This window comes from Mauremys reevesii, linkage group 3 (genome assembly GCF_016161935.1).
Source record: "Mauremys reevesii isolate NIE-2019 linkage group 3, ASM1616193v1, whole genome shotgun sequence".
Taxonomy (NCBI): Eukaryota; Metazoa; Chordata; order Testudines; family Geoemydidae; genus Mauremys; species Mauremys reevesii.
The window spans coordinates 168,630,936-168,775,114 of NC_052625.1; the positions used below are offsets into that span (position 1 = coordinate 168,630,936).

Sequence of the window (144,179 nt, forward strand, 5' to 3'; positions counted from 1 at the left end):
GCAGCCATGTACCTCAGGATGCCAGCAGAGGTGTTCCTCATGGTGCAGGCAGGAGGTACCTAGGAGGTGTATGTAGAGAGGGGTGTAGGGAGGGGTGTAGAGGGGGCAGTGTCTGAGGGGGTGCTACTGCTGCAGGGCCTGGCCATGTACTCAGCCCCTAGTTGACACAGTGTGGGCAGCTCTGCTCCTTGTGGCTGTGTGCGCAACTGGCCCGGCCATTTGTTATCCAGTCCATGCGGGGAAACCGACCTGGATGCACAAAGCAGCTCACCCCTAAACGTTCTTCCGCACCCATGCAGTGGGACTGGGGCTGGCCCCGCGACCTCTTAGGGGGTGTGGAGGAACATTTAGGGGGAGAGTGAGCAGCGACGCAAGGTGCTCTTTGCATCCAGGTAATTTTCCCCACACGGGCTTTGCTGTGAGGGGTCAGGAGCTGCCTCATTTTTTTAAGGTGAACTGGTGGGCCACACAGGTAGCCTTTGCGGCCACATTTGGCCCACGGGCTGCCTATTGAGTATCACTACTCTAAAGCTTTAGAACACAACACAAAGATAGATGCAGTATGAGACATAGTGAAGCAGGAGGTGAAGAAACACAGGGAACTCACAACAGACTCCTTTTGCACAACAGGAATCACCTGCTACTCCAGACTCATACAGCAAATGCCACTGCCTGGCTGAGAAGCATCAAAGTCAGATGAAGCTGTTCCTATTGCAATCTACAATCATCATAACAGGGAGAGAGACTGTTCTCATTTTCATTACTAACTGTAGCTGAGGCACTCAGAGAGGGATTCCTTCCCTCATTGCAAACAAGCAATTCAGCAAAGCGAGTGGAAGGTTAGTATCTGGTAAAGGACATTTTAACAAATAGCTACATGTGCTAGGGAAGTTACTATAATTTATTCAAAGGAGACATGCTGTCACTTTAATAAACATAGGCCAAATTTGGATCTGGTGCAAGTGGGTGTGACCCTCAAAGAAGTCACGGGCCAAATTCAGCAGTGACACAAGTTGGTCAGAAAATGGTATATTAGTTACATTCAGTCTGCACATCTACTGAATGCCAAATCAGTGCAAGCTACTGGGATACCACTTTACCAATTACACATTTGGATTAATTCAGACCCAACATGTATCTTGCATGACCTGTTTATTTCACTATAGTCAGTTTTTATCTCCTATTTCTCAAACAAAATGTCACTACACTGTGTTACTAGCACCACATTAGAACAACTGAAAGGATTTTTAAAATCAGGTTTAATTTCTACTGTTTTTACTGTTGATTTATTGTTTGCAGCCATCTTGGAAAATGAGGATATATAGGCAGTTTCCTTGTTTATAGTGAGGCTCAGTTCCCAATTCTCATATGCCCTAGCAAAATACTACAATGCCAGATTACAAACACTACAGTGGATTGTTTAAATATTTTCCCTTGGATTTCAAACAAAGAAAAGTTAATGGAAACATTTCCACTGATCCTAGAAAATCATGGTTATACAAGACCTATATTTTAAGCGTAATCTATCTGACAGAATCACTTCAAATTAGAAATCAATAATGAACTCATGGTACCATCTCCTTGTTCTCTCCTGCACACAACACTTATAGTCAGAAAACCGAGAAAGCACCAAATAATATTTCTGGATCAATTTTAGTCTGTATTTAACAAGAGCTTTCCTCCTCCACTGAAAAGCCCCATCCCCCCTCATGTAATGAATCCAACATACCTTGAGGACTCTTTTGTACTGTCACATTTTGCTACTTTCCCCTGCCTCCCTTACATTAGAGACTGCTGCCTTATAGTTAGCAATTCTGTCCTCTATCCTCCGCTGCAGCTCACAGGAAACAGCAGGAGATGATGAACACTAACCCACTTTGGTTGAATGCTTTTTTCTCCCCAACACTATACATTATTATTATTTGGATTATGGTTTCAGGGATCAGGAATCCATTCTACTACACACTGTACGAAGGTTTATTAGAAAGACAGTTCCTACCAGAAAAGGCATCCACTCTAGGTTAAGGAAGCAGAGGGAAAATGAACATGGGGAAGGGAATGTACCATCTATTTTTTGTCATTGTTGGTACTAAGCACTTAATCAGCACAAATCAATAGAAAACAACTTCTACGCCAGGCTACCTGTACCATATTTAATCATACCGGTGTTTTTGCTGTATCAAATCACTGCTATACCTTTATCCCAGATCACCAGTAGTTTACCAGTTGCCTAATGTTATAGAATCATGCAATGAAAGATGCTACCACAAATTTGTCCTGGAAGAGAAAGAGAAGAGAACAAAGACTAAGGAAAACATTGATGGGAGCAGCAAAGAAGAGAAATGAAGGGGTACATCATGGCAGCCTTATCTCTGATTTTTTAAAATAAATACTTACAATTCTTTTAATTGAACAATGTCATATGGGAATAGAAGGTATTATTTTAATATCTGAGGGAAGCTATTTGTGCTTCAGGTAAGATGTGATCATTCCTCTTTTGTTATGTCCTTTAGTGCTCACAGATTGACTAACAGAAACATTGCTTGATGCAAGTAATGTCGTTCAATTAGAAACATGCGCCTACAGGCCCAAAAGATCATTTTGGGTGCTTTCCTATAATGAGAAGTTCTGCACTGACATGCTGGAAGTTTTTCTAAGAAAGTTTCCACTTCATTTTGTCTCTCTTTGGAAGGCCTCGGTTAACGAGCTTCCAAGGCCCAACTTTTTAACAGAAATACAGAAGGTTGACCAAATGCAAAAATCATTCCTGTGACCCTCTTCAAGTAGGCTGACAAGAAGAAAATCAGGTTATACTACTGCATATTATTTTAATAATTGTTTTCCTTACAGAGGTTAAATAACTGCAACAACTTGGTGGTATCATGAAGAAAATGGCAACATTTGAATCTAGTCCATAATTGCAAATAGTAGGAGAAAGCATTGCAGTGAATACTGAACTGTACAGATGATGAGCAGAAGAGCTGAACCAGTAAGACTGAAGACAACACAATTAAACTGTAGGCCCTCTGTCAAACTGTGTGTTAACATAGCATGAGGGATGCTGTGCAGACATAGCAAAGAGCTGTCACTAGAAGCTAAAAGAACTTTAGGCTTCAGTGCTTGCTTCACACAAGAATATATGTAAAAGGTTGCTGTCAGCTCCTACTTCAAGTTAAATAAGGAATAAGAATCAAGCTTGTCTCCCACTGTTCTGCTTCGAGCACTGAATACCTGTAAGCACGAGTGCATCTTATAAGTATAGTCAGAAGCCATGGGAATTTAAAGAGATCTCTGAAGTACTGCTTTCATATAAATATGGAAACAATGGCTGACTGTCTGCCAATGTTTTTGCTTAAACTACATTCCACTTAGAGTAAGTTGGTCCTTTTTTTTTGCTTAAATGCATAATAACATTCCAAATAAATGGTTTGTTTAAAAAGCAGATCATATAATATTTACAAACAATGTATTTAATTCTCCCCACCCCCTGCTTCCACAGTCAAATACATTATTTGAAATTAATTTATTCTAGCAGTTATTGTATCAATTATTTATATTTTTTCATAATTTAACCAGTGCTAGTTTTTTCATATTAATATAGACTTATCTAGTGTATCTGCTCATATGCTATAGTGTACAGACACAGGATACAGTATAGAGATATATTGTTTAAGGGCTTGATCTGCAAAGAGGTAACTTGATGCACTGTGAGTAGTCTCAAAGTTAAGCATGTGTGGAAATCTTTGCTGGATTGGGGCATAAATTTGTATTTACAATGCACAAATGTAGCTCAACCCCTCTTTGGGTAAATATAATCTTTGCAATAATACTTAATGTACAATGTATTTGAACATTGCCTGTCCTAGCACAGTAGGGTCTCAACCTCGTTGAAGTGCTACTAAATTATAATAGATTAATACGTAATATTATTATTATCAATAATAATAAATAATATTTTCTACTTTATGAACACTACAATAAACATTCTCTAAGTTACCAAGTTGATGCAAGTTGAACTATCTACAGGTTATCTTTCCTCTCCAAGAGTCCCCTCAATCCAGTGAGAGGGGAGCTGCCTTGTACTTCCTATATCATTGGTACCCACACGTGAAGAGCTGGAAAGCCTCCATATCTTCAAGCACTCCTATTTCTGTTTACATAAATCAGATGAGTCCTGCAGAGGTCCTGTCCCTTTTCCCTTTGGGTGAGAGGCTGCTTTTTTCATTCATGGCTTATCTCTCTCAAATTATAACAAAATAAAAGGGAGGAAATGGATTTTGGAGTGGGGGAGATATTTGGGGGAAGTGGGGAGTGGTTTTTGGAGGGAGAGTTTTCTCACTTTCCCCATTTTAAATCCCTGTCTCTTTTCCCCACTTTCTCATCTTTTTCTCTCCCCAAATCAAACACTTCTGACCCTGAAAACACTGCAAAATACTACTGTGCTCTTAGGAGGTTTTCTCGCTACTAAATACTAGTCTTGAAATTTCCCCCTTCATCTCCACTTTCAGATTCTGCTGTTCTTCTTTCCCTTAACGCTGGGCCTCAGATTTACCTCCAGCAGCTCCTGTACCTCACTCCCCTGACCCGCCCCCCCCACTCTGGTGCTAAGTGAGCATAAGGAAAGTTAGGGTAATCTGGAGTTTCTACAGTCACACTGAACTGGGAGGTATCGGTGAGTCTCTGTTCCCTAGGCAGGGGGGAGGGATAGTTCAGTGGTTTGAGCATTGGCTTGCTAAACCCAAGGTTGTGTAGTTCAATCTTTGAGGGAGCCACTTAGGGATCTTTGCAAAAAGAAAAAAAATCAGTATTTGGTCCTGCTAGTGAAGGGAGGGGGCTGGACTCAATGACCCTTCAGGGTCCCTTCCAGTTCTAGGAGATAAGTATATCTCCATTATTTTATTTTTATTTAGGAACCTAATTGTAGCTAGAAGTTGGAAAGGAGGGAAGGTGCTGCAAACCTGACTTGGGAACATATTTCATGTTTCAGGAGCTATCCCAGGCCTAGGGAGTTCTACCTATCCATGTGCTGAGGGGAAGAGGAAGGAGCAGCTCTTCTTGGTACCCCTTTCCCAGGAAGAAGGCAATCAGAGTAACGTCCCTGTAGACTAACAAGATTTAGATATAGCCTAGTTTAAGTGTAGACTGAGTGCAGTTACTGAAGCTATCTCAGTATGATCCTCCCAACCAATATCTTATCTGTAAGACAAGACAGCAGGATTCTATGGTCAACAATATCAGATGCTGCAGAAGTTTAACCATATGAGTGGTCTTTGTCCATAGCCAATAGAAGATCACCCATCAGTGTTATCAACAACATATCTGTTCCATATCCTGGCCTGATGGATTGGATCCAGGCCATAAGCATCTATTCACTTTTCACCCAACTATAACTCAAATATGGCTAAAGGGATTTTGCTCAAACTTTCCAATTCATTTTGCCCTCAAGCAGGAACCAAGTGTAGAAAATAAATCTCTCCTGAAAAATGTCAGATAGATTAGAGTTTGAAAATACACTATTGTATTGGAAACTGCTTTACAATATTAACTAAAGCATGTGCTGCCAAGCAAGCTCTATAACAAATAAATAAATAAGATAATAGTAATAAAGAGTCCTGTGGCACCTTATAGACTAATGGTGCCACAGGACTCTTTGTTGCTTTTTACAGATCCAGACTAACATGGCTACCCCTCTGATAATAGTAATAAAAGATGCATATTTGTTACTGTATTGTAGAATCCAGTAGTGTATCTACATAGTTTATGGGAATAATGTCCTCTTTGGGAGATAACTCTGATGAGGAGGCATTGAACTGGTACAGTATTGTGAAAATTAGTAAGTGGAGGTGGTCTAGTCAATTAACATTGTTGATAACTTTCTGGAAAACTGGACCTTAAAGGTCATGTGGGGAGGTGGTAAATTTCTCTCATTAGCTGGAAAGAAGCACAACTTATTCTTTGGTGAGTTCTGATGTGTTTAGTTGTGTGGGTTTTTTTTAAGTTTTAATAAAATCACAGATAACCTACAAAAGATGGGATGTCACTCAGTGGAGGAGGAGAGATGGTCTGACCTGCCACAGTTAAGGACCTGTTTTTAGGAACCACAGCAGGTTTTTAGGAACCTTACTTTGGACAGCAAATTGTGAAAATAACATGAACAACAAACACAGATATTTGAGGTTTAAAAACAAGTACTATCTGATAATGTAGTTATTCATTAATGTTCCTGTGAATTCTAAAAACACTTCATGCAATGACTCTTTCCTCTTTAAGTTTTTCCTGAGATGACATGGACTAATCACAGATAACATGACACGATATATATTATTTTTGTAATATAACTTCGGACACCACTTGTGAGAACATACACATAGCAAAAAACCCTCACTGGTTTTGCAGTACTATAATGTTTGTCAAGGTTAATATTTACTGTTACTTGTTGCATTCTGCTCTATTAAAGCCCTCTGAACATCATTGGAAATCAGATATTCTGATATGTAAATAATGCTTTCTTTCTGTTCATTTAAACTCTGCTCATTTGAATTGTTATTCAGATCACAGCTTGTTTGTTGCCAGTGAAATGAAGGATTTTTTTTTCCAGTTTGGGCAGCTGTCCTGTGAGAATCTGAGGTCTGTCAATAGGATAGAGAAAATTACATTAGGATTATAATTTGGACAGTTTTATTTTCCTCCAGAAATCTTTCTAAAGCAAAGAAAAAATCTTTGTATCCCTTAGTAAAGAAAGGTGCATAGCATCTGCTTTTTGGCACAATGATATTAACTCTTTTGTTGTTGAGCAAAATTCCAAGGAAGGTATTTTCCAAGATGGAAATACCACCAGTGGAAATATTCAAGTATAGACACCCGCCTGTAACATAGAGTTTTGGGACTTTAAAGTCATTCCAATTGCAATGCAGGGAAATGACCTGTAGAATTATACATTAATTCCAGAATCAGTCATTTATCTAATCAAGTCAACTCCACACTCAACATCATCATATCTGCTCACTCAGAATTTTAAAAAATAGTGGTTTAGTAGGAGTAAAAAATAAATATACTATCAGAAGAACTACAAAACTCTTAGTCCATATGAAACCCTATATGTAAATAAAAAGGAGAAAGACATCAAAAACATAGGGATGGGCAAACATAGGGGCCAATTTGATTTGGAAAAATATTCAAAAACTTACCTGAACTCTCCAGACCTCAGTGGTCTGCAAAATCACCTAGAAGTTGTAATGTTTCATAAGAACTTGGGACTCTGATATAGTATGTCAAGAGGGAGGACACAGCATTTTTTTATTAACTGCATGAGCACTCACTTCAGTCTGTATCTGCTCAAGCTTCATGAAATAGGCAAATACCAAGTGTGGTCAGAGATGCTTAACAAACATATGCAACAAAAGCATGCAGTGTCTCTCAGATTCCACTCATACATTTAGGATCCTTCCCCCTTCCCACCAAATCCATTCACACAAGCCTCATTACAAAGTTCAGAGTAGACACACCAAACCTCCTCTATCTCAAACATCTAAGGATTTGTTTCTGCTTATAGGTAACAAAAGACACAGTCCCAGCAATATTAGAAGGCAAGAGGTATGCACAATCAGATAATAAGTAAGATAATTGGGATTCTGGCCCAGATCATCAAAGGCATTTAGGCATCTAACTCCCAATGGGAGCTAGGTGCCTAAACACCTTTGACAATCTGGACCTTAGTCCATTAAATGTAAATCAATAGATCAAATTCTGTTCTCTCTAACACTGGAGAAAATGTGGAGTAATTCCATTGAAGTCAATAGAGATGGAAGTAATAGGTAGGCAGAATTTCCCTGGCCGACCCTACTAGAACTCATGCTTCCACATCTGCACTAGAGAACATGAAGGGTTTTTTTCTTCTATCTTTCTATTTTTTCATGTTGTGGCAGTGCTACCAGTTGCTGCATAGTGTCACCTCAGGAAGACATTTTAAACGAGTGTTGCTACCCATACAGGCCATATTATTTCTGATGGATCAAATTCCCAGATCACTTTTATCTGAGGTGTGTCAGCTGTAATTTAGTAAAAAATTCAATTCCAGTTTACAGTGGCAGCCACTGAAAGGTATGACAAGTAGGGGACATTCTCACTGCAGACTGAAGAATAGTACAGACCAAACTCTGAACTGATTTATACCCCATATAATCCCATTGACATCAGCCAGGCTGCATGAGGTGTAAATCAATCCAAAATTGGGTCTTAAAAGTTCTATAGAAACTGTGTAACATGTTTCCGAATCTTGCAATGCCTGCTGGGATCCCATAAGCTCTCACTGACTTAGGTGATTTTACATATTTGTTAGCTGAAGGCCCCCTCCCCCCTCCTTTTAATCTACTTTAGGCAGGAATTTTTAAAAAGTTCAATTTGAAGAGACTACAAAGTGTCATCCTCTTAAATGCACCTTGCATAGTTCAAGAATGAGTTTCCCTCCCGGGGACCTGCACAGTGCTCATTAAAAAGCAATGCATATTCATTGCATTGTGCTTGCATAATAAGAATTGGGCAAAACAGAGGCTGCATCTGGAAAGGCAGCCCGCAGGCTAGAAAACTCTCTGAGGCATCTGAAAGAGAGAGAGTGTTACTTTTTGGCTTCATTTTGGCCATTATTGATACACAAGGAAATTTTCATTCAGTTTTAAGGTTCAATGTGAAACAGGAGACAAAGGCTTGTGCAAAGTTGTGTTTATGATAAATCAGATGAAACAGAGTAAAATGATGGAGATTTTAGATGATTATTTTGGAAGTTTTTATGAAACAGCAGCTGTCAGTGCTAAGACTTTCAAAAAATGTACATCAGTAAATATCACAGTCTGCTGTCACACTTGTCTCAACAGGCAACACTCATTGTCATCACTTGGTGAAACAAGTACCCGTTTCTTTATTTCTGATTCAAGCTGGTGTGACACTTCATTCCTATTTCCCCTACTGTATCATGCCGCTTTATGCGTTACCCTAGTCAGAAATGATATTGCCAGTTGTACCCATTGTAGGTAGTATCCTACATTTACATAGTGCCTCCCATCACAAATGAAGCTAAGGCATTTATAACACAGAAAGGTATCAGTTCACCTGCTTCTGGTCACCCTTCTGGACACCTGGAAGGTGACATAATGAATAGTAATATAGCGGAGTAACAATTTTGGAAAAGGACATCAGGGTTGATATGTACTTTTTTTTTTTAAGTGCCACGTGGTCTTTAATGCTCAGAAAAAAGTATCTTAGCCAAAACAACTCTATGCATTAAAATGTATAGAACTTGTCAGCTCTTCTACGATTTAGGGCTGTAGTTCCAGGGAACTATCCCTGGACGCTTGACAACCACTAAGCCATCCCCTATAGCTAATTATCAGTATTTTGGAATGTTGGCAAAGCACTCCTGGAATCATTAGCCCAGATAATCCCCTACCAGGATGTTAGAAGTTGCAGGAGAAAGCTTATCAGGATGTAATTTCAGTGATTATAACCCATGTCATCCTACTGGGGGCAAGATTTGCCAAACTCAAATTTTGCATGTTCACAGGGCAACCACAAAAATCCAAGACCATCTGAGTGGAGGCCCTGTGCCCCCACAACAGTTGTGGCCCCAGCTCTAGCTCTAGATAATTGTGTTGCACAATGTGTTGCACAGCCCAGAGGAGTAGTACTCACAATTTATCAACTTCTTGCTGGCTTATGCTAAACAAATCAGTCATGTCTTGTTCAATTCCTATTGGAGAGGTGTCAATATTATAGAAAATACTGTCAGAACTGACAGCCTCGGTGTCGGTTTTTGTAGAAAGATCAAGAATTGAATGGGTTGGAGACTCAAACACACTCACAGACATAGGCGTGGTCTCTAACAGCAGAGCAGAGACACAATGGTTGGGTAGGGACACTGCCTGGGTTGTATTTCCTGTGTTCAGTAGATAAACAGAGTCTAATTTCCAAGTTCTGTCAATCCAGCATCTTTCATAAGCACACAAGTCATTTAAAAGAAAAGACAGATGGTAAGGAAGACCTAGCACAGTTCACTCATAGCTATTTTGCTACTGGATTGTACATTTAGCTCTAGTAATTCACCCTAATATTTAACTTAAAAGCAGTTCATTCTAAAGAGTGGCTACAGATAAATGTTTTTTTTTTTTTTTTTTACCTCTGACAATTTCATAATGGCTGAAATAACAGTTCCTGATTTGCTTTAAACTTGAAATGATAACAGGGAAGGAAATTAATAAATAGATAAAATGACAAGTCTTCAATCAAGGTCACCGGTTGCTTAAACTGTATTATGCTTCTCATATTTTAAACACTGTCTGTACTTGTCACTAGATCTTATGACACACTTGAACATAAACTGATCTTGACAGGAGAAGAGAGCTCTAGCTACAATCAACAAGGACAATAGTGTTTGGAATAACAATCAACTTAACACTATCAATATTTCATTTATTAAAGTTGAAAAAAATGAGTCAAAACTGCATTTTCAGCTGTGGACAGAAAAATGTAAATGTACTTGGTACTTTTAGCTCTCTAATGTTTTCACTTTATTATCATCTACCATGAGAAATCTATTTATTTTACTTATCTTCATTTATATGAAATGCCCATATGCTCCATATGAATTTATACCTTTAAAAGATACCATGCAACACTAACACAACCTTGCCCAATTGAAATCAGTGGCGGAAGCGGCTATTGCCTTCGTTGGGGTCAGGATTATACTCAATATATGTTTAATATAAAGAACTCTATTTAATATTTATGGTCCTGTAGTTATGGCACTGAATTGTGAATTAGATCTGGTTTCCATTCCTAGCACTGCCATTACAGATGTCCTTGGGCAATTTACCTAACCTCTTTCTGCATTAGCTTTCTCATCAGTAAAATTGGAATAATAATACTGCCCTGCCTGATGAGGGTATGGTGAGGTGAATTTAATTAATGTATGCAAAATGCACATAATATAAAATGATGAGTGACACAGAAAAATCCTGTTTGGATTAATGGAGGTTCCATCTATTTCTCTGGAATTTTGTTGAGGGCTATTTCTCTGAAATGCTGTTGGCATTGGAATGGGGGATCTTAGGGAGATGATCAAAGTACTCTAAGAATGTCCCCAGAGAGTAGTTATCAGTGGTTCACAGTCAAGCTAGAAGGGCATATCAAGTGGTATCCCACAGGGATCAGTTCTGGGTCTGGTTCTGTTCAACATCTTCATCAATGATTTAGATAATGGCATAGAGAGTACACTTATGAAGTTTGCGGATGATACCAAGCTGGGAGGGCTTGCAAGTGGTTTGGAGGATAGGATTAAAATTCAAAATGATCTGGACAAACTGGAGAAATAGTCTGAAGTAAATAGGATGAAATTCAATAAGAACAAATGCAAAGTACTCCATTTAGGAAGGAGCAATGACTTTCACATGTACAAAATGAGAAATGACTGTCTAGGAAAGAGTACTGCAGAAAGGGATCTGGGGGTCATAGTGGATCAAAAGTTAAATACGATGCAGCAGTGCAAAAAAAGCAAACATCATTCTGGGATGTATTAACGGGAGTGTTGTAAGCAAGACATGGGAAGTAATTCTTCCACTCTACTCTGCACTGATTAGGCCTCGACTGGATTACTGTGTCCAGTTCTGGGTGCCACATTTCAGGAAAGATGTGGACAAATTGGAGAAAGTCCAGAGAAGAGCAATAAAAATGATTAAAGTTCTTGAAAACATGACCTATGAGGAAAGATTGAAAAATGGGGTTTGTTTAATCTGGAAAAGAGAAGACCGAGAGGGGACATGATAACAGTTTTCAAGTACAGATGCCCCCCAGGTTACGCAAACCCAACTTATGCAAATCCGCACTTACGGAAAAAGTTCCGTAAGCTTGAAATGGGGGGGTGTTGTTTTGTTTTTTGCATAATTATTGGGTATGCGTTTCCAACTTATGCAAAAGTTACGCAAGGCGTTCCGGAATGGAACACTTGTGTAAGTCGGGAGCATCTGTACATAAAAGTTTGTTACAAGAAGGAGGGAGAAAAATTGTTCTTCTTAACCTCTAAGGATAGGACAAGAAGCAGGGGGCTTAAACTGCCAAAAGGGTAGTTTAGATTGGACATTAGGAAAAACTTCCTAACTGTCAGGGTGGTTAAACACTGAAATAAATTGCCCAGGGAGGTTGTGGAATCTCCATCATTGGAGATTTTTAAGAGCAGTTTAGACAAACGCCTGTCGGGGATGGTCTAATACCTAGTCCTGCCATGAGTACAGGGGACTAGACTAGATGACCTCTCAAGGTCCCTTCCAGTCCTAAGATTCTGATTGTCTGTATTAGATATGTTGTATTCTTATGGAGGCTAGGATACCTGCTGGATGTTTTTTTTTTTTCATATTAATACATTGTGTTCCTAAGGGATCCTTCTGCCTGAGAGAAGCACTTTATACATTTAAAATATAATACTGCTGAAATAATGAAACTGGTCAACAGACAGTTACAAACTGTATATCAGAGAAGACACAAATGGGGCAAATAGCTACATAAATGATAAGTGTAGGAGAAGAGTTAAACACACATGGAGAATAAAGGTTCTGAGGGAAGAAAATCAAAATAAAAGAACTGTAATGATTAGTGTAGACAACACCTCCACCAATAACTGGTGCTGTATATTTATCTTAGTGCTAAATTCTTTTGTTTTTATATTATGTTGCTGTATCTGATGGGAGGGTAAGTTTGAGTCCTGCCTGCATGCACTGGAGTTATTAATTGAATTGTCCCAATAAATCTCTTCATTTCTTTAAGCAAGAATTACAATTCACCTCCAAACAAGTCAAATATAACAGATTCTTCCAGGCAAGTGGAAGTGGAATTTTGCAATTCTTCCTAGATTCAGTTCTCAAACATCTGGGCACTGAAACTGGATATGGTTGCAAATGCTGCACATTTGGTCAAATGAAAAATTACTGATGTAGAATGTCATGCAATGTTGCTATTATTTGTTGGATTTTCATTGCCATTTATTTTTTCTATCCTTCAGATATGTTTCACAAACCTGCAGGGAACATTTTCATTTACTTTCTGATGTGGGCAGTAGGTGAACTGTGGTCTTGGGGAGGCTAGCCCCCAGCTGCCCCGCCCCTTCTGCCCAGGGACCCGCCCCTACCACTCCCTTTCCCCTGCCAGAGTGCTGGGTGGGTAGGCAGCATGGCCTCCAGCCCTGGGTGGGCAGGCAGTGCGAGCAACAGCTCCAGTTGCTTGAAGTCCCTGGCTACAGGCCAGCCCCCAATAGTCCCAGACCAGGGCAAGGGTGCCAGGGCCCTCCGAAAAGTGCGGGGGGAAACCCTGCCTGAGGTGGAGGCAAAGGCAGGCAGCCTCCTACCCGTGTCCTAGGCCAAAGTGGGTGGGCCAGGTAAAAGGCCCATCCACGGAGGGAAGGGCTATGGCCCCTGACCCCCCCCACCCACCCCTGGTTCCAGCGCCACTGGTCCGGGCCCTTGCCAACAGTCACAGCAGAGTGAGGTGGGAAGCAGGAGGGGGCCTGGTGGTGGAGTGTGGGTGGGGCCATGCAGGCAGTTTGGGTAGGCTGAGCCTTCCCCTGCCTTTAATAACTACCACCAATGCTTTCTGAAGCAGGATTTCATAAACTCTTTGACAAAAGCTTAATGTATCTGTATTGAACTCTCCTCAATGCAGAACTAAAAAAAGGGAGTAAAATAAGGGGCAGATTCAGATGTCACACACAGAATTATGGGAGTGGATGAGAGGGACATATCCCCAAAGTAAGTGCTGGGGACTTTCTGTGATCTACCATTCCTGGGCACACACCTTGTTCAATACCAGTGTCTGGGTTGCTAGTGCAGCCCTTTCACTTCTGTAAGCTTCCTCTCAAGACACTTGCCTGTAAATTTTAGATGATACTAGCTGTTTTCCTTAACTCTGTTTTGCGGGGTCTGTAGGACTCTTCAAACCCCACTGACTGACTATGACTCCAGCCTCTGGGCTTGACAAACCATTAAATTTTGTTTAAACATAACAGACATAAAATCACTTACTGTAACCCCGTCTACATTTTGCTGCACTAGATAGAGCCTAAACATGTAAAATCCCAGCAGTGCTTCCTCTCATGCTCATAGCTTAGTTCCGTGATCTTTAAATCGCCGCCCTTTAAATGACCCCGGGCGGTGCAGGCCAGGCAGCATGGAAGGGCTGGCTGGGGGAGGCTGACCGCCAGCCTCGCCCCTTCCACCTGAGGCCCTGTCCCTTCTGGGGGCCCAGAGACAGGCCCCCGTACTGGTAAGTAATTTATCTTACTTTCACCCCTGCATCCAGGGGCACATACCAAAAATTTTCCCCTTCATACAATTTCTCTTGACAATTTACCCTACAACATCATCTCATATCATTCATTTTCAGGTTCTCCATGGGAGGCTTATGCTGACTTATGGATGTGGAAACTCTTGACACTCTGGATGAGGATCTTTATCCCACCCAGCCCCAACACTTTGATCAAAATTAGTTCACTGAATAGAGCACAACTGAAATCAGATGGGGGTCCAAATGCTCCATGTTGTTGTTTTTTTTGCAGTAAAATGAAAAGTACATTTGGGCCGGCCCTTCAATAGTTACCATAGTGATACAGTGTTTTGAAATTACAATGGACAGTAGTGTAGCCTGTCCCTCATTTATTATTTAAATGGTGTTTTATTTTCAGGCAATACCAATGAGTTTATTCTAGTACTCACTTTTCTGTTGGAAGATAGTACAGAACAGTTTATGTAACTCAAGAACACTTTGATGTGGTGTCCACCCCACATAAGGCCTGAAGGGGTTAAGTTGGCTAGATGGGCCAATTAACTGCACATGCTGCACAGAGGAGGAGCCAGGGGGTAAATAGGATTAATTAGAGGAAGAACATCTGGATAGAAGTACATGGGGCCTGTATAAAGCCCAGTAACTGAGAGAAGAAGGGGGCTGCAGAGAGAGAAACTGCAGTCACTCTCAGGGTGAGAGAAGATAAGGTAGGAAGTAGCCCAGGGATACAGAAGTAAGGTTTGGGACTGTGCAGACCCTGACTGCTTGTTGTAGGGGTTCTGGAATGGCACTCACTGTGTGAGGTCAGACCTGCGTTCCCCTACCAGCCACTGGACAGTGACTCCATTAAGGACCAGTGAGAGGAAGGACTGCCTGGAACAGTGGGTCCTGAAAGGCTTTTGACACCCTGGAAGGGGAGGACTACTGTGACCTGGCCAGAGGGCCAAGCCACGAGGCAACAGCACTTGAGTCCCAAGAAACCAAGACACAGAGAGAGATGGAGTACAACCACAGGAAGGGGGTGTTGGCCTGGCAGAGCTAATCCCCAGACATGCCCAGAAGGAGGCAATCCAGTGGTAAGTAGACCCAGACTTTCAAAAAAAATCAATCGCCACAACTTAAAAATAGAAATTGGGAGATACATGGCACTCTGAGATCCCAGAGAAGAATGAGTCTGTATTCAATGTGAGAGAAGGAAGATTGAAACCAAGATATTTTCTATTCCACCATCCAAAATGTTGAGACAAAAGAAACTTCCTCCAACTGAGTGAAATAATAATAATGCTTCACTGAAAAAAGTGAGAAAAACAATAGTATCATGTCACAGCTCTGACCCTAAAGGGTTAATGCAGTGGCCAATTAATCTTGGTCTCTTAGATGAAGTAATCAAAATATAAAAGGCTGCATGGGTGGCAGCAGCGGGGAAACAGCTAGGTGTGAACCAAAGCCTTTTCTATAGATCTGTGTATGGAGAATGGTTGTAGTTGCTGTCTTTGTTTTGCTACTACTGGTTTTGTTTTGTTTGGACTCCGTATACATTTTCATAAAGGCAGCCCTGGAGAGAAGGGACCACAACTGACTGAAGGCTGCCTGACTGTTTTATATTATGGGCTGGGAAATCAGTGCACAAGCCCACAAAACAGAAGTAAAATTGTTGAAAAAATAGCCTCACAATATGTAGCAACCTGCCATTAAATTAGAATGGAACAAACATAGTGCTACTATGAAACATATCCTAAATACTTTATTGTACTATATTTACAGTTGGCAGGATTGTTTACTTTATGGTAATAAAGTTGACTGAAGCTGAATTGTAATTTCCATGAAACTGTATCAGTGAAATATATTAGTACCATAGGAGATGGGCAGAAAACTCACTGTAATAAAAGAACAGCTCAAGTACACTAGCTATTCATGTGATGTTTTGTCCAGTCAATAACTACAGAAGCCAAAACAGGATTTTCATTGGCTAGGATGTCTATGAACCCTGCCCCAACATATTCATATTTGATTCTAGAGATGTGTAGATCTATATTGTAGGGTCCACGGGCAAGATGGCCATCTATAAGGAAACCACATCCAAGGAAGTGGAACCCTCCCAGTCATACATCATTCCATCGTAGTCCTGGGAGGACTGTTGCTATGCCCTGCTGGGTGTACTTTACTTCTTGTTTAATCAGAAGCAATGTTGTCCTCAGTAAGGATATGTAACTTACACATTGTACACAGGACAACTCACTAGTTAACCCTATTGTTAGTGCTCTTTTCAGCACTTGTTTGAAATCCTACCAGCTGCCTACATCCTTATCCTTATCCTGTTGCAAGATATATTCTATAATGTATGGACACGTAAAAACAGTCCAATCTGAGTTATTCATACTGAATTGAATTATTTCACAATCCAGAGAAAACAGTTTTATTAATAATAATGTCTTTGGTACAAGTATAAATGTTACTTAAAATACTTGAACTGACAAGGGAGTGTCGCAAAATATATGTTCAATTAGTTCATTAATCCAGTAAATTGTCTAGGTACAATTCATATTTCAGCAAACACTACATAGCCTTCTCATTACCCTCTAGTTCAGCACTGCAGACTTTACTGAGATACTCGGTGACATCTTTTAATAAGTGTGAGCACACAATTATGCATATCATTTACACCTGGAAGACCTAGGCATCCAACAGCATTTATCTCAGCTCTTAAAATAAACTCCTAAGCAAATGTAATAATGGTCATACATTCCCATTTTTACAACACTTGAACCAGAGAATGATCATTTATTGACATCTCCATCTCGGTTTCATCTAACCTTTCAGTGGCAAATTGAACTCTGTTAGTGCTGGCATTTTCCAAACAGCCAAATGCATGAATATTTAGAATTATATGTGGGAGTGCAAGTCTCAGCTCAGCAGAGCCTTAAATATGAAGGCAATATTGATGCCTCCATTATACATATGCACATACAAAGTGTACTTAAATATCCTATAAATGTGAGTCTGATCTTTCTCATGCTGTTATATGTCAGGGATAACTCCTCCAAAGTCAATGTGTTTCACTGAGAGACAATAGTGTCCCCCTCTTTAGTTGAAAATGTTGGGGGTAGTACTGGGGACGGGGGCAAATATGTCTTCCTTTCCTCCATAAGTAAACGTATGCACATAGTAAAGTACATCAATATGATTTTCCATACAAATGTGTCAATTACTGTTCTGTTTTATAAAAGACCTGTTCATATACCAGGTTCCTATTATATCTTTGGCCTGATTATAATCCAATAGTGGTTTTACAGTAGTAGAGTATTTCTTGCCATTTAAGACATAGCACACATCTAAAACTCAGAAATGGATTCTTATTCAGTTACTCTACTATAAACCAACTTCATGCCACCTGACTCAGACTACAGACCTTCAGGGATACACATGCAACAGTTTAGAACTGCTGCACTAGCGTAACTAACTCCATGGATTTTAGTACAGTTACTCCTGATTCACACCAGTATAAGATAAAAAACCATACTATATTATCTGCCTCTCTCCTTAAGATAAACATGCCTCTCTAGTTTTATGTTAATGTGTTTAATCTTTAACCTTAATAAAAAATGTCTTCATAGAAATTCTCTGAGTACAGGTCTGGTTGGATAATATTTGGTGAATTTGTTTCCTAAGTGATGGCACACCAGTCTTTCATCAACTAATTCATTTGCTAAGTACTTTCCTTTGGTGGAATTCTATCAATGCTATAACTGTTTCAAGACTATTTGGCAAATGTACTATTTGAAGAATACTGCTGAAATTCATTAAATAAAATATTCAATTAAGGCCATTTTTATACTCTTTGACTAGCTCTAGTTGTGTGTGTTTAAATAAGCAGGAGGATGGACTAACTTTCATCCCAGATAGGTTTGGATATCACAATTAAGTGCCAAATTCTGAACAGTGTTTTGGGTGTAAGTTGGTCAGAATTGATGCAAATGGTATTCAGTGAGTGAGCAACATGAGTGTGATTTACATGCCGATTGGTCAGACGTATGCATGTGTGTATAACAGAAGAAACAACTAATGTCTAAAAGCTACTATGGAGAAGATTCTTCTCTTTCTTATACCCTTCACATAGTTGCTTTTCCTGCTACACCCTCTTCTCTTTTCTACTCACTTTGTGTGTAAGTTCAGACGATATTCTAGGACAGAGGTCGGCAACCTTTCAGAAGTGGTGTGCCGAGTCTTCATTTATTCACTCTAATTTAAGGTTTCGTGTGCCAGTAATACATTTTAATGTTTTTAGAAGGTCTCTTTCTATAAGTCTATAATATATAACTAAACTATTGTTGTATGTAAAGTAAATACGATTTTTTAAATGTTTAAGAACAAGAAGCAATGGGCTTAAACTGCAGCAAGGGAGATTTAGGTTGGACATTAGGAAAAAGTTCCTAACTGTCAGGGTAGTTAAACACTGGAATAAATTGCCTAGGGAGGTTGTGAAATCTCCATCTTTGGAGATATTTAAGAGTAGGTTAGATAAATATCTATCAGGGATGGTCTAGACAGTATTTGGTCCTGCCATGAGGGCAGAGGACTGGCCTCGATGATCTCTTGAGATCCCTTCCAGTCCTAGAGTCTATGAGTCTATAAGAAGCTTCATTTAAAATTAAATTAAAATGCAGAGCCCCCCAGACTGGTGGCCAGGACCTGGGCAATGTGAGTGCCATTGAAAATCAGCTTGCGTGCTGCCTTCGTCACGCATGCTGTCAAGGTTCCTTCCCCACTCTGAACTTTAGGGTACAGATGTGGGAACCTGCATAGACACTTCTAAGCTTAATTACCAGCTTAGATCTGGTATCGCTGCCACCACTCCCAAGCACTAATTCCCTTCCCTGGATAGCCTTGAGAGACTCTTCACCAATTCCCTGGTGAACACAGATCCAAACCCCTTGGATCTTAAAACAAGGAGAAATTAACCATCCCCACTCCTTTCTCCCACCAACTCCTGGTGGATCCAGATCCAACCCCCTTAGATCTAAAAAACAAGGAAAAAATCAATCAGGTATTAAGAAAAAGGCTTTTAATTAAAGAAAAGAAAGGTAAAAGAAAACCCTCTATGAGAGATTAGCATACCAGCTACTCTCACAGACAACAGATTCCAAACACAGAGGATGTTCCCCTGGGCAAAAATCTAATACACACAAGAATACCCAAATTTGATAATTCCCTTAATGGTACCAAGGCAAGTTACAAAGAAATTAAACATAAACCTATTTATTCCTTTGTAAAACTTACTACTCTGATAAGAGGCTGGTTCCTTGATCTTTTTCACTCCGACTGAAACTGAGACTCTAAACAAAGGAAAACTTCCCTCCTTCCTTTTGAAACATCTTGTTCCCCCATTGGTTCCTCTGGTCAGGTGTCAGCTAGGCTAGGCTAGGTGAACTTTTTAACCCTTTACAGGTAAAAGAGGCATTAACCCTTAACTATCTGTTTATGACACATGCCATAGGTTGCCTACCCCTGTTCTAGAACTATAGAAGTGAATTGGTGCTTTGTCAATGTGAATTGACTTTACCAGGTCCTCTCTTTGACTTGTTTTTCACACCCATTTAATGCATATGGTTTGTTTCTCATCTCACACCTGTTTTACACTGAGTGACAATGTTCACTTCAGTGAAGTTACACTGGTGTAACAGAGCAGATTGGATTTTGTGCTCAGTCTATGGCATCAGAACACAGAAGGAAACATCCCCACCATATAATATCTCTTTCCCACCTATTCTTCTCTGAACTGCATCTTCCATAGTCATTGTCACTAGAATGGGCCTTGTGTTTTCTGCAGTATTTGTTGTTTAACTTGGATTAATTCAATGAAAACTCAGGGAAATCATATTGAGTAAGCAATGAAAGTATTTCACTAATGGCCCAGTGTTGTCTTCCCTGTCCTGAATGTCTACTGCATATTCTTCCGGAAAGGAAGCAGGTAATAGGGAGGGGGAATGAGAGAGAAAGAGGGAGGTTGAGAAGAAATAAGGAGAAGGAATAGACAAAGAATAGATGTAACTCAAAAGAGGGATGGAGAGGAGAGTGCTAGCAGTAGCTAGTAGATAAAAGTTCCTTGTACAGTTGTACCACTGTGCTCAGTGGGAAGTAGAACCAATGGGGAAACATCAGGGGGGAAATGTACTCACTGAAGATGAGGTGAGGACAGAAAAGAGACACTGCAAGAGGATAAAAGTATTCACTTTGCTCCTGCCACAGCAGAGTTGTGAGACCCTGCAGCAGGTTTCAATATTTTGGTAATAATAAAAACATCTTAGAATATCACCAAAATAAATGAATAAATTAAGGCACTTCCATTTCACTGTATCAGATATTTCATGCTCTGAAATATTTGCCAATTATTGTGTTCACAGTGCTTTTCTTTTCTAAGGAAAGGCTAATATTTCCTGCCTATATTTTTTCCTGGGTTGGGGGTGAGTGGGTTTGGTGAGTAAACAATAACTCCTTTGCTCATTTGAACAGACCTTTTTTCTTTCTCCTTTATCTAGTAAAACTTCTCTGCCCTATCAAAACAAACAAAAAAAATGAAGCTTTTTCCATCAAATAGCTATAAATCAAATTGTCACAGTTTCAGAGTAACTGTACCTCTGATCCAGTCTATGGTCTGCTCAAGGTACGTGCCACCTATAGGCCTCAGGCCTCTAGCGATCACATTTCTCTGAGCAAGGACCCACCTCCCTCTTCCTCCACATCCCCCTCGTGAGGTTTAGGCTGCAGATCCCTGTAATTCACTCTAATTATCCCAGCAGGTCTGAGCTAGCTCAGCACCTGTAATTTTACTCTCTTTCTCCAGCGACAATGACAGTGGTTTACCATAGACCAGACAGCCTTACCCACAGCAAAGTACATTTATTTTAGGATAAAAGCATTACAAAGAAAACCTATAATAAAACAATAAAAGATATAAATGCTACCATAGGTCTCCCATCATCCATACCGGGGGGGACTGTTCGAAGACCTTCAAACCCTTTGATTTGCCCCTTTGGTAAAAGGTTCATGTCAGTTCTCCAAATGAGAAACCCTCGTCTATTTTTTTTTTGCCTAACATTTAGAGCTCAATAACCCTTCTCGACCAGACAATGTACAATCCCTGCCTCACCGAGATGCAGAAATAAATTTGTAAAGTTGATACAATAGTATCAGCGATATGCCTGTATTAGTCATATCTTCCACACAAATTGCCAGCTTATATTATCATTCATGAAATGTCACTTTCATTTTAACTTGCTGAGGCTTGGATGTCACTATTCTACCCAAGAGAAAATATTTTATTGTGAAAGGATGAAATTTGCTGGAGTGACTGCCCAGTGGAACTGCAACCCCTGCATACTCACAGAAGGCCATGGGATACATAAGTTTGTGCAAGTGAACCTAAAATCAACACATGTTACACTGTGATCATCTGGTCTGATGTCCTGTGTAGCACAGGCCAAAGAATTTCCCTGAATTTTTATAAGTTCCTGTTGAGCTAGAGCATATCTTTTCAGAAAAAAACCCCAACCCATCCAATCTTGATTTAAAAATTCCCAGCAATAAATTGTTCTAATGGTAAATTATCCTCACTCTTAAAAATGTTTGGCTTATTTCCAGTGTGAATGTGTCCTAATTCCATTCAAACCATTCAATCTGGTTATACTTTCAGTCTGAACAGTCCTCTGTTCTCAAATTCCTGTTCCCTATGTAGGCATGATAGACTGATCAACGCACCTCATAAACCTTGTATTTGTTAAGATAAATAAACTGAGCTCCTTGAGTCTATCAATATAAGCCATGTTTTCTAACCCTCTGATCATTCCTGTGGCTGTATTCTGAACCCTCTCAATTTATCAACATTTTCTTGAACTGTGTGCACCAGAACTAGACACAGTAAAAGTCCAGAACTAGACACAGTAAAAGTCCCACCAATGCCAAACACAGAGATTAAATAATCTCTCTACTCCTTCTTGAGAGTCTTCTGTTAATGCATCCATCATTAATGGTATCACATTAGCTCTTTTGACCACAGTATTGCTTTAGGAGTATCATGTTCACCTGATTATCCACTGTGACCCTCCACTCTCCTCCCCAACCTGGATCCTTTTCAGAGTCACTGCTTCCCAGGATAGCGTTCCCGATCCTATAAGTATAATCTGTTTTCTTTGTTCCTAGATGTATGGCTTTACATTTGGCCATATAGAAACACATATTTTTGGGTTGCAGCTGCTGTTCCAGCCCATAACAACTTTGGGGCGGAGTAGGGGACATGGTGCTGAATTACAACCCCATATATTGGCTCCAGATTGAGAGAATGGATTTAGCCTCACACATCCCCATCCAATTCATTTCCACACTTCTCCTGCATAAACCTTGGCAATTCTGTGCAACTCTTACTCACATTGACTCAGTGGGACTAGTCCATGTTCCACAATGTGAGTAAGGGTGGCAATCTAAGCCACTGGTTTTTAGGCAGGTAAAGTGAATTTGACCCAGTGGCCTGATTCAGATAGGTGATGAGTTCCCACAACCCCAGTTAAATGAATGGGAGTTTGGGAGCTCAGCATCTCACAGGACTGGGCACTAATCTAGAAATTAAAATCAGAATAAAATTGAAGTTAAAACTAAATACAGTATACAGACGGCACAGGCAGCATCACATCTATGAATCAATGTGTCAGCTATGTCTGTTATATGACATTACAAATTCCTTGGAATCCTTATCTCCAGTTCTGCAGATGCTTAGTCTCTACACATGTGGAAATTCCAGTTCTAAATCTTATTGTACTTCTTTCTAATACACTGTTACATTATTCATGTAATCCATTCTTAATCTAGTGTTACCATCTATTATTAATACATTCTATTACAAATTTAGGAGTAAATATACGCCTAGTTCTGTCATTTATTTTGTTGTAAATCAATGGTCTCCTGCTTCCATTATTTATGAATGCTTTTTGCATTTTCTATCCAGGATCTGTTTAAAGAATTCTCAGTGTCAGTGCAACAGCCTAGTTAACTAAACTTTGAAAAGGAAATAAAACATATTAAGCAGCACTAACTATGGAGCATGTTAATGGGTATTAATACAAGAGATAAGTCAACAGACTGACTGACAGAAAGAGAAATTCAAGTATTATCCATATGCATGTTATATAAATTCTATAATCTACCACTCAAACAAAATAAATAGCAAATCTACTGATACTGTAATTGCAAATATTTCCACGGCTAATCTCTACCTTGAGTCATGCATCAGTTATTTATTCTTGGTCTGATCCTGCTCATGTTCATACTAAATGAATGTGGCATAAGTAAGATCAGAATCAGGCCCTCTATTTTTGTGCCTAAATATTTAGGCTCAGTCTGTACTCAAACACATGGGCAGGCTTTAACATTTGATATTTTTTATGTTTATTTCCCAATTAATTCAAAAGTAGCTGTTTTGGAAAAATTGTACTTAGCTTTCCTAACCTGAAATAGTTTCGCAATTGCTGGTTTATTGCTGCATTTATCATACTTTCCAACAGGGAAGTATACCATATTCTGTTGACCCAAATTTGGCTTTTTTAATTATTATTCCCACAAACTAATATTGGGATTAATTGATATTTCATTCAGAACACTATTACCACTTTATAGCCCAAGCAGTTGGCCAATTTGGGAACTTGCAGCTTGTTTTCATTAGGAGGAGAAACTGATGATAGAGTCAGGAATGTCTTTGATGCGGTCCCTGTTTGTTTACAGAGAATGTACATAAAATCATGTTTCCCTGAATGCAGCAGGAATCAAACAATAAGTGGCAGTTTTCTTACTCGCAGTTAGAAGCCTCTTTCCAGCCAGTACTCAAACAAGAAAGGTCTCTCTCTCTCTCTCTCTCTCTCAGCATTTCTCTCATGATCATGTGTGATGAGGTAATCTGCCCCTTAATGGTAGGGCTCAGCACCTTTAAAATTTTGGGAGGTCTGGTATACAAACACCAGGGAAATATTGGGAGAGAGGAAATGGTCCCAGGAATAAGTAATGTTTGGAAGGAATTGCATTATTGTCTTTTTAAGGGACCAGGGCCAGGAGCCTTGCAGATCGAGTGGGGCAAGGCTCCCCTCTAACCCAATCAATTGGGGATGAGCTGAAAAAGGGACTAGCATATATGTTGCCTCTTCCCTCATAGCAAGGAAATACCAGCAGGAGAAGGTCTGCCTGTTCTACTCTCCTAGCCAGAAAAGTAATTGAGGAAAAAAGACCCAGCTGAAGGCAAAGCTTGCTAAAGCTCTGCTGCAGCTGGCCTAAACAACAACCTCTAGCTCCATGGAGGTGAGCTAGGGGGAACTCCTGTCCAGGGTATCAAGTTAGCCACTTAAACCACAGCCCAAGCTGCATGGAGGAGAGCTGGGAGAACTCCTGTCTTAAGGAGGCAAACTGTAAGAACAGTTTGGAATATAGCTCTGTGTGTGCCAGAGAGGCTGAGTAACCACTCAGAGCAGGGGCTATCAGGAACAAATCAGTGAGAAGCTGCTCAGGAAACCAGACCCTCTGGAGGAGAGAACCACAGGTGAGAGCCAGAGGAATAGTCTTCAGAGGAGCACAGCAGGAAGCAGGCCAAGGAAACTGCTTACTTTCAATAAGGAAATCATCTGCAAAACTTGGATGGTGGTAAGGTGATAGGGAATAGCCAGCAAGGATTTGTAAAGAACAAATTGTGTCAAACCAATCTGATAGCTTTCTTTGCTTTCTTTAATAGGATAACGAGTCTTGTGGATAAGGGAGAAGCGGTGGATGTGGTATACCTAGACTTTAGTAAGGCATTTGATACGGTCTCACATGATATTCTTATTGATAAACTAGGCAAATACAATTTAGATGGGGCTACTATAAGGTGGGTGCATAACTGGCCGGATAACCGTACTCAGAGAGTAGTTATTAATGGTTCCCAATCCTGCTGGAAAGGTATAACAAGTGGGGTTCCGCAGGGGTCTGTTTTGGGACTGGCTCTGTTCAATATCTTCATCAACGACTTAGATTGGGGATTGGTCCTGTTTTGAGCAGGGGGTTGGACTAAATGACCTTCTGAGGTCCCTTCCAACCCTAATCTTCTATGATTCTATGAGATGTTAGCATAGAAAGTACGCGTATTAAGTTTGCAGATGATACCAAACTGGGAGGGATTGCAACTGCTTTGGAGGACAGGGTCATAATTCAAAATGATCTGGACAAATTGGAGGAATGGTCTGAGGTAAACCAGATGAAGTTTAATAAAGACAAATGCAAAGTGCTCCACTTAGGAAGGAACAATCAGTTTCACACATACAGAATGGGAAGAGACTGTCTAGGAAGGAGTACGGCAGAAAGGGATCTAGGGGTTATAGTGGACCACAAGCTAAATATGAGTCAACAGTGTGATGCTGTTGCAAAAAAAGCAAACATGATTCTGGGATGCATTAACAGGTGTGTTGTGAGCAAGACACAAGAAGTCATTCTTCTGCTCTACTCTGCGCTGGTTAGGCCTCAACTGGAGTATTGTGTCCAGTTCTGGGCACCGCATTTCAAGAAAGATGTGGAGAAATTTGAGAGGGTCCAGAGAAGAGCAACAAGAATGATTAAAGGTCTTGAGAACATAACCTACGAAGGAAGGCTTAAAGAATTGGATTTGCTTAGTTTGGAAAAGAGAAGACTGAGAAGGGACATGATAGCAGTTTTCAGGTATCAAAAAGGGTGACATCAGGAGGAAGGAGAAAACTTGTTCACCTTAGCCTCTAAGGATAGAACAAGAAGCAACGGGTTTAAACTGCAGCAAGGGAGGTTTAGGTTGGACGTTAGGAAAAAGTTCCTAACTGTCAGGGTAGTTAAACCCTGGAATAAATTGCCTAGGGAGGTTGTGGAATCTCCATCTCTGGAGTTATTTAAGAGTAGGTTAGATAAATGTCTATCAGGGATGGTCTAGACAGTATTTGGTTCTGCCATGAGGGCAGGGGACTGGACTCGATGACCTCTCGAGGTCCCTTCCAGTCCTAGAGTCTATGAATCTATGAATAAATCTTGGAACACTGAGGAAGAAAGCTAATGTGCTAATATTTTAAAAAAGGCAAATAGGATGATGTGAAAAATAATAAATTTGTCAATCTGACATCGATCCCCAGCAGGATTTTGCAGCAGCTAATATGGGATTCAATTACTAAAGAATTAATGAAGGGTAATGTAACTAATGCCAATCAACAGGGGTTTATGGAAAATAGGTTCCTATTGAGCTGACTTGGTATCTGTATTTGATGAGATTACAAGTTTGGCTGATAAAGGTAATAGTACTGATGTAATGCTTTAAGGCATTTGATTTGGTACAACACAACAATTCGACTAAAAAACTAAACTATATGCAATTAGTTATTAGAACTATATAAAATTAACATGGCACACATTAAATGGATTGAAACCTGGCTAACTGATAGGTCTCAAAATGTAATTGTAAACAGAGAATCATCATCAAAAAGATGTTTCTAGTGGGGTCTGTTCTTGGCCCTGTGCTATTTAACATATTTATCAATGACCTCAAAGAAAACACAACATCATCACTGATAAAGTTTGTGCATGACACACAAATTGTGGGAGTGGTAAATAATAAAGAGGATAGATAATTAATATAGATTTCAGGGATCACTTGGTAAACTGGGTATAAGTATACAATGTGTTTTAATAGAGCTAAATATAAATGTATATGTCTTGGAACAAAGACTATAGTCCATATTTACAGGAAGGGGGACTCTATCCTGGGAAGTAGTGACTCTGAAAAAGATTTGAGGGTTGTGATGGATAATCAGCTGAACATGGGCTCTCAGTGCAATGCTGCGACCAAAAGAGCTAATATGATCCTCAGATGCATAAACAGGGGAATCTCAAGTATGAGCAGAGAGGTTATTTTACTTCTACTTCTATATTTGGCACTGGTGCAATTGCTGATAGAATACTGTGTCCAGTTCTGGTGTCCACAATTCAACAAGGCTGTTAATAAATTTTGAGAGGTTTCAGAGAAGAGCCATGAGAACAATTAAAGAATTAGAAAACCTGTTTTATAGTGATAGTCTCAAGGAGCTCAATTTATTTAGCTTAACAAAGAGAAGGTTAAAGGATGACCTGATTACAGTCTATAAGTACCTACACAGAGAACAAATATTTAATAACTTTTAGATTTAATTAATTCATGATCCTTTGGCTGGAAGTTGAAGCTAGACAAATTCAGATGGGAAATAAGCCATACATTTTTAATAGTGAGAGTAAATAACCATTGGAACAATCTATCAAGGGTTGTGGAAGATTCTCCATCACATTTTTAAATCAAGATTGGATGGTTTTCTTTCTAAAAGATACGATCTAGGAATTATTTTGAGTGAATTTTATGGCCTGTTTTATTCAAGATGTCAGACTAGATGATCACAATGGTCCCTTCTGTCCTTTTAATCTATGAAACAGTAATGAGTTGGGAGAAATTGGTGCCAACCATTTTATACATGGCTCTTAACCTGGACCCCAGAAAGTGAATGGGTCTGAGTTCCCCTACCAAACTCAACAAGGCGGTTATTAAGACCTTGAGCAACAGCGAAACACAATTCAGAAATGTTGTAATGCTACTCAAATATATCTATGGTGTTCAACAGTATGTGAATCAATAAGAGTGAGGATTGAAATGAAATATCATATGGAAATATCTACTTTGATGGTAGTACAAACATTCTAAATGCCATGGAAATGTCAGTATCATAGTGTGACCGTAACAGCATCACAGTGCAAGAGGGCAAGGATTCACTGTTGTGTGGTGGTGAGCTTCAGATGGCCTAACCAGTTGAGCATACCTCAACTCATTAATGTCATAACCTGTATCTAAAAGGTGTCATGTATAGAAGCTAGGGTGACCAGATGTCCTGATTTTATAGGGACAGTCCCAATTTTGGGGTCTTTTTCTTATATAGGCTCCTATTCCCCCCCCGCTCCACCCCTGTCCTGATTTTTCACACTTGCTATCTGGTCACCCTAATAGAAGCTAATATCATACTGATCATTAATATTATTGTGTTGTATGTATGGAGGACAAATTAAAAATTACAAACATATTGGCAATTATTTTCTTAAAGCGTGTCTACCAGACAGAAGTGTTGCCTGCTAGAGCTGATGGAAGAGAAAATCCAAGGCTTGGACATGCAGGTGGAAACTACAGTTGAGTTTCAAAGGAGGTTTGAGTAGGTGATGGAGGAAAGGCAAGAGAGGACTGAAGGGAAAAGTCAAGACTTGCAGATGCAAGCTGGACTGAAGAATTCAGAGAGGAGACTGCTGGATGAGGAAAATGGTCAGTGAAAGCATGTGATTATGAGAACCAGAGAGAGGAAAATATCAGCTAGTGAAGGAGAAATAGCGCTCAGGAGCAGGTTTGCTGAGTTGGAAATGAAGAAAGGGCCCAGCAGGCTGTAATTGAATAAGGGAGGGCAAGGAAGAAGAGAAGAGTGGCTAGTCCTGTAAGAAAAAGGGAAGAACCAATGGAAATACCCCAAGTGCAGAGCCCCAGCAGGATATAGATGACTTGCAGAAGATTGCAAGGGCGAATAAAAGACAAGAGGACCTGCAGCCAAAAAGAACAAGAGGAAGGCTGGAGAATCACACCATGACCAGGAAAAGGCAGGTCTACATGCTTGGGGACTCCCTACTAAAAAGAACAGACAGGCCTGATCTGAAGAACAGGAGGGTATGCTGTCTCCTGGGAACTAAGATATGGGATGTGGACCTGAGGCTGAAGAAGGTCCTAGTGGGAGGCATTAAGAATCCACTGATTGTCCTTTGTGTGGGAACAAATGACACCTCTAGATTCTCACTGGAACATATCAAGGCAGACTATGCCAGGCTAGGGAAGACATTGAAGGAAATGGAGGCTCAGATGATCTTCAGTAGGATTCTGAAAGCAAGGAGAATGAAGGTGAGATAAGATTATTATGATCAACAGACGGCTCAAGCAGTGGTGCTCTAAGGAGGGCTTTGGGATGTTTGACCACTGGGAAGCATTCATGGACAGAGGACAGTTCCATGGGATGGACTCCACCTGAGTAGGGAGGGAAATAGACTTCTGGGATGGAGGTTGGCACAACTCATTAAATGAGTTTTAAACTAGGAACTCAGGGGAGATGGTTGGGAGATGCTCATTTAATCTCCAGCCTAATTTTCACATTGAAAGGAAGGAAAATCAAGTAAGGAAGGATACAGGAATGGAGAAAGGAACAACAGTGCATAGGAGAATGGACATTAAGAGGAAGGATAGTGCTGATACAGTCAGATAGGCGACAGTAGCAGTAGAATGACTATACCCAATCGGGTGAGGAATGTGGGCAAAGCCAAGACGCAACAATTAAGATGTTTGTACACCAATGCGAGGAGCCTGGGTAACAAAATGGAGGAACTAGAACTACTGGTGCAGGAAGTGAAACCAGATATTATAGGAATAACAGAAAGATGGTGGTATAGTAGTCATGACTGGAGTACAGGTACTGAATGGTATATGCTGTTCAGGAAAGACAGAAATAAAGACAAGGGGGATGGAGAAGCATTGTATATCAATGATGAGGTAGATTATAAAGAAATTAGAAGTGATGGAATGTATAAGACAAAATCTGGGCCAAAATCGCTTTGGGGAAGAAAGCTACTAGAAGTTCCCCTAATATAGTGTTTGGGGGTGTGCTACAGACCACCATGATCCAATTTGAATACAGGTAGAAACCTCTTTAATTTTCTAATGAAATAAATGCTACTGGGAATTGTGTGATTATGGGAGACTTTAACTTCCCAGATATAAATTGGAAGACAAGTGCTACTAATAATTGTAAGGCCTAGATTTTCCTGGACATGATACATGACAGATTTCTTCACCAAATAATTGCTGAACCAACAAGAAGTGATGCCATTTTAGATATGATATTGCTGAGTAGTGGGGACCTCATAGAACAACTGGTTTTAGAGGACAACCTTGGTTCGAGTGATCATGAGCTAGTTCAGTTCAAACTAATGGAAGGATAAATAAAATAAATCTGCAACAAAACAGATCTGATTTCAAAAGAGATAACTATAAAATTTAAGGGAATTAGTTAGGAGGGTGGACTGGACTGAAGAACTCAAGGATCTGAATGTGGAGGAGGCTTGAAATTACTTTAAGTCAAACTTGCAGAAGCTATCTGAAGCCTGCATTCCAAACAAGGGTTAAAATTTGTAGGGAAGAGTTGCAGACCAATCTGCAGATTGTCGCAACCTGATACGCGTTATGGCTCTGTATGGCCAATTGTCGGTCCACGGCCATCTTGTCCTGTTAAAAGGACAAGGCAGCCTCCATCTTGGACCAGGTTCTTGTTGCATAGGAAAGGGCAGAGACCTAATTCTGCCCAGCAACACTAAAGTGCTGTGTGTACTTTCCTGTTTTTTTTTTCTGTTGGGCCGTCTAAAGGTCAGGCTAGTGCAGTGTGCAAAGACCTGATTCTGCCCAGCAACTCCGTAGTATGCATTTTCCCGCTCTTTTTGGGCCCGGTCGTCTGGAGGTCAGGCTAGTTCTGCCCAGCAACTCCAGAGTACTGTATACAGAGACCTAATTCTGCCCAGATACCTAGGGTGACCAGACGTCCCGATTTTATCGGGACTGTCCCGATATTTGCTTGTTTGTCCCGCGTCCCGACCAACGTTAGGTCGGGATACTCGCGCCCTCCCCTGCCCTGACTCCGCCCCCTCCTTCCCCCATTGGATCCTTCCCCAAATCCTCGCCCCCATCCCCGCCCCCTCACTGCCCCATTGTCTCCCTCCCCAAATCCCCGCCTCTTTCCAAGCATGCCATGCCCAGGAGACTCAGGGGAGTGCGGGGCCGGGGTGAGTGTGAGTCTGGCCTGGCCCCGAGCAGACGGGACTCGGGCGCGGTACCTGGAGGGAGAGTAGAGGGGCGGCCCGTGGGGCTAGGTGGCGGCTGTTCTCCCCACCTGGGCAGGGGACTCGGGAGCAGCTGCTGCTGCAGCTCCCACTGCTGCGGGGGGAGGAAGTGGCCAAGCACGTGGCGCTCGGCGGCTGCGGCTTTGGTGCCCGGGCCCGAACCCCCCGAGCCCGGGCCTGCTGCGGGGCAGCGCGCACACTACGCTCAGCCCCTGGCCAGTCGCGTCTGGGCTGGCTGCCCAGCTGGTGCAATCCCGTGGCGGAGGCATCGGAAGCCCAGTCCCGTTCGTTCCCCTGCAGGACCCGAGTGGGATGCGAGGGGCTGGGGCCTGCTGCCCCCACTCCGAGGCCGCCCGCAGGATTGCACCAGCTGGGCAGCCAGCCCAGACGCGAGTGGCCAGGGGCTGGGTATGCGCAGCGTGCGCGCTGGGTCCCCGCAGCAGGCCCGGGCTCGGGGGGTTCATGGGCGCCAGAGCCGCAGCTGCCGAGCTTGGCCAGCGGCCGCTTCCTCCCCCCACGGCAGTGGGAGCTGCAGCAGCGGCTGCTCCCGAGTCCTGCTGCCCAGGTGGGAAGAACAGCCGCTGCCTGGCCCCGCAGGCCACCCCGTACTCTCCCTCCAGATACCGTGCCTGAGTCCTGCCTGCTCAGGGCCAGGCTGGACTCACACTCACCCCGGCCCCATGCTCCCCTGAGTCTCCCGGGCCTCCCTCCAGCGCTTGCGGAGGGAGGAGGAATCGGGGGTGGGGGATTTTTTTTTTTTTTGCTCTGCTGCCATTTTTTCCCCCTTTACCCTCGCCCCGCCCCCCCGCATCCCGATATTTGACCTGGGTGATCTGGTCACCCTACAGATACCCCAGTGTGCCGTGTGCAAATCCTGCCAACGTGGGGGGCAACAGCTCGAAGCCTGGAGGGAGGGGGAACCAGGGACCAATCAGACGTTGACAGGAGTGAGTGAGACCCTTTCTATAAAACTAGGTTTCCCCCCAAAATCTGGGTGGAGTGTCCGCGTGTCAGCTGAAGGGCCTGATCAACCTTTTGGCCAGGGTCTCCTCCCGGTATAGCTAGCTCGTGTCGTGTCGTTTTGGATTCGTTATCGCTTTGGATTTATCATTTTGGATCTATTTCCATCAGCTCGTCATGCTTCTGGTGTCTGCTCTGCTGATCAGCTGCGCCTGGAGTGCGGTATTTGCTTTCTAATTTCTGACAGCTTGCTTACCTAGCTTCCTCTTTTTCCCCCTCCCTAACTCGGTACCAAGTGTGTATACAGTGTATAAGGATTGAATTATTGAGCTCATAATTGCACAGTTGTTTAGTTTGTATAGTTGTTCTGGGTTTTTAGTAGATAGTTAATTGTAGACTGTTTTAAGTTGTGTGAGTTACTGCTCTGTCTTTGTCTGGAGTGCTTGGTGCTAGGTGCTGTCTCCACCTGAGGATTAGCTGACCAAGGGGTTTCTGTCCCCGTGGTCTGTGTGAGTGGAACCTGCACAATCGCACTCTGGGTAAATCCCTTAGTGTGAAAGCAAGGGCGGTTGAGGCAGTGGCCTGTGGGTCTCTTTTCTGTGTTGCACCGGGCACCGCTCTGACGAACCCGATTTCCTCCTTGTGTAATTGGTGTGTCTGCCTACTCAGTGTGGTGCAGTGAGCAGTATAGAGTTGTACTGTTAATGATTTTTGGGTTGTTTATATTGCCTAACAACATCCCAGCTAAAAATTGCCTCTCTCCCTTGGCCCAAGTTGTAACTTTCCCCCAAATAAACGCAGCCACTTGGCTTTGCACCTTATTCTGGTCCTGCCTGATTTTCCTCTCCCAATATAAAGCTGATCGAACCGCAATCTATTTTGGACACAGATCAGCAAGCATCTCAACAGGTGATTAAGAGAAAGCAGAATGTCTACAAGGAATGGAAGGTGTCAGGGATCAGCAAGGAAAGGTATCTCTTGAAGGTCAGAAAGTGTAAGGATATAGTCAGAACTGCCAAAAGCCAAGCAGAGCTGAACATAGCAAAGGGAATTAAAACCAATAGTAAAAAGGTTCTGTGGAAGCAAGGAAAGAATTAATAAGGATTTGAAGGGGATTTTAATGCATGTTAGTCAGTTAGCAAGAGTCAGGCCATACTGTGACCCTAATGACGTGAGATTTGTAGAAGCAAGATAATGTAAGACAGAGTGAACTATGTGAAAGCTATTACGACCTTGCAATGTGCAGTCTTGTTTTTTTTCTTAGTAGTGAGATAAATAAGATAGCAAAGAGGCTTATGTATAAACAAATGCAAATGTTTTCTTTTTACTGTCTCCAGGATTGCTAGCTATTGTCTGTAACAAAGGTATAAAGGCTTGATGTAATTGTTTACCAGTTGAGAGACCTGTCCAGGACTGGGGCAACCCTGTGTCCTATGGCACGCTCTCCCTCCATTGTAATTACTGGAGAAATAATAAAGTATTTGATTTTGCTGCACCCAAACAAAAAGCGAGAACTGAGTTTTTCTTCGACAGTTCTATAGTGATTTTGGCCCAGACTTTGTCTTATACATTCCATCACTTCTAATTTCTTTATAATCTACCTCATCATTGATATACAATGCTTCTCCATCTCCCTTGTCCATGTAAATAAGAAGAAAACAAGGAATGAAGAAGTAGGACTGCTAAACACTGAGGATGGTGAAGATTAAAGATTACCTACCCATGGCCCAATACCTAAATAAATACTTTACCTTAGTTTTTAATTAGGCTAATGAAAAGCTTAGGGAAAATGGCAGGGGGGCTAATGTCAATGAGGATATGAAGGTAGAGATTACCACATCCAAGCTGGAAGTCAAACTCAAACATCTAAATGGGACTAAATCAGGGTGCGAGGGCAGCGGGGCAGATAATCTCCATCCAAGAATATCAAAGAAACTGGCAAGTGGATTTGCAAGTCCAATAGCAAGGATTTTTAATGAATCACTAAACTTTGGGGTCATATCCTATGACTGGAGAATTGCTAATATAGTTCCTATTTTTAAGAAACGGGGGGAAAGTGATCCAGGAAACAACAGGCCTGTTAGTTTGACCTCAATTGTATGCAAAGTCTTGAAACAAGTTTTGAACGAGATAGTAGTTAAAGACAAAGAGGTGAACAGTTACTGGGATAAAATACAAGATGGTTTTACAAAAGGTAGATCATGCCAGACCAACCTGATCTCTTCCTTTGAGAAGATAGCTGGGGTTTTTTTTAGACAAAGGAAATGCAGTAGCTCTAATCTACCTAAATTTCAGTAAGGCATTTGATACAGTTCCAACAGGGAAATTATTAGTTAAATTGGAGAAAATTGCTATTAATATGATAATAGGAAGGTGGATGAGGAACCACTTAAAGGAGAGACTGCAGCAGGTCATATTGGAAGGTGAACTGTCAGGCTGGAAGGAGGTTTCTAGTGGTCTTGCTCAGAGAATAGTCTTGGGACCTATCTTATTTAACATTTTTTACTGACATTGGCCAAAAAGTGAGAGTGTGCTAATAAAATCTGTGGATAACAGAAAGTTGGGAGGTATAGCCAATACGGAGGAGGACCAGAATATCATACAAGACGATCTGGATGACCTTGTAAACTGGACTAATAGAAATGGGATGAAATTTAATAGCTCAAAGTGCACGGTCATGCACTTTGAGCTAAGTAGAATTTTTGCTATAAGCTGTGGATGTATCAGCTTATAGCAAAAGAGGAGGAGAAAGAGCTGGCTGTATCGGTTGATCACAGGATGACTACGAGCTGTCAATGTGATATGGCCCTGAAGAAGGCTAATGTAGTCCTCTGATGCATCAGGCAAGGTATTTCCATTAGAGGGAGAGGGCTCTGAGTTACTACAGAGAATTCTTTCCCATGTATCTACCTGGAGGGTCTGGCCACATGCTTAGGGCCTAACTGATCACCATGTATGGGATCAGAAAGGATTTTTCCCCCAGATCAGATTGTCAGAGATCCTGAGTGAGTTCGCCTTCCTCTGAAGCATAGGTCCTGCATCACTTGCAGGTTTAAATTAGTGTAAATGGTGCATTCTCTGTAACTTGAAGTCTTTAAACCATGATTTGAGTACTTCAGTAACTCAGCCAGAGGTTAGGGGTCTATTACAGGAGTAGTGGGTGAGGTTCTGTGGCCTGCAATATGCAGGAGGTCAGACTAGATGATCTCAATAGTCTCTTCTGACTTTAAAGCCTATGAGTCTATGAGACAGAGTTAAAGTTACTCCGCCTTAAATAAAGGAATGTTATTCAATTTCTGCCACCTTGAAGGTATTTCCAAGGTACATTAAGAAACACTGGTGATGCAATTTACATAAAAGGTAAACAGGACCATTAAGGCAAAAAGAGGAGGCGATAACCACTGAGTATCAGGACAGGGAGAGGAGACTACAAGAGAGAGATCGATTTGCATTTTAGCAAACACCAGCTAAGAAAAAAAAACAGCATGAAAATCCCTTCAACAGGAGCCTCCATGTCACCTTCCACACAGCTTGAATGAATTTTATTTTGGGGGGTAACCTTCCGAAGAATCCATTTCAAAGGTTCAGTGGACTGTAACGGAGAGGAGCAAAGAATTCCAAGTTATCTTTCACTGAAGAAGACCAAGAAACTGAGTGCTTTAGACTTTGTATGAGATCCTGAGGAACGGGGTGGCCAGCCACTTTGCTAGAAGGTATATTGGTAAGGAAATTACTTTGAATATAGGCGGTTGCTTGTTTTATTGAGTCATAGCCTCTAGAAAGTGTTTTTCACTTTTATTTGTTGTAACCATTTCTAACTCTATCCTTTATACCTGGTCACTTAACATCCATTCTCCTTTTGTCAGTAAACTTAACTTTTAATCTAAATCAACCCAGTTATGTATTTGATTTAAATTGAATGTTAACTTCAGTTAATGTGGCAAGCAGCAGTGTATTGTGTCTCTAAAGGAATGAATAAACCTGAATATCTCCCTGAATGGTCCAGGAGAAAGCTGGATATTGTAGAGGACATGATTTGGGGGAAATTCAGGACTGGGAGATGTTAGATTCATCTTGTTAGTTGTAACCAGAGTGTAGCTGGTCTGTAACAAGCAGGTTGTTGGGACATAATGGCTGAGTCAGAGTTGCATAACACAGAGACACTCAGTGCTGGCTTGTATGCTGGCTGAGAGCATCAAGACAAAGGAGCTATGGCCACAGAGCATTTTGTGGTACTCAGGGTTACAAGGCAGGCAGTGACACAATACTTCTCTGGTCTGGACCCCAGAATGTGACATATAGTATTTCAGGTATGGAATAGTACTGAAATGATCAGTCCTTCACTATCATTTTATAGAGAGAGATGCAGAGGAGGGCTGTGTTCTGTCTGTGTCATACATGAGAAGGGTTAATATGCATAAAATAGCTCCTTTCCAGAGCAGCTACTATCATAGATAAGAGCAACCATATTGAACCCTGAAGGTATAATAAGCCATCTGGAGTTTGTTATGATAATGGATGTAACTTGATATCCTGCTTTAGGGACTGGTGAAGTGGAGTTTGTGTGGAGTCAGTCAAAACTGAGTAATACTCAGCAGGTATACAAAGCTTTTTCATTGGTAGAACTCAAAGCACTTTTCAATGAAGTCATGATCTTCCTTCCCATCTTATGTACAGGGTATTGAAATAGAGAGAGAAAAAAGGTGATTTGCTCAAGATCACCTAGCATCAGGGCTAGAACCCAGCTCTCCTGAGTCCTAATCAGTGTATTAGCTGCTGCATCACACTGAATTATTGCTGTCTAGTTTCTTCATGTCCTTTCAGTTGAATTAATCTCTTAATTAAAGTAATCTGTGGTTTTCTAATTCACCACCAGACTGTCATTAACTGTTATTCTTCCAAACATAACTGTTTTCATGGCTGAGACAGAGGAGAAAATGAAAATTAGTGAGCTAGAAAAAAGCCCCTTTCCAACTGCCACACAGCCAGAAGGTGACATTTCTATATCACTGTCTTTTCCATAACAGATTTCATAGATTTTAAGCCAAAAGGGAACATTATGATCATCTAGGCTGACCTCCTGCATAAAACAGGTGATAGAATTTCAACAAGTGATTTCTGTATCTAGTCCATAACTTCTATCTGAGCTATAGTATATCTTTTAGAAAGACATGCAGTCTTGACTTAAAGACTTCAAGTGATGGAAAATCCATTATATCACTAGGTATATTGCTCCAATGGTTAATTATCCTCACTGTTAAAAAAATTAGCGCTTTATTTCTCGTCTGAATTTGTCTAACTTTATCTTCCAGCCATTAGATCTTGTGATGCTTTTGTCTGATGAATTAAATATCCCTCTAGTATCAAAAATCTTCCTGTGGAGGTAAATAGAGACCATGATCAAGTCACTTCTTAAACTTCTCTTTGCAAAGTTAAATAGATTTAGCTTCTTTAGGCTCTAAGTGGCAGGTTTTCCAGACTTAAAATAGTTATTGTACATCTTTTCTGCAGCCTTTCCAATTTGTCAACATATTTTTTAAAGTGTGGACACCAAAACTGGGTGTAGCATTTCAGTAATGGTGTCATTAATGCCATGTACAGTGGAAATAGCACCTCCCTATTTCCATTTGAGATTCCTTTGCCTATCAATCAAAGACTTGTATCAGAAGGGTAGCCGTAACGCTTCGACATGGCCACTAGACGCCACTAGGCTAGGATGCGCTAAAATCGACGAATTAGTATGAGGGCGGCACCACAGTGGATGCCTTTGTTGACAGTCTGGACCTCAGTGGCTCGACCTTGCTAGCTCTGAGCTTCGATCTGGACACGGCAAAATTTTGAACAGCTTTCCAGCCACTCACACAGAGCACTGAAGAGGAAGCAGCTTTGGAGCTGCTCTGAGCAAGGCAAGCTGCAGCAGCACCGAGCTTCCAGCAGACATGGTCAGAAGAAGAGAGGACAGGAAAGAAAGAGCCACCGGATCTAGGGTGAGAATGGACTCTGAGAAGAGGATCGGGAGGGGCTGCATTGGCCACGCTGGATAGCGCCGGAACGGTGAGAAGCTTTCCACTAAGAGAAGCCATCCAGAGGACATGCATAGAGAGAGTCGTGCTTCGCATGACGCCCAAAAGCATGAGACCTGACACCAACCACAACCGAAAAAGCAACGCGCAACGCAAAACCAGAATGCCAGAGCTGCCACCCACCGACAGAGGACGACTCTGACGATGAGCTAGAGGCGCTGCAAACGACCGGTGATTCGCGCGGGCTAGAGGAGACGGGGAAGATGAGGCGGGTGTGACAAGGCGCGCTGGGCGCGCCGTTCCCCCCGACTGGTTTGGGATCTATTCAGCCACGGCGGAGAAGATCCCCCAACGTCCCCCCCCCAAACCGGACCCTGAATCAGGACGAGAGGGAATCAGCGAAGGCCGAGGCAGGCCCTGTGTTTAATTTAACATAAAAGATAACGGGAAGAAGGAATCGAGGCCTCACCGAAGGAGGGCCCCAAAGGGCATATAAAGATTCAATCGGAACTGTGAGAATGGGCTTACGAAGCTCTCCTAAATTGAGATAATCCTGAACAGTCTGAAGGAACTCCAGGGGTCTTATTGGGCTCCCAGCAGAGCACACTTTAGCTGCCTTTTCAGAGATCTTTCACTCGCCTGCTTCCCAGCACACTGCCTGCATGGGCCCTGTGACACGCTGCTACACCAGGTTCGCATCCTAGCGCACCAAGGAACTCTCAGGGTGGCCTCTCCTGATCACTGTGATCTAAGCCTAATTGGTAATGTATGTTTACGTGCTCCATCTTATTGGTCCAAAGTATTTTTAAGACATACATGGACAGCAGCACAATCTCACGCCCTCTCGTGACGCGAAAGCAAAAGAAAGGATAAATTAATAAAATGGTGGAGGGGGTGGAGGAGAGGGGGTAAGGACGCCATTCTCATCCCACAGTTCCTGCTTTCTGCAAAAGCTACAGCGGTCTGGATGAGCTCCAAATGCTTCACACTGATGGAACACAGGTCAGGCTTCTAAGGTCAAACACAGCACACACCACCACACACCACCACCCAAAGTATAAACTCTCTGTGGCCTTGAGTGAGTACAACTGAATGCTGCAGATACTCGCGATGGTGCAGCAGTCTCAACACCAACATCCTTGCTCCCCCATGCTATGGATGGCTGATGGCAAAATGATGATGATGATTCTCTCATCATCAGCCTCTTGGCACATGGGCAGTGCAAAAGGAAGTGCGGCCATCCCTACAACTATCAGTAAGGTCCATGCAGCAGGCTGGTGTCCATTGTTTCAGATTTTGATGGCGGGAAATTGGCTCCATCTGGTAAAATATGGGGCTGAGCAAACACAGCCCCATCAGCCATTGTACCCCATTGTCACAAAAGCCCCTGGATTCTCCTTATACTGATGGGACATATGGACCATCCTAGCCCCCTTAATGTTGGGTAATGTCCTGCTCCTTCTATGTGGCACTTAATGTCATCTGGACACTCATTTCTCACTCTCACTTCCTTCTGGTCTTATTATATTACTCTTATACTTTTAGGGACAATGGTATAGTCATGGCCCAGCTGCCCTAGTAGGCTGAGTGAAATGGAAGGAACAGGTGTTGCAGCAGGAGCACCCATAGGTAGAGCAGGCAGCTCATAATCAGACACAGACAGTGTGGCAGAGCTGCAGGATCTTCTATGTGCGGTGATACAGTGGTTCTCTAGTAAGGTGGACTCTCTAGATTCTTATTTTAGATCTAGGCAGGACTGATAACTTAGGGGGTTCATGAGGGAGTCATTTTTCAGATTGCAAGATTGGCTTAGGACTCGGGGGCCTGGTGGCTGGCACCCCAAAAGGGGCAGTACAAGCCCCCATCTTATTACCATCTTATACCAGGTACCATATTATTTATGGTATGTGTAATGGGTACCATATGGTAATGGCACATGTCTAATATGGGCAAAATTAAAAAGCATGCTTGCAAGCTCTGTCAGCATTATCAGCAGCTGGCATACATACTGTATACACAAAAGGGCAGCAACACAAAGTGCACTGCCAATGCCACTATGCGTATGCAGGGCATCTTGGAAAACGAGCTGAAAGGCAAAACAACGTCCTTCCCTCAGGAGGCCGGAAAATGGAATGACTGGGAACATTTACCCCAGAAACAATCGATTTCTGCCACAGCACAGCAGAAGCAGTCTCACCCAGCAGACCCAGAGAAGACAGAGATTGCCTAGACAAAAATTTCTCAAATCTCATGCAATCCACTGTTCAATAGACTTTTCCTCCCTGTATCTCACAGCTTCTCATGTCTCTCCAGAGGCTCCCAGCTGCAAGGAAAGGAAAGTGGCTGGTGAAGACAAGCTGCAAAAAAAAGACATTGAGGAAGAGAAGAAGGTGTGAAAGAAGAAAGAACCACCAGAGGAGAAGGAAGCAGGGCCTCTGTGCCAGCCAGCGGGGAGCAGCGAAGATGCAGAGAGCGTGGAGGGAGAGCAAAAAGAAGACAGCAGGAGACAATGCTTGAGAGAGGACTGAGCAGGGGCAAGAAGGCGCGCTCAGGCGCGTGGATGACCCTGCAGGACGCAGGGCGGACTGCAGCCCTGCAGTGTATCTGCAACCCGCCCCCCCCACCCCCCCCCCATACCCCCCCCCTGCCCAAATAATCAGGAGGAGGGGCGCGACACGCACATACTGTCACTGCAAAGCAGCTCACAGGACAAGTGGCTCATACCCAAAGCTACCATAGTGCTCAAGTACCTCACAAGACTCACAGTCCCCAGTCCCCCAGTCCATCCCTACTTCACTTAATAAATAATTAAAATGATTTTATTAATAATATACTGTTTTGTAGTGTTTTTTCAAAGTTTTCGAAGACTGGGAAGGGGTGGGGGGTGGGAAGGGTGTTATTAATTGCATTCCCAGGGTACAGAGGCAGAGGCAGGATCATCAGCGGGTCACACAGGACACACCAGTAGGCCAGGCAATCTGATCTGGTTTCCAGGGAGGTGGTGTGTTCAGGATCTGTGTGGGGCAGGATGGAGTGGGCAGGGGAGATGTACAGTGAGATTTTATACTGTGGTCTTGGTCCTGGTCCGCTGAGTGCTGAATCTGCTGAGGAATCTGAATCCGTCCCACCCACAATCCGCCACACAGAATCCGCCAGAGGATGGCACAAAGAATCCAAGGGAGGGCTCCGTTGAAAAAAGCGCGAGGGGGACTGGCTGGGGAGGCTCTTGCCTGTAGATCCTTCTTTACAGGGCGGTCTTTACATCACCGCACACCACACACCCACTTCCACCCCCAGTTCCCCCTTTCACGAAAAGTCATGATGAAAAAGTCATAAATAAATAATAATAATATAATAATAAATTGTATTTTATTTTTGGAAGTGGGAAGGTGAAGTGGTATGGGGGGTATGTAAGTAGGTATGTAAAGGAAGGAGTAAAGGGTAAAGAACAGTAAGGAAGCTTCTCAGTAAAGAAACTGAAACTGAACAGTCACAGGGCGCTGCTCTCGCTGCGCTGGTATTTGAAGAGTTCCTTGTTCGCGCCAGGCGCTGTTTGTATAGGGCCGCGGCAGCAAGGCCATTAGGAGCCCCGTAGGGGGGATGACTACTGGCAGCTGCACATCCACAACAGTTATTCGTTGTCCGGGGAGAGTCCGGGAAGAAACTACCTTCCTTCAGGCCTGAGCAGCCCACAGCAAACACTGAAAATCCACACACATGAAACCTTGCCGCCCCACCCGGCGTTGATGTTTGTAAACGTCCCCTATGGTCCCCAGTGCTGCAGCCATTTTTAGCAGCCCAATCAGCTCTCAGCTCTGGAAGGAGGAAACGGGAAAAGAGGAGGGAGGAGAAAATGATGATGATCGCAAGGGCCATGGCTGCATGCTTGTGGTGGCGCGCGCGCGCTCACTGACAAGAAAGTGCAAACAGATTGATTGCCCAGGCGCGCACGGAGAGAGGGAGGGAGGAGGGAGGAGAGGGAGGTGATTGGTGGTTCAATGATGACACTTACCCAAAACCACCCTCGACCACTCTCCCCAGGAGGGAGGGGGGGGGCACCCAGCTAGCCCAATGGGCAGGGGGGGGACTGGGAACTGTGGGATAGCTTCACCACAGTGTACCTTCAAAAGTCCGCGCTGGCCCCCCGTGAATGTGGAATGAGAATTTGAATTAGTTGTATTTATATGATACACAAAAATTCTTCATAAGGTCGAATCCACAAATTCGAACTAAGTTGATTCGAAATAGTCTTGTAGTGTAGACAAGGCCTTAGTCTGGATCTGTAAAAGCAGCAAAGAGTCGTATGGCACCTTAGAGACTAACAGATGTTTGGGAGCATGAGCTTTCGTGGGTGAATACCCACTTCGTCGGATGCCACGAAAGCTCATGCTCCCAAACGTTTGTTAGTCTATAAGGTGCCACAAGAATCAAAGACTTGCATTTAGTCTTTTAGACATTACATTGCACTAGGAGCTCATATTCAGTTGTCTATCCACCATTACCCAAAGTCCTTTCCTGAGTCACTGCTCTCAAAATTCAGCCATTCAGTCTAGAAGCGTGAATTGAATTCTTGTATAGGAATCTTGTAATATGTATATGTCTGTAAAAACAAAGAGGAGTCCTTCTGGCACCTTAGAGACTAACACATGTATTTGGGCATAAGCTTGTGTGGGCTATAACCCACTTCATCAAATGGGTTATAGCCCATGAAAGCTTATGCCCATATACATGTGTTAGTCTCTAAGGTGCCAGAAGGATTCCTCGTTGTTTTTGCTGATATGGACTTACACAGCTACCCCTCTGAAACCTTTCTCTGTCTGTATTATTTCTATTTCTATTGTATAAGATACAGAAATACAGTTACTATAGAATGAGGAAGGCATATACTATCACCAGTGGCTCGTCATTCACTTAAGCAGGTGACTTTCTTAACAAGGAAATCCTTGGGTAGGAGAATAGTAAACATAGTATATTAAGGAGAAAATGGAATGACAACAGGCATATTCTTTTCTTGGCCAGATAAGAAATGCAGCAGTGGTGCTGTTTACAATAGATTGTATCTGATCACATACAGTAGATATAGATATAGATAGATATCTTTCAGAAAGCTGTCACTGCAGGCTTACGGGTGAGCATGAAGCTCTGGAACAAGGTCAGATAATTTTAGAAAGACAGTAAAATTTCAAATATACTGTAGAGAAAACAAAGATGTAGAGTTATGTGCAATTAAATTCAAATGCGGTGTCTTTGACAGATATGTACTGTCTCAGCTGCTGGCATGCTGAAAAAGGCAGGTTCATAGAACTTGGACTTCATTATCCACAGAAACATTTTATCCACCATCATATATCACAACTTGGTAGTACATGTCCTTTTTCATTTGTTCTTTTGCTCCAGAAAGCAGTTCCAGAAACTAATGCATAAATCCAAACTAGGAATTACAACAGTGAAAAGTAAAAATGTGTGAATAAGATGGAAAGTACAACTTTCAAAACCTGCCTCCAAAGTGTGTATAGAAATTACCCTTTTGGGTGACTTGGTGTCTGTTTGTCCACATGTGGGATTTGCATATACAGTTTAATTATCTGCTTTTGAGACTGGGCCACTGCATGTCTTCCTGCTGCATTACTTTGGCAGTGTAAGGAAACTAAATCTCCATATTGGTTCAGTTAGATCTATGATATCATAGACCTGCCTGTGGTCCCTGATGGGATAGAAAGGGTTAATGAGCTGTTCCTTTCTAATGTGAGAGTGCTATGTAACAACTGTCTACCTGGCCTGAGGATATTAGTTGATCTTTTCATTTGCAAAGTGCTGTATAATCATTAGGAAATTAATCCCCAGTCCTCCAATGAGCTCAGCATGGGTGGATCCCTGAAACCAGGTGAACGCCACTGAAATCAACATGGCTGTTGTACAGGCACAGGCTCCAGCTGCATGGCACCTACTGCAGGATTGGGGCCTAATTTATTGATATTTGTACAGCACCTTGAAGGTGAAAAGGGCAACATAACTGGTAAGTATTATATTACCAGAAAATGTATGAGAAATAAATAAGCAGTTCAACCCTAGCCTTATCCCTTTGAGGTAAGTAAAGAATTGTGCTATCCATGTCAGTGTATATGCTGAGAAAATCATTAGATCCAGTTAAAATTATTTTGTCAAAATGTTTAACAAAAATGGCTTTTCAATTAAAACAAACATTTTCACAGAAAATATTCATTTTGAATGCAATTTGCCTGTTTTTCAACAAAAACTCAAATTGAATATTTTTTCCCAATAAATTTGATTTTCCCCTTGTTGTTTGTTTGTTTTAAATAACATTGGCAAAACTAAAAATAGTTTTAGACGGGTGAAAATTGTCAGTTTGGGCTTTCACTTATTTTACCTAAAAAGTAACTGGCATTTTTTAACCAGCAATAATAGCTATTATTTTAAAATTGTACCATGGCTGTATGTTTACCCCCCTGTATGGTTAACCCAATGCTTTAAGTATCTGAACTGTTGTCTATGGGTTATTTTTTTGAGATTCTAAGCACTTTGCGGTAGGGATGTATTCTTTCCTAAGTTCTATACAACACTGAGCACATTCTGTTTCTTTCCAAATAACTAACAGAAATAATAGCTTTATCCTCTTCTCTGAAAGAGGGGGAAACATTTCTCTTCAGGTTCCAAGTAACAAAAATAGACTAGAATAATTTATATCTAGCCATCTAAAGAAGACTGGGGAATCACAAACAAATAAAACATGGACCAGATTTACTATACTTCATGATGAAAATGATTAAAGCTTTGCAATTCATCACAGAGATTTTAAGATATGAATCAGACACTTAGTCCTGTTTTTCCTCCTATTTTTATTTGATTTTCTATTGCTTTTGAGCAGAAGCATCATAAATACAAGCTCAGCCTTTGAACAAATTATATTCAATTCAATGCTCTCTAATAAAACTTCAGAATTAATAATAAACTCCCAACCTTAATAAGTCAGGGCTGTTTGTCAAACTTAGTTCTGATGTTGGCATTTCGTAGCAGCCCTAGTTATTAGCAGAAATCATTTGTATTTTAAAGATGAAAGCTTTCAGGCCTCAGCGGGAATTTTCCACTACCTCCTGGTAAATACAACCTTCATGTTTATGTTTTGTTTGTTTACTACATTTAAAGAAAACATTCTCTCAACACTATGAGAGCTGTGAAAGAGTGGTTGAACCCAGCTAGGTTGCTCCTGAGAAATACCTAGTGTTTGCAGCTCTGTTTGTAAACTCTGGGAGTTGTACTCAGCATCTCTCAGAATTCAGGCCTAAGTGAGCCTGCTATTTAAGAAATAAAACTCACCAGTTGTTAAGTCTAGGGAGAGCTTAACTCAAGCCAGTGGAGACTATGAAGGTGGAGAGAGAACTGGAGATGTCAAAATGCTATGCAGTGCTGGGGCTTGTCAGCTCTATGCAGGTAATTGATTTCCACCCCAGGTTCATAGTGACCAACTGGAGAATGTTAAAAGTGGAAATCTTCATCCTGTGAGTAATTCCAATATTTCAAAATTTGTTTTTCTCACAAATCAGGACAAATTTTGTTGAATAAAAAAACAAAATATTATTGATTAAGAAACTTCAAAATGTTTTGTTTCAATATTGAATAATGAAACAGTTCACTTTGGTTCAGCACACTGAAGTATTTCTGTTTGGACAACCAGACTCAAACCAAAATATTTCACTTTGATTTTTTCATATCAACAATAGGGGGGGAAAAAAAGAAGAAGAAAGGAAAAAAGTGTGGGGGAGGCAAAAATGAAAATTTCCTGCAGAAATTACTCAATTTGCAGAAGTTGCATTTTCCAAAGGAAAAAAATTTTAATAGAAAATTCCTGACCAGTTCAAATTCTTATCATCTGTAAAAATTATAAGCAGCCATTTAGTAACCTAAGAAACAAGGCTAAATCTGTGTCCTAGAAAACAGTTCTCAACATCATAATCACCATCATCACAAATGACATATGTGATCCTTTGATAGTTACAGTGCAGTTGCAATGACTGAATTGATAGAGACCACATTACTTTTTATTATTATTATTCCTTATTGAGGGTTCTTCCATAACAGATTTGAATGCTCAGTTCTTTGAAAATCAGGCCACTTATTCAGGTGCTTAAATATGCATTTAGGATTTTAATTATACGTTCCTATTTTTTAAAATCTTGGCTTATACTCTCCAGACCAATATCAACACTTTCAATTACACCCAGAAGCAAAAAGGAGGTCCAGGGCAGTTGTTGTAGAGCTGGCGTAATATATAACCATAAGCTAACTTCACTTTGCAGGCAGGAAGCTGCATTCTCACCACTGTATATTGTGAATTGTCTTCATTGTAGATCGTGTTGACTCAAATTGCATTACAGCAATAAGAGCCTACATATCTCTGGTGATGTCCATATCCTAAAGAAAAAGGTCAAAGCATCTAACGAAGCATCTGTGAAAAAAGGCAGTCCTAATTATATGGGACTCCAGAAGAAATAGAGTAGCCAGAGAATTCCAGAGTAGCCCCAATTGCGCTTTTTAGTGCAGAAGGTGCATCTTAATAACATGAATCATCCATGTCATACTCCCAAGACTCTTCCTCTACCATCACCTTTTTCTTATCTAGCTCAAGATTTAGCTAGCTCATTTTTTTTCTAATCACAAGTAGGGTTAGTTGGTGAGAAAATACAGATATCCCACCACCTGATCTGATAAAATAAAGACATTGCTGAGTCTCTGCCTGCGGCTCAAGTTGCCTTTCCGTTTTTTCACATGTATGTTGAGCAGGAAAGGTGACAGAAAACAGCCTTGCTGAACTCATGTGTGGGAGCAGTTGCCTCTCAGCTACCTTTATGGAATCACACTGCACCTATGCCCCCGAGATGAATCAACAAAAGATGGTAACCTATCACAGACTCCTGATCACTGTCCATTATTAGAAGTCTATTGACCAGCAAAATTACTTTAATCTCTGTGCCATCCTTAGGCCAGAAACCAAACTGAAAGTGACTATAAACAAAGGATAATAAGAAAAAGCAGTATATATTATTGTGGAGAGATGACTATGGGGTACTGCACAAATTAATGTTAGGTCTGGTTTATGTAACAGCTAAATTAAGCATATTAATGAAATTTACCTATGATACTAAATTGGAAGGACCTGCAACTACCATGAAGAGGAATTATTCGGCATAATGCACAGTGAGGGAAGGTATAACTAGAGCTAAGTAATGGGATGTAATTAAGAAAGATGATATAAGGAAAACCAGCTTGAAAATGAGGAATAAAGTCTTCAAAATCATCTAAGTCCCTTAGAATCCTAAGTTTTTAGGCTCCTAATTTCAAAAGTCACATTTTAAAATGGCTTCATTAAGGCTCTTGAAAACTTTACCAAACACCTATAAAACTGGGAGAATCGTCCAAGATACTGATAGAAGCCCCATTTTCTTTAGCCATTTAAAATTAAACTGGGGAAAAAAAACATAAAATAGGGATCATGTCTGCACTAGCATGGAGAAGGCCATAAAACCCCCTGAGGTGTTTCCCTCTTTGACTTCCATGATTCCATAAATCTACAAATTGTGGTGTGTGCTTCAAACATGCACATTCATTTTTAATAGCTTCAGGTATACCTGTGCTGTTTAGACTGAGCTTCCCTTTGTGTAGTTTGTAACTTTACAATCTGATCTGAGTGAGGGGAAGCAGCTGTACTGCCCCAGGAGCAAACCAGAGAATGAATTTTGAGCCACTTGATCTGTGGGAGTAGTAAGATACTTCACTCCTATTCTTGGACCAACTTACTTCCTCCATGTACTTGGCTAGCCACCCTGACCAAAGAGAGGGATATGGAACCAGGACTCCTATTGCTCCCCATCAGGGGCGGCTCTACGTTTTTGGCTGCCCCAAGCAGTCATGCGCGGGAGGCGCCCCCGAGCCGCGGGAGCAGCGGACCTCCCGCGGGCATGACTGCGAAGGGTTTAAATCTTTGGAGACTACTTTTCACTAGCTTCAGTTCTCACATATTAAGAAGTATATGAAAGCTATAAAGAACTATTGTTTCCAGGTCTAGTGTACATTAGATTTCATGTGGAACATGATAAATACTGAGTCCCTGCCCCACCCCTGTGTAAAAAGAACCAACTAAGATAGGGTCAATAATATAGACTAAGAGGCAGACATTGAATTCAAGAGTCCTGTCATCTATCACACTAGTTCTAATAGGATTTTCAAGTATATTTAGAGGTTATCAGTTTATAACATTCTGTCTACCAATTACTCTCACAGACATTTTCTAAATGGCACAAGAGTAGTAAAGCTATACAGAGGAACAGCAAGCACAAGTATTTGGTAAATGACAGTGGGGTTATGCCGTCATTACTCTCTACTGACAGTTTACATTTTACTAGATGATACTCTAAATGCCCAGAGGTGGATTAGGGGTTTGTGAGGCCATGGGCCATAGCAAATGGGGGCCCCTCCCCATCCCTTGCCCCTGCAGTCCCCCCTCCATGCTCCTGCTGGGGAAATGGGGTGGGGCTTGCTGAGGAGCAAGGTTGGGGCGCTGGGACTTGACCAGCCCCCTCTGCCTGGCACTCCTTCCGGGGAGTGGTGTTGGGGCATGGGGGCTTGCCCTGCTCCCTGGGAGGAGCACTGGTCGGGTCAAAGCACAGGGGGTGTCCATTTTTTAGGGGGCGGCCCAATTGGCTGGGGCACCTGGGCACAGGCTCCATTGGCCCAATGGCTAATCCACCACTGTAAATGCCTTTCTAAGTGGGTAGCTTTGTATTTGAAGGCCATTCCTCAGGATTTTTTTCTCCTAATAAATTATTTAGGGAGAAATACAGTGTAGAAGGAACTAAAGCATGTTAGATTGATAATTGTGCTGTAAAGGGTGTCAGTAAAGAGGGTCAAAATGGTTCAGGAGGATGCACTGTAAGGGTCAGATCACACCCTAGATACACAGTAGTATTTTCCATTTGTGCTTTATGCATAATTAACTATCTGTCAACAATTGGCTTCACTCATGTTCTTATTTTTATATAAGGCTAGAATTTTAGTCTATAGAACGATAGGGATACATTTGAGCCCTTGACAACTAGATTAGCTCAAGGTGGAGAAGAGTGTGCTCAACAACTCTGGAAAATGCTACTATGGCTGCATTTCTAGAGGATCCTGCTGGTCGGCAGCGCTTGCCACCCCTTTATAAAATGTAGCTGTCATCGGCATCACACACCCTACAGCAGCCCTGCTATTGCATGCCAGTGTGTCAGAAATGCTAGGACTTGCCTAGATGTGTCCCCTCTGGAATGATAGGAGCTGGCTGACATTCCAGCTGGAGGACTGACAGCAAAAATGACTAATTTATAGCCACTTCTGGCATGGCAGTGCTAGTGCATAGGCTCTCTGAGCTCTCTCCATCCCCAGTGTGCCTGTACAGGGGCATCCCTATGGTAACATAGGCCATAGAATCTAAAGGTATAACTAAATGAAAAGGATAGAGTTACTGTAGGAAGAAAGGCAAGACATCAGGAATATGGCCTAACTAAGCTACAGCTTTAATATGTAGCACATCTGGGAAGTATCAGTCAATAACTCATCCAGTGCAGGTCATCCTTCCTAGTGTAATCCCTTCCATTTGGTAGATGGACGTCAACAGTCACTCACCTCATAGTCCCAGCACTATTGCTGACACCCCATCTCCCTCTCTCATGGTGATGAACAGAAGGCTGTCTCCTGGCTGTACCACATATTAGGAGCCCGAGCCCAATTCCCCACCATCTTTAGGAGATGCCTTCTCTGAATCTGCTTCCACTTCTGGTTTATCAGGGAGCAAACCCTGAGCAAAACCAAAGTGGGAGGGATAGCTCAGTGGTTTGAGCATTGGCCTGCTAAACCCAGGGTTGTGAGATCAATCCTTGAGGAGACCACTTAGGGATCTGGGGCAAAAATTGGTCCTGCTAGTGAAGGTAGGGGGCTGGACTTGATGACCTTTCGAGGTCCCTTCCAGTTCTAGGAGATTGGTATATCTCCAATTATTACCTTTAAACCTCCCTATAGAATTTGCACTGTGCACCTGCCAGTAGGAAGTGCCAGCAATATGTCTGCCTGCATTCCTGAACCCATAACAAATTCCCAGATTGTGAACCGTTCCTTACCTAACAGCATCCAGAATCAAATCTACTTCCTAGTCAGGGTAGTCCCTGGCCAATTAATGTAAGAAGACCATCCATTGACACCAGAGTATGCCCCTGAATCCATGTCAGTTCAGAGCCTTCTTACCACTGGGGCCCAACAGTGAACTTCCAGGGGAACTTGCCATTATTAATTCACAATATTAAGCCCATATATCCAGTCACCAACTTCTATGACCTGTTCATATGATCCTGAAGAAAGGGATGAACAGGAAGAGTTTAGCACATATTAATCACTGAATTATTCCCCTCAGCAGATGCCTCATACCTTGTATGCATTCTGATATCAGCATTGATAGGCATAATCCATTGAACTTCTGTTCCAAGCTGAGCTTTGGATGTAGCCAGTCCAAGCTTGAACAAATGGGATCCCAATTCACCAATGTAATCTTATCAATACGTGCCCTTTGACATTGCCATGAACATTGCCCTTCCCTGAGAAGAAGAAATGGCTTGGCACCACCAGCCTCCACACTAGGCCAGTCTGTATTGCTTTGACTAGGCAAATCCCATCCTTCCTACACTTGCATAGTACCATAACTCACCTTGCTACCTGTTTATTGCTTTTTGGGTGTCCACCACTCTTACAGATCCTTAAACTCCAAAGCCCTATCTAAATCCTCCCTTGCTGACTCCTTATTAGCCCTTATAGGGTTCACCCTCCTATGAGCATAACTAAAACCTGCTGCCAGGGTTCTGGTAACCCCATATCCACATGCAAAATGTGTGGCTCAATAAACAACTGAAATTATACCATAACTGCCAGTCCATGATGTACCCATGACAACATGGATTATAGTGTCAAATTCAAAGAATGCTCACCCCTGCCCTCAAGAGATAAGCAAATTCCTCCACACCCCCACCTGTATGGTCAAGTTGCTTTGATGTAAGGCAAAATTGGTCAAGAACAGGGTTTCTCAAACAGGGGTCACCGCTTGTGTAGGGAAAGCCCCTAGCGGGCCGGGATGGTGTGTTTACCTGCCCCGTCCGCAGGTCCAGCCGATTGCAGCTCCCATTGGCTGAGGATCGCTGCTGGAAGAGGTGGCCAGTAAGTCCCTCAGCCTGCGCCGCTTCCAGCAGCTCCCATTGGCCCAGAGCAGCGATCCGCGGCCAGTGGGAGCCGCGATCAGCCAGACCTGCGGACGGGGCAGGTAAACACACCGGCTCACCGGGGCTTTCCCTACACAAGTGGCGACCCCTGTTTGAGAAACCCTGAGCAAGAACCAAGATTCCAGATGTCTAGCAGCCCCCAAATGAGCTCTATTCTAGCTCCCAGCATCAACTCCCAAATTCCACCCACCTTGTACTCTGAGTGACTTAAAAAACTAACAGTTACCAACATGAATCACTGCCTGTTTTTTTACTTCACAATTGCCTTTCTTACTCTTCCCAGATTCAATGAGCACAATATATCGGAATCAGCTTCCAGGTCAGACTTTGCCATCCAGTCCTCCCATAAAGGAGAACCTGTTGCACTGATTCAGGTATTGTCCAACAGTCAATAAAGCCTCCATCTCTTAACTTGCCCTTAATGACAAATGGGGTTTGGCATTGACTGAGGAGGCAGGTGACTACCACGTGCAAAATACCATCCTAGAATCAAAGGACTGGAAGGGACCTAGAGAGGTCATCTAGTCCAGTCCCCTGCACTCATGGCAGGACTAAGTATTATCTAGACCATTCATGACAGGTGTTTATCTAACCTGCTCTTAAAAATCTCCAATGATGTAGATTCCACAACCTGTCTAGCTAATTTATTCCAGTGCTTAACCACCCTGACAGTTAGGAAGTTTTTCCTAATGTCCAACCTAAACCTTGTTTGCTGCAATTTAAGCCCATTGCTTATTGTCCTATCCTCACGGGAAACAATTTTTCTCCCTCCTCCTTGTAACAAACTTTTATGTATTTGAAAATTGTTATTATTTCCCCTCTCAGTCTTCTCTTCTCCAAATGAAAGAAATCATTTTTTTTCAATCTTCCCCCATAGGTCATATATTCAGGAGCTTTAATCATTTTTGTTGCTATTCTCTGGACATTCTCCAATTTGTCCCACATCTTTCCTGAAATGTGGCACCCAGAACAGGACACAATACTCCATTTGAGGTGTAGTCAGCATGGAGTAGAGCAGAAGAATTACTTCTCATGTCTTCCTTACAATATTCCTGCTAATACAACCCAGAATGATGTTCGCTTTTTTTGGCAACAGTGTTACACTGTTGACTCATATTTAGCCTCTGATTCATTATGACTCCTAGATCCCTTTCCACAGTACTCCTTCCTAAGAAGTCATTTCCCATTTTGTTTGTGTGCATTTCGCATTGTGTCTGATTGTTCCTTCCTAAGTGGAGTACTTTGTATTTGTCTGTATTGAATCCTATTTACTTCTGACCATTTCTCCAGTTATCCAGATCATTTTGCGGGACAGTAACAAAAACCTTACTAAAGTCAAGATATGTCACTATGTTTCTCTGGTTGTCCTTATTTCCCTTTTTATAAGATTGGCACTATATGTCCATTTCTAGTCCTCTGGAATCTCTCCTGTCTTCCATGAGTTGTCATTAATTGTTCACAAAGAGATCATAAATGTGTATGTTTTGAGATTGTCCAAAGATATTTTAGTGATATATTTCAACCTATGGATTGCTCAAAAACTGATCATAGCAAGAATTTAATGAAGAATTTATCACCTCTGTGATTAGTCATTTAACTCACATGTAATTTCTTCTTTACCTAACCTTCAAAAAAGAGCTATATCTGGGGAAAAAATGGTCATGATTGTCTCAAGAAGTAGGTGGATGAGATTTTTAGTGAAGAAAGAAAGATAACAGGAGAGAAACAGGTGAAAAGAACTTAAGAATATTTTAAAAACGTTCTTGTTTGTTCAACAAATAAGAGCATTATATTCTGTCTACATCTGTTTTTAAAATATTGAAATTCCTTCCTGACAGAATAAGTGAGAGTGACAAAATATTGTGTCACAAAATACTAATATGACATGACTGTGCAGATCCTCCAAAGATTTTGCTAACAACAAAAAAAGGGAAGTGAGTGCCAATATTTAAAATGTTAAAAAAATATTAGAGACTTTTTAAAAATGATAAGAAAGCAATGAGAGGTACAATCTGCTCTGTGTTGTTTTAAAGTTCAACTTTAATTAAAAATAAAATGCTAAACCTCTTAGTACCAAACTTTAAAATGAACCACCCACAACGTAGCCTGGGAGGTGGGTGGAGAGACTTTGCCTGGGTCAGCAGGGGAAAGAAAACCCTTAGCCACTTTTAAGGAGTACACCCACCATTCACCTGTTTATAGATTGGAGGAGGAGAAATGGAAGGACTCTGAGCTGATTGGTGGGACACAAGCCCCTTACCTAGTAGGCTGACTTGTCTGGAGACTGAGTTAGATACAGAGGTGGGTGTCTCTAAAATTTAACAAATGGTGAGGCTTGTGGGAGGAGGGCTGGGGAATACAAGACAATTACTCTGTATGAAGTACAAGTGTGGCATCTTCAGTTTCACCCCTGTAACGATCTTGATGTTCATTAAATAACAAACCAGTGAATGAGAAAGGAATAAAACTTTAATAAAACAAACTGGAGAGCCTCTCTGGTGAACTGCTGCACACCCTCGCCTCCAGGACATCTCTAATTCTTATATTCATAATACTGTCTCTTGTGAGGGAGCATCTCTAAATTATAATCATCTACAAACATATCTCTACATCTTCTCTCTTAAATAAAAACAAATTACTTGTTATATATAACAGCTAACAACAATCTAATAACACATGCATTACATTATATATCCATGTAGTACATTTCCATAAACCCAATGTATCAACTACCTAGAGAGAAGAGATTACCAGCACATCACTCTCGAGTGAATCTTTACCACTCACTTTCCTTAAATACCCCTTCTCCAGGCAGGTTAGCAAGTTTCTATGATTCTTTCAGGATGTTTAATCTCCCGCTCTGATCATCTCAGTATCAGCCTTTCATTAGAGTTGGAGTTGTTCTCTTGTTCCTTGACATAAGAACATAAGAATGGCCATACTGGATACAGCCCAGTATCCTGTCTACCGACAGTGGCCAATGCCAGGTGCTTCAGAGGGAGTGAACCTAACAGGTAAAGATCAAGTGATCTCTCTCCTGCCATCCATCTCCACCCTCTGACAAACAGAGGCTAGGGACACCATTCCTTACCTATCCTGTCTAATAGCTATTCATGGACTTAACCTCCATGAATTTATCTAGTCCTCTTTTAAACCCTGTTATAGTCCTAGCCTTCACAACCTCCTCAGGCAAGGAGTTCCACAAGTTGACTGTGCGCTGTGTGAAGAAGACCTTCCTTTTATTTGTTTTAAACCTGCTGCCTATTAATTTCATTTGGTTGCCCCTAGTTCTTATATTATGGGAACAAGTAAATAACTTTTCCTTATTCACTTTCTCCACACCACTCATGATTTTATATACCTCTATCATATCCCCCCTTAGTCTCCTCTTATCCAAGATGAAAAGTCCTAATCTCTTTAATCTCTCCTCATCTGGGACCCATTCCTAACCCCTAATCATTTTAGTTGCCCTTCTCTGAAACTTTTCTAATGCCAGTACCTTTTTTGAGGTTAGGAGACCACATCTGCCTGCAGTATTCAAGATGTGGGTGTACCATAGATTTATATAAGGGCCATAAAATATTCTCTATCTTATTCTCTATCCCTTTTTTAATTATTCCTAACATCAACAATTTATCCTTTGTGTGTTGATGATAAAGGATCAAACAGATGGGAAATGCCAGAGTCCACATGTACTGTCAATGTGTTGGAACTTTCTGGGACTACACATAAATCCCTTTGATTATGTGGAAATGTGTCCCCCTGGTCTGTCTGGACTACATCAGACCATGGATGCAGGTGTTCTTTAATAGTACCTCTTTGGCCCCCATAGTAGAGGTGTCATTTCTTAGTCCCATTATCACCTGGGTTAAGAGATGGGAGATCACAGGACCTGTTGTCAAAATAATATTTCTGCTTCCACTTATGGTTTTCTTTCAGATTTCATACAGTTGCATTGTTATGAGATTTCAGCAAATGATCAGTAACTGATAAATTAGATCTGATCATTCTTCCCATTAGCAGCTGAGCTGGAGAAAAGCCATTCTCCAAAGGTGTACTTCGGTAAACCAGTAACACTTTATACAAATCACCCCACTGTCAAAAGTCTTTTTCATAAGGTTCTTTACTGTCCATTAGACCTTTCCACAAGTCCATTTGATTGAGGGTTATTAGAACTTGATGTTTTGTGATGAAAATCCCAATCTATGGCAAATTGCCTGAAATCTGCACTGGAAAATTGTGGCCCATTATCACTAAAGACTTAATCTGGAATTCCATGTCTGGAGAAGATTCCCTTCATGCTGGCCGTCACTGACTTACTACTAGTACTGGGCAATGTGCAAATTTCTGGATACAGAGAATAATAATAATCTGAGACTATTAAATAATCCTTTGATTGCCAGGTATATAAATTGGTACCTACCTTCTCATAAGGCCTTTGTGGAACTGGATGAGGTCTCAGCGGCTCTGCCTGTTGACGTGGCTTGTATTTCAAGCAGTTTCCTACCACTTTAGTAGTGTCATGACTGATCTTTTGCCAATACAGCACCTCTCATGTTCGTTGCTTGCATTTCGCAATTCTCAATGACCCTTGTGGATCTTCTGTAGCATTTATTTTTGGAGTCTGATTGGAATTACAACCTTACTCCCCTTGAAAATCACCCCATCTATCACAGTGAGTTCATGTCTGCAGTTCCAGTAGTTTCTTATACTTGGACAGCAACTGTTTACTTCTTCAGGCCACCCATTAATTATCATTTCTTTAAGGATTCCCAACTCTTCATCTTTCTCCATTTCCTCTCTTATTTGTTGAAGTTTCAGGTTAGCTATGGGAATTGACTTTACAATCAGATCTACATAGGCTTAAATCTGTCTCTAAAGTATTCTCTGATTTCGTGGCAGCACTGCTCTGGAAAGTACATCAGCAGTGAACATGAATTTACTGTGTGTGTAGGTGACAATCAAATCACACTGTTGCAGCTTTATCATCATTCTTTGAATCCTTACAGTACAGTCATTTAGCAGTTTGCTAAATAATGCTATCAGGGGCTTGTGGTGTGTTTCAGCTTCCACTGTCTGTCCATAAATATACTGATTGAATCTGTCTCAGGCAAACACTATTCCTAAAAGCTCCTTCTTGATCTGTGTGTATCTGATTTCTGCCTCAGTCAGTGATTTTGATGCATATGCAGTTGCCAACCCTTGAAACAGGCCATGATATTCCTGAAAGACTGTCTCATAGCCAGGTTCAGTATCATCTGGTAGTGAGAGCACCCTTTTTTACCAGACTGAGTTTTTCACATGCAGCCAAGCCTAAAATTTCTGTCACCTCCTTTGGCACAACAATGAATGGGGATCTATATATGATGTTTTTATGGTTGATGCTAGCAACATACCTCCCCTTCACTGGCATATTTGTTCCAGAATAACCAGTTTCTTTTATTTTTGTTGGGTCCAGTTTGGGATCAATTTTCAGTCTCTTATAATCTTGTTCAAAGAGAACAGTAACTTGAGCTTCTGTGTCCAGTTTCAGTAGAATAGTTGTTCCATTCACTGTCACAGTCAGTATCCAGTTCCTCTCATCAGGCTTGCTAGATCCCAGTACGCCTATGAAAAACTCCTCAACCAGATTGTCTTTAACTGAATGCACTTGACTTTTCTGCATTTGAAAAATGATTATTTCCCCCATATTTATGACAGAATTTCCCGAAGGCAACACACTGGGGCCATGCTTTGATCCACTCTCTCCACATGACCATCTGTACCCAGTCTTCACCCTAGCAGTGGTTTTCATAGCAAGTGGTTCTACTCTTTATTTAACTTATTCTGGTTATATTCTTTTGTACTTAGTAAATGGATAACCCCTTCTGGTGAATTCAGCTCTTTGGCTTGTGCTTTCACAGTTTCTGCTGCCCTGCCTAATTGGAGAGCTTTTTCCGAAGTTAAGTCTTCTTCAGGGAGAAGTCTCTCTCTTAACACAGAATCATTTATGGCATTAAAGACAATATCTCTTACCAGAGACTCTGTCAGCTCACTAAAGTCACAGGTTTTACTGAGTTTCCTTAATTCTGGAACATATTGATCTATGGTCTCATTATTTTGCCTGCATGTAAAAAATGTGTGCCTCTCAAAGGGGAAAGACTGGGTACAGATGGCCATTCCTTTTTGGCATGCAATGTTCCTCAAATTTAGTCAGTATTTTACCTAACTTCATGCTTCCACCTTCTTCAAGATTGAAGTTGTTATAAATATCCAATACTTCCTCCCAAAAAACATGCAAAAAGATTGATTATTTCACTTTATCATTTTTCTCCTCTGCAACTATGGCGCTAAATACAAATCAAATCTCTGTCTGAATGTTTTCCAGTTCTCTGGAATGTTGCCTGACAATTTCAAAATGGATGGAGATTGAAACACATCAATTTTTAGCTTTTTTCCCTTTTCTTAAGCTAATCAAACTACTGTTGTGCTCACCAAATACATACACAAGCCTCTGTGCCTAGTGCTCCACGAACTTCTTTGGTGCCTCCCTTTGTCTCTGCTTTCAGTTGCAAACACAGGAGTTATCTTCAAAATGACTGAAGTTTCCTTCTCATTCAGCACTTCCGTTACCATGTACAATGTTATTATAATTCATTAAATAACAAACCAGTGAATGAGAAAGAAATAAAACTTTAATAAAACAAACTGGAGAGCTGCTTGGGTGCGCTACTGCACACAGCAACACAGTGTTCCCAACCCCCGCCTCCATGGCACATCTCCAAATTCCTATGTTCATAATAATGTTCCTTATGAGGGATCATTTTTAAATTATACTCTTCTACAAACATATCTGTACAACACCCTAGGAGAAGCCCTCATGAAAAGAACAAGTTAATAATTACTTAGACAAGTTAGATGTCTGAAAATCCCCAGGGCTTGATGAAATCCATCCTAGAATACTCAAGGAGCTGACTGAGGAGATATGTGAGCCATTAGCAATTATCTTTGAAAAGTCATGGAAGATGGGAGAGATTCCAAATGACTGGAAAAGGGCAAATATAATGCCCATCTATAAAAAAGGAAATAAGGATAACCCGGGGAATTACAGACCACTCAGCTTAACTTCTGTACTTGGAAAGATAATTAAGCAAACAATTTGCAAACACGTAGAAGATAATAAGATAAGTAACAGTCAACATGGGTTTGTCAAGAACAAGTTGTATCAAATTAATCTAAAAGCTTTATTTGAGAGTGTAACAAGCCTTGTGGATGGGGGGAAGTGGTATGTGGCATATCTTGACTTTAGTAAGGTTTTTGTTACTGTCCCGCATGAGCTTCTCATAAAGAAATTAGAGAAACACAACCTAGATGGAGATACGATAAGGTGGGTGCAGAACTGGTTGGAAAACCATTCCCAGAGAGTAGTTATCAGTGTTTCACAGTCAAGCTGGAAGGGCATATCGAGTGGTGTCCACAGGGATCAGTTTTGGGTCCAGTTCTGTTAAATATCTTCATCAATGATTTTGATAATGGCATAGAGAGTAGACTTATAAAGTTTGTGGCTAACACCAAGCTGGGAGAGGTTGTAAGTGCTTTGGAGGACAGGATTAAAATTGAAAATGATCTGAACAAACTGGTGAAATTGTCTGAAGTAAATAGGATGAAATTCAATACGGACAAATGCAAAGTACTCCACTTAGAAAGGAACAATCAGTTGCACACATACAAAATGGGAAATGACTGCCTAGGAAGGAGTACTGCAGAAAGGGATCTGGGTGTAATAGTGAATCAGAAGCTAAATATGAGTCAACAGTGTAACACTGCTGCAAAAAAAGCAAACATCATTGGGGGACGTATTAGCAAGAGCGATGTAAGCAAGACATGAGAAGTAATTCTTCTGCTCTACTCCACCATGATTAGGCCTCATCTGGAATATTTTGTCCAGTTCTTGTCATCTTGAGAGGTAAGACAGGTAACTGGCTCCTCTCTTTTTTTAGAAGAGGACTGAGTAACTCCTTCACTAGTTCTCCTTAGCTTAAAATCCGCACTACAATGAGTAGACTATCTGAGGTGATTTGCTGAAGGGGAAGGAGGCATGAGCTGTAAAGAATGTGTTGCCCAGCCGCCTCCTGAAAACTAACACTGGAAGGGTAGCAGAGAGAGAGAGAGAGTGCAAAGATTCATTGCCTCTCTCCATCATCATGTAACCCTAAGGTACTGCCCTGGAATACCTGACCATCTTTACTTCTCATCTCTTGGATTTTAATTTTGACAGTTAAATTTACTCTGTGACTAAGTCCAGCTTCTCCTTTGTGACACTTAGTATAATCATCTAATGTATGATGATGCACAAATCAGATTAAAGATCAAAATAGCATCATTTGTATAATTTTGTACTGTTGGATCCACTAAGCACTCATATTAAGCCATGTTCATTTTGGGATTTTGCCAAGGAATTTGCGGTGTTTTGGGCAAAAGAAAAAACAGATGGTCCCAGCAAAACTATAAATTTTAAGCACTGAATAGATAGAGAGAATGAAATTCCCACCTGTGTGTAGAGAAGATCCAAATGATTGCAGGCTCAGTGCCTCACATACCATAACAGTGAGGAATGTGTTTTAAAGCAGGCACAAGCATGGATTGGCCACTTGAGCTGTGCTACTGAAATCGTGTGATTACGGTGGGTTCTCTCACTTTGGCTGTGTGTGTACTGTACAACAACAACAACAACAACAAAGAGGTTTTATTTCAGAGAACTAATGAGTAAATTAAAAGAATACGTGGTCATTTGGATGGCATATTAATGCAATTTAAATAGATGTGTTCTATAACAGCTCCAGTGAGTGTCAAATATGGAATTAAAATTATTCACAGATAATGGGGAAAAGGACTTCAGAGCAGGTATGCCATATCTGTAGAGTGCAGAAGTTTGGCTACAACTATCAGTGAAAGGGAGGTTTTAAAAATATTGCTTTTCTTAGCTAGACTTGATTAAGTGTGATATACTTGAAAAACACATACAACTTAAGATTCTGGGTTGGATCAGATCTTCATTATCATGATTCTGGTCTCATCCAGCATCCAGATCCTTATTTATTTTGGAGAATCCAGCTCCAATTACTGGTGCATGTTCTTGTAACTTATCTTGTTATTTCAGAATGGTATTTGTTTTTTGGGGGAAGTTGGAAAGAAAAATCAGTATAAGTTCAAGGTCAGAAATTGGATGATAGTATAAATAATTTGTGGAGACTCATTCTTGGTGGAGAATTCTCAACAGAGGAGTTCCACTTGTAAAACTCACTCTCTTTGCCCCTCCATCAGTTTGTAAGCTCTCAGAGTGCAGTGCAGGTCCCAAACAAAGCCATTGTGCTTCTTCTCAGACTTTTCTCTATCTGCCTTTCTCCTCTGAGTTGTGAAATGGAGGCTTTGCAGTTATGCACCCAAATATCACAGTGGGGGGCGGGGGGAACTCTCTGGCTGCTGACATTCTCCAGAAACAACCAAACCTCACATGGCAGCTTCATATTCACACTGGGTGAGGAGGCGGGGGTAATTGAACAGAATCCTGTGGCACCTTGCATGAGAAGAATCTTGTGGAAAATGAGCCTTCACCCAAGACTACAACCTGCATCCTCTCAGGGAGGAGAGAATTCAGAGTTGAGACACTAACTTTCATTGTCCCCCCGCCTTCGGTGTCTGTGTGGCTGAGGTGCCACTTTTCTATTAGCAATTGAACTAAGATCACTATCTTATTCCACATAGGCACCAAGAGAAGCTGTTAATGGTAACTGTTCACTGATAATAAGGACAAGAAACTAGAATGGAGAAACAGTACAGGGCGGTGGTGAAATCTTAAAATCCCCTTCTTCTTTTGCATCCTTCCCATCCAGTTCTGGCCCATTGGAGAATACAGAGAGAATAGTATCTTTGGAAGTTTGTCTACTGTATTCTAATTGTTTTCTTCACAAGACTTCAATATAATTAGGCATAATGGGATGAAAGTAAGGAAAGAAAATTTAGGCTCAGTATCAGAAAGCTACATCCTTGTGATGATTTTATTAGAATATGGAAAAATGTTCAGAGGGAAGTGGTAGAACCTAGACATTACGTTACTTAGAATAAAATTGCACAAAACACTAGAAAATATGATGTCAGGAACAATCCTCCCTTAGCAAGGGATGTATGAGATGACCCTGGCTTCAGCTGTAATAGCTATACATTTCCATTTGTCATTTTTTGTGTGTCTACCTATCTTTCTTGATACATCACTGTCACTTCCAACATTTCCTCTGCTTAATGCGCACAACCATGAAAATGTCAGGTTAATTTGTGATGAAGAAATCTATTTAAACAATTTTTAGTGTTCTGTAATATATGATAGATGTCCAAGTACATCATGAAATACATAATTTAGTCATTCCCATTTTCTCCTACCCCCCACGATCAGATTTTAATGTCTTACCTGCTTGCATATCCTTTAGACATGCTCACAAAAACATTTATTTGTTTCGCAGCAGGTGCCCAAATTCAGATAGCCTTTTATCTTTGCTTGATCAAGAGCGTTGTTCTGTATTTGCACTACCATCTCCAAAGCATATGAAAAAAAATGATGGTGATATAAATGGTGGTGTAAATGGTTTGGAAAATAGGTGTAAGTAACCCTAAATGGTAAGAAACTGTAAATTATACCGGTAAGCTATACTATTCAATAGACATGCAACACAGGAATCTTACTATGCCTGCCTCAAAAGGGAGATAAATAACTACAGACCTCCATGAATTGCTTAAAATAGTTTTCTACACATGATTTTTAGCTATGATATTTTACAGCATTTAGTGCCAGAAATAAGTCATGTGTCACATTAGACGACTGTAGGAACTCTCCTTTCCAGTAGTATAAAGTTCCCTAAATCTTAAATCTGTCACTGGTTTGAGACTGCATATTATCCATCTTGGGCTTCTGGCCAGTGGAAGAGGTAACATTTTCATGTATGTAGACTTTTTAAAAATTAATAAATAGAAAAGATTTATGATGGTAGCCAACAATTACAGAGCATGTTACACAAAAGAGAGTGGAAGGAGAAGCTTTGGCCATAATATTGAAGCAAACACATTATTTTAGCAAAAGTGATATAAAATCTTTAATGTCCATGTAGAGGTGACAGGAACTTGATGTTTAATGGGTAATCTGAAAGACACTGACCAATAAAATGCAAAATGATCAATTTGCCAACTTCAAAAGGATAAAGAGTTTAGTTAAACTTGCATTTTCTATTAAAAATATTTTTTAGTGGATACAAAAAGGAGTCTAGCACTTTAGAGACTAACAAATATATTTGGGCAAAAGCTTCCGTGGGCTAAAGCCTTACAAGTGGAGGGGGTCAGTGCTAACGAGCCAATTCAAAAGGAGTGTACATCACTTTTGTAGTGTTAAATAGGAAATGTAAACAAGGTGAACCTCATTAACACTACAAAATTGATTTCCACTCCTTCTTGTCAGCTGTTGAGAATTGCCTACTTCCAAGTTAAATTGAATTGGCTCATTAGCACTGATCCCCCACTTGGTAAGACAACTCCCATCTTTTCATATGCTGTGTATTTATACCTCCCTACTGCATGTTCCACTCCATGCATCTGATGAAATGGGTTTTAGCCCATGAAAGCTTATGCCCAAATAAATGTTTAGTCTCTAAAGTGCCAAAAGGACACCTCGTTGTTTTTGCTGATATAGACTAACACAGCTACCACTGAAACTTTTCAGTGGATGTTTTTATTCCTTTGTAATTATTTTGTTTCCCTTTGATGTCTTTTACCTTGCTAGTCAACAAATTATCTAGTGTGTGACAGACTAAGACAACTGTTTTCTGCTTTTTCTTTTCTGCCTCCAGTTCTTGTTTCCATATCATGGATACACATTTTTGCTATCCTGTTAATATTAATGCCATTTTAAAACTCTTCTTCGTGGACTTACATTGATCTGTGACTTTCTTTCATCTAGGTACATAGTAAAACTCCCCTTAAATCTATTGCTACATTTTGTACAGGATAGGCCCAATCCTGTAGCCCTTATTCAAGTAAGTAGCCTCATGAATTTAAGATAATTAGGTGTAATGAGAAGAAAGTCTCCATTGACTACTTGAGTGAGGGCTGCGGCTTGTTCTATATGTTCTACACTGTGTAAGAGTTAAGCTCAGCAAGAACCTTTACATTGCCACAGATCTTTTAGAACAATAGGCTTTCCTACACTTCCTGCTCTCTGTCTTTCACACACATTCATTCATGAATTAGAAGAAAGGTCTTGGTGCTGTTATGGCAAAGTTCAAGTTATTTATAGGGAGAGCTTTTAAATCAAAGTTTCTGAGAGTATCATCATCTGAGATAATTATGTTCACTGGTTTAAAAAGCAGGTTAGAAAACAAATTGCCTATACCTACCTATAAGCCTCTAAACAATTGCAGGTCTAAAGGTCTATCTGAAGTTCAATAAACCAATTCAAACTCATAATGCAGAGGGGTAGTTCCAGGTAGTACCTTAATCAATGATAAAACTGCCATAATCTGCAATGGCACCAGGATTTAGCCTTTATGATTTTCTCCTGTGACGGGATGGTCGTACACCAGTTCAGTCAATAGTAGTTTTGTCTTAATTGCAATGGGAGAAGGATTGGGCCCCTGATCTCCAGTTTGCAGCAATCTTTAGAATTCTACTTGTTGCCAACTCCTATCATGAATAGACTAGCTGATGTTTTTCCATCTCAAAGCAATTGTATTCCACACAATGCTTCGTTACAGAATGCTAGTTAGTATTTTTTGATAATTTCAATTATACCTCAGGCAGTGAATTGTTAGTTCAAAGCATAATAACTTGTTAGCATTGTCTATTTCCAATAGGTTAATGATGGTATTAATTGGATGTAAAGCTGACAATGCATTATGCATGTTGTTCTGCCAACTGGAGAAAATAGAATTTGCATACGTATATTTCTTTGTAATAACTAGAAAATGTGTAAACGTGCAAAATAAGATTGACAGCATCTCCTCTTTAAAATTAAACAAATAAGCCAACCACACAATTCTTTTATGGCTATCATACTGAACATAAGAACATAAGAACAGCCATACTGGATCAGACCAAAGGTCCATCAAGCCCAGTATCTTGTCCTCTGACAGTGGCCAATGACAGGTGCCCCAAAGGAAATGAACAGACAGGTTATCATCAAGTGATCCATGCCCTGTCACCCAATCCCAGCTTCTGGCAAACAGAGGCTAGGGACACCATCCCTGCCTATCCTAGATAAGAGCCATTGGTAGACCTATCTTCCATGAATCTATCTAGCTCCCTTTTGAATGCCATTATAGTACTGGCCTTCACAACGCCCTCTGGCAAGGAGTTCCAGAGGTTGACAGTGCGTTGCATGAAAAAATACTTTCTTGTGTTTGTTTTAAAGCTGCTATCTATTAATTTTATTTGGTGGCCCCTTGTTCTTGTGTTATGAGAAGGAGTAAATAACACTTTCTTATTTACTTTCTCTATACCACTCATGATTTTTATAGACCTGTATCATATCCCCCCTTAGTCGCCTCTTTTCCAAACTGAAAAGTCCCAGTCTTATTAATCTCTCCTCATACGGAAGCCGTTCTATACCCCTAATCATTTTTGTTGCCCTTTTCTGAACCTTTTCCAATTCCAATATATCTTTTTTGAGATGGGATGACCACATCTGCACAGAGATGTGGGCATACCATGGATTTATATAGAGGCAATATGAGATTTTCTGTCTTATTATCTATCCCTTTCTTCATGATTCCCAACATTCTATTTGTTTTTTTGACTGCCGCTGCACATTCAGTGGATGATTTCAGAGAACTATCCACAATGACTCCAAGATCTCTTTCTTGAGTGGTAACAGCTAATTTAGACCTCATCATTGTATATGTATATTAGGATTATATTTTCCAATGTGCATTACTTTGCATTTATCAACATTAAATTTCATCTGCCATTTTGTTGCCCAGTCACCCAGTTTTGTGAGATCCTTTTGTAGCTCTCTGCAGTCTGCCTGGGACTTAACTATCTTGAGTAGTTTTCTATCATCTGCAAATTTTGCCACCTCACTGTTTACTCCTTTTTCCAGATCGTTTATGAATATATTAAACAGGACTGGGCCCAGTACAGATCCCTGGGGGACACCACTATTTACCTCTCTCCGTTCTGAAAACTGACCGTTTATTCCTATCCTTTGTTTCCTATCTTTTAACCAGTTACCAATCCATGAGAGAACCTTACCTCTTATCCCATGACTGCTTATTTTGCTTAAGAGCCTTTGGTGATGGACTTTGTCAAAGGCTTTCTGAAAATCTAAATACAGTATATCCACTGGATATCCTTTGTCCGCATGCTTGTTGACCCCCCACAAAGAATTCTAGTAGATTGGTGAGCCATGATTTCTCTTTACAAAAACCATGTTGACTATTTCCAAACAAATTATATTCATCTGTGTGTCTGAGAATGTAGTTCTTTACTATAGTTTCAACCAATTTTGCCCAGTACTGAAGCGAGGCTGACTGGCCTGTAGTTGCCAGGGTCACCTCTGGAGCCCTTTTTAAAAATTGGTGTCACATTAGCTATCCTCCAGTCATTTGGTACAGAAGCTGATTTAAATGATAGGTTACAGATGACAGTTAGTAGTCCTGCAATTTCACATTTGAGTTCCTTCAGAACTCTTGGATGAATACCATCAGGTCCTGGAGACTTATTACTGTTTAGTTTATCAATTTGTTCCAAAACCTCCTCTAATGACACCTCAATTAGGGACAATTCCTCAGATCTGTCATCCAGAAAGAATGGCTCAGGTTTGGGAATCTCCCTCAGATGCTCAAAAGTGAAGACCGATGCAAAGAATTCATTTAGTTTCTCCTCAATGGCCTTATCATCTTTGAGTGCTCCTTTAGCATCTCGATCATCCAGTGGATCATCCACTGAATGACCTTTACTTTTCAGCACTGGATTATATGTGAAATATTTTTATCTGGTGGTTGTTTTCACTAGTTAGTCTTTTTAGAATTTTATTGCAGCTTTTCTGTGAAGATGCAAGTAGCCCAACTGTAGATTGTACATATTTCAGCATTATGGATTAAGAATCACCATCTAGTACAGCTTGTGCTGGAGGCATCGGCATAGTGATGAACCTGTAATATATTATTTTCTCTGTCACAAGATGTGCATGAGTGTGTGCACAACAGTGTTAGAGCATCAAAGTGTTGAAAAACAACTAAAAAGAAGGGAAGCAAGTAGGCTTGCTACAATGAGAAAAAAACCCAGGACTGTTACACCACACCAAAACTGGTGACAGTAAGGACAAGGCTACAAGAATAGCTAAATATAACAAAAACAGGACCATGGCTAGAATGATAACAATATGAGTGGAAAAATGTATGACCAAGGTGTGCTAAGAAAATGTAATCCAATCAGGAAAAGTGTTTTGTGTGATTTTGAAAATGCAGCAGGTATATAGCATGAAATATACCACATATAGGTCAAGGTATAAAAAGAGTGCTAATTACTGACCATAAGTAGAGCAAACAGAGATCTACACAGTTGCACCGGTATGGACCTGATATGACAAAAACAGTCTATCTGTGCCCCAGGACTGGGTAATGGATTGCTGTCCTATCCTGCTCTATCCATTTTCCTTATGCTTTATGCTTGATTAAGGTGATGAAATATTGTCTTGAAAATGGTCAGTAAAGCTTTAAAATTCATTAAGCTCAATAATGGGGGGTGGACCAGGCATTTTGCCTAATAGCAGGGAAGAGAATTTGAAAGTGGCCAAGTTCAATTATACACACCTCATCAGTAATTAAGGGGCAACAGGTTATTGTTTAAGTTTAGAGTACACTATAACTTATTTATATATGATATAGATTTATTATAACAAATTAAAACAAGAATATGTACCGAGTTTATATTACTATACCCATTAGCATGTCAACACTAAACTGTAAGTTGTAAATATAAAATATATCTAAGTGCTATATGTTAGGGCTCAGATGCAGCATTGTATAATATATGTACATTTCTGTTTTGCATGGGTTTTCTTCACAGCAGACTGGCTTTGTTTGTTGCCTGCCATTCAACTCTCAGCTTCTAAAGTAGTTGAATGGATATGGTCAAAAGTGGAAGAATCACTTCATACTTTTAAGTGTGGTCATTCAGTATGAAATTAACTGTCTCTCCAACTGACAGGGCCAACAACATAGGCACAGTTCCTGTAAGGATCCTGGTTACTCCTTCATGGGGTATAAAGTGGATTAAAGTGCCTGCTAGCATTTCCTGTTCTCCCACCCTAAATATGATTTATCTGCAGGCACCCTGAATCAGGTGTGCATGATTCAAATGGAAAGAGATAGACACATCTTGAAAGTATTAGATCTGGAAGACAATATTTCCAGGAATAATGCCTTAAGGACTGATTCTGTGTCCATTGAAATCAAAATAACAAAGCTTACAATGAATTTAATAGTGCAGGATCAAGTCCATTGTATCTACGATAGTAGACACTATGGAGATTAGCAATTTATAGATGAGGTTACAATCTGTAAACCAGAAGCTTCCTACCCTGCTTACTCTCTCCAGAAGAATCATTTTTGTAAAGAAATGCTAAACTGTATTATACTGTTCTAACAGTAGGTGGCGATGTGCCTGCAAAATGTCCTATTTAAAGTTAACCTTAGCCATACCTGGCAGAACATTAAAGGATCTCATGATGAACACATCTGGTGTGTATAAGCAAGCTCTGTGACAAGTACGTATCTGGTATAGATGTGATAATTTTCAGCTACAATACTGCTGGAAATGAATACTTCTCTTCAGAGATGGGGAAAATACAAAAATATGCAGCTCACCCTTTCAGCGCTTTGGTCACACCTGTATTCTAAGGTACCCTATATGGATGAACCATTTTAATATTTATCCATAAGTAATATTTATCTTAAACAACTGCAATATTGTAAAATGTACAGGTATGGATGCATTTGCATTTCCAGAGGTGCCGACTATCCCAGTTCCTGGGGGATGCTCAACCCCTGCTGTGCCCCAGACCCCATCCCACTCCATCCCTTGCCCCAAGCCCTCACCTCCACCCTGCCTCTTTCTGCCCCTGCCCCACCCCTGCATCTTCTTACCCCCGCCCCAACTGTTCCTACTCCCACTCTGCTCCCTCACACCGCCTCTTCTTGCCCCTGCTCCTCCCTCTCCTCCCCCAGCACTTCCTGCATGCCACTGAACAGCTGATCGTGGGTGGGGGGAAGGCATTGGGAGGAAAGGGGAGGAGCTGATGAGTGGGGCTCACTGGCGGGTGGGAGGGGCTGATCCAAATGGCTGTCAGTGGGTGTTGAGCACTCACTTATTTTCTTTTTTTCTAGCCCCAGAGCACCCATGGAGTCGGGGCCTAGGTTCATTTCCTAAAGATGATTGAAAGATTTTTACATCATACACTTGATTGTTGAGAGTCAGTTTGTCAGAGAGACAACCACCATAAATAACAAATATTAAACTGAAGGGAAGAAAGATAGTCAAGTACAAAGAGAGAGTTGTTTGTAGAAATGTTGTGATGTATTAGCATAAGGTACATGACTTATGTAATCTGTCCTTTTTAAAGGGGTTGCACAGGCATACTCAAGGCAAATTTTGGCCGTTATGAAGTTAACAGTGCAGTTGCATCAGTGATGAATTTGTCCATTGACTTTGTGTCTAAGCAGAAACATAGTTAGTAGAGTGGAAGGAAATTTTTAATGAAATCTTTTTTCAAAACTACAAATTTGTTGAAACAAGAAACATTTTTCAGGAACCTATCAGTGTTGATAAAACTTTTGTCGAGATGGTTTCTCAGGCCCAGAATGGAATTTCTGGTTAAAACCTGAAAGAGGGAATGAGAAAAAGACTCATGACAGGAGAACTGATGAGGAAGAAAAAAATTCTGAAACCTCAACATTTATCATGAAACAATACTTTTGTTTTCCAGCCAACCCTATCCTAAGTTGTATGATGATATTTCCTTAATGTGTAAAGAAACATTGCATAAATTATAAATTGTAAAAATTCCATAAATTACACCATGCTGCTGAAATTAACTCAGTCTGTACATCTACTCTAAATTGTCAGGTTTGTTTAATCTATTCTACCACTGTTCACACAGAGACATTTTTCTTGTATGGTTTGTCTCATGAACATGATGCCTCTTATATAAATACAGTACCAGGTTTAAAAAGTTTGACTTTTCTTCTAGAAACTTTAGGCCCTGTTACAGTCAAGGTTTCTTTCTCCTTTGAGAAATCATGTATGTCTTAAAATCAATACCAAATAGGAATTTACTTAAGTATATTGTTGAAAATCATCACAGATGAATTAAAGATTATCTGCTTTTGCACTCTGCCTGCACACCTAAATTTTCACCCAAGTTTCTGTTGCCCTTTCTTGTTTTCAATATGTCCCTGTCAAATAAAAGGTAATTGAAGTTCTTTTTGCAGGAAAGCTGCTTCATTTATTAAGGTGTTTAGCAGCTCTGATTATGCCTTTTGATTTGCTAAAGGAAAGCTTAGACTGCTAAGAGATGATTTGCTTGTTTACAAAGCATTCTTCAAGCTGTACTCATTGCTCATTGTCTCATAATGAACTGTATTTTCAGTACTGAAGTCTACGTATTGAATCACACATTAACAATTATATGAAATAAAAGTGTTATACGATGCTGTGATGATGATAAATATTTTGCTGTCAAGTGCAAACAAAAATCTGACTGATCTTAGTTTGCAGTATGCTTGTAAGGGACCAGAGCATAGGCAGTCTGGCCTAGCAGTCATAACTGGACTGGGGTCTGCACATCAGAGAAGATAGTTGCTGAGCAGGAGTCAGAGGAATCCCAAGACCAGGTTTAGTAAGCAAGCAACAGGGTCAGAGTCAAAAAGGGTTGCTGTCTAATTGCAAAAATCCAAATGCCCTTGCCCCGCACCGTGCCCCACCACTTCTCCAAGGCCCCACCTCCCTGCTCACTCCATCCCCCCTCTCTCTGTCACTCGCTGACTCCCACCCTCACTCATTTTCACTGGGCTGGGGCATGGAGAAAGAGGGTGGGCTCTGGGTTGGGGGTTGTGGCTGAGGGGTTCGGAGTGTAGGAGATGGCTCTGAGCTGAGCCTGGGGCAGGGGGTTGGGGTGCAGAAGGCTCTGGGAGAGAGTTTGAGTATGGGATGGGGCTAAGGTCTGGGGCAGGAGTTAGGGGTGAGGGGTGCAAGCTCGTGGTGGTGCTTACCTTGAGTGGCTCCCAGAACCCAGAAGCAACTGGCTTGTCTGTCTCCTAGGCTGAGGGGCAGCCAGGTGGCTCTGCACGCTGCCCCTGCCTGCAGGCACTGCCCCCGCAGCTCTCATTGGCCTCAGTTCCCAGAGTCAGCGTTGGGGCAGAGTGCGAGGGAGAGCATAGAGACCCCCTATTCGCCCCGTGCCTAGGAGATGGACGTGCCGGCAGCTTCTGGGAGCCACGTGGAGCCAGGGTAGGCAGGGAGCCTTCCTTAGCCCTGCTGTACCACTGACTGGACTTTTGGCCTATTAAAATTTCCCGGATTGCTTTTAATAGTCACCAGGAGACTGAGGCTGATTCTGGTAGACTCCTGGCCAATATGGGAGGGTTGGCAACCCTAGAGTTAAACAGGGGAGAGAGACCAGATGTAGTACCTGGCTGGAATCAGGAGGCAGAAAACAGGGTCAGGATCTGGCTGGAGTCAGAGGCCAGAGACTAGAGGTAGTACCAGGCTGAAATCAGAGTCTGATTTAGGTGGGAGTTGGAGACCAGAGATAATACCAAGCCAGAGAAAGAACACAAGAGTCCAGGTCAAAGTCAAGCTGGTATCAGAGACCGGAAATCAGGATACAAGACAAAGTTTGGTGTCACAGCAGACCAAAGTTTGTGTAGTTGTCCATACACCTTCCTGGTGCAACCACCTGGGTTAAATAGGGTGCTTAGCCAATCAGAAAGCCACAGAGTACTGTCACTGTGGCTCCCTTGGATGATACTTCCTATAGCACCCACATGCTCCCTGGAAGTAACTCGGCATGGCATTGTGAGAACATCAGGTGTCCCAGGCTCTTCAGGTCCAAACTCTAGTCCACAGGCTTTTAAAAAGCCATGTTATCTCTTCTTTTCTTTCCTTGCCTATTTCCAGTCAATGTCCTCCTCTTTTATCTAGTTTAACCAACCTACATATACTCATCCATATGCTATTCTCATTCATTTTTCCAAACTGGCATACTAACACTTTTGAACAGAGTTTAATATTATTGTGATTGACTTTAGGCCAAATTTTGCTCTCAGTTAGAATGACATCAATGGCATTGCCTGGGTATAAGTGAGAAAAGAAATTGTCCCTTCATGTCTGAGGTATTAATAAAACTTGATGAGTCTCATTGTATCTGTTCTGTTTCTGAATACAGTACATGTAGAGGACAATGTGTTTCTTGTATTATTTTTTCTCTATTCATAACTGTAGGTCAACATTGTGTAAAAAAAAAAAAGTCAGTGTATAAACTTGTAAATAAAGTTATACTTCCCTGAGATTGTATTCTCTCGTGTGCAGAGCATAGATCAAGGAAAATAAGTGCTAGGAGTTTTTTGTGTATGTTTGTTTTTGTGGCAGATCATCAGGTGGATGGAAAAAACAGCTGGTGAGTTATTGTTCTCTACTTTACTGCCTGCCAATATCCTGCAAACAGATTATAATGTACCGCGCCAAATTAGTAAGGATGTTAGAAATGAGTTTCTGGGGAATTACACAAACCCACATGTGCATTGAACTGTCTTTAATCTGTTTGTATATTTAATGCTAAGGAAGAAAGAAGCTTTTTTCCCTGCCTACAACATTTTAAGGATATCCATGTAATTGATATGAAGAGCTGTGGAGTGGGAAAAGGACTGGGAGTTGTTCTAAGCTGTAGTGGCATCAGAACATGAAACATTCTTAGACCAACCATAGTTCTGACACTAGCATAAGTAACATAGCTTGATATTGAGATCATTAATACAGAGGGTCCTGAAGGAGAAAGCTGGGCCTGAAGGATGGGAAAGGGCCTATTGCTTGGGTCTTGATGTGAAAAAGGATAAAAACAACTACACAAGAAATGGCAAACAGATGAAAACCTTGAGTGGACAGAGATGAGGCAATTGAATGCATCAGACTACGGACATAATGCAGCAGTGCTTCTTCAGATAAAGCTTCAACTGATATGACTTGGAGGTTGTTTTTTTTAAATGGGCAAGGTCTTCAGGAGTAGGCACAAAGAGCAATGGTTGAAAGGAATAAAAGAGTCTTTACAAGATAAAAGCAAAGAACAAGGATAATGTATGCAACCCTGAGAGGTCCAGAAAGAGCTGCTTAAATTAGAAATCTTTATGGGCTAGGGTCCCAGTTCAGAGAAGTACTTATTCATGTGCCCAAGTTTGCTAATGTGGGTAATCCCATCTCTATTCAGCAAAATATTTAAGTTCAGTATCTCCTTAACTTTTTATCAATGGAACTTAAGCAAGTGCTTTGAATATGGGTGGGGTTGTTTGTGCACTTCAATTTAGGCATGTGCTTAACTACCTTGCTGAACCAGAGCCTAGATCCTCAGCACAGTTCCAACAGTGTCAAATCTAAAATATTGAGAATATGAAAACTATTAAAATTATTACAATATTTTGTAAATATTTGAAACATTTTACTAAACAACTCCGGGTTCTCAGTTCTGAAAAGACAACTAATTTGTTAAAGTGAAATTTAAGGAAATTGCCCCCCAATGAAAAATAATATTTACTAAGTCGGGGGGATACCTATTTTTTTTCTAGAGCAATTTTAGTTATTTTACAAGGAAAAAAACCTACTTTTCAATTTTACAAACCAAAAACTGTTGTGGAAAATTTGGGAGAGCACCTTGATCAAGCTGAGATTGCTCTGTCAGTTGATCTCTCTCTCTTTTTCCTATATGGGTAAGGACACACTTGAAAGGAAAGGCAGAAGTAAGAAACAAAATAAGGTCTAAAGTTCTAAACAGTTAATGCTTAATAATTTACCTTTAAATTATTCAAAGTTCAGGGAGTAGAGAAGGAAGGAGTTCAGTTAGTATAACCAGAATTTTTCTTTTTTGGTTTTCTTTAAAATTAAAGACTAGGAAGGTAACCATTGCGAGGAGGAAAGTGCAGGCTTTAGAAATCATGGGGAGAAGAAAAAGGCTTACAAAATAAAAGCTGTATGCAAAGAAAGACCAACAAGTTAAAGGTGTCAAAGAAAAAACAGAGCCCAAATCTACAACTGATGGATCTGATGATGATGCTGGCAGGCTGCAGTGAAGAACTGAGCCCAGTTTGCCAGTACATTCCCAAAGTGTTTCTGCAAGGGGAAAAGTGTACTAATGGGAGGCAGTAATGGCAACAATTGTATCACATTAAGAGGGAAAAGGCATTAAGTATGATGATTCTTAGAGGATAAAACCCTCCTGGATTTACTGGAACCCACCAATATTTCGTTGCATTTGCCCTAGCAATAGAGGGATATAGGCCAAGTTAGAAGCAAAAACAACAGACACCTCATGTGAAGATGGGAAAAATAAATACTTCATTTTAGCTTGCAGAAAAACCAGACAACAGTGAGCAGGGGTCAGTCCTCAAAACCACAAATTCCATAGTTCTTTCCCCATAGAACCATAATCAGCCTCATCCCATCACCTAGTGGTCAGTCTATAGAAATGAAAACCCAGAAAGAGTTTGTCCTCAGGTATTCTCTCACCTCTGGGGCACCTAGATAGTCTTTCCCATTCCTTATGTAGTTAAAGATGCTGTAGAATGAGTTCTCCCTTCGCCAGGCAAGAGCCTCACCTTGCCCCCTGGCAGAAATATCCAGAAGGACTTATCCAGAGCAGTAGACCTATTGGCTTTACCTTGGATAACTCACTAGTACTAACAGATTTTTCGGCAACAAAAGACTGCGATTGTTCATCCTCACTTTGAAGCGTCTCAATATTTTGCTCTTTTATTTTGGCCACAGTTGGAGTACCAGAAGAACTTGCTTTTTGTTTCAAAGTTCCTTCTTTTAGCTACAAATCCATGGTGATTAGGTTAAGTAACAATATTTAGAAATACAGATTTTTGTCAAATTTTTTTTGTCACAAATATTTATATTGTTTCGAGCAAAGCTAGTTTAGTTGTACTTACCACACACACGGTAAAGACCCACAGGTTTGAACATGTTGAGAGAATATGTTATATTCAACATGGCGTAAAGAGAATGGTGTGTGCACACCACTGCAGTTCACGCAGCCCCGAGTGGAAGGGGTACGACGTCACTAATTGAAACATGTCCGAAAGGGGTAGACATCAACATGCTTGCCCGCCACATTCCTTTACGCCATGATATTCAATATGAGATCTAATAACCGGAAAAAGAGTTTTATGTTAAATTATAGTCATTCAAAAAGAATTGTAAACTACGCTTCAAATATGCCAAATTTAAAATTAAAAAAAAAATTAAAGACCCTTTTTTAATTATGATTCTTTCACGGAACATCTATTCACATCTTGCAGAACACCAGTGTTCTGCGGAACACAGTTTGGGAAACACTGGTCTAGATAATACTTAGTCCTGCCATGAGTGCAGGGCACTGGACTAGATAACCTCTCAAAGGTCCTTTCCAGTCTTATGATTCTATGATTCTATAATTCTATGCCCTTCCAGCTTGATTATGTACCACTGATACCTACTCTCTGGGCACCACTTATGCACCCACCTTTTAGAAGCCTACCTGGTCTGTATTTCCCTAGTTTATCAGAAGCTCATACAAGACAGTATCAAAAGCCTTACTTTTATATACCACATCTACCTCTTCTTTCCTATCATAGACAGGAAATGTGGAATGTGTTGTTATGAAAAATTGATTTTTACAGTGCCACTATCAGTCATTAGTCCTATATGTTTGTATAATTCTGGCATGTTAGTAAAACTGATTATGTTCAATGGGCCTTAAACCACCTTTGAAGCTTTCTGGTGGTTAGCATTGGTATGCTGCTGGGTTGGTAACTTGTAGTGTGAGTGACTTTAGGCTGCCTAAAGACTTACTAACAATTATTTGCACTATGGGTGGTATTTTTAGTTATGTTTCCTATAATTCATACAATTTTTTCCCCTTCATGTCTATTGTAAAAAAACCCATGAAATTAAGGTTATAAAGTGATTTCCATTTAAGAAATAAGTCTCCTAGTATAAATCACCTGCCTACATTTAATAACATATTTTTGATCCTTGTTTTGGATCTTTGTCACATATTCTGTGCCATATTGGGACCTTGGCAATTTAAGTGATCTACCTATATGATTTCTTCCCACCTGCTGCAGCTTCAATAAAAAATATGGACACATACCAGTAATTACATATGTCTTTATTTTTCAACCTGAGCAGCATTTGTTGTATAATCTAATTCACTTTTGTTTGCAGGTCAGCTAATGAAATTGTCTACCCCTACATACATCCTTTAATTGGTTGTCAGCTTGGCCATTAGCTTTCTTCTACTTGTAGTCAAATACCTGCTAGACAGCTGCATGTAACTGATAGATATGTTCAGGCTGAAAGTAAGATGGCAACGAAGAGCAGTCCAAACACCTATAGACCAGAGATTAAGACTAGAACATTTTCAATCAAATGACATTTCATCAGTGTCTAAATGCTTCACAGAGATGTGTCAGTTTCTACACATTTTCATCAAGAGTTTGAGGGAGGTTCTTTTTCACTCTTCGGTCCAGTGATGTGCGATGCAGATTCAAGTCTGTGTTCTATATGATTCAGAGTCACCCATGATGAAAAACCCTAGTCTGATTCTAGCGTAGCAGGAACTTGAAACCAGGTTTCCCACCTTTTAAGTTAGCACCCTCACCATTGAGCTAGAAAGTGATACACAGACACATATGTGCATGTTTTGGCTTTGTTCCTGTGTGTAATTTAACCAAATTTCAAAACCTCAAAAATGGCTTCAAAACAGAATCATTTGTCCTCCAGTCAACTCCACTGAAATCAGAGACAAAACTCGTATTTACATCAGTGGAGCCAGGATTTTACTCTGTAAATTTTACACTCAAAATCCAACTTTTTTTTTTAATTAGGGAAATGTTAGGTCAAACAACCAAAAACAAGCAAGCAGTTTGTTTATTAATGATTTTCAATATTAAGAAAATAAGAACATGTTGAAGTTGGTAAAAACGCATACAGTAAATATCTGCTAACAAGAGGTCAGTGCATGTTAAAAATAAATGAGATTATATAACTGAACCTATGACCCTTAAAAAAAACAGAAATAATTAATAACACACATTTGTTAGGTAAAAAGTTGAACAAATATTTACGATATAATATATATGTAATTTAGAAATTTCTTCCAAAAACTTGTCTATATTTTATGTATATTAGATTCTAGGGACCATCAATGAACTATATGTATTGTAGAAACATATTTTCTAATTCATCAAAATGATCTCCAATTGACCTCATTTAATTTTGTGTTTTCATCAGGAGGTGATGGGAAATGACATTATATTTTAAAACTCAATGGAAATGGAGATACAGATAGATTAGTGATATTATTGACATTTCAACTCTGCCATCAAAAAAGTCAGATATAAAATAGGGCTGTCGATCAATCACAGTTAACTCAAAAAAAAATCACGATTTAAAAAATTAATAGTGATTAATCAGAGTTTTAATTGCACTGTTAAACAATGGAATACCAATTGAAACGTATTAAATATGTTGGATATTTTTTGACATTTTCATATATATTGTATTCTGTGTTGTAACTGAAATCAAAGTGTATATTATTTTTATTACAAATATTTGCACCATAAAATGATAAACAAAATAAATTGTATTTTTCAATTCACTTCATACAAGTACTGTAGTGCAATCTCTTTGTCACAAAATTGCAATTTTCAAATATAGATTTTTTTGGTTACATAACTGCACTCAAAAACAATCACTAAGACAAACACGTTTGTTTATATTTACAGGAGATAATGCTGCCCTCTTCTTATTTACAATGTCACCAGGAAGTGAGAATAGACATTTGCATGGCACTTTTGTAGGTGGCATTGCAAGTGCCAGATATGCTAAACATTTGTATGCCCCTTCATGCTTTGGCCACCGTTCCAGAGGACATGCTGATAATGCTCATTAAAAATGTGACTGAACTCCTTTGGGGAGAATGGTATGTCCCCTGCTCTGTTTTAGCTGCATTCTGCCATATATTTCATGTTATAGCAGTCTCGGATGAGGACCCAGCACATGTTCATTTTAAGAACACTTTCACTGCAGATTTCACAAAATGCAAGGAAGGTACCAATGTGAGATTTCTAAAGATAGCTACAGCACTCGACCCAAGGTTTAAGAATCTGAAGTGCCATCCAAAACCTGCAAGGGATGAGGTATGGAGCGTGCTTTCAGAAGTCTGAAAAGAGCAACACTCCAGTGCGGAAACTACAGAACCTGAGACACCAAAAAAGAAAATCAACCCTCTGTTGGTGGCATCTGACTCAGATAATGAAAATGAACATGCTTCATCCACATTGCTTTGGATTGTTATCGAGCAGAACCATTCATCAGCATGGATGCATGTCACTGGAATGGTGGTTGAAGCATGAATGGGCATATGAATTTTTAGCACATCTGGCACATAAATATCTTGCGATGCCATGCACACAACAGTGCCATGCAAACACCTGAAAATCTTGATATGCAGTTTTCCACTTCTCACACAACCAATGCTTTTATTTTCTTCCACACTGCTCCTTATGCAAAGTTTCCCTCTTGAGTGGGTCCCAAAGGCCATCAACCACTTTACAGCCAAGACCCTCTTGAACACCCAGTTCTATCATGATATCTACAATAAATTAGCTGACTAACTGTAATGGTGCAAGGCTGAGGGCCATTGTTAAAAATCATCATGAAGACATGGCTATTCACCACCTTGACAACTTTACTTCCTGCAGCACACGCATGTTCCTTGGGTCATCAAAAGCATGATGCTGCAAACACACACTTCAGTGGGTCTAGTCACATGCCTAAAGTAACAGAGAGACAAGGTGGGTGGGCCAACTTCTGTTGGTGAAAGAAACAAGTTAAGTATGTGCAGTAGTGTTTGCAAGATCAGACTTGCCAAATCCTGCTCTTCTTACTCATTATGAGTAGCCACACTGCATTCAAGCACCTGAGCAGTCTATCTGAATTTTTAAAAGGTTTGATCTTGTTCAGAAAGCTATAGGTGGACTATTATGTACCAGACAATGTGTCTGACTACTTGCTACTCTAACTAGAATAAATAGTTATATATACTTGCTCTCCAAATTTACAGTGCATTAACATATGAATATTCACATACATTGACAAACAAAAAAATACCATATACATCATGTTGGGACCATTTTGTTTTTAAGTAAATATAATCTATTGGTAGATTGCTAGTTAAATTTTAACAGCAATTATTCTGGTGAATAAAATATGCAATAATTACATGTTGATATAAATTACTTGGTAATTGTACTTAAAGCTACCAAGTAATTTAAAAATGAATTACTAAGTAACTTTTAGTTAGATCTGATAACCATGCTGCCTAAAAGACTGTAAATTGTCATTTCCAAGACTGTTAGTTTGAAATTTGAAAATTTGAAGTAGATTTGCATCTGTGAACACCCAGTTGTCATTAGCTGACCCTCTTTTGGATGGGAAAATGTTTTCTGGCAGCAAAATATCTCTATCGCTGCATTTTTGTTCTAGACATTCTTTGTAAAACTCATTACTGTGCAAATGATACCCCAATTATTAGTCTGAATTATCAAAATTCTGTAATAACCTGAGATTTAATTGGTTTTATATGGTCCTAAACCAAGTGTTGAGGTCTTCCTGGAATATATACACATGCATCTTTGCACCTGCATTTATGCCTGCAGGGTATCAAGTCTGCAAATATATTGGATGTCTGCATATGAAATAACTCCTAATAACAATCACCAAAACTCATGAGCTCCCCTCCCTGTTTGATCCACCTTTTTAATCCTATTTTAAGGCATTTATTAAGAGAATTAAATCTGTGTTTTCTGTACTATATTATACAATTAGCATCTTTCTATCCCAGCTATGCACTCAATGCTGAATATCTTTTTTAAAAAATCCCTACTTTTCAGTACATTTCTACAATATAAATAGCAGATTTTTCCTCAAGGATATTCAGTATTTACCAATTAACTGGAAGAAAAGAAAATATGTTTGAAAATACATAGTTTATTAAGCACTGTCACCTATTCTGCAAAAGGCTGAGTTTCATTACAATTTTGCTTTCCATTCCTAGCTCTGTGCGAGATTAATGGAGATGAGGAGGAGAAATTATGGGGAAGCATTGCTCTCCCAGGCCAGGGCAAGTAGAGGGAGCCTGCTCTCTGCTTTTGGAAGAGGAGGGACCATGTCAACAGGTGAGGGAGTAGCCCCATGGGTAGTGGCATACCAATTTTATCAATTTTCAGCTCTATACACTGTGTATGAGGTGAGTAACTATTATCTCATATTTTTTTAGATTATATTCCTTTGGCTATACAGTGCAACATGTTCTTTAGCATCTTTACATGGCCTTTAGTATGATCTTATAATCAGAAATGAATCTTGTATTTTGTAAGGTATTCTCATGTAGCTAAAGGCATTTTTTGCTAAATAGTAAAACTGTACTAAATCAAGTTCCACCATATCATAAAGAGTAAGAAAGAGAGAGTAAGAAAAAATAAGAAGGCAGTATTATATATAACATTTTTGTATCTTTTAAGAGTGTTTAACTCACGGTCTTTTTCACTTTCTACAGTCTTCACTTTTTTTGGAAACATGATAAAATATTCATCAAATCATTTCTGCAATTATACCATAGAATTAATTGATATGCATTAAGTGTGTGGTCTAGCAAAAAATATCCATACAGATTCAGGCATTTTCTCTGATCACTCTTTCAGTTTCTATTGGGATTTTACTTAAGATGTCAAAAACTACCAAACCCAGAGTGCAGGATAAGAACCTGTCTTTTAACACTTTCTCTAGGATTAAACGCTCATTGACTTCAATGGAGTTTGAATCAGGCACATGTGCCAAGGCTTTCATTAAAGGACAATATAAATTGTAATAGTTAGGCACAACACAGTATATAATTTTATTTTCCATTTCTCTGGGGTTTGTTATTTCAAGCCACAACCATATGCCTATATTTGTAGTTATGTGCGGAGTTTTAATGGCCTAATGTTTATTAAAGTCAATGGGAATCATGCAGCTTACTTACCCTGTGAAAATCATTTAAAATGCAAGTGTTATTGTCCAGCTATATCGAAAGAAGGACAGGAGACACCTGATATGGATTTAATCAGGCTGCAACTTTATTATTAGATGGCTGGCTCTACCCAGCAGATAAAAGTGTACAGTACAGGTAACCCCCTGTTTATTCCAGGGAGCTTCCCCCAGCTCCCTCTCATTTTTCCATCCTGGTCCCTCCAGCAAATCCATTGCTGGGACCTTACCATACCTGGGAGGCTTCCACCAGCACCCCCTCTTTTTCCATCCAGGTCCCTCCAACAAATCCATTGCCAGGACCTTACCATCCACGCCCCCCTCATAGGAGGGGTAAGGTGGGCTATAAGAAAGGGGGGTTGGCTCCCTGCCATTCCAACCATAGGATCCCCAAACCCCACATCATTTTTTCCTTTAACCAATACCTCCTTTTTAAGTCCATTACCAGGCTATTTATCTGGTACCTGGATGCCTTCCCTATGAAGTACCTGCACTGGACATCTGCCTCACACTTACAAAATAATTTGTGACATATAGCCTACCACCTTTTGTGCTCATCATAATAGGATTTCCCTGACACTCGCTGTGGGAAAGGTGAAAAAAAAACCCACTCCACTCAAGCCAATATGATGGTGAGGGAAAAATTCCTTCCAAGCCCCCCTAAAAAGGAGCGACTAGCGCAATGCCCACAGCAGGTTCAAACCCTACCTGATAATCACACCTCAATGAGAGGGAGAGTGGATGCTGCCTTGCCTGCTGCCTGGAGAAAGGGGTTTCCAATGTCAGGGCTTGCACCATTATAGCCTTCAATCCTTACATTCCCAGGGGGTGAGTCAGCGCTGCAAAGCTGACTACCACCCACCTTTTGCAGCAGTTTCCGACCTTGTTCCCTCACACACACACAACTACTGCCTTCCTCTTGCAAGCCTGGACAATGTCCCCCTCTACCCCCACTTTACGTGAAGTGTGGTCAATGTTATAATTTATTTTTGTTGTATGAACTTACCTTGTGTTTAGTGTTTAAGAAATCTATTACTTGAGGAACATGTCAGGCTGACAATGTCAGAAATTGAGGTTCTCTTTATCCATAGACCTGAAAAGCATAAGATAAATATTCTTTCACTGCTCTATCAACATCCTTCATTCCTCTGTTAGAAAGACCACAATGTATGAGGCTAGTTCAGTCTTCAACTACAAATAAATTTAGTCATTGGGCTCTATTGACACTAGCCGTAAGGATTAGTGCCAAAGATGAGGCTGGGTTTTGTCATGTGACCTGTCCAACAGGGAACTGGACTCAGACCACAACTTATTTCACATAAACCACTGAATAGGCATTAGATGTAGTTTAGAACATTGTCACTACTGCCCTGTTCTGAAAATAAATTTATTTTATTATTTTCTAAATTTGTCATTGGTAAGCATCTGTGACACTGTACAATATTAGAAGAGTAATTAAAATAACACTGCCAGTGCAAATTGCAGAGAGTTGGCTCTGTACAAAGAAGCAAGCAGACAGCTGCATTTTATGGCAAATTCTGCATCAGTTTCTGGAAACATTAAGTAGGAGAAAACACAAATAATATAAAGATAATGACAGTATGGATTACTGAAATATGGTCACATGAAAAAAAAACACCTATTTTCTCATGGACTTCCTGGCTAAAAGAGTAACTCAGAGTACCCCCAAGTTCTAGACTTGTGTCACAAGTGATAGCCTGAAAGGTAGGGATGCATATGTGACTTGGAAGTTTTCTGAAGAACTGTCCCCAAGCTACGATCATTACCTGTGCCAGGCTGAACTAAAATCAGCTGTCTCTTATCCAAACAAAAATATTGCCTGACTCTCAGACAGCCAGGAGACAATGTACAACTGGTTAACAGTACAAGCTGTGTTGCTCCCTGGGCTCCCATGAATGCTGCCACACAGCTAAGGAGTCCCAGGAGCTCAGACCATTACATTTTTGAAACATTTCATTTTGGTTCTTTCAAAAATGAATTTTTTGAGAATGCTAGTTTGCATTTTTGCATATTTGACATTTCATTCTGATAGAGATTTTTTTTTAAATGAAGCAGTCCATCTCTATGCCAGCCCTTGCTCAATCCAGAGGCAAAATGCCACAGCTTGGCCCTAAGATAGGAGGAACAATCAAACCTAGAAGAGTCCTATCTAAAGATAACACATGAAGGCAAGCAACTGAATATTGGGGAAAGGTACAAGTACTTATATACAAACGCTAGAAGTCTAAATACTAAGATAGGTGAACTAGATTGCCTGACATTAAATGAGGATATTGATATAATGGGCATCATGGAAACACAGTGAAATGAGGAAAATTAATGGTACACAGTAATACCAGGATACAAAATATATAGCAATGACAGAATAGATTGCACTTGTGGAAGAGAGGCACTATATGTGAAAGAAAGTCAAAGGAAGTAAAAAATATTAAATGAATCAACCTGTACCATAGAATTTCTGTAGATAGAAATTCCATGCTTGAGAATAAGAAACCCCTTCTGGCTTTTTCCTCAGCTCTCTTTGAGCTTTTTTGAAATATCCCAGAGCTCCATTTGCATTTTGTGTGTTGTGTAGACTGTTTGTTTTTTTTTTTTAAAAAAAAAAATGTTTATATAGTATTTTTTTTTTTATAAAATCCCTTAAAAAAAAAAAAAAATGTTTCCCTTTTTGTGCACTTACCTGATCCTTCCCCTGATTCCGAGAGTCCTAAACGGCAGGGGGGGGGGGTAGGGGGGATCTCTGAGGGTGATGAAGAGATCCTGGCTGTCAGGGGCGGTGTCTCTTTCTTCCTTTGAGAAGCTCAAGGTCTGCCTTCTTGCGCGCTCGCTCGAGCGCAGCCAGCGCAGGCCCACCCACACCCAGATCAGATCCACATCGGTCACCTCCGGTCACTCATGCCATGGACCTCTATTTATTTCTGGGATTCCCTGGCCTGCTGCCTCCTCTGCATCGTTGCAGGTGCTGCTCGCCTTGTCCCGATGTTCGCCCGATTCACAAGATCAAAACCAGAGAAACAAGAAAAAAAATTCTGTGGTCATTTCGGGTGTTTCCTGTGGCTGGCCAGAGAATCCAAGCTCGAATGCTGTCAGGTCAGAAGGTGAAGTGGTGGATAGCTCCCGGCTAGCTTCGAGCTGCTAAGTTATCCAGCACCAAGCCTAATTCGAGCTAGCAAGTGCGAATTTAGCGCTACTCCACCTGGGGGGTGGACAACCATGTGAAACTAGAGCCCCCTAGTTTCGAATTAAATGGCTTCCTGTGGGGGGTTGTTTTTGGCGGTTAGTTAACGCTGATAAATTCGAATTAAAGTCCTAGTGTAGACCAGGCCGAAGAGAATAGCAGAAGGAATATACTACCAACCACCTGACCAGGATGGAAACACTGACTGTAAAAATGCATAGAGAGGTTGGAGTGGTTACAAAAGCAGAAAACACAGTAAAAATGTGGAATTTCAACTATCCTCATTTTGACTGGGTATATTTCACCTCAGGGGGGTATGCAGAGATAAAATTTCTAGACACCATAAGTGATTGCTTCTTGGAGCAGCTAGTCCTGGAACCCACCAGGGGAGACGCAATTCTTGACTTAGTCCTAGAGTGGAGCACAGGACCCAGTCCAAAAGTTGAATATGCTGAACTGCTCAATAACAGTGACCATACTGTAATTAAATTTAACATCTATGTAGGGAGTGTCATGAACAGATAGTTAAGGGTTAAGGTCTCTTTTACCTGTAAAGGGTTAACATGCAGTACCTGATGACCACCTGACCAGAGAACCAATCAGAGACAACATAATTTCAAATCTCTGTGGAGGGAAGCCTTTGTCTGTGTTCTTTGTTAGAGCTCTCTTTGGATCTAAGAGAGGTCAGTCATGTCTCCAAGTTCTCCTGGAGTAGTTTCTACTATTTAATAGTGAGTATTAATTAGAAAGGCGGATTAGTCTTTTGAGTTGCTTTCTATATTTGAAATTGTGTGTTGCTGAAGGAAATTCTTTATTTCTGTTTGCTGTTACTTTGCTTTTACTGAGAAAGAAAGGAGGGGGGATTCTCTCCAGAAATTGATAAGTTAGACCCTGTATTGTTCCATTTTGGTTACAGAAACAGTGACTTTTCTTTTTATTCTTTAATAAATTCTTTTCTATTAAGGGCTTGGTTAATTCCTTCTCTTGTGGAGATTCAAGGGAAGGGGAGGGGGAGGTGAGTCCCTCTTTGTGTTGAGTCAAGAATTTGACTCGGGGTAATCTCTCCAGAGCAGGCTGGAGAGAGGGAAGGGGGGGGAGGGGAACTGGCTGTTTCTCTCTCTCTCTGGGTTCCCCAGGGGAAGCTTGGGGGACAGGCAGTGTGTCAGACACTTTAACCTGACTGGTGGCAGCGAAAACCAGATCTAAACTAGGATTTTAGTTTAGAGGGAAACCAAGGCAGGTCCCCACATTGGAACCCAACAGCTCTAAGTGGGGGTGAGACCTATGACAGGGAGGAAAATGCCAAAGAAACCACCACAGTAACATCTAACTTAAAAAAGGGAATGACACAACAATGAAGGAGCTAGTTATATGATAATTAAAAGGAACAGACACAAATAGCCGGCAAATTCATGAAACTGTTTAAAAAAAACATCATAGATGCTCAAACTAAATGTATACATCCAAATAAAGATAATAGTAAAAAAAAGAGTAAGAAGACCAAAAAAATGTGGCTAGACAATGGAGTAAAAGAGGCAGTTGGCGGGGGGGGGGGGGGGAAACCTTTAAAAATTGGAAGTCAAATCCTACTGAGAAAAATAGAAGCAAAAACTGTGGGAAGACAAGACCAAAGCAGAATTTGAAGAGCAACTAGCTAAAGACATGGAAACCAAACAGCAATTTGTTTTTGAGATAATCAGAAGCAGAAACATTGCCAAACAGTCAGTGGGGTCACTGGACCATCAAGGTGCTAAATCAGCGCTCAGGGAAGACAAGGCCATTATGGAGAAGCTAAATTAATTATTTTCATCAGCCTTCACATTTTGGAGGAGATCCCCACACCTCAGCCTTTCTTTTTAGGTGACAAATCTGAGGAACTGTCCCAGACTTATTAGTCAGTGGAGGAGATTTTGGACCAAATTGATAAATTAAATAATAATAAGACATGAGGGTCAGATTGTATTCACCTAAGTATTCTGAAGGAACTCAAATATGACTTTGCAGAACTACTAACAGTGGTATGCAACCTACTGCTTAAATCAGCCTCTGAACCAGACAATTGGAGGATAGCTAATGCAATGCCAATTTTTAAAAAAGGCTCGAGAAGTGATCCTGGCACTTACCGGCCAGTAAGGTTAACTTCAGTACCAGTAAAATAATTGAAACTATAGTAAAGATGACAATTATCAGACATTTAGATAAACACAATATGTTTGGGAAGATTCCACACAGCTTTTGTAAAGAGAAATCATGCATCACTAATCTATTCAAACACTTTGAAAGTATCAATAAGTGTGTGTACAAGGGTGATCAAGTGGATATAGACTTGGACTTTCAGAAAGCCTTTGACAAGGTCGTTTACCAAAGGCTCTTAAGCAAAGTAAGCAGTCATGGTTTAAGAGGGAAGGTCCTTTCATGGATCAACAATTGGTTAAAATATAGGAAACATAGGGTAGGAATAAATTGTCAGTTTTATAACTCAGAGAGATCAATAGTGGGGTCCCCTCAAAATCTGTACTGGGACCTATATTATTCAATATATGCATAAATTATCTGAAAAAGTCAGTAAACATTGTGCTGGCAAAATTGCAAATGGTACAAAATTACTCAAGACATTTAAGTCCAAAACTGACTGAGAAGAGTTACAAAGAGATCTCACTAAACTCGGTGAATGGGCAACAAAATGGCAGATTAAATTCAATGTTCATGAATTCAAAGTAATGCACACAGGAAAACATAGTCCCAATTATATATAAAAAGATGGAGTCTAAATTAACTGTTACCACTGAAGAAAGAGATCTTGGAGTCATCATGGATAGTTCTTTGAAAACATTGCTTAATGTATAGCGGCAGTCAGAAAAGCTACCAGTATGTTAGGGACCATTAGGAAAAGGATAGATAATAAAATAGAAAATATCATAATGCCTCTATATAAATCCATGGCGTGTCCACACCTTGAATACTATATCCAGTTGTGATTGTCCCATCTCAAAAAGGAAAAGTTCAAAGAAGAATAACAAAAATAATTAGGAGGATGGAACAGCTTCCATACGAAGAGAAATCCAAAATACTGGGATTGTTCATTTTAGAAGAAAGATGACTATGTAGAGAATATGATAAAGGTCTACAAAATCATGAATGGTAAGGAGAAAGTGAATAAGGAAGTATTATTTACCTCTTCACATAATGTAAGAACTAAGGGTTACTGATAAAATTAATAGGCAGTAGATTTAAAAGAAACAAAAGAAATTACTTCTTCACACAGCACACAGTCAATTGGTGGAATTTGTTGCCAAGGGATGTTGTGAAGGCCAAAACTATAATTGGATTTAAAAAAAAAGATATTAGCCAAAATAATCAGGGACACAAACACATGCTTTAGGTGTCCCTAAACCTCTAACTACCAGCAACTGTGACTGGACGACCAGGGATGGATCACTTGAAAATTGCCCTATTCTGTTCATTCCCCCTGAACATCTGCCACTGACCACAGTGGGAAGACAGGGTACTGGGCTAGCTGGACCATTGGCTTAACCCAGTATGGTCGTTCTTATGTTCCTGAGAATATCAAACCAGCACAAGTTTGCTTTAAACTGTACTAACTGAGCTGCACATCTCATTAAAAAAGCATCATTGTGGTGCCTGTGAGTGTCCTCTATCCTTGCAATTACAGTTAAAGTTTTACCTTTGAGCAATTACTGTATATTCTCCATCCCTGGCCTAACTGTGGGCTCAGACAGTAATAGGGGCTACAGGTTGGAAAACGTGCATCAGACTTTGCAAATGTCTCACTGAAACACAAAACAAAATCTTCAAAAAACAACCTTAACATCAGTCTGGTTTGCAAAAGTGACTTAAGCTCAGATTTTCAAAGCTATTTAGGCACCTTCAAATTGCCAGTAGTTGCCTAGTTGGATTTTCAAAAGCACTTAGATCTTGAATCTAAATTTAATTGAACTCAATGGGAGTTAGGTGCCTAATCTGTTCAGGTGCTTTTGAAAATCCCACAAGGTGCTTAAGACATTTAGAAATCTGGCCCTAAGGCAGTCAATAAAAATGTAACTAACTTGCAAAATCTAACTAATTTAGGAGCCTAACACTAATCCTCAAATAGAGTTAGGCATCTGAGAACCACAGTCCCATTAAAAGTCAATGAGATTTAGGCTCTTAAGTGCATAAATAACTGCTGAAAATGAGTTTTAGGCTCCTAAAGCAGTTAGGCATTTCAACACTGAGCACAACAATGCCTAAATACTTCTAAAAATCTGGGCCTAAATCACATTTGAAAATGAGATTTATGATCTTAAGTCACTTAGATGTTTTTGAAAAATTTTATCCATATAAATCATGTACAATTCTAACAATACTTAGGTTAAGAGCTGGAGGCCTCCTCCCTTCCAAAAAGCTCAGTCAGATCATTTTCCTGTTCTGTGTTCCATTTCTGGACCCTGAACTCTCAATCTAGTTTGTAAAAAATGCAACTAATATCTGGAGTCACTCGTCTATTCTATTGCTTTTTGAACTGTCCTATGAATTATGCTGTGAAATAGATTTTTTGTTTTTAGTTTTATTAAACAAGTTTTAAAAGATTTTTTTTTCCAGGAGGAGACATCTGTGCTAAGCTTCATCCTATAAAGAACTTTTACAGATAGGTCATACACCACCGAAAATAAGAGCTTTTAACAGAAATGCTGACAGACCCCAAACTTTTAAAAGCTCTAGTGAGCACCACTCTAATCATGTTCTCCCAGAGGATGGAAAAAACCTTTCTTCAAAGTAAATTGTAGACTGGAAAATTGTTGCTTTGTCACATGAAGCTCTGGATTTACTGTAAAGAAATGTACAGTAAGGAGGAAATACCCAGTTGCTATAGAAACTAGCATTTTTTTAAAAAGGGGATGTGAAAAAGATTATTTCTTTCAATCTATAGCTTTATGCAGCATTTCCTAAACTTCTCTAATTATGCTGTGTGATATATTTTTTCCACCAATTAGCTGGCATATATCTCCATTGTAGTCAATAGAACTAAGTTGATTTACACTAGACAATGGTTTGCCCCCAAGTGTTCCTTATATTTTTCTTATCATTAAAAAAGTTACATAACATTAAGAACAATAAAAGCACAGACTTCAAATATGGAAAATTGAAGACTTTTACAGTCTTTGTTTAAGAAAGAGTCAATTAGTTTTAAAAAACTTTTCAAAAGCTGTCAAGATAATCTTGCCCTTTGTATGAAATGATGTACATTTGATAGACTAAGCTGACAGAAAACAGAAGACATTGCATTGTATTTTGTGCAAACTAGTTATATATTTATTGAATTTCAGGTGCCATCATTTGTATCTTGTCTAGAGAAAAAATAAGTATAAAATTGATCCTAGATAAATTAATCAATTTTTGTCCATCTCCATCTCAACCTAAAGTTGCCAAAAAACAGAGGACCCAAAATTCCATTTGTATTAGTTTTAAATAAGAAAAAAAATAATAGATTAGATAAACATGTTGTGCAGAAGAATGGTAACATGAAGGCAACAAGAAAGACAGATCAGTAAAAGGTCATGGATGGTATTTTTCTATTTCAACCTCTGCAATAGCAGTGACAGTTTTCCTGTGATCTACTGATTATTGCTACAGTGCAGCTGCAGTACCATGGGGTTGGTAGTTTTGTTTTGTACCTCAGTGAGAAAGCAAGCAACTTTTAAAAAATCCACTTTTTTTCACCCAGGTCTTCTCAGAAGCTTTTTAATAAGTAAAAAGCAGATAACCTAGGAGGCTTTTATTGTGCACTCTCTCCTGTCAGCAATATGGGATTTCAAACTTCTTTTGTGTGTGTATTGCTCTATATTCCATGTAACCTCCCTATTTCTATCCTATCCTTGAAAGGCTCCCACTGACTTTAATGGACTTTGGATCAGTCCTTATGTGAGCTTCTGTATTAGTCACCTAATATATTAGTGGGTTTTAAATGCACATATTTAATGTTGAATATGCATATTCACAAACAATTACAGTACATATATTTGACTGAATCATGCCATCTAGTTTCAAAGTTTCACTTAGATTATCAGGCTTGAATACAGTGGAACTGGATTGAACTGGAGTCCTAGTATTTATAATTCTTATTCCCTGCCCACCAATATTTAATCAATCACTAGCAATTAGTTGAATGACTAGACAAATATCTGCTCTATAAAGGATCTATAGATACCCTAGCTGTCTGCATACTGTAGCCAGAAACAGCCACGTTTATATGCTCACAATAACTCTTTTTGTTCCCCCCCTCACAGTGTACAAGATGATAATATACAATGATTGTTTTTAAAAGCTTTCCAGTTGCCTTTCTGTAGGTATTTGGAGCCAAAGCATTCCAGCACTCAGGAGCCATGTTGTCACAGACCACCTTCATTGTAGCCCTGCATTATATACACTCATAGGCGGCAGGTTTGTCCCAAAATGGGGGGCTCGGTTTGCCTCTGCCCTGTTGGGCCCAGGACTGTGGAAGAAAGTGCACGGCTAAGAAAGGACATGGTGGAAGAGGGGCATGCAGACCACCTGCAGGAGTCAGACAGCTTGGAGAGAACCTGCTGCTGCCCCCCAGAGTTGTCAGAGGCTCCTACCCGAGAGACTGGCTTGTGTGTTTGTATGGGGAAGTTCCAGAGCGCTGGCACTCCCTCAGACTGCACTTTCTTCACTCCACTCCTCAAGATGGACCTGACAGAGGGGTTTTCTTTTCTGGCCACAAGATCTCTCTTCTCTGAACTCCTCTCTGTTCAGTTGTTGGTACCTTGAGAAACTTGGGAGAGTGCTGACTGAGACTTAAAGCCGAGGTTCCGGGAGGCAGGAGCTCTGAATTTTGATTCTGGAAATCAATCCAGGGGGGCGGGGTGCATGCTGTGGTGGGGGGCTCCCATGGCAGCAACTGCACAGTCTCAAGCTCCAGCTGAGTAGCACTCAATCAGAGATGCCCCAGTTTGGGGTTGGAGAAGAGGGGGGAGAAAAGAGGGGGGTCTGGGAGGGGGAGCAGGGGGTTGGGAGGCAGAGGTTGGATGGGGCAGAGGTTCAAGGGCCGAGAGGCAGCGGGTTTTGCTCATGCAGGGGCAGAGTTTTAGGAGGTGGGAGGTAGGGGTGCGGTCCTGGGAAGTTGGGTGGGGTGGGGGGAGGGCAAGGGGGGGGCAGAGGGGGAAGGAGAGAGGAGAGGGTCCCAGGGGGACCAGGGGGGGGCAGGGGGGGCAGGGGCTGGAGAGGGGAGGTGGAGGGCAGGCTTTGCTGGATGGCGCAGGCTCAGGGCGGAGGCTGGAGGCAGCCGCGCAGTAAATCAGAATCGGCAAGGTACTCAGGCAATCCTGGGCTCCTTGGTGAGGAGCAGCGGAGAGGGGTAGCAGGGCTCTGGGCCCCCGGGGGGGCGGTGGGGGGCCAGAGGGCCCTCTGATTCTGCAGGGCGGGGCCTGTCTCAGGGCTCTGGGCTCGTCAGGCCAGCAGAGAAAGAGGCCAGGGCATCCTGCTGGTCAGGGGCTGAGGGCTCTGGGGCTCTGGAGCAGCAGGCAGCCCAGCCCAGATCCCAGTCAGGACTGGCTGAGGTCCTAAGGGGCTCCGGCGGCAGCAGGCAGCCCAGAGCCCTCTGACTCCCGACGCGGCTGGGATTTAAGGGCTCTGGGCTGCCAGCAGCGCAGAGCAGGAGAAACCGTATACACTCTCTGAAGGTGGCAGAAACTATGAATGCTATGAACAATGGGTGGCAATAACTTTCTCACTGCCTCAACTGCCTCAAGGTTGCTGAGTTGCCAAGGAAACAAGTTTCATAGAATGGCCACTTATTGGCTGTGCCATTTGTTCCTCTGGCTCAACATTTCCTATCCCCTAGTCCCTAGAACCCCACTCATGTGGAACGTGCAAAGAGGGGCTGGTTTGTTGAAGGGAATAAAGGCTGCAACAGAACCACCACTCTCCTATCCATGTAGCTTGAGTCATTTCCCCCATGACTTTGTTTTTTGTCCCCCCATCCCCCACACACACACCATATAGTGGAGAGGAGCACTTGAGACATCGAGTTTAAAATTATAATGAATAACCAGCCCTTTGTTATATTTTTCTTATCTCCATAAAGAAATTTATTTAATTTTCATGCTAAATATTGAATAAAATTCCCCCACATGGCTAAGGGTTAAAAAAAAGCATTTGACTTTTCCCCTAGTAAACGTCAGGAAGTCCCAAGGTCAGACAAAATAGGTAATAGATATATGTGGCTCTTCTACTGGAGAAATATAAATGAACTTCAGTGCCAATCTTTTAGCAATCCCTTGTTAATATTGGAGAACAATTTCCATTACTTACAGTCAGTACAGACTCCACATAGTCATTCTGGAACATTCAAGACAGCAAACACGACCAACCATTGAAGAGCACAAGAAGAACTAATTCAATGTGTATTTTGGCCACAGACAATTAAAATTTGTAATTTCTCAGGCTGCCAATCATCTCCTTCAGTCCTGTTTATTCACTGCTTTAAGGATTTAATTCTGATTCCATACTCTTGTATTCTTATTATCTGTTTTATTTTACTTACTTTTTTCCCTATCCACATTATCCCCCCATCACCGGACATAAATATATGATTATTATGCTATTAGAAAAAGGCACATGCACTGCTCATTAAAGAATAATGGGAGATACATAATAAATGAAACATTTTCTCATCCCTGTTGTGTGGTTTCTAGTATTCAGTATTGTAGATACTTCTGATTATTAGCTGTCTGTTGCAGTTCCTATAGTGAGCTGTGTGCAAAGCTTCTGATAGGGAGAAAAGTGTTTAAGTACTGTAACTACGCAAAAGAGTGAGAAAACACAGCATTGATACAACTAGCAAGTTGCAAATAAAAATAAAAAGCTCTCAAGAAATAAAGGATGTAGTAATTTTAGATATACCAGGAAAAAAACAGCTGTGCGAATTTAGCACATATATTAACTAAGACAAATGTATTTCTTTACAGTAGCACCTTAAAGGCTATTACATATATCTTCTATATGGAGTGTCTTATACATAAATTATTTCCATAATACACTAAATAGGATGAATTTAAAGATATCTTAAATTATAATATGGCATAAAACTGGAAATGTCAACAGGATAAAATGTTCCAAAAGTTAGATGTAGCAAGCTTGCCATCTATTGATCAACACTAGATATCTTTGTTTGCAAGAAGCTTTTGTATATGATAATATTTGGTATGAAATTCCCTTTGTCTGATGAATTCAAAACATTATGTATTTACATAGGGCTGTATCCAAAGCCCTTTTACCTTAATGGAAAGACTCCCATTGATTTCAGTGGGTGGTAGATCCGGCCCAGGCAGAATTTCTGAATTGGGATTTATTGTGTATGAAGGAGCATTTTATTAAGAGGTGCACAATTTTGAAATAGTATTTGGAGAACTCAAGTGGTTTTTATGCTTGTAAAGGAGTTTTCAGAAGTCAGTGGAGTTCTGTTGAAATGAAAAACATTACATTACGAATAGATTGGCCAAAACAATACATAAATAAATATAACCCTGCTTTGCCCAATTCTCTTTCTGTTTCACAAAGAGATCTTCATTTTGTCCCCTACCATCTGCCAGTTTTGCCTGCAGACAAAGCTTGTCAGTGCATAGTGGGCAAGTACAGGAAATCCACATGTCTAATGTATTTGGTGCTGTATACCCTGCTGTTCCACTCAAATACTTTTAGATGTGCAAGTTGAAAATTGCTGCTGTATCATGTTCACAGGAGAGAAGTGGCTCACTCTAGCCCTTTCAGCACTTTCCCTCCTCTCCACAGGATAGTACCACTTATAATCATTATTTATTAATTATTATCATTATTTAATTTACTATTTTATTCTTTATTGCCATTAATTTATTTCCTCCTTTGTAGGCTTACCAAGATAAGGATAACACCACATGAAAGTGGATGAACTATGACCTTGAGCTACACGGTAATGGATTTAAAAAAAAACAAAACTAGATCTTTATGATGATTCTGATATTGAGATCCTTATAATTTTTTCCACACTAACATGTATGCAGTACATCAGAAACATCATACCTTAGCCATTATGATGAATAGTGGGCACACATACTGTGTCCCTTACAGCACATAACACCTTCAGAATGAGTTGGTAAGACTATTGCATGTTGGAAATTGATTGATTAAAGTAAGATGGGGAGGACACAATGTGCTCTTTTCAAGTGCACAAGAAACCTGGACTACACTTCTCCATCAGTGCACCTCAAGTTTATGAAGGTCAGGACTCAGCTGCAAGATTTTTAACCCATTACAGTATGTCACGGAGTGTGGGGGAGTCCGTCCCTGCACCCCTCTTCCTGGGACCCACAGTGACTCTCAGCCAAGCCAGTAAAACAGAAGGTTTTACTCCCTCCTTCCCAGGTGGAACACTGCCAGCCCCCCTTTCCTGGGAATGCTGCCCCTCATCCAATTGGGTCTTTATCCAGTCAACCCTCTGTGGGTTGGGTCTGCTCGGTCTGTCCCTGAGCTTGGGGCACTGGGCCCGTATGTGGCCTCGTTGGCCACAGGAAAAGCAGCTCATGTCTCGTGGTTCCCCTCGAGTGGGTCGGATGGACCTGGCGCTGGATGTTCCACTTTGGTGGGGATTCTCCATAGGCCCCCGCTGGGAGGTCCCATGGTGACTTTCTCTCTGCGTTGAGGCAGGCCTGCTCCTTCGAGACTCCTCCCTGCCATCCCCTGTCCGACTGTCCATGTATTGGTCGGCCAGCTGGCCGGTGTGCTGCGGGTTCTCCGGCTTCTGGTCCATCAACCACAGCCGCAGGTCAGAGGGGCACTGCGCATACAGGTGCTCCAGTATGAATAAGTCAAGCAGGTCCTCTCTAGTTTGGGCCCCAGCTGTCCACTTGCGGGCGTATCCCTGCGCCCGGTTGACCAGTTGTAGGTATGTGACCTCCCGGGTCTTATGTTGACTCCAGAACCTCTTCCGGTACATCAGCCCAAACTCGCGGAGCAGGGCCTCTTTGAACAGGTTGTAGTCCCCTGCCTCCGCCCCTTTCATTCGGCTGTACACCTCCACGGCGGTGGAGTCCAGTAAGGGGGTGAGAAACGGGATCCTGTCTGCAGGGTCAACCCGGTGCATCTCGCAGGCATTCTCAAAGGCCGTCAGGAAGGTGTCTATGTCCTCCCCCTCCTTACGCCAGGCCAGGAAGCTCTTATCAAAGCTCTTTGTAGGCTTGGGTCCCCCCTCACTCACCGCAGCCGGGGCCTTACTGTTGTTCAGCTGGGCCAGGTCCAGCTCATGTTTACGTTGCTTCTCCTTCTCCCTCTCCTCGTGTTCACGTTGCTTCTCCTTCTCCCTCTCCTCGTATTCACGCTGCTTCTCCTTCTCCCTCTCCTCGTGTTTATGCTGGTTCTCCTTCTCCCTCTCCTCGTGTTTACGCTGGTTCTCCTTCTCCTCCAGCTCACGCTGGCTTTGTCTCTCTTCATGTTCCCTCTGTTCCTTATGCTCCTCCAGCTCTCTCAGTTTTATCTCTCTCTCCAAGTCCAGCCGCCTGCGCTCCACAGAGGCCGAGCGTCGCTGGGACGATCCCCAGCTGGGGGGTGAGCTTCGCCCGGCCGATCCCCTGCTGGCCGGGGGGGTCACGGTGCCCTCGGTAGCTGGGCTCCTCCTTCCCCTCCCCCTAGGCCTAGGGGTGGGAGGTCTCGGGGAGCCCTCAGCGGCCAGCTGACCACTCCCAGCGGGGACAGATACTGGTGCCTGCTCTGCCTCTGCCCGGCTGCTTCCCTCAGAGACAGGGATCGGTTCATTCACATGATCTGCGTCCTCCAGCTGGGCAATCAGCTGGGCCTTGGTGAGCTTCCCACTGTGCAGCCCTCTCCGCTGGCACAGCTCCACCAGGTCACACTTGCGCTGCATGGCATACATCTTCCTGCTGGCCGCTCACAGGCCGGGGTGCTCGCCGCTCCCCACAGGTTCCAGGGGGACCCCTAGTGTGCCAGTCCTTCAGGTCACCACCTCTCTGCCAGGGTCGAGCTGCAGCCTCCTCCGCCCCTGGGATCGCTCACTGTGATCCCCCGGGGGACCCTGTTACTGCAAAGTCCTTCTCCCTGGTCACGCTCTCCCAGGGGTTAATTGCCCCTTCGTTTTACTGCTCCCCAGTCACTTACTGCAGGAAGCGCCGTCCACGGGGTGCAGTCGATCCCACCGCTGCCACCAGTTGTCATGGAGTGTGGGGGAGTCCGGCCCTGCACCCCTCTTCCTGGGACCCACAGTGACTCTCAGCCAGCCAGTAAAACAGAAGGTTTATTGGACAACAGGAACACCGGATACAGCAGAGCTCGTGTTCAGAGCCAGGACCCCTCACTCTGGCCTCTCTGGGGGTTCAGGGTGTCTGGATTCCAGCACAGGTTCCCCTGCAAACCCACCACCCCGGTCCCAAAACCGAAGACTGACCCCACCCTCTCCACTCAGCTCCTTTTCTTTTGTCCAGCTCCTGGGCCGAGGTGTCACCTCCCCTCCCCCAGGCCTAGCTCATGTTACAGTCTGCATACCTGCGTCTCACCTAAAATCCTCCCTGCTCTCCCATCCTCCCTGCTCTCCCATCCCCCACATAGACAGTCCCTACTCCACCACACAGTATTACACCACTGTCCTATTGTTGGGATGAATGGGTTTTGTGGAATCTTTCTTTTCCCTTCAATGGGCTTAACTTCCTGTCTCTTCATTTTCTTCCAATTTGATTCTGAGCTCATTTACACCAATGTAAAACTGGAATAACTTCACAGACTTCACCAGTTTAAAGTCAACTCTATTTACATCAATGGAATTAATGTGTGCTGCTGGAGAACTTCCTATAAATGAGACAACAAGATTCCCTGGCAATCTTGCTAAGAGGGAGCTGAAGTTGGAGGATGGGAGGTCCTAGAGCCAGTATGGAGGCATATGGGAGGGAGGGATTTAGCCACAGAAATTAATGGATATTGTAGGCTGAATCCCCCAGGGGTCTTTGAACATCTCACCAAGAGTCTACGCATGGATGGCACTAAGAAATCTGGCAGGTGTGAGATCTGTGCAGTTTTATCTGTTTAGTGTCTGTTTAGTGATAAAGTAAAATTCAAATAATAATGAGCTGAGGAGAGAGAAACTCAGGAGACATATATACATACAATAAGAGAAAGAGAGAGCGAGAATAAGACTGGCTGAATTTTTTATGACAAATAGTAAATTTGCTGAAAAATGCATTTTTCGGGCATCAGAACTATTCATGAATTTGGGTTGAATTCGGCAAATAATTTTTGCTGAAAGAAACTTCCTTAGAACCATACATTTTGGAAATGTTGAAATAGTTCATTTCCAAAAAATCAAAATAAACCATTTAAATTTTTTTGTTTGGAAATGATATTTTTAAAATTAAAAGGTTGATTCAAATAGACATTTTCAAAATAAAATGTTGACTCAAGATGACATTTTCTAAACAGAAAGTGTCAAATGTCATTTTGAATCAACATTTCATTTCAAAAATGTCTTTTTTGAGCTGACATTTGAAAGGTTTAGTTTCAGTTTTTCATTTTGCGAAAAACAATTTTAAAAAATCAGTTTTGGTTCAAAACTAACTGATTTTTTTTCAGTTTTGGATTGGCCGACAAACTGAAGACTGAATTATTCCCTTATCTTTCTCTCTTTATGTACAATTTGACATTGCAGAGAAAGTTACTAAAAATGAAGCTTTATGATGATAGCAAAATACTAAGTGAAATAGCTAAGCTAGAACACTGAAGACAGAGAGAGTCTATATCTACAATGTATAAATATGAGGCTGGGTAAATGTGCCTTTCAGTTCTCTTTAAAATTTTATTAACATTACACTATAGTAAACTTTTAGATTCATATCATTTTAATTTGCCTAATGACTCTAGAGCGTTGCGTTACAAATATACATATTCAAACCTATCCAGTAAAAACTTTTGCACAGAGTAGCTTTTTAAGCTTGCCTTAGCCTTATCTCATCTTAAAGTTGTTTTCTTCATGACACTGAGCATATTTTACAAAGGGATTTTCAAAACCTTGGACAATCTGTTCCTATCTCTGAAAACAAAGAGCCAAATTCAGACCCGGTGTAAGTGGGTGCAGCTTTGTTGAAGTATTCTTATGCCATGTCTGATTTTGACCCACTGTGTCTTGAGTGCTGATACATTATTCTTCAAATCAAACATGTCAATGTACTTTGAATTTTTGAATTTATTTTGGGCAAGATGCTGTAAGTCAGGGAAAAGCAGCATTTGTCTGTGCTGGATTTTTTAATGGTACTACACTGTGAATCTTAATGGGAATGGCATTAAAACATTAAAATATGTATTAAAATAGACTCCATTATGCTTGATCATAACATTCCACTTTTTATGTGTTCCACTATAAATTCTGTTCCTAAAACTTTCACGACTTATCTATTAAGAACAGCTATAGCTCAGCTAGAGCAGGTAGTTTGAAAGAAGTCAGTATTTTTACTTTCTTAAACATGATTTTTAAACATCTGCATTTAGCGTCCTTCATGTTTTCATTCAGGGCTGGCGATAGGGAAAATGGCAACCTGGGTGAACTTGTATTTTGGACCCCCAGCCTCTGCTGCCTCCCCAGGCTCCCCACCCATCCCACCATCACCCCTGGCCCCTGCTGCCTCCCTGGCCCTTCCCATCCCCCAGTCCCTGCTGCTTCCCTGAGCTCCCAACACATCTTCCTATCACCTCTAGCCCCCACTGCCTCCCCTGGGCACCCCACCCATCCCTCCATTGCCCCTGGGTCCCACTGTCTCCCCCCCCCCCCCGCCATTGCCCTTAACTGCTTTTCACAGCTTCACACCCCAGGCCCACCCCTTTCCTTGCCTCTTGACCACGGTGCCCCCTTGACCATGGCACCCTCTGCAGTCGGCCACATTCCCCACCCATAAGGCCGGCCCTGTTTTCATTTCTTTCACATATAATTTGAAGGACTCATGGCTGCTGCTGATACCTTTGCAATGCTATCCTGTTGTTGAGTGGGGAGGGTTTATACAGGGTCCCTTCCATGCCCCTCCAGCCTTATTCATAATGTCCAGAATTTTATGTTAGCCCTTCTATGCTTTTGCAAATGTAGTGAGATCACATTTATTCAATACAGTGGGCCAAATTCACCACTGTGCTACACCAGTTTTACATCTCTGTATCTCCACTGATCAAAACTGAATGACAATGATATAAAAATAGAGTAACCGAGTAGTAAATCAGGACCAGTGTGTGGAGTCACTGTGAAATTACCCAAGGTACAATCTGGACTGTTGAACAGTTGTGTCTCCTCAATTCTCCAACCCGGGGTGCCTTATACACTGCTTTACTATGAGAGCAGCCACTCCTTCTCTGCTCACACAGGCAGCCTCCAGCATATAAATTACTCTCAGCTATACTGTTTGAATGCTAGGGCCAGCCATACTTGAATTACACTGCAGAGCAACAACGTCAAATACCCAGGCCAAGATTTTTTCCAGAAATATGTGTCTTGTACTGCCCAGGACTCTCCTGGACAATACAAGTTTACATAAATTCCATCATTTTGTAGAGAATGATATACACAAATCCTGTTATCTCAGATGGAGTTTCTCAAGCACTTTAATCCAAACACACTGGTTTAGATAAAATTATAAAACAAGTTTATTAACTACAGAAAGATAGATTTTCAATTATTACAAGTAATGGGGCAGAATTGGTTACAATGAAATACAAGGTAAAAAGCAAGTCATACCTAACTTAACAAGTTAAGCGAGTTTAAAGCAAAAGTCTTTCTCATCACATGCCTCAGCAGTCTTACTGGCTGAATTCCTTTCAGACAGGATCCCTCCCTCAGTCCAAAGTTTGTTCTTTATTCCTCACATATTGTGGCTGCCATGGGTAGAGAGAAAGGGAGGAATCAATAGGTACAACTGTTCCCCATTCTTATACGTTTCCTCTTCTTTGAGAGTCATCTCCAGCTGGGGTTCAGGAGACAGAAAGTCTGTGGGGATGGGAACCTCTAGCTGTTTCTTTGCCAAAATGTAAATGTCTCGCTTGCACCCTCTTTCCTGCCAAAGAATGGCCAATTAACCAGGTCCAATTGATTTTGTTGACACCTGACAGAGGGGTCAGTTTGCCTTTTGTCTCTGAGGAACTGGTTTGTGGCTGCTTCCCCAGATATGGCATATGTCTTAGTAACATCATATAGTTCCTATTGAAAAGCCAGAAGGCAGGCAGGTATGTTAACAACAAGAAGGTCAGAGAAAGTGTGTTCCCCTTACTGAATGGGGGAGGTTGAGTGACAGAGGATGTGGAAAAAACTAATGTACTCAATGCTTTTTTCGCCTCTGTCTTCACAAACAGGGTCAGCTCCCAAACTACTGCACTAGGCAGCACAGTATGGGGAGGAGGTGACCAGCCCTCTGTGGAGAAAGAAGTGGTTCAGGACTATTTAGAAAAGATGGATGAGCACAAGTCTGAGGGTGCTAAAGAAGTTGGTGGATGTGATTGCAGAGCCATTGGCCATTATCTTTGAAAACTCATGGTGATTGGGGGAGGTCCCAAATGACTGGAAAAAGACTAATGTAGTGTCCATCTTTAAAAAAGGGAAGGAGAAGAATCTGGGAAACTACAGGCCAGTCAGCCTCACCTGGAAAAAATCATGGAGCAGGTCCTCAAGGAATCAATTTTGAAGCACTTAGAGGAAAGGAAAGTGATCAGGAACAGTCAGCATGGATTCACCAAGGGCAAGTCATGCCTGACTAACCTAATTGCCTTCTATGAGGAGATAACTGGGTCTGTGGATGAGGATGTGTTATTCCTTGACTTTAGCAAAGCTTTTGATACCGTCTCCCACAGTAGTCTTGCCGGCAAGTTAAAGAAGTATGGGCTGGATAAATGGACTATAAGATGGATAGAAAGCTGGCTAGATCATCAGGCTCAACAGGTAGTGATCAATGGCTCCATGTCTAGTTGGCAGCCGGTATCAAACGGAGTGCCCCAAGGTTCGGTCCTGGGGCCGGTTTTGTTCAATATCTTCACTGATGATCTGGAGGATGGCGTGGATTGCACCCTCATCAAGTTTGCAGATGACACTAAACTTGGAGGAGTGGTAGATACACTGGAGTGTAGGGATAGGATACAGAGGGATCTAGACAAATTAGAAGACTGGGCCAAAAGAAACCTGCTGAGGTTCAACAAGAACAAGTGCAGAGTCCTGCACTTAGGAAGGAAGAATCCCATGCACTGCTACAGACTCAGGACCGAGTGGCTAGGCAGCAGTTCTGCAGAAAAGGACATAGGGGTTACAGTGGACAAGAAGCTGGATATGTTGCCAAGAAGGCTAATGGCATTTTGGGCTGTATAAGTAGGGGCATTGCCAGCAGATTGAGGGATGTGATCATTCCCCTTGTGACGGGGCAAGGCCAGATGGCTTTAGGAAAGTAGTGAGAAACAGGTATGTTAGCCCCAGGCTAAACAAATCCCTGTTACCACGGTAACCAAATGGCAGTTGCTCCAGGTTAATCAAGACACCTGGGGCCAATTAATATTCTTACAGGAAGCAGTGGAGACAGCTAGGTTGATTGGGACACCTGAAGCCAATCAGGGGCTGGCTGAAACTAGTTAAAAACCTCCCAATTAGTGTGGTGGGTGTGCATGTCAGGAACTGTAGGAGGAAGTTGTGCTGTTGGAGAGACTGAGTAATACACAGCATATCAGGTACAAGGAAGGAGGTCCTAGGATAAGGGTGAAGTGGAGCTTGAGGAAGTGGGGGTTGCTCAAGTAGCCCAGGGAATTGTACATGTCCTGTTTCTAAAAGGTCAACCACCATATCTGATACTTTTAGGGTCCCTGGGCTGGAGCCTGGAGTAGAGGGTGGGCCTAGGCTCCCCCTCTTTGCCCCCCCTCCCCCGATTAATCACTGAGACTGTGAGACAACAGAGATTGTGCAAGAAAGAATAGTTTCTCCCCACCTCCCTTGCTGGCTTATGATGAAAATGGTTTAGTAGGCTGTGACCCTTGCCTCTAGAGAGAGAAGGGCTACGTGGAGGGTCACAGTGAGCCTCTGAGGCTAGCAAAATCCACCAGGAAATGTGGGACCCATGGAGACAAGGACAGAGCTTTGTCACACTCTCTATTTGGCATTGGTGAGGCCTCATCTGGAGTACTGTGTCCAGTTTTGGGCCCCATGCTACAAGGAGGATGTGGAAATGGAGGCTGGAGCACATGACTTATGAGGAGAGGCTGAGGGGACTGAGGTTATTTAGTCTGCAGAAGAGAAGAATGGGGTGGGGGATTTGACAGCTGCTTTCAGCTACCTGAAAGGGGGTTCCAAAGAGGATGGATCTAGACTGTTCTCAGTGGTACCAGATGACAGAACAAGGAGTAATGGTCTCAAGTTGCAGTGGGGGAGGTTTAGGTTGGATATTAGGAAAAATCTTTTCACTAGGAGGGTGGTGAAGCCCTGGATTGGGTTACCTAGGGAGGTGGTAGAATCTCCTTCCTTTGAGGTTTTTAAGGTCAGGCTTGACAAAGCCCTGGCTGGGATGATTATTTGGGGATTAGGTCCTGCTTTGAGCAGGAGGTTTGACTAGATGAGCTCCTGAGGTCCCTTACAACGCTGATCTTCTATGATTCTAAGCCTGACGCATCTGAAAACATCATACAGTAGATTCATATAAACTTTACATACAATCTTAACACATTTTATCAGGACAATAATGATCAGGGAATCATGAGTTTACAAGGCATAGTTTGTACCAAATTTATCAGAGTCTTGAAACAATTACAACTCTCTCAACTGACGTATTTAGGATTTAAAAGTAGCATATGAAAATCTATCCTCTGAAGGTGTTTAGCATGTTTGAGAGTAAGAAACTTTAGATAAATCTGGACAAACTTTAAATAAACAGAAATTAGACATTTTTAGCCAAATCTTTTGAGCAGAGGTGGACCTAAGCCACAGAGTTTGGATTCAGGTCCCAATCTGAATTATACAAAAATTGAAGGGATTTGTATCCAGGGTTTTGATTCAGCATCTTGTATAGAGAGAGACCATTCCCAAAGTTCACTTCTGATTGTCTTCTAAATTCAGGGCTTGTTCAGCTCTCAAATGTTAATGTTTGTTTAAGTTTCATTGACTATGCCTCACTAGGAGTATAGCAGGTTCACTTGGGCCTCGCAAGGCTAGTGGGCAGGACATAGCTCAGTTGTCTCCCACAGTATTGGGATGGCCTTGCCAGGCAATCTGTGGGCCTGGTGGCCAAGTTACAGTCTGCCATCCACCAGTGTTCCCCAGGTTTACCTGGTCAGTCAGAAGAAGGAAGATAGTAGGTTAACCTGGGCCCTCCTTCTCCATGGGGTCCTGGCCCAGGGCCCAGGAAGAGGTGAGGGGAATCTCAGTCCCCACTAGCTGGTCCAATAGGCTAAACCAAAATACTGGATATGAATCCCCTCAATAGGCTAACCTTCCCATTCTCTCTTCAGTTTGGGGCATAGTCCCAACACTCAGCTTCTCATACCATCTTAATAATTCAGACAATCAGTTGGGGTTTCCCATCTCATTTTTCAGTCTCCAATTGCTCTCCTTTGTCAGGGAGAAGGAAGGAGGGAAGTTAGAAGAGGGGGCCAGGCCATTAGCATCCCAGTCATGTCTTAATCACAGTCTGAACTCTTCCCCTGTAGATCCCTCTGTTCCAGAAGCTACAGTCTGGCTGCCTTCCTGCAAACAGTCTCTCCGTCACTCTCCCCCTGCTTGCTTGTCAAAACCGCCTTTTAAGTAGGCTCTCCATTTGGATCATGCTCTGCAAGAGGCTGAGGGGCAAGACCTTTTTGGCCTAATACTGCTCTGCAACTCCCTTAGTCTTAGTGTGAGGTCTTTAAGCCTCAGGAAAGCAGAATCTTTCGATAAATATGAACAACTTTTACCCATTTTTCAGTGCACTGAGTTCAAACATGATTTTCTTCAAAACCAGGCAAGCATTTCCTCATGTCATCTATTTTCTTGACTCTTACTCCCAATCTTGTTTACATTTCTTAGTCCGAGGTAGTGATGCAGTGAAGGATCTGGTTTCAAGCCTGTATCTAACTTTCACAGCCATCCTATAAGATTCCAGTGCCATAGAAGAGAGAGGTATTAGTAACCTATAACATCAGTGCCATCCATTGGGATTTGGAATTGATTTTATAGTTCTTAACTGCAGGTGATTCATTCAGCCTGTGGTCTTTCACACATCACTTAAAACTGTACCCAGTGTCCTACTGTTTAAATGTGAGCAGTGGCAGAAAAACAAGTTAGGCAGCAGCTTTTCAGGCAGCAGTAACAGCCGGTATATTATGACCTATATTATGAAGCTAACCAGCTGTTCTGCACTCATGGAGGGTTCTTTATTATCAGATACTGTGTAAAATGAACAGTTAGTTTGCTTATAATTTCCAAAAAGAGGCTATGTGTATATGATGGAGAAATTGTATGTTCCTCTGATGGCGTTATCAACCCCACACCAATCCTGAACACTATACCTGCCATAAAGGTTAAACCCAGAGGGAGACATTAAAAAGGGCTGAATCTGTCTCAGGTAGGTCCTGACTAGGAGAGAGAGCAAATCTCTGGCTCTTACTCAGTGACAGAAGCCTAGCTGGAGTCAGAGTGCTAAGCTGGACTGCTGGCAGATACAGCCTCCCAGAAGGATGGTACATCTGCAACAGGGATTCCAAGGCAGTTGGGAAGGAAAGCAGCAGGACATGAGTCTGCACAGGATTTCCCATGCTGGTGGAGGGTCCTGTAGGGAGACTTTTACTGAGTCAGGGACTGCACAGTCAAGGGAGTGTGGGGAAAAATGCTCCTGCAGCAGAACCATCTGGGTGGTAGAAATTGGTAAGCTCTGCAATGAGCTTGTGGAAGAGGCTTAGAGAGAGCAGAACCAATATATTGTGAACCTGGGAAGAGGCTGAAGCAAAGGCCCACAACAGAGCAATGTAGCAAGTGGTTCAGGAAAGCAGAAAGGGGTCTGTGTAGCCAGAATTTGATTTAAGGGTCCCTGGACTGGAACTCAGTGGAGAGGAAGAGCCAGTTCCTCTACCAGTCCACCCAGTGAGTCTAGACCTTAGACTGTGGGTTCAACATGAAGTTGAAGGACTATTAGTTATTGGACTACTGGTAGGGTTACCACCTTTCTAACTGATGGTAACCGAACACCTGAGGCCCCTCTCCTGCCCTGCTTCTTCTCCCAAGGCCCCGCCCCTGCTCCGCCTCTTCCCTTGAGGCCCATCACTCATTCCTCTCCTCCTGTTACTCTCTTGATTGGCTCAAGGAGCCTACCTGCAGCTAGGAGGTGGCTCTTGCTGAGCAGGGGCTGGTGCGGGTTAATGACCCAGCACATCCCCATGCCCTGCAGTAACCAGGCTTCTGGTTCAGGTGCCATTTAGCATTGCCAGGTCCCCTTTTAACCCTACTTTCAGGTGGAAAACCAGGCTCCTGGCAGCCCTAAATGGCACCTGGACACAGAAGCCAAAAAAGAAGATTTTCCGGGTAAAACCTGCATGGGTGGCAACCCCAACTATTGGTTTACTCCCAAAAGGGTGGGATTCTCGGTGACCTGGCCAGAAGGCCATGTTGCAAGAAGAAGCAGAACACCTCAGGGCTGGAATGGCTGTCAGCAGGGGGCACTAAACAGAAAGAGTCTGCTATGTTACACCCCAGCCACCAGGGAGCATGCTGGCTAGGTGACTCACATGCTTACCACTCCCAAATTTACAACAGTGCCAAATCCTTTTCCCCCACTCAGGAGATCTCCGACAGGAGTCACATGGTTGTGCTGCCTGGGACAGAGAGAGGAAGAGTGTCTGCCAAGGCCCCATAATACCATACCCCTGCAAACTGTGGAGCTGTATTTGATGGATATTTATTGTTCCCAATACACTCAGCATTGGAAGGGGAAGGGGCGGGGGCAAGGTAGGTGGAACCATGCGTATCTGGTACCACTGGCCAGTCTCATCCTCCTTCCTCCAGCAGGGGACTGCAACACTTGCATGGGCTACAGCAGTTTGGAGAATACAAGAAGATTTCTTTCTCCTTGTTCTCTTGTGGAGCTCCCCAAACACATTTCAGTTACTTGATCTATGTGCAAGAGTAAACATTTGGCCATAAATACAAACCCTCAACATAGTTTCCAGTGCATAATCTACTTTGAATATTTTTTGCAGCTAGACTTGCTGCTGGGGAAAGAGCCACAAGATAAAATTAGTTGCACATGCCAGAAAAAAAAATGAATAGGAATACAATCCAAACAGAGGTGACAGCTGAAAACATTACAATAGTACCAACTTCTATACCACACTGTGACCAAGTTTCCAGTGTTAAATTCAGTACTAGCTTTAGCTGTAGTGCTTTTTTTTCTTGACAAGGAGGAAAATTTACTGGGGAAAAAGTTTTCTTAATGCTTCCTATATCTCCCAATTTTATTTAGAAATGCAGAGGAAAGGGAAAAAGAAAAGTAAATCTGACAGTTAAATATAGAAATGATCAGTGTGTTTTGGGTTTGTAGAAAGGTCATAGCTCAAGGAAGCAGTACTTCTCAAATACGAAAGAGCCTGCACTGAAACCCAAATTTAATTCCAACCCCAAACAAGAACTGCCTTAATTAAACATACAGGACTGATCCTCAGCTGATGTAAATCAATGTAACTCCATTAACTTCATTGGAGCTACATTGATTTATACAACTAACTAACTGACCCATTGTACTCATCAGACATACACAGATGTTTGTTTTTGTTGTTTTGTAAAACATATTGAGGTGAATACAAAGGACAGAGATAATGCAGAAAGGCTAAAAATTCATTGTGCTGCAAAGGGACTGCACAAGATATTTAATGGAGCTTAAGTGGTGCAAGAATCCTTTTGCTGGACTCTCTGCACTGATGTGAATGTACTCAAGGTTTGCAAGTTCTTTCTCCTAACACTTCACAAAAAATAAAAACCTTTACCAAAGCCTTGTGTAGAATATGTGGTATTGCAGTATTTACTTGTGCTGGCTATTGTTGCAAAGGAAATTCTAAGTGCTGTTGGCTCATTTTAAATAATACTACTTTGCATTTTCTATTATTTCCATGGTTTCAAAGTGCTTTACAAATATTAATGAAATTAGCATCATAACATCCTTTTGGGGAAAAGCTTTCTGATATTTTTTTTTATGAGGGTGGGGATTGTCTCATTTTACAAACAGGAAAACTAAGAAACAGATATGTCAATTGGTGTGTCTACAATCACATCTCAGTCACGAGGGTGAACAGATGAGATGAAGAAAATATCGGGACACATGGGTGTCAAGGGGTCGGCAGGCGGAGAAAAAAAAATGCCAATTGCTGCCAACGGAGCTAAAAAAAACAACAAAAAAACAGTGCTGCCGGCAGAGCGAAATATCAGGACGAATTGCATCCCGACCTAAGATCAGTCAGGATGTGGGCCAACCACCCAAATATCGGGATGGTCCCGATTTTATCGGGACATCTGGTCACCCTATCAATCACAGATCATTGTCCTCTAGAGAACAAAGAAAAAAAGTCTTGTTAATACCTACCTTTGTCTTATATGTGTAGTTTTTAAGATACCTCAATGTGGAATCCATTCATCTCAGTATCCTTTGCAACCAATCACTTATAAATGAAAATGCTGAAATTGTTTTCCTCACTTCTATGCATGCAGACGCATGCAGCAGACATTTTAATATAAGCATATATTTAGTTAGAATAATATATGGAATGGTCACACCTTTATATTTTTATGGTGGACTAAAAGTACAAAGCACAAATATAAGAGCAAAGAAAATCACTGAGTACTTCATTAGATAGACTTTTTATCGTCAAAGCAGATGCAAGCATCAATTAATCTTCATAACATCTTTGTGAGGTTGATATGTCAAGTATGATCCCCATGTTAAGCACTGTATATAGAAACCAAAGCAAAGAAATTCACGTGATGTGCATGTAATTATTTTTGTACATTGACTACACATTCACCACATATTCATTAGTGGTTAGAAGTTACTACTGTATTGTTTTCTGCCTTTGAAAATAGTATATTTGAGATGCTCCTTCTGTAGTTTCAGCTTCAATACTTGCGCTCATTTTCACCTCATATGGGGAACAGACTGTTAAGGATGGAGATGTGCGGTGAAATATTAAAGGGTGTTTTTAAGTGAGTGAATTTACCCCCCCCCACACACACACACCTCAATGTAGATTTTTTTTTACTTTAACCCTTTTGCTGCTAGTCCACCATAACAATTCAGCCAGCAGTGTTCACTGGAAATCAGAGTAAATTAGGTCATACTTGAGCAGCAGAGAAGGTGGAAATTCCTGAAACATCTGAAAGTACTAAAGGGATTAAAAATATCCCCCTACCTCCACTTAGCTTTGGATATTAAAAGTTTATGAAAGAATAATAGTTTCGGATGCAAAAAGCTTGACCACTGGGTGACGTGATTTGTTCTCTACTGATGAGAAGATAGTATTGAACAGTACAGTTATAAAAAGACATGATGATATTGCTGTACTTTGCAATACCTTGGGATGCTTTTAACTATTCTCTATTGCCACCTGATAAATCAAGAGAACTAGTAAAAAAGTTTTAAATCTACTGCATCTTGAGGAGCTATGTATTAAGAATGGACAAATTATCATGATAAGGGGCAAATCTGAGACTTTGGCACAACCTTCATCTTCCAGTAGTCTAGGAGGACATGGCACTGAATAATATGACCAGGGAAAGCATATGAGCATCTTTTTCCGCTTAAGTATGATTGTTTGATGCTATGATTGCTAGATTGTAGGTTAGCATGATTGCTAGAAAGGTACTAACTATTGCTCTGGTCACTATAGACACAGCCAAGCTATATACAAAATCAGTTTATAGTCATATGTTTTGAAAACAGGTTTTGTGGTACTGTTATGCCATTTCTACACTAATTTGTGGGTTGGGGAAACATGGATCTGATCCAGCCAACTCTTACTCACTGGAGAAACACTTTCTCAGGATAAGACACGATATGAGGCAAGGGAGAGAGAATGCTTGACTTCACAAGGTATTCACTATATTGCCACCCCCAAGCATTCAAAATCTTGCATCAGGATCCTTAGTGCTCATGTATCAGCAAGGAGTTGAGAGAGAACAAGAGTCTAATATTTACAAGGCCAATATAAAAAACACTGGACTTATCAAATTAAATTTTTATTTCTATAATAACATAGGTGTACAGTGTTTTACAGATAAATTAAGGAGGTAGGTCCCTGCCTCAAGGACCTAATAATCTAAATTAGAATTCTTAGATTTGAAGACCAAAGGGGACAATGAAGTTTAACCTCCTGCATAACAGAAGGCAAAGACCCTACGCCAATATTTAGGATAGGTGGGGCAAATTCAAATGCATATGAAGAAAGCTGGTCACATTTTTTTTCCTGTGAAAATTTTAAAAGAAAGTGAACAAGTTTCATTGTTATAGAAAGTTTTGTTTTGCTTTTTTCACAAAATGCCTGTTGTGGATTTGTTTTTTTTTCTTCTCGCACTTTTTTACCTTACCATGGTGGTCAAAAAGTTGCTATAAAACATGGCTTTCAGTTAAAATAAATAAAATAAACATTTCAATAAGTTTTGATTATCAATGTGATATTTTTGAACAAGAAAATGGATCAGTTTCAAACCCTGCAAACATTTGAAATGTTTTCCATTTTTTCCCAATCTTTTAAAAGAAAATGTCAACCACCTCCATTTTTAATGTTTAAATTGTATGTGGGCAAAGCATTCTTGATAGTCATTGCTTTTTATAACAAAACACACTGTTTAAACTCTTAGAATTCTTAGTTCAGTGCTCAGTTATGAAAGCTGATGAAGTGTTTATATCCAGCACCCACTGAGTAAGAGCTAGTAAAGACCAAAAAACATCGCTCCCAAGCAAACAACAAGGGCAAAACAATTGAAATCCAATATTCTCCTTTTACTTTTCATGGATCAGGAGTAGTTTGGGGCAAATTAAGTTAGGTACACATAGTTGTTAAGCTAATCTCCATGGGGGATGTGAAATTTCAATTCAGCAGAAAAAACATGGACAATGTTCTGTTTAAAGGGCAGTGATTAAGCCTTATTAATAAACTACAGTATTTTGTCAGGAGCAGGAATACTAGTTTGATGTTTTCTAAACTGGCCATTTTCATTCTGCAAAAAGAATGAAAAGTTCTTGCTACATTTTCACTCTTGTAGATTTTATTTCTTATGTTGGTTGGCTGCCATTTTCTGTTTTCATCACTGTATATTTGGATTTGTCATGATAGGCACTTCTAAAAACTACTTAAAGCCATCTTCATTTTGGAGCTTTGGAGAAAATTGTTCCTTGGACGATCCAACTTTCAGTTCTGTGTTTAGATGTTGAGTACATGACATATCTGGGTCACTAGAAGAATGATGACAGCTAAAAACGATGCAGCTCTAATCCTCACATCTTTCATCCACTGAAAAGAATCCTGTTACTTGCTTATTTTTATTCAAATATAAGAAGGGGAGGGGAAAAAGATGTGGGGGGGGGAGCATTGTTCATGATGTCTTATGTAATATCAGCATTATAGTCTCATAAGTCAGTATACAGTTTGTTGTTTTGAATTATGATATTTAAGATTTCCTATCTAAATAAAAAGTTTATCTTTACCTCAATCTGTTTCCCTTTATCAAAAGTATTCAGTAATGTATATAATAGAATGTAGTACTTAATTTAAGTAGACACACAACTTGTTGAGCTATATGAATATGTATGCTGGTTAGAAATATTAGGTTTGGGTTTTTCTAAGCACAATTGTTTTACAGAAGGTGCCATTTTGAATTTTCTGAACTGACATATCAATGATATGATGTTACTCAAGTAACTGAGTGAAGACTGATATGTCAGCTCAGGAAATTAAAAAAGGCTTCTGAACTTCATTGAAAAGTCTAGTTTAATCAATAGTTCTTTCAAGATATTGTGATGGACTGGCTGGCTCTGGGGGGAGGGGAACTAGGCTATAGGCAAGGGATCATTTCAGCTCTAGATCACTGGTTCAAATCTGCTGATAGACATGTAAAGTTATTACTTTTTTCTTTTTCTTTTTTTTTACAATTGCTAGGCAGTGTCAGTAGAAAGGCACAGAATTCAAAAACCCCTACTTACAGCTGGAAATGTCTTTAAAGTCAATGCAAGGGGTATGATAAGTTTTCTGTTAGCACATTGGGAAGTTAATTGGCACACAGTTCTATCCTTAAGGGGGCACGTTCAACTTTTGTAATGACGTGCAGGAAACCCCACAGAGAACCCTTGTAAACATCCAGGGTGAAGTCCACCCCTGAGCTGCAGTGTTGGTGAAAGTCCTGTACATCACTTAAGATGCACTTAAGGCTTATTTTGGAAGTGAACCCGGACAGAATAGTTGTCTAACAAGCACATAGGCATCAAGATAGACCCTTTATTATGAAGAGGGAATATGTACAGAAATGAGGTAACAACATTTCCTACCACTCTGTGTAGTTACAGCCTGTAACTGCCTTGTCCTGGGCTTCTTTATTTCTGCCCCTGCAGGAAATGTATCACAGACAAAGACTACATCTCGAGTGTACAGGAAGTGTGGCATATCTACACTTCTTGCAGGACTTACTCAAGCTATAGCAAATCTTCCCTTTTAAAATTTCCTAGCTTAACTAAAACACAATTCGCATCAGCATTGTAATTGTTAGCTCTCACGGTCAATAACAGGGTCAGTTGGTGAATTGTTTTCACTTTGTGTTTTGTCTGTTCTTCTTTCACTTTTGTGTTTTGTCTTCTCTTTGTTTTCTTGCTTGCTTGTTGTCTCTTTGAGTTTTTGCCTTCATTCTTTCACTTCTGATATGAGCAAGGTGACTCCTCTTTGATCACTGTAGCTCTTTTGATCCAATTTTTTTTCATTCTGCTTTCTCTGCTCTCTCCATTTGTCAAGGTCTTCTTTCTTTGTTTGTAATTTTTTCCTTTTTATTGCAGTTTTCTCTTTTTGTCCTTTTTTTGAATATTTTCCTATCCTTTCCTTGTTTTTGTTTTTTCTCAATCAAATCATCTTTTATTTTGTTTTTTTTTATTTTGAGTCATGTTTTTTGTTTTTTCATTGAGTTCGATGTATTTTTTGAGTTTGCATATTTTATTTTTTTTCAGCAAGTTCTATTTGCTTTTTAGATATTCATCAATTGCTTAATTTATTTCTTTTTTACTATTACATCTTGAATAAATTGGATCATTGCTTCCATGATGATGAATGAATTATTCTTGATGATCCAAGTGCTCATTTAAAATTCTTTTCAAATGTCAATCTAAAAATTTCATAGTCTCTAAATGTCATTACTTCTCTTGAATTGAGGACAATACTAAATATTAATTACTCTATTTATGTACACCACTTCTGGGAGTATTCACACCACCTGAATAAATTAATAAGTCAAACATTATAAACTGGGTATCATTTTTCAGAAGTGAACACATCAGTTCCAGCCATGTGTGAGTGAGTTGTTTGTGTTATCATTTTTTTTTTCTGCTGAGACTCTTTCTTTTTATTTCTTCTCTGTCATGATTCTCTGTCTATTTCTAAAAACTTCTTATTTTCATCTGTCTTTAAACACTTTCCATTTTCTTTTTTTTTTCATTTCTTCCAATATTTTGTCTTTTGTATGTTTCTTTCCCTATTTTCCTTGTCTGACTGTCCCCTTCTGTCCCTGTGTCCTTCATCCTAATAATGGGAATATCCAGTGTTTAAAATGTTGAATGGTCCAAATAATCCATGTTGCCTGGAGATAAATAACATCAACTGCCTGGAGAGACATGACATGTTATTGATTAGAGGATGTGTAGACCATTACTCTGACATTACTATTAAAATTCAAGGGTAATTCAAGTGAAATATTTACTTCTGTATCATCATTCTTTATTTTCAATTTTGTTTCAAGTGGTCCTGGTTGCTTTTTGCAGTCAGTTGTTTGTTTTTAGTTTGTAAATTTCAGAGAAAGTGATCGATGATCACATCCAAGTCATCCATCCATGTGCCCTTTGTTTTGTCCACTTAGTTTATACATTTTTTTTTTTTTTATATATGCACATCTGCTCTAGATAGCTACATGATACTGAGATAACCAATCAGCTGTAATACTAGCTCTATGTGAAATAGTACTACTACCTTCTTTCAGTCTTTCTTTCAGTGGTGGAAAGTTTCACTTCTTCAGTGGGCAAAAAACCATTGAACTTAAGCTGACTTCAGAACCATTGAACTCTTTCACTCTTTTTTCATGCTTCGTGATGTGTTTGAGAGAGTAGAGATGTGAGTGAGATGCTTTAGGTATAGTATGATTTGTATTGAATTTTTTCTATGTATTCTGCAGCCTATTTAAGCCTTTAATTCCGTTTTTATTTTGTTGCTTGCTTTTTTCTTTTGTTGTTTTTGAGAATTCCTCGGTCTTCGTTCTCTTTCTTGAAGTGTTTTATTTCAGTTGTGTGAGATTTTGACTTTATTCTTTTTTTAATTATTAGCACTCTCACTCACTCTTCACTCCTTAGTCATTCCTCAGTCATTCCCAGCACTGCTGCAAAATTATTTATTATGTCACTATGCCAAGTAGTGTGCCTGCTAGTCCCTCTAGCATCTGGCATCAATGTTGAAATAATGAATTAGACTTCTATATATTACAATAAACAATATAAAAATAATAATATCTTGAAAGTGCAGATTTGAAAGTGCAGATGAAATTCCATGTCCAATCCTTCAGATCTTGCCAAAATCATGTCCATAATTTAAATTTAAATTTCTCTCCTAATTATTCGGTAATTTATCTCCTACCTGTTGGGAAAGGAAGTTTTGTACTTTCTCTTTTTTGAATTTTTTCTCTTTTTATGTTTTTGTTCAACTCCTTAGGATCCATGCACAGACAAATTCTAAGGTGTGATTCTTCTATAAAAATTCTATCTATTGATTCTTCTATTCCATTTTATTATCATTTTGCTAATGTTCTTCAACCTCTTCTAATTCTTTGTGGGGCATGTTGTTTGTGTTTGTTGTTTGCATTCTGAACTTCTTTCATTTTCCTCTATTCTTGTATATTCTTCTGTATATTCTATCTTTTATATATTTATATATTATATATATATATAATATATCTGTCTCTATTGTCTCTTGTGTCTTTATCTCTATATGGTTAACCAAACATCCACAACAAACAAACACTCGCCCCCCCACCCACCCCCCTCCCCCTCCCCCCCCCCCTCTGCCCTGCCCCCCTGCCCCCCCCCCACCTTGCCTCACTCCTCTCTCCCTCACTCCTCACCTCTCTGTCACTCTCACTTCTTCATTCCCACACCTTTTCACCTCAGGGAGTTGAGGTGGGGGTTGGAAGGGGGGGGGGGGGCTCTGCTGGGCTGCTCTGCTGCTGCTGGGCTGGGGGGTGGGGGTCTGGGGTTTCTGGGGGTTGTGGAGGGGGGGCTAGGGTGGGGGGGGGGGAGGGGGGGGGGTGGGGGGGGGGGGGGGGGGCAGGGCGTTGGGGCACAGCGCAGGGCAGGTGGCGGCGCACTCAAACAGTTCCCCTGGAAGCAGGCATGTCCCCACCATGGTTATCCTCTGCAGGCATAGGCAGGTGTCTTCCAGGTGCTGTGCGGGGGCTCGCCAGCAGTGAGAAACTAAGCGCAGTGCGGTGCGCTGCGCCGCGCCGCCCTCGGCCCGTCGCGCGGTCCCCTCTTTCCAGCTGCCCGGAGCTCCCGCATGCCATGCCCTGTCAGGTCCCCCGCGAGCCGGGAGAGCTGCTGCTGCAGCCTGCGGTAGCTCAGCCGGGCGGAGCTGGGGGGGCGCCCGCGCCGCCCGCATGCTGGGTCCGGGTGTCCCGGGTCCGGGTTGTCTCGCGCGCGCCGACGACATGCGGCACCTCCACCACGCATGCCCGCCCCGCCCGGACGGCCGCCCCACGCGCCTGCTTGGCGCGCTGGTGTCTAGAGCCGCCCCTGGCTGCCGCGTCCATAGGTGTTGCCCCACAGCTCCCATTGGCTGTGGTTCCTGGCCAATGAGAGCTGCAGAGCTGGTGCGTGGGGCAGGGGCAGCTTGCAGAGCCCCCTGGCTGCCCCTACGTGTAAGAGCTGGAGCGAGGAACATGCCGCTGCTTCCGGGAGCTGAACAGACCCACGTCAGACAGCCTGCCTTAGCCCCACTGTGCCACCAACCGGACTTTTAATGGCCCAGTCAGCAGAGCTGACTGGAGCCACCAGAGTCCCTTTTCGACCAGGCATTCTGGTTGAAAACCAGACACCTAGCAACCCTAGAGTTGTATACATCCTCTTATGAAGATCAAGCACCTACATGTGTAGGCCCAAGACTGATTGCTTGCCTCTGCATACCACCACAAACTCTTGTTTCATCATTTTCCCTTTGTATTTAAGTGTCAGAGTGTACTCTCCTAATAATGGAATTGTTCCTAAATTATAGGCTTTCACAGGCACTTTTAACTTTTCCACTTTTATAGGCTCTTTACATCTTTCTATTTCAGTTTTTGTTATTTACATTTACTTGTGCCATAGTGTCTATCTTGTATGTCACATAAGTGCCATTTGTGCACATTTTAATTAGCCAATCTCAAATATTCAACCTCCTCCATTGCTGTGCTTAAGAACAGATCTTCTACTTCACTTGAGGAATCCCCTTCTACATTTACTATATGCACTTACTTATTTTCTGAATGCTGAGCATTTCTTATACTCACGTTGGCTGCCACATCACTGGTATTGTTTCCTGCTTTCCATGCTTCTGTCCTTGGCCAATTTAATTTCTGTGAACTTTTCCTTTGCTGATTTAGTTACAGTACTCCCAGTCATGTGTCGGTGCCTTTTTCTGGGCTTTTAATTTGTGTTTCTGTTTGTTCTGCTGCTTCGCATATGCATATTTCCCTCTCTAGTGTCAGATCCATCTCTCTTAGTAATTGTTCATTTATTTTTTTATTGTTACACCCCAGGACAATCTGGTCTTTAATGAAAGAGTTGTTTAACATGTCATTATTGTAGAACTGACTTGTTAGTTTTAAGTCTCTGACAACGTCCTCTATTGTTTCATCTTCATTCTGGGTTCTCATCCTGAACATCTCTCTCTTGCAAATAACATTTTTTTTTCCTAGGGACACAATGGTCCTCGAATATTTTCATTACTTCTGAAAAGCTTTCCTCTTTCTGCCCGCTACTATCAGTATGGAATGCACTGTATATATCTAGGGCTACTGTTCCTCCTATTGGTAAGAACAGAGCAATCTTTTGTTCATCTTCCAGTTTATTTGTCCCAATGACTTTCATACACAGCTCAAATTGCTGATGAGCCATTTCCAGGAATCATCAGCATTTCCCCCAATTTTCAGAAGTGGTGGGGAGTTACTTGCAGTTTCAAGGCTCTATAGCAACCAATTCAATGTATTTCTCACTGGGTCTTCCAGCAAGCTTTTGCCTCCCCTCTACCCTCCACCCCCCATTGGTACCATGCAGGATACTAGTGATGACAATTCCCTCCTCCCAAAATTCTCTGATTAAAAAAATCATAAACATACACATTTTTCCATGATTAAAATGAAATGCTGAACTTTAGTTTCCCTAGGCACTATATATCTATCTAATTATTTATATGTTGAACACAATGTTTTACTAATATACAGTAGAACCTCTATTATCCAGCTCTCCATATTAACCGAACCACCAGTCATCTGTTGCTGACAGTGGATGGAACTTGGGCTGTCAGCCCTGGGAGGCAGGGGCTCAAGCTATCAGCCCTGGGTGGCTGGGGCCAACCAGGACTGACTGCCCAAGCCACTGCCACCTGGGGCTGACCACCTCAGTCCTCTCCCCACCTGAAAATAAGGGCTAGAAAGCTCTTTGCCAGGTTTCCTGATTATCCACTTTTTGATGATCCGATCTGGCCCCGGTCCCAATTAGATCGGATGAATGAGGTTCCACTGTAAATTTAAAGTGCATTCAAAAATCAACCACAAGATGGGGAGGTTGCGTGGATTGAATAAGTGACACAGGTACTTTCAGTAAAATTTAGTGAATAGTTAATATAGGTTTTTATTTTTTCACAAAATGTAAAAATGAAAGATTATCTGTTAAAAACGCAAATTCTATGTTTTTCTGTGGTAAACCAATTTTTAAGATCTGCTGAAGAGCAGAACAGTGTCCACAGAACCTGGTGTAATCAACAGAACTATGTACAGAAATCATGGAGCAAACTTTCTACTACTCTTTGTAGCTTCAGTCCAGGGGTGCTGGAACTAGGGGTGCTGGAGGTGCGGCAGCACCACCTGGCTTGAAGTGGTTTCCATCATATACAGGGTTTGCAGTTTTGTTCAATGGCTTTCAGCACCTCCGCTATAAAAACTGTTCCAGCGCTACTGCTTCAGTCTGCAGCTGCCCTGCCCTGGGCATCTTTAACATAAGAACATAAGAACATAAGAAAGGCCGTACCGGGTCAGACCAAAGGTCCATCTAGCCCAGTATCTGTCTACCGACAGTGGCCAATGCCAGGTGCCCCTGAGGGAGTGAACCTAACAGGCAATGATCAAGTGATCTCTCTCCTGCCATCCATCTCCATCCTCTGATGAACAGAGGCTAGGGACACCATTCTTACCCATCCTGGCTAATAGCCATTTATGGACTTAGCCACCATGAATTTATCCAGTCCCCTTTTAAACATTGTTATAGTCCTAGCCTTCACAACCTCCTCAGGTAAGGAGTTCCACAAGTTGACTGTGCGCTGCATGAAGAAGAACTTCCTTTTATTTGTTTTAAACCTGCTGCCTATTAATTTCATTTGGTGACCCCTAGTTCTTGTATTATGGGAATAAGTAAATAACTTTTCCTTATCCACTTTCTCAACATCACTCATGATTTTATATACTTCTATCATGTCCCCCCTTAGTCTTCTCTTTTCCAAACTGAAGAGTCCTAGCCTCTTTAATCTTCCCTCATATGGGACCCTCTCTAAACCCCTAATCATTTTAGTTGCTCTTTTCTGAACCTTTTCTAGTGCTAGAATATCTTTTTTGAGGTGAGGAGACCACATCTGTACACAGTATTTGAGATGTGGGCGTACCATGGATTTATATAAGGGCAATAATATATTCTCAGTCTTATTCTCTATCCCCTTTTTAATGATTCATAACATCCTGTTTGCTTTTTTGACCGCCTCTGCACACTGCGTGGACATCTTCAGAGAGCTATCCACGATAACTCCAAGATCTTTTTCCTGACTCGTTGTAGCTAAATTAGCCCCCATCATGTTGTATGTATAGTTGGGGTTATTTTTTCCAATGTGCATTACTTTACATTTATCCACATTAAATTTCATTTGCCATTTTGTTGCCCAATCACTTAGTTTTGTGAGATCTTTTTGAAGTTCTTCACAATCTGCTTTGGTCTTAACTATCTTGAGTAGTTTAGTATCATCTGCAAACTTTCTTTCTGCACCACTGAGAAGTTTGTCAATGAGGAAACCAAAACTGCATCTAGAGCATACAAGAAGCATAGCATCTCTACACTTCCTTGAGGACTTATTCTATAGCACAACCACAGCAAGGCTATTGCATTCCCATCCATTAATTAAGAAAAAAATAACATTTTTGTTCAATAATGTATATTCCTGCCCCAAATCTTGCTATGTTATCAACCTTTTTATGCTGGTTTCAAAGTAAGTATGAATGGTTGCAGGGTCAGAATCCATCCAGTGAGTTGAGCATTCCTGTATCTCATTTGAATTATCTAATTTAGTCACTGATAAACTGATAACTGCAGATAGTAAAACAGGGTTTTAAATGCTAGGCATTCCTTCTCCATGGCTGCACATTTCCCCCTGTACATTTCTCCCTCTTGATGACCAAAACAGCATGCTCTATACCAGGGATCTCAAACTCAAATCACCACGAGGACCACACAAAGACTAGTACATTGGCCCGAGGGCCGCATCACTGAAACCTTTTCATACAACGATACAAAAGTATAGTCAAAAATGAAAAAAAAAAGAAGAGTAATATAGTATGCTATTAAAAGTCAATGTATTAACCTTTTTAAAACTGTAATGCGAAAAGTCAGTGCTAATTTTGACAGTCATTTCTTTTTTGGCCACTTAGCTGGCAGCGTTTTGCATCAACCAGAGCGTCAATATTAGGTTTGAGATCCTGAGACGAAACCAATCTCAGCGTTGCTTGCAAATGTTCATCAGTGAGCCTTGACCTTAACACAGATTTGTTAATCTTCATGGAAGAGAAAAACTGTTCACATATATATGTACTTCCTACCCTTGCGGAAGCAGAGGGAGCTCTCATGGGGTCTGAATGGGACTGATGGGCTAAGAGCCATTGGCCGTGAGCATGCGCTAAACCTCACAGAAGGCAGCTGGCAGCACCTTTCAACCTCAGGTCACAGCTCAGAACAGCAAGGGACTGGGACACAATCCCCCTCCCCATCTCTCTGTTAGAACTTCCTTTGTGCAGAGCTGAGGTGCCTTCTCCTCCCACTGAGACCAGTGGGATCTCAGGGTGCTTAGCACCTTTCAGAACAGGCTCTGATAGCACGTACATTGCAACAAAGCCCTGAAGCCAAGGGGAATGACAGGTATGATTCAAATTACGCCACAGATGCCCAAATAAACAATCCCCTCTCCCAGACAACTCCAAGTTAATCCCCCCTCTGGGTCTTCCTGTGCATCCTGGCTAGACTGTAAGCTGTTTGAGGTCTTACCAAGCACATTGCTGGCACCTAATGAAAAGAGGGGTGTTACTATAGCCACAAGAGGTATCTAGCTGCACAGGGTTTGTGTAACGAGGGAGCACAAGGAAGCAGAGGGGCAGGGAAGCTCGTTATATGGAAAGCCCCCCAGTTTGCAAATCATGCTTGTTTCCAGGGGACGAGTGAGGAGTTGGGGGCTGGCTGTTTTCAAATGTGAAAACTCTGTGATGCCCCAAGAAACGAGCGAGGGGCTGGCTGAGAAAAAACACAACACCCCACCCCCCACTGTCAGCCCGGCGCGGTAATACAGCCTGGGTGGCCCCCGCGGATCCCCTGCTCAGCCTGTCGCTCTCCCTCCCTTAGGCTGCTTGTGGCTCTACAGTGCCAGGCTCCACTTAGCCCCTCTGCAGCCCGCTGGCGTTTGTGTGTGTGGCTGGGGGGTGGGGGAGGCTTGCACTGCCCCACACTCCTGCCGCCAGGGGCGGCTCTAGCTTTTTTGCTGCCCCAAGCACGGCAATCAGGCAGCCTTCAGGGGCTTGCCTGCAGGAGGTCCCCAGTCCCACTAATTCGGAGGCTTGCCTGTGGGAGGTCCAGTGGTCCCGCGGCTTCGGCGTACCTGCCGCCAAAATGCCGCCGAAACTGCGGGACCGGGGACCTCCCGCAGGCAAGCCACCAAAGGCTGCCTGACTGCTGCCTTCACAGGGACCGGCAGGGCACCCCCCGCGTCTTGCCGCCCCAGGCACGTGCTTGAAGCGCTGGTGCCTGGAGCCACCACTGCCTGCCGCTCCACTTGCACAGCCTGGCATGAGTTGTCAGCCTGGCGCTGGGCAGGTGGAGGAGGAAGCCCCCGGGACTGGGTGGGGGAGAGCCTGGGCTTTTCCTGCCCTCCATTTTCTTTGCCTCTAGCGACACTTCAGTACATGCCTCCTCCCCAGTACCAAGTACCAGTACCAAGAGTGAAAACCAAACAACATAGGGAGAGGAACTGATATGGGATAAGTCATGTGAATCCATTAATATTGTACTGAGAGGCCCAGAACCACACATTATAAACAGATACTGTCCTGCTGACTAAAAGACATGCTAAAATTTCATCTCACATTGGGTATCATCAACCACATTGCAAGTAGGGAGAAAAAGCCTGCAAAGGACACCAAAAGTATTTGCTGACTTTAAACTTTGAGATTTAACTCATCCTTAGAGAATTTGTGATGGGGGATCCTGTCCTAGATTAGGTGGGATAGTTCTGACACAGGGGTGAAATTAAGACACTTTCTGGGACATTAATTTTATTGCAAACATGTAAATGCTTGGATCTGAGTGAAGCGGAATGTGTAGTCTAAAGGAAATGTTTTTACAAATTTGTCCGGGGGAAAATTCTTCATTTTGATTGAACTGTGAACACTCATTAACTTTGTAACATAAAGCGTGAGTTGGGAAATGTTAGTACTAGAGGTGGTTGAAATGTTTCTGATAGAACACTTTTCCATCGGAGAATGTTGAAGCTACAGAATTAAAACCTTCTGCAGCAATGTGTTGATTCTGCCAACTTTCAACGGAAACTGGGCTAGCTAGCCAGGGTGCCTGTCTACCTCGTTTTCTGACAGCCTGGGGTTGCTGACCTGCCCAGACAGATGCCTGCTGGGGCTGCCCAACAATCCAGGTGGAGAATCAGGCAGCCCACAGAGGCAGCTGTCTGGGCAGTTGGGAGCAGGCTGAAAAATTTGATTTCAGTTCTCCCAAACTGGAATTCTTCAGAATTATTTCCCCATCCCCTTGAAATGTCTGATTTTATTTTTTTTTACTATCTATCTTGATTCCAGGCATTTTTCCCCTTAAAAATTGAAAATTTTCACAGGAAAAAAATTTGTTTGCTGGCCAGCTCTAGTTAACACCTGCCTTCATATGCATATTTGTACTTTTAGTTTTATAAAGACTTCTGTCGGAGGATCTCAACCTGCTTTACAAACATTAGCTTTCTCTCATAACATCTCTAGGAGGTAGATATTTTCCTATTTTTCTGTGAGACACAGGGAATAATGACTCTGTTTTTTTTAAATATCCTCCACTTTTGAGTGACTTAATTTTGGGCTCCTCAACTAGACCTGACTTTCAGAGGCTCAGAGAACCAAAAGAACGTATTGACTCCAACTAGAGTTGTTTTGCACCTCTGAAAGTTAAGCCATTGCTCATCAACTAAGAATAAAGGCATAGGAATTGCAATAATGAATCAATCCAGGGGTCCATCTAGTCTAGAAACCTGTCTCTGACAACGGCCAGTACTAGCTGCTTCAGAGAATGCTGTAAGAACTCTCAGTAGACAGCTGGGGGATAAATGCCCCCCTCACTAGGTCTTATTCTGATCTCTAATAGTTAGAAATTGCCTTAGCTCCCAAAGCATAAGGTTTAATATCCCTTCCAAAAATGTATCAGGAATTATGATAAATCTGGATATTTTTTGCTATGCTTATAAATGTCCAATCCCTTTCTGAATCCCACTAAAGTCTTAACCTCTACAACTGTGATACTGAGTTCTAAAATTTAATTATTTGCTGTGTGGGAAAAAAATATTTCCTTTTATCAGTTTTAAATTTGCCATCTTCCAGTTTCAGTGAATGTTACAAAGAGTGTTTGCATCATAGCCAGAAAGAGAAGAAAGGTCTTTTGATGGCCAGTCCTGTGCTTTAACTACAAAACCACCTATTCACCATGTTAAGGCTCCATTTTCCTTTGTGAACATCTGCTTCTTGTAATTATTTTCTCAAGTTGTCGGAATAAAAAATCTGAATCTTTATTAATTCTCAACAATAGTGAGCTTATATTTCAATGCTATATTCGCTGCTTTTCCTTTATTATTATTATTATTATTTCTTTCATCTTTCATTTTAACAAGGATTTATTTTGTAATCCTGAAGTCTAGGAGCAGTGAATTAAATGCAAATTAGAATAGTATTTATGATAGCATCAGGGCACATGGTTGTGTTATCTTTCTTGTTTTAACAAAAGGAACAGTCTGATAAAAGATGCATGATAAAACATAACACCTTGAATTATTTTTGTGCATGTTAGTGGAAGCAATTGGGAGTTAAACATGCTGTGAAATCAACACGGTCTGTCAATGACATTCGATCTTAACTGAAAATAAAGATAATTCAGAAGATAAGCCCTAAATCACACTATCTCCAACATTTGGTAAATTTCAGATGTTAAACTATACAACTTGGGCCCATCTCTAGTTGGAACCCAAATTTAATTTAAAAAATTGAGAAACATCATACTCTTAATGAAATCCAGTAAACTTCAAGAAAGTTACACAAAGAAAGAAAAAAATAATCTAAAACTCCTTTGCGGCAGACTTACATGGTATTGTCAACTCTTGTGATTATTTCATCAGTGAATACCAGAAGGAGACAGGAGAAAGCTAAACGGAGGGAATGGGAGCCAATGGCAGGGGCTGAATTAAGGTGCATTGGGGCTGGATGAGGAAAAAACTAATGGGAGGGCTGAGGGATGTGATTAGTTGCTAGCAGGGAACGGGCAGATGTGGTGACGAGAGCTTCTGCAACAGCTAAAATCATCTAACCCAATAAAACTGGCAGAGTGGGAAACACTAATTGTCATGCACACAACGGGAATGGACAGGGAGAGTTGAAAAATAAAAAGACAGACCAAAAAACCACACAATATATTTTCTTTTTTAAAATCTCATTATTTTTGATCTCATGAGATTGGCAATACTACTTATAGCTAAATAATTAATTACAAGCTTAATTCACAAGAGTATAGTAAATACTTTGATTGATTAAATAAATGTAGCCCCAAATCATTTTGTGCTGATATCTTGAGTAAGAAGTAATTTAAAAAAGTGAGAATTGTGAATAAACTTCAGTGTGTTGCTTAGAAGTCTTACTGTGAAGAAATTCCTGTTAGCTGGCTAATGTAAAACAGTTACCTGGAGTGAAAGAAGTGCTTGGCAGTGATTTAAAGCTATGTGATGTTGGAAGTAAAAATAAATGTAAACAACATATTTAGATAGACACTTAAGGCATTTCAGAGGAACCTGCATGGACTTTCCTATAGTGAACTCTCCTTTCCCATCAGCAGTAGTGGCTGGTAATGAAGGGTTAAATGTGCTAGACCCCACCAATTAAATCCTTTCTCCTTTATTTCTTTAAGCAGACAAACCATGCCTTTCTCTTCCTCTTCCCAGATGCAAAATGGAGTGAACAACTGTGGATAAATGGGAGGACTAGCCATGTCTAGCCGTTTCAGTGCATAGCACCACTGAGTGTAGCTAGAGGAAGGAGAGGCAGGTGGCACTCTAGCAATTGCTTCTCTCTCCATTGAAAGCACAGAGTGAGGCTGAAACGAGAACATTCTCTGAGATTGCTTTTTCAGTCCTTTTTGAGGCACCAGTTCCAGAATCTGAGCAGCCACAGTCTTGATGCAGAGCTCCACCCCCACCTCAGGAGCTGCAGCAGGGGCTCCAGTGGTGGGAAAATGAGAAAGAGGAAGAGAAGAGAAGATCTGGCCAGCCTGTGATTTGAAGGAGGCAACAGGTAGGGGCCTGTGACTGGGGAGCACCCATAGAGAGGGATAAGAGGGTCAAAGAAACTTGGAACCTGGTGGGAGAGTGGGTAGTGGCCTGATGAGGAAGAGGTTAAAGGGGGAGCACAGGGGCTGCCTATTAATTTCTGGAAGGAGTAGGGGAACAATGGTGCGTTTAGTAGCAGAGGATAGAGAAGATTAAGTGGCAAAAGTGTTGGGAGAGTGAATCCCAGTTTAGTTAGTTGGCTGTTTATACTTGGAAGATTATACTTGGCAGGGAGGAGGATTTCAACCAGTGTGGCTTGTCTACATTAGACCTTTTAAGATGTGTTAGTTAACATACATTAACTAGCATCACATCTTAAATCTTAGTCTAAACAATACATGAGTGTAATCTGCCTATTTTTTTAATGGGAGGAGGAAGGAGTAAGAGGAACTTTGTGTCTTCTTCCCTTTTTCTGTGCCCATGTAAAACAAAGGGTAACATTTCAATCTGTATGTTTTTTACTATATTTTATACAGTCAATACTAGAATATTTACATTTGGAACAAAACAGTGCTACTATCTATGGGGTGTGATTATCCATTAAGTGATGCCATTAGTTTATTATTCACAGTGTGATAATCAGAGACTAATCATACTGGAATTATGAACTCTAATTGCAATTAAGGGGATGTAAATAAAGTATGTATAATGTGGTACATTTCTAAAGAAGGAAATGAACATTGTACACATTATATATTTTAGTATGTGTTTTGCTGATATTCAAATATCAAAGACGCAGTCAGTTTCATACTGACCTTTCATATTATACCAAAATGTAAGTCATTATAAAAATCAGGCTTTATTACGTTTAACAGTAAGGCTTTGATTACACAAATGTTTATGCACATAGCATCTGCACATGTGAGTAGTTCCACTGACTTACTTGCAAGCCTACCATTTTTCCAGAGTTGGAGACCTATCTTCCATCTACAGTAAGAAATCTAAAAATAACTGACAAAAATATGCAATCCTTTACCTGATGTGAGCAGACAATGTCATCAGCTATGTTTCCAAACAGCAGTACATGTTAATTAAATTTGATTACTATAGTAGATAAACCTTTAAAGACATATCTTGGCCTGGTCTACACTAAGGGGTGGGGGTCGAACTAAGGTACGCAAGTTCAGCTACAACTACCTTAGTTCGAAGTACTCACCCGTCCAGACGCCATGGGATCGAAGTCCGTGGCTCCTCTGTCGACTCCACCACCGCCGTTCGCGGTGGTGGAGTTCCGGAGTTGATGGGAGCGCGTTCGGAGTTCGAACTATCGCGTCTAGATTAGACGCGATAGTTCGAAGTCCGAGAAGTGGAACTCTACGCGTTGACCCGGCAGGTAAGTATAGACCTACCCTTAGGTCTGCCCAGTGCCCTATGTTTCATTAGTACAGTTAAGGCCCTGGTCATACAGATGCACACATGCTTAACTTCATACATGTAGGTAGTATGATTTTAATGGGACTATGCACCTCCTAAAAGTTAAGCAAGTGTGTAAGTTTATGCAGGATCCAGGCCTTAGAATGTTGTTACTGGAGCTGGTGACAATCTTCTCGCAATCTTAACAGAGGAGGCAGTGCTTTTACCTTTGATGGCCCATGGGTCAGAAAATGTCCTTTCCCTCTTTGTGTGCTGGAGTACCTCAGGGTATTCATCTGGCTGAGATTCAAGACCTTCTAATTTCAGATAGATGGTGGGAGGTTTTATTGTTTGCTAGCTATACTGTATGGATTTTGTAATTATTTAGCTCTTGTTTGTTTAGTTTTAGAGTCTTCTGTTTAGACATCCAGAAGCATATACATTAAATTGATTTTCTATTATTACAGCCATCAATAGTAATACTAATGGAGTTGGAGCATTTATTAGATCTAATAGAAGTATTATAGTTTAAACATCAAGATAAAGATAGAGGTGTGTGTGTGTGTGTGTGTGTGAATATATATATAAATATATATATCTGTGTGTGTGTAAATTATTGTAACCTAGTATATGGGGTCCGATCTGGCAAAAACATACCTCCACAGAAATCTTGTTATGTACAATGCTATTCCTCACACGTGTAAAACTAATCCAGAGAGTAATGCTTTCTGTGACTGAGTCCTGTGTTTATATAAAATTAAGAAATATACAAAATGCTTGTCTGATAAACGATTTCTGGTGAGGCCATTCTAAGATGAGTTCTCTTATGAGCAATTAAAAGAGCAGGAGCAAAATACATGCAGTGCTTTCAGGTGAGTATTCCCAGGTTCACTTCATGAGAATCTGGGGTGTTGTTTCATCTTTTGCACAATTTCTTTTCCTTAATTACTTCTGACAGGCCCCAAAACAGGTAGCAGCTCTGAGGAAGATCTATTTATCATGCAGAATAATTATTGCTTTCACTTCTAACAATGTCTTGAGATTTAAATTAAATCTTTTCCAATACCAGTATGTGATAACACATTCAAATTATAAGTGAAAAAAATCTTAATGCTCTGATTTGCTAAAATTCTATTAAACTATGATTAAAGTGATAGGGCCTGATCCCAATACATGTGACATTCTACTTTAGGTGTCTGATTATACTATATGCAGTTGCAGATTTTTTTTCTCTTCCATAGCTGTGCATGTTTGGAGTGCTGTGTCAGAAAAGCAGGGCATCCTCCCTCTGCTACTAAACAGTTCTTTCTTTACTTCCACAGCCACAACTTGGTGTACTAAAAAGGTGACCTGAAAGGAGGAGCAGCTTATGCCATTGTTTGGTTCTTTTTGCTATAGAAAGTAAGTCTGATAAGCCTTTTTACTGTGGGGTCAGATGGGGGCAAAATGGCATGGGTTTTCTCCTCTTTTTTTTTTTCTTCCAGTATATCGGGAATTTCAGATATTATCATCATGATCTTGGGGTTTATTGGGGGGAAAGGGGTACAATTTACTATTAAATTCCATAAGATGGTTCCAAAAAAAGAATCTGTAGAAAACTTGACATTTTCTTTTAAATTCTAGAGGACTCTAGCACAAGGGACCTCACTTCTGACTAAACTAAATGCTTTTTCCGTTCACCAGCCAGTGCTCCAGCTGTGACTCATCTCCAGCCTAACCCTAGGAACCATTGATTGAGGATCAGCAGCTTGACCTAAAGAGACGGAGGGGCTCTCTTTAAGAAAAAGAGCTTTTCTCCCATGTGTGTGAATTAAATTGGTGTTAAATTAAAAACAATCAAAAACACCAAAAAAACAAAACTGACCAAAAAACCCATTTCAATTGGCCAGGTTTTACTATAATTCTGTCATAAACATACCTAGTTTTCTAGTTGTCCATAAAGTCTTCTAATAAGCTGGGTAGACATGGACTGAATATCTTTAATGATTAAAAAAAGCCTTCATGCTGTGATTGGGCAGTCTATCGCAGCAAGGGTAGTGAGGGCTCGAGTGCTGCCCACCCTCATTGTGTCACGTGGCCCTTTAAGCTTTTAGGAGGTCTGATATATATTATCAGTGGTGGCAGATGACAGAACAAGGAGCAATGATCTCAAGTTGCAGTGGGGGAGGTCTAGGTTGGATATTAGGAAACACTATTTCACTAGTAGGGTGGTGAAGCACTGGAATAGGTTACCTAGGGAGGTGGTGGAATCTTCATCCTTAGAGGTTTTTAAGGCCCAGCTTGACGAAGCCTTAGCTGGGATGATTTAGTTGTTGTTGGCCCTGCTTTGAGGAGGGGGTTCGACTAGATGACCTCCTGAATTCTCTTCCAAACCTAAACTTATATGATTCAATGATATATAAAGATTTCAGAGATATTGGGAATTAAGAAAAAGTAATATGAAGAAATCATGTTCTGAACATGGGAGGCAGATATCATAAGCCGGAGGAGGCTGGGCCTCCCCAAACAGACAGCCATGGCCCCACCCCACCCCCAGGCCTTCTCCTGCTTCCTGCTCTGTGGCTCTTCCCCTGTGCTATGACGTGGGCTGGGGCTGCACCACCTGCTCTCCAGGGCTGGGGGTCAGCGGTTGCAGTGGGGGGACTTCTGGGCTTCAGCAAGGGGGCCGAAAGGGCAGAGCTGTGGGCTAGTCTCCCCAAACAGATTCACGCATTGCCCATAGTTCTGAAGAAAATCCTATTACTGTTTCTTTACAAGGCTCCTAGGCTTTAGAGTAGGTGGGGCAAGTCTACCCTCTTTCCCAGCCAATTGGAATGAGTTGTAGGTAGGGGAAGAGAATATATACTGCCTCCTCCCTCATAGAATGAGACAGAAGGCTGCCTGCTGAAACCTCTGAGGACTAATGGGGGGAGGGGAAATGGGGAAGGGCCCAGCTGAAGAAGAAGCTTCCTAAGGCCTGACAACTGGTCTAAGTTACACTCCAGGTTTGAGAGGTGAGAGACAGAGGGATTGTCTGCAATACAACCCATGCTCCAGAACAAGGACAGGGGGAGTCTTCTGCTTGAAGGAGGGAGTTATTGACTGCTCGAACCACAACTTAGGCTAGAGGAGGAGTGTTGGGGAGTGTGTGAGCAGAACTCCTGTCGTAAGGAGGGAAACCAGAAGGACTGTTTGAAATACAGCTCAACTACTGTCAGAGAGGCTGGGGGAAACTGAGAAATGACATGCCACAAATGCATGGTGGGAAATTGGGGAATATACCAGTGGAAGATTCTGTCAAGCAGGGCAAGGGTAGGAACAGCCCAGGGAAGTGGTGAGGGATTGAAGGAAGAATATTTAGTTGCCTGAAACAGGCTCCTTGGGCTGCAACCCAGAGGAGAAGATGGACCTGAGTTCCCCAGATCAATAGGATTTAAAACTGAAAGAGGCCAAAACCAAGTGTCAGATGGGGGTGAAGGGCCTGGCTGAGAGACCACTAGGCTTTGGATTGTCCTGTTTTTGGACTTTTCTGTTAACACCAGAAGGGGACTGGAGTGAGAGATGACCTGGAGAGAGACGGGAGCACAAGGGAGCACTAGAGATGAAGAACCCCAGCAATGCCACATCTGGACACAAAGGGGTGCTCTGATTGTGAGTGCACACAATAACACACTCCTCTATGTACAGCATAAAGAAGCAAAAGAAGTTTCAACCCCTTTTGCAGGTCCTTTGCAAAGAACCTTTAAACTATTAGTAGAAAATAGTTATAGTGTCATTATTTTTAACTAAAAATCAATGCATATGTGCCAAGGGCATGTCTGCTGACTGCGGACTATCCGTGGCAATTTACTTTTAAAATGTTTCTTTTAATGATTTGAGCACAAACAAAACAACATTTTAAAGAGAGAAAATTCATTTCTGCAAAATAATTTTGTTAGGTTTAATATTTTCAAAAATTGTACATATCTAAATGTAATTTTACCACTTTCTACAGAATTGACTTTTCAGCTATCTTATCCATCTGTGGGTTTTATATTGCCATCCATCATGGTAGTGTTTTCTATGTAAAATGGCTAGCAGTAGCTACATCCCTTGTACACTTTGTGGATTCTAAGGCAATTTTCTTTTTAAGCTAAAAACCTTAGCATAGGGTAGGGATTTTTTTCCTCCATTTTATTCACTATTTTAGTTTTGTTTCAAGGGTTTCTTTTGCTTGTTTGCTTTTTGATGGGTGGGGACTGAGAACAGCCATGAGAAATTTAACCCAAAAAGGCTTCGGAGACATTAAATTCATAAATGCTTTGAAAAAAGAGAGGAATATAAACATGTTGCTTGAACCCTGGAGCCAGTGAGTTACTGTAAACTCCCTTCAAATGACAAGAACAATTCCCTTCTAGATTCAACTATTTCTATTTTAATTTTAAAATTGATGGAAAGATATACAAATATACTGAATTAAGGTATTTAAAAAATTAGACAGGTGGTGCAACCACAAGAAAAATCTTAAGTTCACTGCACCATCTGGGTAAATAATTCTTCTATTTAATTTACTTTTAAAAGTAGTATCTGACACCTCAACAAGTGATTCTCTATAAATACTATTAAATCATATGTGCTTTTAGTTTCTTTTTGACAAAAGGGATGCATAGAGGCCAACCCACAGTGTGCAGGCAGAAAGCTTTGGGGAAGTGAGGTCATGTGATGAAAGCATGATTATAGAATGCCGAAGATTTGAGTTCAGTTATTTGGCTTTATCAGAGACTGCCCGTGTGTTCTTGGTCAAATTACTTGATCTCAAGGAAAGTGTGGGCCCCTTACTGAATGAGAGAGGCAACCTAAGTGACAGAGGATGTCGAAAAAGCTAATGTAATCAATGATTTTTTTGCCTCTGTCTTCACAAACAAGGTCAGCTCCCAGACTGCTGCACTGGGCAGCACAGTATGGGGAGAAGGTGACCAGCCCTCTGTGGAGAAAGAAGTGGTTTGGGATTATTTAGAAAAACTGGACGAGCACAAGTCCATAGGGCCGGATGCGCTGCATCTGAGGGTACTAAAGGAGTTGGCGGATGAGATTGCAGAGCCATTGGCCATTATCTTTGAAAACTCATGGCGAATGGGGGAGGTCCCGGATGACTGGAAAAAGGCTACTGTAGTGCCCATCTTTAAAAAAGGGAAGAAGGAGGATCCGGGGAACTACAGGCCACTCAGCCTCACCTCAGTCCCTGGAAAATCATGGAGCAGGTCCTCAAGGAATCAATTGTTAAGCACTTAGAGGAGAGGAAAGTGATCAGGAACAGTCAGCATGGATTCACCAAGGGCACATCATGCCTGACTAACCTAATTGCCTTCTATGAGGAGATAACTGGGTCTATGGATGAGGGGAAAACAGTGGATGTGTTATTCCTTGACTTTAGCAAAGCTTTTGATACGGTCTCCCACAGTATACTTGCTGGCAAGTTAAAGAAGTATAGGCTGGATGATTGGACTATAAGGTGGATAGAAAGCTGGCTAGATTGTCGGGCTCAACGGGTAGTGATCAACGGCTGCATGTCTAGTTGGCAGTCGGTATCAAGTGGAGTGCCCCAAGGGTCGGTCCTGGGGCCGGTTTTGTTCAATATCTTCATTAATGATCTTGAGGATGGCGTGGACTGCACTCTCAGCAAGTTTGCAGATGACACTAAACTTTTAGGAGTGGTAGATACGCTGGAGGGTAGGGATAGGATACAGAGGGACCTAGACAAATTAGAGGACTGGGCCAAAAGAAACCTGATGAGGTTCAACAAGGACAAGTGCAGAGTCCTGCACTTAGGACAGAAGAATCTCATTCACTGTTACAAAATAGGGACCAAATGGCTAGGAAGCAGTTCTGCAGAAAAGGACCTAGGGGTTACAGTGGACGAGAAGCTGGATATGAGTCAACAGCGTGCCCTTGTTGCCAAGAAGGCTAATGGCATTTTGGGCTGTATAAGTAGGGGCATTGCCAGCAGATTGAGGGATGTGATCATTCCCCTCTATTCGACATTGGTGAGGCCTCATCTGGAATACTGTGTCCAGTTTTGGGCCCCACACTACAAGAAGGATATGGAAAAATTGGGAAGAGTCCAGCGGAGGGCAACAAAAATGATTAGGGGGCTGGAGCACGTGACTTATGAGGAGAGGCTGAGGGAACTGGGATTGTTTAGTCTGCAGAAGAGAAAAATGAGGGGGGATTTGATAGCTGCTTTCCACTACCTGAACGGGGGTTACAAAGAGGATGGATCTAGACTGTTCTCAGTGGTAGAAGATGACAGAACAAGGAGTAATGGTCTCAAGTTGCAGTGGGGGAGGTTTAGGTTGGATATTAGGAAAAACTTTTTCACTCAGAGAGTGGTGAAGCACTGGAATTGGTTACCTAGGGAGGTGGTGGGATCTCCTTCCTTAGAGGTTTTTAAGGTCAGGCTTGACAAAGCCCTGGCTGGGATGAGTTAGTTGGGAATTGGTCCTGCTTTGAGCAGGGGGTTGGACTAGATGACCTCCTGAGGTCCCTTACAACCCTGGTATTCTATGATCTCTATGTAGCTCTGTGCCCGATCTGTAAAATAGGGAACAACAATCCTTATTTTGTCAGTCTTGTCTGTTTAGATTGTAAACTCTTGAAAGGAGGGACACTCTTACTTTATTGTTTGTACAGTGTCTGTCACAATGAGGCCATGATCTCATTGGGGTCTCTCTAATTAATTTTTGGTGGGTCTTCACTGTAGAAGATATTAACTGTTAAATGTCTCCTATGTTCTGAACTGAAGATTTGTTCTCAGTTTCATTTTCACTCACAGCAATTCTACTTCTCCAATGAGATTTATTTCTAATCCCATCTGCCTCCCCGATTCTTCCGTTTCTATGCCAGTTCCTTACCAAACCACCAGCCTGTGGTACTGCTACAAGCTGCTTCTCTTGCAGCAGCCTAATGAGAAGGTTAGGTAAGAAACTCTAAGAAATATGTTATATCTGGAGTACAAGCTAGGGAATAAAAAGGACTGTGGTAAATGAGGTCCCTTATCAGGACGTCATATAGATTAATATTTTTCTATGAGGTTTTTTAAACATGTTGTATTAGTAAATTATATTCCCTGCCACAATTCTATGTTATCCCTATTAAATGCCATGGATTTTTTTCCATAAGGGATGGTTTTGAACTTGTTCTGATCAAGTTTTGAAAATAAACCCTTAGCTAGAGAGTTACCCATTGCTCACACGTCCCTACCCCACTATGCCTTTGTAGCAGGGTGCTTACTCTGCACCTGCCCTGAAGGGCTTAAAACAGCCCTGGGGGAAGGTTGTGGCTGGGAGTTACTAAGCTGGGCTGATTGGGAAGTGGCTGCAGCTGGGCCATGCCCCAATCAGGCCAGCTGTATAAAGAGGCTGGGAGCCAGGAGCTCAGGAGTCTCTCTCTGACCTGAAAAGGAGACAGGCCTGGCTGCTGGGGATTGCACTCAGGGGACCTAGTGGAAGGCAGGGCTGGGGAAAGGCCTTAGGAGCTGGGAAGCCCTAGGCCAGTAACTCCCCAGACTGCAGGGCCTAGTTCTAGGCCTCCTAGGTATTGGGCTTGCAGAGGGGCAGCTGGAGGGTGGATAAAGGCAGTCAGTCCAAACCCATTGTTGCCTGTGATGATTGGCTGATACACTGCAGTCTGCCCCAGGGCATGGCGGCTAAACAGAGACTGGCAGTAGCCACGACTGAGGTGATGTGGAGATAGGGAGTGGGGGTTCCCCTGGGGTGGGGAAACCCAGTAAGACTGTAGGATACTGCAGGAGGGAGAACCCTGGGATAAGGGCACTGGGGTCCTGGGAGGGACATGGGGGCCAACGGCAAGCAGATCACTGGCCTGCAGAGGGTGCTCTGGAGCTGGAACTGAGCTAATTCCCAGGAGTCACCAGCAGGAGGTGCCACAGGGGTGAGTCCGCTCATCTACAGCCTTTAAAAATTACCAATGTCCGTTTAAACTCTGACATGTTCAATTCAAACATATATTCTCCAACAACACAATGTTCCAGTAAAAAAACATAGATTAGGCCAACATGTTTTGTTCAGGAATATGGTTATTAACCCCCCCTTTTTTTTACTTATATGGCTCCTATAACTGTAGTGTTTGAAGGCAATATTTTCAGAAGGCCTGGATCTACAAATTGACTTGAGTGTTGCAATGCTCTGGATTGCAATGCCTAATTTCTAGCACCTTGCAAATCACTAGAATAACAATGGCATCTATGAAGCCTGAGCTAGGTTCCAAAGCTCCCTATACAGTGGGTGGGTGGGGACAGGAGCCTAAGAATAGGATCTACAAAAGCTAGCATACTAGGTGAGGTGCCACCTAAACTAATCACTAGTTAATGGAGTGTAACCTAAGTTTTGCCCTATCACAGGGGTTTCAACAGGGGTGTTCCATCTCTCAGGGGAGTTTCCTAACCACTGAACTATGGGGACATTATGATATGAGCCTCTCAGTCTCTCCTGTTGAAGCTGTTCCACTTTAAATAATATTTGGGCCTGAGAGAGTGAGAATCACACTATAGTCCAGTGGCAAGGGCACTCTCCTAAGAAGTGGGTGTGACAATCAGGGTCCGAACACCTCAGGGGGCGAATAGGCAGGCTGAACCCCAAAGAAGAAGCAGTTGAATCAACTGGGTGTATTGATGGAATGTACCTATGTCCACACCCTACACACTATTGTAATAACCTTTGTACAAAGTATGCCTTGTGAGGTATCATTTGAAAACTCAGTTTGCTAGTCATTGTCCTGGTAAAATGTATGTGGCAACACTGTATGTGAGGTTGTAAGATTCCACTTATGGTGGTGTTAACACATGTTCCAAACTAAGGCTGGCAAACAGGTCTGTGTCAAAGGAATGTGTGCTCTGCTTAATTTGCATTTAAGTAGTAAATTGTCATCAAGCAGGAAAGGGAGACAAAGGAAGCTCAAAACAGGTGGGGGGAAAAAGCATCAGGGAACATCTTTCCATGTAGACTTTGTCTCCTGGTACCCAGGTGGAAATGTTTTTCAAAATAGGGACAAACTATAAAAAGAGGGGCAAATACCTCAAGACACCCACTCTTTCTGCCCAGCACATTCACAGCACCTGAAGAACCAGGAGGTAGTGTTTGACTGGGGGAGGGGTCCTGACCTAAGAAGTTTGGTCAGTAAGACTGCTGAGAGCATATGGCGAGAATTTTGATTTGAATTTAACAGCTTAATTTAGGCACCAGTTGTGTTTTCTTTATTTTTCTTGTAACTATTTCTGACTCTTATGCCACTTTACTTGTACTAATTTAAATTCTCTCTCTTTGTAATTAAACGTGTTTTTTATCTAATCCAGTGTGTTTATATTGAAGTATCTTGGAAACTCCATTTGGGTGCCAAGTTAAGAAATACGATTTTATATTGTCCAGGATTGAACTGGGCAGATCAGGACATACATTTCTGGGGGAGATCTAAGACCTGAGTGTGTGAGATCTAAGACCTGCAGTATAACAGAGGCAAGTAAGAGCCAAAGTGTGGCTGGTTGTAGGCACACATACACATGCGCACACACACCTGGAAGTGACTTGCATACTGCAGGCTACAGCAGCAAAACATTGTAAAGGAGCACCCATGTCAAGGGCAGGGGTGACACACCCACTAATTAGTATAGACTGTACCCTGGTATGTTACATTTGTATACAACATTGTTGTGTATAAAAATGTCAAATAAGTCTTATGAAATACTGTAGTGTTCTGAACTTGACATTCATTATGAAATGTACACACACTTGTTATGGATTTACATATATAGAGAATTGGGTTCATAAATCTCTACCTCCAACTTCACAGCAGGGCAGTAGTCAGCCAGACAGGGAGGGCCTGTCTCCTCAACCAGATGAAACTATCTCCAAGCACACATCATCATACAACCCAGGAAAAGAGAAATGATGGGTCATTAGGGTTAATAGGAAAACACTGAAACATCCTGGCTAGAATTTCCCCACTCTAAAGAACCATGAGTCACCATCCCAGGAGAGAGAAAGAAGGTGACCAGGGGAGGAATAAAATGAAAGGAACAACAAATAGCTTTTTCAAAACAATTAAAAAAAAACAACCTCACTCCTCCATTAATAATTAGATAAGTGTATTGCATTTTAGTGCCAATGGCCCTCTGCTGAGAACAAGCAATATCTTAATCTCCCAATGTTTAAATATGAAAACACTTAGTAATAGTAATAAATTATTTTATGGAAGCAACCAAAAGCCTAAGCTCAGGCATAAATATTCACCCGTCTGTGCCTGGGGAAGACCCTGACCATTTCCTAAGAAATGAATTATTAACTTAGTAAATGATAATTGTAAAGGGATAAATTCTGATACCTGCATTAACAATAGTCCCACTGAAGTAAATGGGACTACTTCTACAATGAGACTCTTAGACCAGGTTCACACTAAGAAATTAGGTTGGTATAACTACCTCACTCAGGGGTGTGAAAAATCTGTATCCCTGAGTGAGGCAGTTAAACCAACCTAATCACTGGTATAGATAGAGCTAAGTCAACAGGAAAATTCTCCTGTCAACATAACTAGTGCCTCTTGGGGAGGAGGAGTATCTATGCCAATGGGAGAAGCCTCCCACTGGCATAGGTAGCATCTTCACTGAAGTGCTACAGCGGTGCTACTGCAGTATTTTAAGTGTAGACCTACCCTTACTCATGCTGACTAGCACAGCAGACAAAATCTAGACCTGATACTTTATGGTGCTTCCATTCAAAGGTCTCAACATGCTTCACAAATGTTAATTAAGCCTTATGACACCCCCTTATACTTAAACATCCCTGTGAAGTCAAGGGAAATAGTTAAATAAAACAAAGAGGAGTAATTTTATTTCAGGGAATGCTGGAAATTACCATTGGTGTGCTGTGGCATGTGGGCTGGTGGGCTGTGATTAAGTATCCTCCAATATTAGGGGGGCATATTCTTCAAAATTAGGTGCATGGTCCTACCTTTCATCTATATTTCTGTGCTACTTCTAGCAGTTGGCAAGATAGTCACTGCCAATTTGCAAAAAAAATATGTCAACACAAAGAATCCCATTGTGTTCCAGGTCTTATGTCATGCTATGTTGTACTGTATGTCATCCTAAGCAGCTGTCACATAAATGCAGTATAGCAGATAAACTCAAAATTGAATCAATTAGAAAAAAATGAACGAGGTTAGAATGAATTCTAACTTTTCCTGAATAATAAGTGTATATAACGTAGTCCCAGCTTTTCATAAGAACGGCCGTACTGGGTCAGGCCAAAGGTCCATCTAGCCCAGTATCTGTCTACCAACAGTGGCCAATGCCAGGTGCCCCAGAGGGAGTGAACCTAACAGGCAATGATCAAGTGATCTCTCTCCTGCCATCCATCTCCATCCTCTGACGAACAGAGGCTAGGGACACCATTCCTTACCCATCCTAGCTAATAGCCATTTATGGACTTAGCCACCATGAATTTATCCAGTCCCCTTTTAAACATTGTTATAGTCCTAGCCTTCACAACCTCCTCAGGTAAGGAGTTCCACAAGTTGACACTGCGCTGCGTGAAGAAGAACTTCCTTTTATTTGTTTTAAACCTGCTGCCTATTAATTTCATTTGGTGACCCCTAGTTCTTGTATTATGGGAATAAGTAAATAACTTTTCCTTATCCACTTTCTCAACATCACTCATGATTTTATATACCTCTATCATATCCCCCCTTAGTCTTCTCTTTTCCAAGCTGAAGAGTCCTAGCCTCTTTAATCCCAAAAGGGACAGAGAATGCAACTTTAAAAAAAGGAAACTACTAAGTAAGAAATGTGTCTATAACTTGCTGGGGGACTCGGGATGTGGGATGCATTATATTTGGTTGCAGCAGATATGTTATACCCCATTATATATAAGTGATGACCTGTGCTGGCATAAGTACTGTATTATTGCAAGTGTGGTTTTTGACAGACAGTTTGGTCTATTAGATTTTCCCTGGGGCTAGGAAGTATGAACATCTGAACTCTGCTTTTGTGCAAAATCCTTAATGTCACTCCACTGAGGTAAACAGAATTTGGATCACAGTTTGCTTTACCATCTGCAAAAGTGAATAATAAATCCACATCCCAGGTATGAAAGGAGGATTAATTATTTATTTGTATGGAACTCTTACTTATTACTGTTGTGTTCTCATGTAGTAATGAAGTGTGACATTTCCAGTTTCCCCATTGCATCTAGCTGTAGGTGGGGGAGGGAAAGCATCTAGCTAAGTAGCAGCATAACCACTACATACAAAATTGCTGTACATCATGCTTGCTATGGAAATAATGGGTCATTACAGCAGTAACTAAGGGTACGTCTACACTACGGGATTATTCCGAATTTGCATAAACCGGTTTTGTAAAACAGAATTTATAAAATCGGGTGGAGCGCGGCCATACTAAGCACATTAAATCAGTGGTGTGCGTCCATGGTCCGTGGCTAGCGTCGATTTCTGGAGCGTTGCACTGTGGGTAGCTATTCCCTAGCTATCCCATAGTTCCCGCAGCCTCCCCCGCCCCTTGGAACTTCCGGGTTGAGATCCCAGTGCCTGATGGGGCAAAAATCATTGTCGCGGGTGGTTCTGGGTAAATGTCGTCAGTCACTCCTTCGTCTGGGAAAGCAACGGCAGACAAGCATTTTGTGCCTTTTTCCCCTGGATTGCCCTGGCAGATGCCATAGCATGGCAATCACGGAGCTTGTTTTGCCGTTTGTGACTCTCACCGTATGTGTACTAGATGCCGCTCACAGAGGCGATTCAGCAGCGCTACACAGAAGCATGCTTTTGCTTTTGCATGACAGCAGAGATGGTTACTAGCCATATTGCACCATCCAAACCCTTCCATAAATTGGAACTGAGGATGATCATGGCTACCAGTCCTTTTGTACCATTTGCTGCTAGTGCCCCTGGCCGATCAGCCAGGGGCGCAAAAGCCAAGATTGGTTACTAGCCATATTGCACCTTCCATCTTTTTGTACCATTTGCTGCTGTCATAAGTGCCCCTGGCCGATCAGCCAGGGGCGCAAAAGCCAAGATTGGTTACTAGCCATATTGCACCTTCCATCGTTTTGTACCATTAGCTGCTGTCATAAGTGCCCTGGCCGATCAGCCAGGGCGCAAAAGCAAAAATTGGGAATGACTCCTGAGTCAATCCTCCTTTTGGTATCTAAAAATAGAATCAGTGCTGCCTAATATAGGCAAGTGTACTAGAGAACCACCGTATCATAGAACCAGAGAGCACAGCTGCTCTGTGTCAGAGCCTGCAGAAATTATGATCTGTATGCTATTCACAGGGGGTGCTCCTGTAACAACCCCACCTGTTGATTCCGTTCTTCCCCCAGCCTTTCTTGGCTACCGTAGCATTGTCCCCCACTTGTGTGATGAATTAATAAAGAATGCAGGAATAAGACACACTGACTTGTTAGTGAGAAATGAGTGGAAGGCAGCCTCCAGCTGCTATGATAGTCCAGACAGGACATTAAGCAGTGTGTAGGAGAGAAGCCCAGCATCCCACTGCTAGTCCAGGGGCAACTGAATCTTTTCTTTACACATGAAGGGTGGGGGCTGATGGAGCTCAGCCCCCTGTTGCTATGATGAGGATGGTTACCAGCCATATTGCACCATCCATCCACCAGAAAAAATTAGGGCCAATAGGCTGATGACGAGGACGGTTACCAGTCCTTTTGTACCATCAGCTGAGGCTGATGATGAGGATGGATTTCCATCTTATTGTACCATCAGCTGAGGCTGATGATGAGGATGGATTTCCATCGTATTGTACCATCAGCCGCCCATGGCGGGGGGGGGGGAGCAAGGATGTTGGTGTTGAGTGCTGCACTATCGCGTCTATCTGCAGCATTCAGTAAAGATAGGGTGACATGTAAAAGAGTCAGAGGATTGTTTTACCTTTCGCTTCTGGGGGTGGGTGGGGGGTGGGTGAGTAGATTGCCAAGCTATGCCCTGACCCGCGGACACTGTGTTTGACCCTAGAAGCATTTGGAGCTCAGCCAAGAATGCAAATACTTTTCGGAGGCTGCAGGAACTGTAGGATAGCTTCAGTCCTCCAGTCCATGAGCATCCATTTGATTCTTTGGCTTTCCGTTACGCTTGTCACGCTGCAGTGCGCTGAGTCCCTGCTATGGCGTCTGTCTGGAGATTTTTAAAAAAGGATTCTGAATTTCATCTTCTGTAACGGAGCGCTGATAGAACGGATTTGCCTGCCCTTACAGCGATCACATCCGCATGGTCCATGCGGAGCTCTTTATTTTGATTTCGGACTGCATCGCCACCCGTGCTGATCGGAGCTCCACGCTGGGCAAACAGGAAATATTCAAAAGTTCGCGGGGCTTTTCCTGTTTACCTGACCACTGCATCCGAGTTCAGATTGCGGTCCAGAGCGGTCACTGGTGCACTGTGGGATAGCTCCCGGAGGCCAATACCGTCGATCAGCGTCCACACTAACCCTAATCCGATATGTTAATACCGATACTAGCGTTACTCCTCTCGTTAGGGAGGAGTACAGAAACCGGTTTAAAGAGCCATTAAAATCGATATAAGGTGCCTCCTAGTGTGGACGGTTTTGGCGTTAAATCGGTTTTACGCTCCTAAAACCGATTTAAACGCCTAGTGTAGACCAGGCTTAAGCAACTTAAAATGAAGTCTTTGGCCTAGTCTGCACTTAACGTTAAGTTGACATAGTACATCAGTCAGGGAAGTGGAAAAAAAAGTCATAGCTATGCCATCCTAACCTCCAGTGTGGATGTAATTATGTCAGCAGAAGAATGCTTCTTTCAACACAGCCGCTGTTCAGGCGGGGGTGTCCCTACACTAACAGGAAAAACCCTTTCATTGGTTTAGGCTGTGTCAACGCTATGGGGTTATGGTGACATAGCTACAGCAACATGGTTAAGCCAATATAGTCTCTGCAGAGTCTACATACAGTAAGACTTTCTGCACAGATCAATTAAGCTAGCTGTGTGAAGGAAGCTCGGTAAAGGTGAGAGGCGTGGTTAAGGTCACACACTGTGGAATAGCGACAGGGCTGCTTTACAGCTGCTGTTCCGATAGACACCACACCTGCTGCCTCCCCTTTTTGGGAGTGTTTGCAAGGGAGGCAGAAAGCAGAGGATTTGTTGGTGGGTCATCTGATTTTTCTTCATGGGATCTCTAAGGACTGGATATCAGATTGCCCTAAAGGGGCTAAAAACAGGAACTATCCCTCTGATACTTGTGTGTGTGTGTGGGGGGGGGGAAACAGGGTTTAAAATGTACCTTTTCCATCATTGACTTCTATATTACAAATCCTAGATTAGTGCTAGATAGACATTACCCTGGAACATATGTACATACTTCAGTGTACTATATTCCTCCACTGATGCATGAGGTATTTATATAATATCCATGATTATGTTACTAGAATTCCACAGAAATCATAGGCCATAGTCCAGTGAGAGACTCAAGTCCTCTGAATCTAAATTACTTATATGAAAGAATCAGAATATAATTTTTTTTAAACAGATAAGATAAAATTCTGAGTAACTTTTTACTTAGTGTTTTGCTAAAGGCCTAATACCTTATATGAAATGTTATTCCATTTCAGTCCTAGTGTGTTAGTACCAGATTATTCTCAGCACTGGAGGATTTTCTCTTGTCTTTCACAGAGTTAATCTCTTGGTTACTGTCAACAACATTTTGTGGCTTGTTGCTGTTTGAAGGCTGCTTCAAGAATATTTGTTGTAAATCAGGCTCTTATGCTTTCACAATTAATGTGGCCATGAAAATCCTTTGATATGATTTAATTAAGGTATATTAAATTTATTTGGTTCATCTGTGTGTCAGATAAAATTTAAGAGTGAAGAGGTTCAATTATTTTCTCTTGTCCTACCAATCTCGTCCCCCACAAATTGTCATGATATGAAAGCTTTAACACAATTGGAAATTTCAGTCTGTTTAATCCTGGATACTAAAAGTTTCAAACCCTACTCTGTCTGATGCTGGAGGAGAAAGCTGGGACAGTTGAAAATGAATCCTCTGTTCCAGAAATCCTGCTGAATAGGAGAGGAATCCACTAGTAACTTAGTAAGGGAAGCCTGAAGAATGACCAGTGTGGGTCACAGATGATGCTTTGAAAACAAGCAGTGTGTGTTGCTAAGGCAATTGGCTAGTAGCTGGGACTGTGTACTCTTTTGTTCATAAGAAAATGGTGTGTAGGACCAAGTTGCATGAACCAGCACATTAGCCATGTTTCCATTTCACTTCTTTTGAATGCTAGGGAGAGATCCTGTTCTGCTGCTTGTGTGGTGGTAAAAAGGTTCACTCTATTCTCATTCTTTTGTGTTCCTGTGCAGCAGAAAGTAGCATTTAGTCCTTGCAATACTGTATTATGTTATCTGATACTAGACTTTCTTTACTGGATCTGGACTGTGGGACACTCACATTTTCATTAGGCACCCCTGTAGACAAGGTTGCAGGATTTGTCCCCCACATGGATCCTTCCTGATAAGCCAGAATGCTCCCTAGGAATTTGATTATTCCTTGCACACCAGCCTGTTCTATGAATAAATCAGACTACTCTGACAGAGATCAACCTTACCTACACCCATAGATGTATAACTAAACAGGCACACTCATCTAGCACAACAGAAACACAGCTCAATGAATTAGATGTTGAATAAGTGATATAGCCACTATCAAACATATCCATCCACCATCAAGATGATAAAGAGAGGGCTCCCCTCTAGTATGCTGTTTGTCTTGAGCTCCATAGGAGTAGGAGCAGGAGCTCAAGAAGCCCCAGTGGTAAATATGTAGATTAAACTACCTATGACTACAATATATCCTGTTGTAACAGCCAGAGATTTTTTTGGTTCATATGGCTGTTCTGAGGAGCATGTGAGAACTGATCAGGAGGGACTAGGGAATGCAGATGTGAGTTGTCTATTGCCAAAAAAAAGAGTTGCTTGGTACAAAATGAATACCCACATTAGCATAACATACAATTAAAATAGATGTTACCTTTAAGTAATAAATCTTAATCCAGTTGATGTAAGAGTTCAGGCTTTGTATCTGAGTGAGAAAGTGAAGATCTATAAGTGAGTATTGTGGTTACCTATATACCTATATACTGAAAAGGGGAAGGAGATTGTTGTGGAATGATGGAACTTGAGTGTCTATGGATATATGCTGTTTTACAGGGGTAAGACATGAGCTGAGGTTGATCTGAGTATTAATGTGGGCTTGGGTGAGTGCCTTTATTTTTTATAAAGAATGCAGCAGAGCAATCTAAATTCTAAGGAAGTGAAGTTTACGGTGTGGGTATATTTAGGGTGACCAGATTGCAAGGGTGAAAAATCAGGACAGGGAGTGGGGGGTAATAGGCACCTATATAAGACAAAGTCCCAAATATCGGGACTGTCCCTATAAAATCGGGACATCTGGTCACCCTAGGTATATTAATGAATCCAATGCTAACACTTATACATGGAAAATGAGTTAATGAGGCTATCTCCATGTCATGCCCTCAGTCCACACTCTTCCCTCTATGAAAGTCTAGAGGAGGGGAGTCAATACCTAGTAGATTTAAATATCAGCTGCCAAAATGCCTGCACATCAGAGATCAGAGCCTTCTCTTTCTCCCAGATCCTCTCATTCAGTACTTCCCCATGATCCACACAATTCTGGCTAACATTTCTTTGGAAGCTGCCTAGGCGATTCAGGTTAAAAAATCCCATTGACATTCATGTGGAACTGGGCATCTAACACACACATAACCCCCAGGCAGCTTTGAAAATCTCAGGCATAGGACCAGCCTCTGGGTCAAGTGTGTCTTCGATTGTTGGGAGCCTAACAAAATAAAACTTTACACTCATAAAAACTTTATAAATTGGGCAGAAAATCAATCATCCTTATCAGCATTTTCCCCAAAGTGCCCTTGCTGTCCATTCTTGGAAGTTCATACTTGTTTGCAAATCTATTTCCTAAGGGATATAATTCACCTTCCTAGAACAGACAAAACAAATAAAAGGATATTTCTTTGAAGCCTGTGGTGTTTTGAATTTATCCTAGAATTTTCACACTCTTAGATATTTTAAACTCTGTCATCTCACTGACCTCTTGATCCCAAAGAGAAGAGATCAGAAAAACACAGAGCCTCTAGAGTTTTCCTTATGCAAACTTATAGGACTTTCAGTCAGCTGGCACATCTTACTTAAATCAATTTTATCCCTAGGTGAATCGTTAGTTTTAGAAGGTGAATATAGTACTGATTCATAGATATTCCACACATCAGAGAGTAGTCCT

At 41.4% G+C, this 144,179-nt stretch overlaps 1 long non-coding RNA gene across 1 annotated transcript; it reads left to right on the forward strand.

Moving 5' to 3' along the window:
• The first annotated feature begins 15,152 nt into the window (after positions 1 to 15,152).
• On the forward strand, positions 15,153 to 110,627 carry LOC120401850. The gene is made up of 4 exons (XR_005596783.1): positions 15,153 to 15,392; positions 79,956 to 80,076; positions 94,032 to 94,092; positions 110,469 to 110,627. It is a non-coding gene; the product is annotated as an uncharacterized LOC120401850 (long non-coding RNA).
• Positions 110,628 to 144,179: the final 33,552 nt, after the last annotated feature.